The 121,896-nt window shown below is 41.1% G+C and overlaps 3 protein-coding genes across 4 annotated transcripts; all 3 read left to right on the top strand.

Moving 5' to 3' along the window:
• The first annotated feature begins 971 nt into the window (after positions 1 to 971).
• Positions 972 to 40,093, top strand: galnt2 (UDP-N-acetyl-alpha-D-galactosamine:polypeptide N-acetylgalactosaminyltransferase 2). Its single transcript, XM_028401593.1, has 16 exons — positions 972 to 1,406; positions 22,091 to 22,178; positions 25,368 to 25,521; positions 27,573 to 27,671; positions 27,755 to 27,822; positions 27,919 to 27,984; positions 28,071 to 28,192; positions 29,376 to 29,463; positions 29,730 to 29,817; positions 29,931 to 30,034; positions 31,433 to 31,559; positions 33,835 to 33,927; positions 34,549 to 34,632; positions 35,032 to 35,158; positions 36,154 to 36,273; positions 36,383 to 40,093. Exons 1-16 carry the CDS (start codon positions 1,311 to 1,313, stop codon positions 36,536 to 36,538), a joined length of 1,680 nt encoding a protein of 559 aa, XP_028257394.1. The 5' UTR covers positions 972 to 1,310; the 3' UTR covers positions 36,539 to 40,093.
• A 1,742-nt stretch (positions 40,094 to 41,835) lies between these two features.
• On the top strand, positions 41,836 to 50,268 carry LOC114433955 (N-lysine methyltransferase SMYD2-A-like). The gene is made up of 12 exons (XM_028402782.1): positions 41,836 to 42,095; positions 43,144 to 43,207; positions 43,783 to 43,893; positions 44,209 to 44,269; positions 45,127 to 45,254; positions 46,136 to 46,203; positions 46,477 to 46,579; positions 46,746 to 46,856; positions 47,514 to 47,634; positions 47,720 to 47,894; positions 47,994 to 48,102; positions 48,297 to 50,268. Exons 1-12 carry the CDS (start codon positions 41,923 to 41,925, stop codon positions 48,378 to 48,380), a joined length of 1,308 nt encoding a protein of 435 aa, XP_028258583.1. The 5' UTR covers positions 41,836 to 41,922; the 3' UTR covers positions 48,381 to 50,268.
• Positions 50,269 to 51,903: 1,635 nt separating this feature from the next.
• cyld (cylindromatosis (turban tumor syndrome)) lies at positions 51,904 to 67,003 on the top strand. 2 transcript variants are annotated; one of them, XM_028402150.1, is made up of 17 exons: positions 51,904 to 52,268; positions 53,267 to 53,767; positions 54,966 to 55,277; positions 56,156 to 56,261; positions 56,976 to 57,077; positions 57,596 to 57,712; positions 59,514 to 59,902; positions 60,240 to 60,405; positions 60,511 to 60,652; positions 61,361 to 61,483; positions 61,690 to 61,781; positions 61,973 to 62,039; positions 62,897 to 63,029; positions 63,654 to 63,762; positions 63,985 to 64,103; positions 64,363 to 64,579; positions 64,790 to 67,003. In XM_028402150.1, exons 2-17 carry the CDS (start codon positions 53,276 to 53,278, stop codon positions 64,972 to 64,974), a joined length of 2,871 nt encoding a protein of 956 aa, XP_028257951.1. In that variant the 5' UTR covers positions 51,904 to 52,268; positions 53,267 to 53,275; the 3' UTR covers positions 64,975 to 67,003. The 2 variants fall into 2 exon arrangements, with proteins under 2 accessions (XP_028257951.1, XP_028257952.1); XM_028402151.1 differs by lacking the exon at positions 57,596 to 57,712 and having other exon boundaries at positions 51,905 to 52,268; positions 64,790 to 66,998.
• The last annotated feature ends 54,893 nt before the right edge of the window (positions 67,004 to 121,896 follow it).

The raw sequence follows: 121,896 nt of genomic DNA, 5'->3' as shown, positions 1-121,896 counted from the left end.
GTCAGCAGTCTACTAAAGGCTATCCATTTGCTCCTTCTGTTTTTTGTTTGTTCCTTTCACATACATACCTGAAGTTTACAATAATGTTCTCAATAACTTAAAACTACGTAATTCTCCATCTTAATGGCAAAACTATACACACCTTTGGGATTAATAAAGTTAATCTTAATCCTAATTTTATACAACTAACTACAAAAAACATGAGTTAACATGTTGATATGCAAGTTCATTCATACTTTCATTGTGGAAACAGATTTTGGTCTTTTTCAATTAGAACACCATTACTGTGATTTACTTGGTTGGTTAGATAATGTTTATCAGTTTGGGACTGCAGCATGTGTGCTCCAAAGATCACGATTGGGCCTGTTGTAGGCTGTGATTGTTCAGGTTGACCACCTCCTTAAGGCTGCTAACTTTGTCATTATTGATTAATTTACAGATCAGCTTTTCTTGACCATGGTGCGATCAGATGGTTCAGTTGCCAGCCAAAAACCAAAACAAATGGGCCCTGAGCTGATAGCACTTTAATACTGTTTTCCAAGAATGAATGTGAAACAACTTTATTCCCTGTGTGTGTTGAAGAGGATCATGTGGCCAGATGAAAGCTCATAAACTATTTCTAAATATTGTATTGCTGTGTTGTAGCTGCTGCTGGATTATTTTCTGGTACAGCAGAAAAAAAGAGTAAGTTTCCAGCAGTAATGTTAGCATGATTGATTGATTTCCAGTATTGTTTTGTCACTTTTGAACCCTGATGTAGTCCACATGTTGTTGCTATCTCTGTCCACTTGGCCCACTTAGGGACAGCTTTAAGAGAAAGCTTTCATGCACTTTCTTTGACACGGGCAACAGCGTCTCTGGCGCCCCCACCGTCTCCTCACAGCGCATGCGGCTGCACACACAGTGAAACCATGTAGTGAGGTGATCACAGATTTTCTACCCACATAACTAAAATTTCACAATAATTTTTACACAAGAACTGTCCACACCCCTCTCCCCGCGGCTTCGTTGAAGCGCAGAACCGCACGGCACGGCTCGACTCGCAGCCAGCTCCGGCCCTCCTCCAGGGCTGCCTGAGCCGGTGTTTGATTGGATTAGAGTCGGCTAGCCTTTGCCCTCTAACCTCGCTGATGCTGGCTTGCTGCTTCCTGCTCCCTCCGCTCAGCCTGACCGACTGACGAAGCTTGCCGAAGCCGCACGGCGGAGCGCCCTGCACGGACACAGCCGACCGGGACCAGCTGCAAAAACCAGAGGAGAGCCGAGCAGAGAGCCGCGAAACACACAGGCAGGCGGACGGAAGACGGGCAGCCATGCGGAGGAAATCAAGGATATTGTTGTGTTTCGCGGTGCTGTGGGTGCTGGGGATAGCCTACTACTTCTACTCGGGGACAGCGCTGAGTCGAAAGGTAGGATTTCCGTTCCTCGACTGCTTTTTCTGGCTTCACGGTCCGTGTCGGTGTGGATGTTTCCTGCCAGGACAAAGCGAATATGGAGCGGTGTGATGTGACGCTGCTATGCCTGTTTTTCTTCTTTTCGTGGCTTTGCGGCTGTACGATGCTGTGAGGGTGGTGATAAAGGGCCTGCTAAGTATCAGTGGGCAGGCATTGATTTTGGTGGAGATGAATGTGGACAAGGGCAGCGGGGTAGCGGGGCTGGCCGGGCGGCGTGCACGGACCTCCCGCTGTGCCGGCGATTGCTCTCCCGTGGCAGGGGGAAGCAAAGCACGTCTACACCGGGCAGCCCGTAAACCACGGTACGGTGGTCTTACCGGTTTAACGTGAGAGCAGAATAAAGGTGAAAGGTGTAGTGATTGTTGTTACTATGAGGCTGCTGGCCTGGCTCACAGGGCCGGGGGTGGGGGTGGGGGGGTTCAGCCTGTAGAGCACGTCAGCACAAGCTGCTGCTCCCAGAAATGAGCAGAGAGATCAGGAAGTGTTGAGATTAACGCAGGGTTAAAGCACTGCGTGCTGTCAGGATGCCAGATTTGAAAAGAACATTTCAGTTTCCTTTCTTTCTGTTGTGGTGTCCAGACTGTGCGATCAAAACATTTTTACAATGTTCTTAATGAAGACTCAGCTGTAGCTGTACTGAGCTATAATAATAGATCTGTAACAGTAGCCCTGCGATATATCCTCTTTAATCTTCAGTTTCCTAATGCTTTTTATGTCTGATATTTTGTCCAATCTTTTCATAACAGCATGGACTGAATGTCAGGGCTGAAATGATCAATGTTATGGCATTTCTTCAGTAAAAGTTCAGTTCAGCATCTCTCTTGTTCCTTTAAATCAACACATTGCATTCATTCTGTGAAAGTGTAACCTGCAGCAGATAAATCAATAATTCAGCAAATGAATCAATCATAAAAGGAACCATTAGTGACAGCTTGACAATGAGGTTTCATTTTTCCCTGATGTTTCATAGATTGAATGATTAACTGATGCTGAAAATAATGTGCAGCGTCCAAAATGTGAATGTGAATAGAACTTCTCACTCTGTTCTGGTCACTGTAACTCGCTGATTCAGTGTATGTGGATTCCATTCATGATGTGCTCTGCCTATACATGCAGCAGTATGTCATGCATGAAATGTAAGTGAAATATCCTCCAGGCGCACACGTAAGACACAGTAATACAGAATGTGTGTGTCATAATTTTGTTGTGTCAGGAAGGCATCCAGCTTGTGCTGTTTGTGTGTGACTGACCGGTGTATCCTGCTGTGTGTGTATGAAGTGCTCCGTGTGGGCGGCTGTGTACACAGTACACTGCCTCTATTACCTCTCTAGATTTGCCTCTGTGTGTGTGTGTGAATAGTCTGTGTGTATTCCACCTGTCTCTTGTCTTGTCCTATCTGTCTCTCAGTGTTTGCTTTCCTCCAGTCAACCACAGCAGCCCTTTTACTTTTCCATTAGGCTGATAGCTCTGCTGTGTTTGTGTTCTTAAGGGGGTCAAAGTAACACTCCAGGATAAGCAACTTTCTCTGGAGTTGAATTGCGAGTAGCATTAATATGGATGACGGGTGTTCACCTGGCTGGTGTCTTTACACAGAGGGACATTTAATCTGTTTAAACAAAGCTGGTGCTGCACAGGTAACGTGTTGTTTTCCACAAATTCTCTCTTCCTTTACAAAGAGCAGAAAGGCAATTCAAATAACTTCTTTCTGCTGCCATGAACTAACAGGATACTTTAGTACATTTAGAGGCAGTCTATGCTGACATGAAGACTGTCAACAGATGGATTGAATTCAATGAAGCCCCCTGATACAGTTTAAAATGCAAATTCCTGCTGGTGATGTTGTTTATGTTCTAGTAACAGTGGACAGTCCCAGGTGAACTCATAAAACTGAATACTTTTAGATTTTTATTTAAATGTAGAATCAGTCAAGTATAACTGTGTTTAAGAGCACATAATATATGCACTAATTCCAGAGTAAAAAGGCTATAAAAATAACTTCCTCAGTGCCTCTTGGCTCTTCTTCAGCTCGCCATTTTTAATTTCATTGAGATAATGGCAGTGTGCAGATGTCTTTGCAGTGTTGGCTGGAAGTGTGTCCGAGAGCAGCGGCTGGATTTTCAACTGACAAAAACTGTGGATATTTATATGCATCCCACACTTCAGCCAGGACTCCCGCCTCCTCCTTTTACTGGTCACATCCAACATTACACCTCACAAAGCTACACGTTGTTGTGTCATTCAGAGCCTCCAGTCGAGCAGCTATGAGCCTGCCAACGTGAGAGGGAATCACACTATTATGGCAGCTCATTCAAATGCCCACTTCTGAGTAGTATAAAAGACAGCGTCTAGTTCCCAGAAGTATTAGTTAAGCTGGCTTCCTCAGCTCTGTCACACACAGATGATATTGTGGCTCTTCAGATCAAAGTGTTCACCAAATAGCATTTCTACTATACTATCAGCTGAAAAGTCACCCCCTTGGAACAATGTGTCTCTTGTTCGGCGTGCATGCCTATTATTATAAGCTACTTTTTGAACTCGGTATCAGCGCCTGTGAGCCATCGCATTGTGCTGTGCAGAAATTAATGTTAACCTTTTCTAACAAATTCCTTGGAATTTTTATTATGTGTCTCCAGAGGTCACAACCAACCCTGTGTACAAAATGTTTCTCGTATCTTCCATCTTTTGAGGTGCGTCAGTGGGAAAGTTTGTCTTTCTTTTGTTACGTTTACACAGACACAAACGATTCTCTGGTTTACTGGCTTCAGTTACATCGGCGTAGTGTCAAATCAGAGGACTTACACTTCAGCTTTCTGTTAGATGAAAAAGTCATAGGATCAGTTTTTGATATTTTAAGATGTATTTTGCAACAAGACAATTAATATGCCATTTTCAGCTGTAAATTAATAATGGTTTTACCCCTTGATGCAGAGAAATGCATGCCCTTTGTAATCTGCACTGTGTGTAGACTGTCAGGAAACTCTGTGAGGCACCCAGCTGCTGGACTTGGTACAAACCCACGTATCTGTAAGTGCATTGTTTTACAAAGAGGATAATGTTGCAAACATGAGCTTGCTTGCAGCCTCACCAGGATGCCCCATTAAAGTCTTCCTTGTTGGACTGACCTAAGAGGGTTTTTCCAGCCAGCTCTTAAGAAACCAGCTTCTCACTGTTGAGTCCATTTTCCTGTTAATCAGCATGGTGTGAGAGGAACTAAATGGCAGATAGAGGAGGGTGGCACCGGACCATAAGGGAAAAAAACAACAAACACAGACTGTGTTTAGAAAGTTTTCATCTCTTAGTAGTAAATAGTGTTTTTGTACATGATGAAGTACGTGACATACACTGGCGTCAAGACGTTCAGTAAAATCAATGTCACATCTCTCCTATAAACATAAATCATAAAGCTTAAATTAGTGCTAACTGTGTTATCTGTGACAAGCAACAGGGAAGAGCTGGAGAGTGACTGTGCATGAACAAATCACAAACACATGCTGTAAGGAGTCATGCCACATCATGGGCCACTTTCATTTATGTGCACAACATTGACCACTGTTCTGTTAGGAACTGTGGAGCTTGGCTGTCATCCGAAGGTGCATCAGAGCTGTGACCTGCATGTCAGATTAGGTTTGGTTTAGTTCTGTTGGTAGCAGAGGACTGTGAAGTTCTTCTCGCAGTGAGATGAAGAGGTGAGGTGGTGAACACATAGTTTAAGTGAAAGTTACAGTCTCTGTTATCTGCTGCTGTAGGCATTCAGCCTCCCTCTGCCTGTCTGTGCATGTCCCAAGCTTTGGCTTTATCAATACATCATTCTCTCATCAGCATGAACTCACTGCCTCTGAGTGTCTTTCTCTTTTTAAAGCACAAAAAATGTAGAAGCTGCAAATGAGACTGTCAGTGAGAGGGAAGATGATGATGTTGCATCATCAGCGTTGATAGGGTTGCTTGTCTTTAGCTTATTATTTAGCAGGTAGGGTGAATGGTGGATGCTGGCCTCTCATCGTCAGCACAGCAGCACGCACTGTCTGCTGGAGTAAGACACAACACTGTTCTTAGCTCTCCGATGCACACGGACCGTCACATACACACTGTGTCTTTACAGTGAAATCTGCACACACACACTGCTGCTTCTAAAGTTCTTGTTGTTGTGCGACCAGAGTCAAATTGTGAATTTAAAGATCTGTGGCTTTGAAACCACTTGAGGCCTGAGCCATCCAATATGTTTATCATGCCAAAATACAATGTAATTTCATCCAGCATGCAGATCTATTATTGCTAACTAACTGAAAGCTGCTCCACAGAGCAACGCTGAATCGATAAAAAGCTTCAATTAAACTGGGGATCCCTGGGTGCTGGATCATTTGCAGTTCTACACTTTTTGTTTGAAGCATTGACTGTGTGTGTGTGTGTGTGTGTGTGCTCTTCTTAAGTAATGATCACATCTGACAGAGGTGCAACTGTTTCAGAGAGTAAATGGAGATACCAAGGAGGAGTTTGTGTCATGGTTTTTCATAGAATCAAGAGCTTGTTGCACTTGTCTTGTTGGGGTTACACAGTTCATAGCTAAGAGTTCAGGTAGTGAGAGTGTTGTTCTGGTAGAACAGATCCACAGTGTGTGTCTGTGTAGGGTATTTTGTGAGTTTTCCAAATATAAGAGAAAAACCCTCACACAATAGAACATCCATTATGTTATTTTTGAAACCTTTTCTGGGTGCTATATTATAGACTAACATCAGCTGCTCAGTCCTGCTCTCAGCATCCTCCAAAACATTAAAAACGTCCTCCATCAGACCTTTCTCTTAAAATGCTTTATTCAGGAGTCTATCCCAAGTCAGTGGGCAAACAGCAGAGTACACCATGTAACCGTCAAATTAATAAAAGTTGTTCCAAAAATTACAAAATCATTTCAGTGCCAAATGCTCCTGTCATTATAAACTGCAAGAACACACATACCTGATTGGTGTAGCAATAGTAAACAAGGCTTAGAAAACAGTCATTTAAACCAATTACTGTCATTAGCTTGACCAAGAAGGCCAAATAAAGAAGGAGTGGTGATGGAAAGATGGGAAAAAAGAAATGATGAGGCATGAAGGGGAAAAGGGTGGCAGAAAAGAGGCTACAGCCAAAGCAGAAGTATGGTGGGTTTGGCAGCTTTTATTTCCACCATTTAGAAGCAGTTAGCCCTGATGTGACTGCAGTGAACAGGCAGACGGATGTGTAGATATCAGGAGATGAAGACTAAAGACAAGAAAGAGGTGGTTTCCATAATGGTGCCACTGAGAGAGCAGCTGGTATCAAACTGTTGTTCTGCTGGCAGGTAGATGGCCTGTCCTGATCTTTGCCATAAGAACTGAAGTTTTTATTTGCTTCACTTACTGTCAGTTTTTATCCTTTGTAACACCCCGCTCAGTCTCTGTAAGGGTCCCTGTGGTTAAACACAACAGCATGTTGCATCTGTGTGTGTGTTCAAAACGGGATTATTTTCCTTCTTGTGAGCATTTTCTTCCCTGTCAGATAAAGAACCTTCATGGACATGTTGAAAAAGAACGAGATGTATCCATTGTTCATGGGACCAGCTCTGAGACGAGCACTTTTCAAAGAGCTGGTTTTTATTTTAACATCAAGAGAAAACAGAGCAGCCTTCTTTTATTCAATTTGTCACTGAGAGCTACTGTACCTGCGTCACAGCGCTGAAGTTGACGTGTTCAGGACTTCAGTGTCAGGTCAGCTGTAATCTGCGTTCCTGTTATCAGGCTAAACTCTTCAAATATGCCCGATAGGCAGCGTAGGTGGCCATGGTGTTTTGCCTATGTCCTCTCTGTGGTAAGGACATTGAAATTTTGTGTGTTAAACACACATCTCATTTACTGCTGCTGTACTGTGGTACCTTGATGGGATTGGTGCAGGCTGTGAGTGAAAATAAATGATCAGAAACTCATAAACACAAATGGCCTTGCCATTTCTTTCACCTATACATCAAGTGAAATGTTTTTCTCAGAAGTTTACTTTTGTATTCAACATCCTGCAGGTTGCAGGTTATAAAAGGACATTCATAATATCACAGGAGCTGTGCGAGTGAGCCTGCTGTCTTTTTAAATGTCAGCAGAGAACATTTCTCTTCATCTGGACTCCTATAGTTGACTATTCCTGATGACCTAATGTTTCGTTTCTTTCTACATATTTCAAATTTCAAACAGAGGAGACGAGCTGTCTGTGCAGATGTTTTTTAGAAATGTTTAGAAAAAAGAACAATAATAAAGCAGCTCCTGCATGAAATTTATATAAAACAACATCAGCTGAATACAAGTGTACATGATCTTTTCTATCAGATGTTGTTTTATAGAGTAAAAGCCTCATTCATCAATAATTCTGAAATTGTGTAGAATTTTTTTTAAATCTTGAATTAATCAGTTAGGGAGCATTATAGAGAGATGAGACATTGCTGGTCAGGTAGGTGTGTTTTATGGAAGCCCAGCAAAACTCCTCCTGTGTTGAAACTGATCTTTTAAAATGTAACTAATGTCTGGATTTCTACCAAAGAGGTGGGTAGATGGAAACAGTGGTCTGTAGGAGGTGTTAATTTCTCACTCTGCATCACATCGTAGCCAATTAATAATCTTCTGGCGTTTGTTTCAGCATTCACACAGCAAAAATGTTGTCCTTTAGAGAAATCCTCCCAAAGCAGCATTAGTTCTGAACTAACCGGCTGTATGTAATGCGTTTTAGCTGCTGGATGTTGTATCCATTGATTGTCTTTAATTGTCATTTTCTTTAGGCTTTGACAGCCTGCTGGTTTTGATTTCAGCCTGTCAGAATGAATGAACGTTGTGTCTTGTGGGTTGTCAACACAGATATGCACAGTTTGTCCACTGACAGCAGCATTTATAGACAAGTATAGAGTGGAATCATCAGACAGGTTGTGTTTTTGTATAAGTGCAAGTCACAGTTTCTCTCATCTGGAACAACAGAGGTGAATTGCAGCAGTCTGTCAGAGGTGCTGCTGCTTCCTCCCTCCATCAGAGAAGCTGCTGTCTGAAATGAACACAGAAACACTCGTAAAAAAGGTCCAGATTTCACAGTAAAGTTTGTAATGGCATTGCTCGATACAAGTACAGAAGAAGCCTGTAAAGTGTTTTTTTTTTTTACAATATGATGAAATAGGTTTCAGGAAGCTGCTGACTCAGCTCTGCCAGCCCTTTATAGGTGTGTTAAAATGAGGAAGAATTGGAGTGAATAACTGATGAAATAACTGTCAGAAAGACTTTTTTAACCATAAACTTTTACTCTGCTATAGGCTCATATGTTGTCATATAAAAAGCCAGGACCCAGGACCCTGTGTGTGCATGTTTGACATACATGCCAGTTCTGCGAGCTAGTCTCGTCTCAGGGACACGTCAGCAGACTTTGGTTGTGGCTCAGACAGTCCTGTGTTTATGCACCAACTTACAGTATTACACAAATTGTCCGATTTTTCTTTCCACTCTTGCCCATTGAGCTAAGTTGCTGTATCTGACCTGGATAGCTCAGAAAAGGTAGCAGTTGTCTGCTCAAGTGGTGTAGAACTGCAGGAAAAAACCTGAAAATACCATCATTTAAAAAAAAAGACTCCTGAAGCAGCGTAGTGTGTCTGGTGTTTAAATACAGACTGCTACTGTATAGCATGTTCCGTGGCTAACAGAAACCTTAGCTGGCAGCCCTGTAAAAATAGTCACATTTAACACAATGGTTAAGTATGCGTCTGATTTAACCATAAACCTTCTGCATTTACACAAAGTGGGTCCAAAGGCCCTGCCAGAAGAGGTTTATGTGTAACAGCATCTCTTCAAAAGCATATGAGTTCTGCTGCTTCAGGACTGCACAACCTGTGCCAGTGGTAATTATATGAGTTCATCTACAGTGATTCATGGGAGGAAATTCTGTGTTGCTCCAAATAAGCTGCTGTACCCATCAGTTTCAGTCTAAACTACCAGCAGTGCCAGAAACTCTTTGTAGTAGTTAAGTGGCATTGACCCTGGCTCTAAATGAATCCCTTGAGAGAACCAGTGTGAAAACTGTGTATTTCTGCTGTAATAATGAATGCTACTGAATGCTACTGAGGCACTTTCTTAGACTTAAAAAGCATTTATCAGAGGTCAGTGTAACTGAATAAGCCAGCTACAAAAGCAGCTCATGTAATTTTCTGGACCATTGACAGGCTTTAGTCATTTGAGTTTCACGGAGATCCACCCACAAATGTCCTGAAAAATAAACTCCATTCAAACTGGTGAAAATGGGGAAAAAGCAGTGAAACATTTTAAGGGAATTCTTTAACGCGGTCCCAACCAACCCCTGACACCGACTAGCTTGTTAGCTACAGCGGATGAAAGCTGTATCAACTCGACTCAATGCACCCCCAGAAAGGCTGCATTTGAGGACAGATTGTGACAAAGCAGCGTGATAACAGTTGTCAGTTTTTAGAATGGTTCTTCACGGCCCAACCTGTGCCAATATTCACTGCATGTCAGTGACAAGATTGTGGATTTTCTATCCAGAACAGAATCCAGCAAACTTCTCATTATGACTGCAGCTGTCTGCCTGTCTGACGTGTGTCTTCCTGTGAACTCCAGAAATGTGTACAGTTGTCATTCAGCCAACAGAAATGAGCATGTTCTTTTGTCTGTCTCTATAAAATATATAAAAAATGATCATTATATTACTCATTATGAGGTGTATATATATTCATTTATCACTTACATAATCACTTATGTGGGATTCAACAGGTTTGTCCCAGGCCACACTTCCTCTTCCAACAAGACATATGGCCGTGCATTCATTCCCTGTGTTTCCCACCTTCTCCTACCCTTTTCTTTCTTTCATGTTTTCCCCCTGGTGTCTTGCTGTCTTCTTACGAATGCACTTTTCTTTCTTTCAATGCACACTTGCTTTTTCAGGCTATTTGTTTCAGATATTTTATTTAGTTTTGTTTGTTCGTTTGAAGTGGGCCAGAAATTCAGTCGGTCACCCTGGGAGCCAATTAGACAGCACAGTGTTCCTGCCCTGCACAGACCCACCAGAAGCAGACCTGTGACCCACTTTGGGGCCCTAATCCACAGTGTTAGAAACCAGTCATAAAGAAAGTAAGAAAATATTCTGAGCTCCTGGGCCAGCAGGCATCATGCCTTTTTCTGTGTCTGAGTATGTTTCTGCCTTAAAAGGTAGGTTTGATTTATCTGTGCTTTAAGCTCAGTGGGGGTGGGGCAGACGTGATTGTCAGACCCCATCAAGATGGACTAAGAATAGCTGAAGCAATCTAACACCTTAGTGTGAACTGGTTTGAAATGGGTTGATTCATGCCGGCTCTGCTGCGAGGTACCAAACTTTGGAGTTTTATAGGTGTGGGTACGGCTAGCTGACTCCACGGAGTGGGAAGGAGTGTGTGAAGCTCCTGCTACCTGTTTGTGAAGCTGTGTATCTGTAGTGAACTTTCTATTTGTGGATAGGTGGAGAATTTCTGTGTAACAGCACAGGCTGCTGGCTGTCTGCTTTGTTTGTTCCAGACACACTCCGTCTCACCTGTCAGCCTCCCTCTCCTCTCTACTGTCACTCGTCCTTCTGCTGCTGTCGGTTAACAACATGGCAGCCACAGAGTGCATGATGTTCTTGCAGGTCAGAGTTCACTGTCCCATCACGCCAGTAAATGATTGACCCTCTCAGATTGTAACTACAACAGCACAAGTATCTGCAGCCATACACAGCATGTGCACCTCCTGCCAGGAAACTGATTAAAATGTACGAAAGCAGCTAAATGAAATTACAAAACTATAATGAGGGGAGTGAGATAGATTGTGGCACTGCTTCTGTGTCGTTTCTGTTGTTGGGAGATTACTCACTGTTTCTCACTCAGTGGTGTACTAGAAATTAAATCAAACTTAGTTATTGCTCTGCCATTGGAACACCATGAGAAGTGAATGTCTGTATTATCGCTGCGACTGCTCACTAAATAATTAATTTTTTTGCTGAACCTGACAGCTTGTCGACCCCTTCTGCATGCTCATAGTACTGTATCCTTTCATCCTCAGCCAGCTAGAGAGAAATAAGCACAGGTTAGGAAAATAATAGTGCCAACAAGGGAAATAAATGACAAACACATGGCCCAAAGGACTTACTAGAAGTTATTGGCGAACACTAGCTGGTGATGGTGTGTCGAGCGAAGTGGAAAGCAAAGCCATGATAAAATTTTAATTAGTTTTGCTGCCGATCCTGTGCTCACTGAGGTGATCCAAGGCTGCGTCACTCTCAGACGTCTGCCCGTTGGTCTGTACTGTAGGTGATGCTTTGATTTGCTGTGACACATTAGGTACTTTTTATAGCTGAAACTTCAAACACTATTCTCTTGGACAAAAACCTCAACCAAACTACACACCCAGAAACCAGAGATCACCTCCCCAAATAGTCAGAGGAATTCATAAAAATGACATGATAAAGGTCTGTAATATGTCACTGTCTGGTTACTTTAACTATAGGTCATAACTCATAATGAGACACATGCCTTTCCCTGGGGAGAGCTACATGATGAGAGTAGCAATTTGTTTCAAAGTGCCTGTATCCCATTACAAAAAGTCTTTTGTGCACCAGAAAAGCTACAGAACGAAAACCAGGGTGTGTAATTAGCCATCATTAGAACTCTTACATCTGTTCCTCTCCTGTAACTTCAGCCTGTTGAACATAGCTGAGCAATACAAGCTGAGGTAATAATGCAAACCCGGCATGATAGAAACACCTGTGTGTGCCTTCCCCACACACACACTTCAAAGAGGGACCCGATGTGTTAATGCAACAAGAAGTTGCCTTAGTACCAAAAAATGACGCAAGTGCTGCATTAAATCTTTACACTTAAACTTAAAGGGACACGTCACCAAATATTTGTTGAGTTAATTTATCACCAGAGCCTGCTGCATGAGTCGAGGCGAAGGAAACGTCTTCACCAAAGGCTTTATGTGGAGACTTTTAATTTTTATTGCAACAAAACTTTTCCGGATGTCAGAGAAACACACACACACTACCACTGCTCACATCTATATGTGATTTCCAACCACAAAAACACACACCTTCCCCCTGCTGACTTACAGAAAAATGTTCTCCTTGTATGGGAAAGAAAATATTTATAGCCTTAAACCTCCTTCTTGTTTTCTTGTTCCAAATACACACTCTCTCTATGGTATGAGGTAACATGGATTTCAGCTATCAGAACTGTAACGGTGTGTATCTCAGCATTGTTTTAGGGCGTTACTGTAAATTCATCCAAAGCAGTTTTTTAATAGCAAAACTCTACATTTCTGTTTGTGCCTCATTATGTTCTCTTTACCAGGAGCTGCAATTCCACAAATGATAACCCTCCCTGTGTAATAAAAACCATAATGAAAGCGCTGTCCAGCATGCAGATTGTCTTGAAGGGAGTAGAAAGGTTTTTGGTGGCAGTAATCACAGACCACCTCTGCTGGTTGAGGAGGGACAATCAATTAGTGTTAGCAGGGAGGAGGAGGAGGGAGCATCAAAGAAGCGTGAGGAAGGAGGGGTGAAGGCAAAGAAAAGGGAGGAAGCAAGTGCTTGATGAAAGAGTTTGTACAACTGAATTGCACCCCACCACCCTGACCTACTTTTTTCCCTCTGCTGACACACTCGGATGATTCAGCGTTTCACTCCATCTCCCTCCCAGCTTCATCTTTCACCCTGGCGCTCAACATTTCCCCCTCGCACTTTGACTTGTTTTGCATTCCGTCTTTCGGTGTCTCCAGCAGCGCCTTCCCACTTCTCTGAAGATTGAATCTAAACTCGCCCATTATCAGGAGGCATTTGCTCAAATTAATTCTTAGGCTCCAGCTGAGTAACAGCGGGGGAATAAGAGGCTCTGATGATGCTGAATGTTCTTTGCCACCTTGTAAAAAAAATCGGACATTTTTAAACAGATGTCTTTATATGTAGTAGAACATTTTCTCTTTAGATGGATGATTGTGTGATGCTGACAGGTGAGGGTGTTGTGACTTGTTAAGTGCTACACATCCATAAATCCAGGTGGAGTGGTTAAAAACCATATACAGTTTATAGAATACCACTGACAGCCTTCCCGTCCCAGCACTCAGCCTTTCAGATGTTCCCACTGCTTTCTCGATTCTCCCCACAAAACTCTTCACTTCTTCTTTCATCGACTCTGAATCAACTCTGGCTTTCTTTTATGCATTCATTCTCACCTTTTATCATCTCACTCTATTCATGTGCTGCTGTACTCCAGAACAGAAACACAGAAGCTCCTGTCTCTAACCTCTCTCCCGCTACATGAAAGGACTCAAGAGTGTGTGCGTGTGTGTCTTAAAAAGCCTCACTACAGTGCCATAACAATAGATGTAAAGGACACCATGGCACCATGAATATGAGCTCTATTTACTGTGGCTTTTGAACCATCACTGACAGACCGGTGGACAGATGAGTGGACGGTTGGCAGCAGTGTTTGGTAATCAGGCCTCTGATCATTGTGATCGTTCCCTCCCCGTGCTACAGATGCATGCCAACTCTCAAAGACCTCTTCTTACTTTGACATGATTTAACTTATTGAGTTAAAGACACATTAATGATAATTAGAATTAATTACACACAGACAGTGACTGTGTGTGTGATGCAGAGAAATCACATTTATAATCTCATAAAACAAAGGAAATCAGTGAATCCTGACAGGAAGCAGTCGTGAGGAAACATTTGGCCTTTTCGTCTGGAAAATTTCTTGTAAAACGGTGGCAACAAATTGTTTCAGCCTCAGTGAAAAAAGTACAGCAGGCAGTAGCCCTCAGCTTTTCTCTGCAGCATTGTTGAGCTGCAGCTGTGGAAAATCACTACAGCAGGCAGCTCAAATGCTCAAAAGTTGATTTCCCCCTAGGGGAAGAGGCTCCATTTCTCAGCACTGAAAGTGAGCTGCTACTTTTTTTTATTCTAATAAATGACAAAACAGTGGAAGATGCAGAATTAGATGACTTTAGTCAGTAAGCACTCTGCTGTGGAGCAACAGGTAGAGATGGTGCTTTTAATCATAAAGGCTGCAACTGTGATCCTGCAGTCTTGCAGGTTGTTTCCGCTGATTAAAGCACCACCCATATCAGACAGTGTTTGACAAAACCAAGAAACTGATGATAATTTGATAGTTTTGCTTTGTGTGTGTGGTTTGACTTCATCAGTATATGGGAATGATTGTGCATCTTTTTTGTGCTTGTGTGTAAGATGCAGATGGGGTTTTGGGAAGATGGCCAGTGCACACAATTGCTCCATTGAGCCTACTTACACCCCCTGAGTGCCTGGGTCTCTCTCTCTCTCTCTCTCTCTCTCTCACACACACACACACACACACACACACACACACACACACACACACACACACACCCTGGTGAGACTTGTCACAGTTTGCTCAGTGCAGTCCAACTTCTGGACTGAGTGAAGTCAAAAAGGCTTCAGAGTTATCTGTAGATTTTGTAGACAGCCTACTTTTATTTTTTTATTCTGTCCTCACTCTCTCACTCTTTGATTTTCTCCCAGTGTTTTTTCTTACTGGAGAGACAAGAGTAAAGATGGTATTTTAAAGTTACAAACAATGATATAATGGGCTCCTCCATGTGTCTGAAGCAGGGGCATTGTTTCCAATGACCCAGCTGCATCAGTGAGTGTCACACTGTTCTGATGTTTCTGTGATGGTTTGGGGAACATCAGTCATGACTTATTAAAGATCAGTAAGCTTCACAGAGGCTGTGCAGAAGCCTTTTTATCCGTGGATAGTTGAAGAGTTTCACACTTTGCTTTGTCACTATACGGAGGCAGCAATTTATGAATCTGTCCTCAAATTACAGGTTATTATCTCTCATTCAACACATCCTCACATATACTTTATAGCAGTGGTCCCCAACCACCGGGCCGGGGACCGGTACCGGTCCGTGGGTCATTTGGTACCGGGCCGCACAGAAAGACTGAGCAAAACATATATTATTCATTATCTGAGTCTGACAGCTGTTTCATTTATAAATCGATCAGATTCATCCGCCTGTGCCTTTAAGCACCTGCCCAGACGCTTGTCTCGGTCACGGGATACGGCCCCAAAATTAAGCCCACAAGCAGCAAAAATAAATAAAAAACAAACGTCTTTGGAGAGCTTCTTCGGAAAGGGGAAAAGGCCTAACGAGGAGACAGAAGAAGAGGAGCCTACCCCTTCAAAGAAAAAGAAACCCGCATTTAAAAGACTATATCAGGAGTCCTATTTAAAATACGGATTTATTGCAACAGGTGATTCTCACACACCAAGTCCGCTCTGAGTGACATGTGGCGACAGACTCGCAAATGAAACGAAGCCTTCAAAACTGCGAGACCGAGCACCCTGCATTAAAAGACGAGCCATGGAAGAAAACATGAACAAGAACGACTGAAGCAATTAATGACGGCCAAAACAAAATTACGGAGTGGACTGGACATAAGAAACACACTTCGGGTGTCATGTCTCCCATTATCCCCAGATGGGACCGCCTCATTGCTGGGAAAGCTCAAAGGCTCCCACTAATTAAGCATAAGAGTAAGTTGTCTGTTTATGCACTTTGTTTTTTTTTTTTTTTTTTTTTTTCTGTGCCGGTCCGTGAAAGTATTGTTTTACATGATACCGGTCCGTGGTGCAAAAAAGGTTGGGGACCGCTGCTTTATAGAACACATTTAATTATATACCGGTAGGTAATACATAGTTTAGTTGATTGCCAGTGAAATCACTTCCTGTATAGCTATTGGGCTGCAATAGCCATTGTTCTTTTGCTTTACTTTCACTTTAGGGCCTCTTTAAGGTTTTTCCTTAGAAACCATGGTTACAACATGTTTTTTCTCTGTCCAGTCTGTTAAGTGAGGTCTGATGCAGAGAAATATGGAGGGAAGCAGAGATGTGAGACGAAGCACTGTGAAGAGAAGGCAGATGAGATGCATTATAATGAAATGAAGTTAGGAGAAAGTGGACGGATGATGGTGTTCACCAGGTGAAAAGTTCAGTCATGTCTAATTTGACAGTTTTATTCCAAAGCTTGTTGCTACTGAGGCCAGAGATGTTGGAGAGCCTCCAAGTGTATCCTCCCTCCTCATCTAACCTCACTCCCCCATGTAATGACACCCCAGTTATGGTTGTTTTCTTAAGGCTTGTTTTCACCAACAAGCTTCTTTCACTTCTTTCATCTTTTGTGTTGAACTGCTGCCAGAAGATTGTCTGTGTGTGTAGGGGGGCCTGAGGACACCAAGTTGTGATTAAAGAGGAGGAAAAAATGTGACTTGTTCTAGATTCTTTCTTCTCCTGGATAAACAACTTGCAGCGCGAGGCGGAGAGGACAGCAGCATCACCACAGGGAACCCGAATCAGGGATATTAACACAGTCACTGTGTGAAGGCATGCAGTCTCCCCGAGTCTTATGTAGATGAAGATGTCACATTTTTGTGCAAGAAACATTCCGTGCCCCCGATTCTGTTTTCCATCCTGGTGTTTTTGGGATGGAGGGGTTGTGCTGGAGACAGATGTGGTGTGGCTGTGATTTCCTTTTTGTTTTTCTACGTGTTTGTTGTCTTCTAGGAAACAAAACTCATTTTTCATGTGATGCCCTTGCCTATTAACCCACCTACAGGCTTCCTTTCCTGTGGAGTTTTATTTTTGGTTACTTGGTTGAACGAATTTGTTTGTCACAAACTTTTTGAGTTGAACCTTTTCACTGTGTTAAACAAAACAAATCTCTTCCATCTTCAACAAGATTCTCCACCATTAACTTTGCTGTCATGGTGACAAATCCCTTGTAAAAGTACAGCTATGATTCAGAGGGTGATGTGGGGTACTTGTTAAAAAAGATTATTTTTCCATGCGATGGCCAGCGACTGCTCAGACTTGTGAGGGGAAATTCATTCTTTAGACAATTTGACATTGATGTGACGAGGCAGGCTGTGATGGTAAGGTTTCTCATGTATACTCAGATAAACTGTGGTTTGATTCCCTCTGGAACAGCCGAGCTGCATGATATTTTTATGATATTGCTGTGAGCCCCTGTGGGGGATGTTTCTATTTTCACTTCTCGGGGAGGTCAAAGGTTGCTGAGCACTATGCCTGGGGCTGATCTGGATTCAGCGTGCTGCTTAAGGTCACTGCAGCGCAGCACAGATGCTGGCTGTCACAGGGGCTTGAACCTCCGTAGTCCAGTTGAAGGACATTTTCTCTAATCAGGAGCAGCTTCCAAATGCCAGCCTGTGCGTGAAAGCCTACCACAAATGGTATATAACAATACCTGTCTGTGGGTATGGAGGATATTAACTTGTCAGACTAGGATTGAATTTTGTCCAACTCATTTTGGCCCGTACAGATATTTGCACATATTTAATTACAGAGAACTGTCTGGTGTAGGGATGGTGCACAGTGACATCAGTCACCAGGGACACAGCAAGCATCAACGTATCTGTCTGTCACTGTTTTATTTTGGACAATTCTTATATTTCATAGCCAAACTGGTGATAGCCAAAAGCTCCTACACCAGACGATATGATCTAAGAGCTTCATAGTTTCATCAGTGTGTGTGTGCTTCTGTCTGTGTCTGTGCACTTCTGCATTGTATTGTTGTCTCTTGGGTGATTGTGTGATGAATTGAGCCCACAGAGAAAATCGTGTCGTTGGCACAGCTTGCTGTATCACAGACACAGTTTAATCTGGATTTACACTGTGAAATCAAACATGGCTCTGTCTTGAGGTTAAAATTTTACTACATATAGATCGCAGTAAATATATTATCTCCATGCTTTAGAATAATGGATTGTATGTGTTCAAGGAAATCATTGTGAGTGCTGTGTGTGTGTGTTGCGGAACCCTTGGCTGCTATCTGAGTTAATCTATCAGTGGATGTGATCAGATTACTGTGGATTATACTGACTATTAGAGGCTTGGCCAAGACTAGATGCCCCACACACACACACACATGCACATTCAGATAAGTGCACAAATGTATGCGTGCAACAGGAGTGACACTAATGCATGTGAGCTCACATACACCAAACATGAGCTGACACTTGTTAACACACACACGCATGCTTGGTCGGATCTGTCGGGGGCTTAACGTCCATCCCATTATCAGAAAAGCAGGTGTAAAAGCTTTGTTGTGCCCTGAGTAGATCCTTCAGTTGGCAGAGAGAACAAGTTTGTAAAGATTGTGTGTTTAAAATAGATTCCTCTGAGTTGATTGACAATATTTAGTTTTTCTGTTTTTTTAGAAGTGGCTCTCTCAGTTCTCTTTACACTAAAATTGAGAATACAGTACTTACTGCTGCTTTTGATAATGAAATCTTCTCTGACAGCCGGTGTGTGTGTGTTCATTGTCAGATTTCATGTGCTTTGACATACATGTACTCGTCACATTGTGAAACGCTGCTGCCAGGTGTCATTTTCTCATTTCCCTGTTTAGATTTCAGTCATTCTGTGTTAAAGCATGACATTACCCTTATCTTAACCACTATGAATTCTTCATAATCGCTTAATGCTGCCCTACATAAACCAGCAACAAAGCCCAGAGATAAACACACACCACAGGGACACGTACACCCACGGGAGCTGTTAGGTGGTTCTGAACAGGAAAACAAACCAACCACCACAGGAGAGAATCTCGAAAAGGCAGTTTGTATGTATAACGGAGAACTAAACAAAAGCAAAGACAGTATAGCACCTTAATATAACTACGAGTGCTGGATATAAACTGGCTTCACACCATAATTCACATCTCTTCCTTTGAATGAACTGTGTGTGTGTGTTTGAAATTCAGTTTGTGCACGCATTGTGTCTTTTTGCCTTTATGTGTCATGACCATCTGTCAGATGGCAGACTAAGCAAATGGCTGGCCAAGTGACACAACAGAAATGAGAGACAAAAAAAGATGTAAAAGAATGACTGACAGACAGAATGATGGATGGAGAGAGATTAAAAAATGGAGAGTGATTCAGGCAGAGAATGACTAAAGAGGGAGAAAAATAGACATGTATTTATATTTATTTGCTTTCTTACTGAGAGTTAGATGACAAGATTGATACTTCTATCTCCTACGTCTCTACGGTAAATGTGAAGGACATGATTAGCATACATTAACATAATAATTTGGGGGAAGGAGCCTGGCTCTGTCCAAATGTAACCAAATCCACCTACACCCACCCCCAGACATTCAGTTTCTGCAGAAGGATCCCTTTCAAAATCAAAAGCTTAAGTTGCATGAATCTTAATGTTGTTAACCAATATCCATAAAGCTGCTACTTTTTGTAGTATGTACTTTAGTAGCATGTGGAGGTGTCTGCTGTTTATGCCTCTACATAGTGTATACGGCTTGTTTTCACCATGTCATGTTTGTGCTTAGAGAAAAGGCAGATGTGAGTTACAAAAATAGCTGTCTGACATCTGCTCCCTGCTTGCGCCTTTAAATCATGTTTCAATCAGTGATAGGTCATATTTATAGCAACCATTTGTTAATTAATCACACTAGTGCTCTGCATTGTTCTCATCATCTCCTAATGTTTTCTATCTTGGTGTGAGCTGTGATGAACTGCGGTTCTCATAAATCAGAGACGTGTAGATGGGAGGCATGCAGCACACATTTGTTTGGAGATGTGTACATTCACTGTTATTACTTTCTGTGATTAACTTCCTCCCAACTCTAACTGTATTTCCAGCCTATTTGGAAAACTCTTGTTTGTTAAATGATACATTTATGCAGTTAAAACAATAGTGTGTACTTGAAAAAAACATTTTGTGTTTACTGCTGGATAAAGGGCTTGCTGATCTCTCTAATCTCCGTCTAATGGCAGTCTAAATATTCATAAAAAGGCTTAAAGCTGAAAGCAGCAGCAAGTCAAAGTACTAAATTTCTGACAGGAAGTTGTGCATATCTTAATTTGACAGTCCACGCTATTCACCAGGCTGTCAGAACCTGCACTTCCTCAGGTCTGCTATGCACATGATGTTGCATATATATCTATATCTATATATATCTATATATATATAGATATATATAGATATATATATATATACAACCAGGCGCATAGAGGCAGTTTACATTTTTGTGTTAGACGTGAGAGACTGAAAACATGACAGATATGATCAACTTTAATCTGATAGAGAAAGATGAAGCTTAGCAGACTTCAGTAACTGTCTCTGTTCCTGAAGCTCTTAAAATGTTCATCTACCTAAAATATGTGAATATGATCACTGAATCACTCAAAACCCGCAGGAATGCATTGAGATCCATCAGACAAAGAGATTCTTTATAGCAGATATAATCTCAATCTGCAAATCCCTTCTTGTTCACCCAAAGAGTGGAGATATCCTGTTATCGGCTTAAAATGCAAAGACATGAAACTTTCTTGTTTGAAGAGTTGACCGCATAATGCCAGCCAGGCAGCCTTTTCTAAGAAAAAACTCGAACGAAACTCGAAACGATGCAAAGGAGCTGTTTGTAGTTTTTTTTACCTGAGTATATTGCCCTATTTTCCCTCAGAACCTGTTAAGCTCTATTTTCTGCAGCTTTAGTTTGCATCCTATATGTCATCTGTCCTGAACATGTATAGAAATTGATTTTATGTAGAATGCTTTATAGTAGTTGTGGATAGTGGACGGTCTAATTTTATACCAGAGCAGTTAAAGAACAGATTGAGGTTCCATTCACAGCAGATGAATATATATAAAAAAATCTGGCATGGAGTAAAACACAGTAAACAACAGCAGTTATTTTGATGTTTGTTGTGTAAAACAAAACTAATAGAAAAGCAGACTGAAAATCCTTTTTGACCATTCTCCCAGGAGCAGAGGAGAACAGGTAAATACTGTCTGTGTTGGGTTGTGATGTCACACGGTCATTGGTTGTCCTGAAGCAGTAAAGAAAACAGATCAATAAACCATTTTAGAGAGGCTGAAGGTGAAACTGAACTCCAAAGCAAATAAGAGAGTTGAACAATAGTTTTCTAAAGTCAAGGGCAGCAGTGTGTGCAGGGAATGAATGGTGCTAATTGCTGTGCATTGATCCAGAGGGCTTTAATGGTAGCATACTATATGGACACAAGGATGGACGACTCGGGTCATTGGTCTGTTGGTGGAGAGGGCATGAATATGACTGTGTGTGTGTTTCAATACAACTCGGAAAGTGAAGTTGGATATGAATTGATTTATTTATTGATTTACTGTAAGTGCTTTGCTGACAATGTTGGACAATCAAAGCTGTCTTCGCTTTGATTGTCCAACATTGTCGGCCATCAGAATCACATTCTATGGATGTCCTGTTGGTGTGCATTGAGTGGACTCATTCTGATTCAAAAGCAACATTTTTTATTTTTGTTAAAATAATACAGGGATCTCATCAAATTTCGTACATTTATGTTGTTAAAGTGTTTAAATATTGTGACAAGCTTGGCTTATCACAATATTTCCACACTGCCTGCCCTCTCACATATCTATGGTCTTCTAAACATTGCAAAAAAATAAATGTAATTTTCTTCCAGTCTGTGTCATGTGATCCTCTGACGCATGTTTACTGTTTCAGAGCTAACTGTGTGAATCCAAGCTAACGCGTGCTGTGTCTCGCTGTCTGCCTTGTTGATTTCAGGATGAATGGAGCTCCAGTGACTCATCCAGTAGGAGCAAACCTCACAGCTTTGATGACAAGGCTCACAGCCTGGAGACACTGCCACCAGGTAGGAAACTTCACCATCACTCATTGACCACAACCTTTCTGCTCCTGATTGCATGACCAGAGGAGGCAATTCGCTCACTCAGTACAGTGACGATGTCACAAGATTAAGATCAAAGCAACAAACCCACAGATAATTACCCAAAATGCATCTCAACTGCCAATGGCTGTAGATTCAGGTGTGTTGAAGCAGGCAATGTGGCCTAAAGTAGAAATGAGGATTTGGTGTCAGACCATGATGTTACCCTAGAAATAAGGGTAGAAGTGGCTTCAATTTCTCTACAACATGACTTCTATGTGAGCAGTCTTTATAGGCATTTCCTCTTGCTCAAACATATGTCATCACTCTTTAGCAGTTTATTATGTTGTGCAGCTTTATCTGAAGCTGCAGGAGACACATGTATTTGTACTATGATGCCTGCTATCCTGTAGAACAGGTGCCGTTCTTTTTAATGCTGGTTAATTCCATAAACTATGTAAAGTCAAGGCATAAAAGCAAGATATCAAAAATAACTTTGCCATTTTCATAATCAAGAAATTTGAGAAGGATCTCCTCAAGTTCTGAACTCTGTGTTTCAGTGCCCCATTGTTTGCAGTAGTGACTGAACTAAAGAGAAAGGTATTACAAATACATCCCAGCTGTTGAGCATGTGTCAGCCCGACACTGTACACCACATGTATGTGGTCCACACACTGCCAAAACCCATTTCCTTTTCAGAGTGTGGTAACACAGTGACATGGTTTGATTTTGTTATTACCAGCAGAACATGAACATCCTTAACCTTACCATGTATAAATAACCACACAGACAAAAGACAATGCAGCTATATGATACAAACTGTAAAGAGGTTGGAGCCACTGATTTATTTAAAATACTTCATGCAACCATTTTAGTCTTCCCACAAACCCAGCTATGCATCTCCACCCAGACACTGAAAAACATTGTTTCAGTGTCCAGTACTGTACAGGGGAGGGAGAGAGAGAGAGGAGCAAGAGGAGTATCTGAGCCACACGTTTTTCATTCAGCTCTCATCGTCAGCCTGACTCAAAGCAGCAGCAGCGCCTCCTTCACGAGCCTGTGACCTGCAAACGCTGAACACACACTCTCTTATCTGATCCAGCAGTGGAAATGGAATCCAATTTGAATGTTGAAGTCAGGGGATTTCAACTTCAGGGTGACTTAAAAAACAACAGCATAACACAAGATCACCAACAGCACAATCAGAATCAGAATCAGAAATAATTTAATAACCCCAGAAGGGAAATTGCACACTGAAGCTCTGAGGGAACAGGCGGAGGATAGGAGAAGGACATTAGAAGTGAAGGCTCTGCATCTGCACAAGTTTGTGGTGATTATTTTGTTCTGCTTGCTGCTTTAAAGCTACTAAAACAGATATGCAGAAGTTAAAAGTTACCTTCAAAAATCTTCCATGTTAATCCTCAGTTTGGTTTAAGACAGATTGTGGGACTGAACCTGTGGATTGACAATAAAAGCTCTAAATGTGTTAGAGATATCAATTGTCATTTGAAATTTTATAAAAAAAAAAAGGGAGCGAGGTGGCCAAGTTTGGTGCTTTGTATTCTTTTGAGTTTGGGTAATGAAAAAAGAAACATCCGGCTGCATCTCATATTGAAATGCATCCATTAACTGATTTTCAGGGAGTGAATCAAACATGACATGGGTGCACATTCAGCAGCCATTAAACAATACCAGAGCACAGATCCTTCACATCAGATCCAACACAAGGTTGTTAAAGGAGTTTTCAGCAAATATTGTAACAAACAACCACAACCAGTCGACGGCAGTGGGTTGAAACAGCTCTCTGATCAGAGTCTGAGCGAGAGTGACATCTGTTCAAAATGCAGTAATAGCAACCAATAGCTGCCCTGTTCATCAGTACAGAAGGAGAGTGATGAAAACAGCAAACCCCTGGCTGCGATTAGATAGATACACTCGCTAAAGGAGTGTCAAGAGTACTGCAAACCTGTCAGATGAATAAGTAATCTCAGTTTCTGCCTCTGCTTTGTGGTTGAACATACAAAGAAGAAAGGATTGACAGAGAGACTGTGATAAAGACGTTCACAGACAGAGCTAAAGTCTCATAAAGTGTCTAAGCATTCATTTCAGTACATTAATTACTTGCTGCCACTAAACATAGATATCAGCAAGGACATCACACACGCTGACACATGCAGCCATGTCTCAGAGGCACTGTTAAATAGTTGCAAGCAGATCATTGCAAGCTTCAGCTAATTAACATGCCAGACACATTCACGTGCTGTCAGGGTAGACACATGCACACACGCTGCCGGCTCTCTTCTCCCTGTCAGCCCCTGTCTCTCTGTCTGTCTGCTTGTCTGCTTGCCTGCCTGTCATGCACACACTCATCTATGTTGAGAGATACTGTAATCTCACTCCGCCATATGCTTAACACAAGTCATTACCATAGCAGCTGCACCAAGCTAATTAGTTGCTTTATTATTCGTGTGTGTCTGTGTCTCAGTAGTCAGTGATAAACTGTGAAATTAAACATGACAACTTTCTCTGTTCGGTGCGCGGTGATCTCCGTAATCTGGTCAGACAGACACCACATGTGCACAGTGTGTGTGTTTATTTATACTGATTGTAGTACTGTTTTCCAAACTTATCTTTTTAGTTTCATCCATAAAAACATGAGAAGTTTTATTTTTAGTCTGACTCTTTATAGCGAATGGTATAAGTTCTTTTGTGGTCTCTGGCTGTGTTAAGTAGTCTTACTGTGTCTCTTGAATTCTGTTCTGCATATTTTTCACTCACAAGCAGCATAAATTTCATGTCAGCTTTCCTCAGTGCCATGTTGCTGACTTGTCAGGCAGCGGCTTGAAGCAGCAAGGTTTCCTTTCTGTCAGTCATGAAGGATTCTTGCATCAGCCAGGCTGCTGCCTACATTTCGTATTCCCACTGATGTATAATCCCATTCATTCTCAAGACACGTTTTCAACCTTTGTGAAGGTTTCAACATCATCTTTGGTGGCTTTTATTTTGGGGAATGGTGTGTTTATTTAACATTACACCCCCAGAAAGTCCCACTGTGAAAATACTTCTCATTAAATCTGAATTTACAGTTTGTACTTTAGTGGGTTAGCTAACCCTGCATCCTCAATGGACTTTTAATGGCTGTGTGTTTACTGTTTGTTTTTTTTATGGGTGCAGGTAAGGTGCGCTGGCAGGATTTCGACCAGGATCTCTATGTTGGAGCGACGGTGGTCCGACCAGGTCAGGACCCATATGCAAGGAACAAGTTTAACCAGGTGGAGAGCGACAAACTACGTATGGACAGAGCAGTGCCTGATACGAGACATGATCAGTACGTACTTACACGTATATGGACGAGACATGCTGTCCCTCCTGGCTTTTATTTTTGCATGTGTGATTGCAAGGATTATGTGTACATACTGTCCTGTGTCTATTTGACAAATTACCCAGCCCGGCCCAGATAAGATCTCATGGGAACTCCCTCTATTGTGGTTTATCAGATGAAACCAGGAAGTAGCAGCAGAGCAGACACACTGTACACTGTCTGCCTTAGTCATAAAACAAGCCTCTGGTAATAGCTGCTGATTGTTCTGCTTGTTAAAGGGATGACAAAAATAAATTGTGACATAATACCAGTTGACTTCCTTAATTAGAAGAGCATTGTTTTTAGTGAGCTGGAATCTTACCATACAAAACAAACCGACACTGTTTATTCTGCCCATTATAACCCTTGATTTAAAGTGTATAGGTGTAAAACTGTGTTTCTCTTAGCAGTGCACGAGTCTTGGCACATATCGCAGCTCCGGCTCTCACCCATTTTTCATGCCACTCTGCACTGTTTTCTTTAATAAAGCTGAAACACGTCTGGCACCAAAGTGTGTCCTCAGATGTCTATGAAGATTCTCAGTCATCCAGGTCATTTTCTTTCAGAAGTTTGAAGCGAGGCACTGGACTGTAGAGTGTTCTTGAGCAGCGGTGTCCTCGGCTCTGCCTTTCTTTGGCTCAGAGCTCCCTTCCTTGTGATTTTAAATTTGTTTTCTTTTTTTCACCAAATTATGTCTCATTTCGAGTCTTCCCACCTATAACATGACTATCCTGGAATTTCAAATATGTAAGGAGACTGAATGTGATGTGTGACTGAACCCTGTGAACCCTGGTCAGGGTGGGTTTGATTTCTCTGGTAGAGAGAGAGAGAATAATTACTCACCTTTTGAGCCAACGGAGATGCCTTTAAACACTCTGAACTTTTTCTCAGAGTATATTCTTACCAGCTATTTTTGCCCCCTCACCAGGAACACACCCTTAATGTATAGGTTCTCGGGTTTCTGACTATACCATAACTTGCACTGGAGAGATAAACTGTGGGTGTGTTTCATATCTGTAGACTTAAAGCAACAGTTTCATTGTATTGGTTAGTTGCATATGTACTGTAAGTGAAAGCAAAAAAGGCTGACTTCCTAGTTAATATTGTAAGTATGTCAGTGATTTTATTCAAGCAACATTATGTCCAGATACACACAGTGTGATTCAAAGACTATTTTTATAAAAGCAGGCAGTGGCCTCTGATATATTGACCTACCTCAGACAGTTGGAGCCATTAGCCTACTAAAAGAGCAGGGATGTGTCTCCTATTGATCTGATAGTGATGTGTCATTTGCACAGCATGCAGCAGTGCAGATTGTGAAGAGTTTCCAGAGGGGAAAAAAGCATTTTTTTCAGGCCAAGCACAGAATTGCTTCTAGCAGAGGCTCAAACACACTGATATACTCATCTAAAGCTAGGAAAAAATGTATTTGTCTCTATTAAGATGTCAATACAAGATTATTGCATCTGCCGACAGACATGATACAATGACAAAAGATACACCTACACATGAGTATGTACACACACATTTGATCATGTGACCTACATCCAAAGCCTGTGAGTTTAACCACAGTGTTAGATTGGCTGTTTTGTTGAGTCGGATGGGAAAACAGGTTTCCCTGCAGTCCATACTCTCTTTGGCTTCCTCATCCTCCTATCTTGTCATGTAGTGTCCCCTATCTGATGTTCCTCCCATTTAATTCAGGGCAGGATTTGTATGTTTTGGACACGCACACACACACGCACGGATTTTGAGCTCTACGGTCACCAAACCCACTGTCAATCCCAGCTTCAGCAAAGCATCACTCCGTGATTGTGTGTGTCTCTGTATTTCTCTCTACATCCATCTCCTTCCTGCCGTGTGTGTGTTCTGAATCCCATTTATTGTGTTCATAGAATCAAAATCTGTTTTGGGAGCAGTTCCAGCTCACAGCTTGGCTCGCACATTCAGCGACGTGCTTATGTGTGAAGAAGGGTTTATGCACATTTGTAATTTGTATGGTTTCTCTGTGTGTGTAGCTGCAGACATAAACAATGGAGGTCAGACCTGCCGGCATCCAGTGTCGTCATCACCTTCCATAATGAAGCACGCTCTGCTCTGCTGCGGACTGTCATCAGGTAGGTGGATGTAGGTGTGCTGTGTCCAGTTTTTCCAGTTTGATTTGTAGGATTTCTATAAATTCTTTGTGTTCTCTGTTTAGTGTCTTGAAGAAAAGTCCTCCTCACTTAGTCAAAGAGATCATTTTGGTTGATGACTACAGTGATAACCGTGAGTAATTCATGGAAACGCATAATCCACACACACAAGTCTGTCCACAGTAGTGTGTAAATGCATATAACATGCGCTGCATTGTGTGTGTTCCAGCTGAGGATGGAGCACTGCTGGGGAAGATTGAGAAAGTGCGCGTGTTGAGGAACGACCGCAGAGAAGGTAGTTAGAGGGAAGCCAGCGAAACATCTTAGTGCTGTCCCGTGTTGTGGGTTTTTTATGCAGTTTCTGTCTGTTACTTTCCTCAGGACTGATGCGTTCTAGAGTCCGTGGTGCAGATGCTGCCACAGCTCCAGTCCTCACCTTCTTGGACTCTCACTGTGAATGTAATGACCACTGGCTTGAACCACTGCTGGAGAGAGTGGCTGAGGTACACTCTCACATTATGCACACACATATTTATGTAGTGAACAAACAAGGCAGGAAGAATAACAATGGAAAGACAGAAATTAGCTGCTTTGTGTGTGGAAGCATCTCATCACACACCCCGCAGAGCAGATCATCAGTTGGTGATATCATTCTGGTTTGGCCAGCTTCCTCCTCTAAAGACAGCTTGAAACAAAAGTTGCTTCTGTGAAGGAAACATGCAGGCCATCTAAAATTACCACAGTATCACTCCAAATTAACTGCATCAACGTGCACAGTTTTTACTGTTTTGTAATTGTGCTTCTCATATGGTCTGACCTTGTCAAATTACAGTGTTGCATAAAAGCCTGGTCAATGTGGCCACAAGTCTGATTCAGCATGGTCATATTCACATGACTGCAGTTGGACACACACATCAGTCACTTCAGTCACCTTAACAGTCAGCTTTGTTCGCCCATCATCTGTAACTTGTGTGTTTGGGGGAAGGCTGCAACTCTGGAAAATGCTAATCTTGATGACAAAAGTGTATTCCCATATAACTACAAATTTAAATTGAATGTTTTTATAAATTAATAGTCTGATAATGTATTGAGTGACTTGTAGTGACAGCTTGAGTGTTAATCTAAAGAGGAACAGTGTGTGAGTTTGAGCCTGGCCTTTAAATATTTATCCAGTACTACTAAAAATGGTCTGATTCTGCATTCAATCCCTCAGAATCTGCTGTTTTGTTATTCCCAAGTTGATAAATGCCTGCAGCCAAGTCTGTAACATTTGGCAGTCAGAGTAATTGTGTTTCTTTGCTTTCTTTCTTTTCTAAATGAGTCACTCCTTTCCAAAAAGAGGAAAAGGGGAAATTGCAACAGTGCTGTTGAGTGGAACTTTGTTGTATTTAAAAAGTCTCAGTAGAAGTTTCTTGACCTGATTCTTACACTAAACTACACTGTGAAGTGTCTCTGTGTGCTTCAGCTTGAGTTTCTTTCAGTGTGAAACCGCTTTGCATTCAGTTATTAGACATAAGAAAAAAATAGAACATATGAATCAGTGATGTGGATGGGAATATGTATTGTTTCTCGGAGCTGTGTGGAGCTCTCACAGTAAATGTTTATTGATGGGGCAGATTTCCTGTAATCCCCATTCTGTGCTTGTCTGTAGCAGAAATAGTTTTTTTCTTTGTTGCCTTTTCTCAGGATAAGACCAGAGTAGTTTCTCCTATCATTGATGTCATCAACATGGACAACTTTCAGTATGTGGGAGCTTCGGCCGACCTAAAAGGAGGTGAATCACAAACACACACATACTTTCAAACTACAATTCGGAATGTCTGCTAATGTGTGCAGATGGAAAGTAAAGATTATTACACATTTAAGAATATATAATTCATCTCGCCCTTGTTACTAATTTAATATCTCTACAGTTCATTCACTATTGATCAAAATAATAATTTTATGACCCATCCTGCCTGATTTGTGGTGCCTGCAAATGTAATGGCAGTCCATACTTTACTTTTATGGCCCTCATTGCATGGTTTTTAATGTTTGTAGGCTTTGACTGGAATTTAGTTTTTAAATGGGACTACATGACTCTGGAACAGAGGCGAGCCAGACAAGGCAACCCCATCGCCCCCATCAAGTAAGACACACACACACACACCCACACACCCAAGTGTTCACTCACAGCTGACATAGTACCACTGTGATGTCCTTACTCCATCCACATGCCCTCTGTCCTCTCTGCCCATCCAGGACTCCAATGATAGCAGGTGGTCTGTTTGTGATGGATAAGGAATACTTTGAGACGCTGGGAAAGTATGACATGATGATGGATGTCTGGGGAGGAGAGAACCTGGGTGAGTGCTGCACACTCAGTAGAGTTACAGTAGACTGACGCTGACTGTCTTTCGGTTGTCAGAAAAACAGAAGTGAAAGTAAAATAAAATGCAAGAGTGGAAGTAAACTAGCCTGTACATGAAATGAAGCAAAACCTTTGACATAGATTCTCATTTCTAGTTGCTTCTCAGGATTCATGTTGAAAAATAAAGATGTCCACTGTCTTGCAGAATAAGTGAAACTGCTCCCATGTCTGTCCGTTGAGCAGCCCTGCTGCATAGACCTCTTTCTTGGTCACAAACCTGTGCCTGCTAGTCTGTTAATGTGACAGCTGTCTGTTGGGACCTGTAAGGCATCTGTAGATGTTTCCATGTCTGGGGTAACCAGGACAGTCATTCAGACATGAAGTTGAAACCTTTAGGTGCTCTTAGCTTTAGGCTTAAGGCTTGTACCAGTTAGTTTATCACAGAGATTGGAAAATGCTGCTCTGACGCAAGGTCTGCCAAAAAGAGCCTGTCAGGAAAAGAATTTCTTCTCTCTCAGTCGGTCTCACAAGACAGATTTTCCGCTGTGAGAAAATAAAAGGTAATAGCAGCTACATGTTGTTGCGTCATGTGTGCATGGAGCAATGTTCCAGACTTTTTCTTGGTGGATTTTCTTATGACTAGCTGTTTCCAGTCTTTATGCTAAGCTAACCAGCGATAAGTTGTAGATTGATAGATAGTACAGACGTGAGATTGATCCATATGAAATAAATCCAAGTCATTCTTAACAAGCACCTCATTAAATGTACAGCATTTCCTGAAATTGTAAACTATGCCTTTAAGTCCTGAACAGACACATAACTGTAATCTCTTCCCACTCATAAATGCTCTGCTTTTGGCTCGATGCACCACATATCCCTGCCCACTTATGAAATATCCACTCCCTTGTGAGGTTTGGTTCTAAAGTAGTGCATCGAATGTGTCTCACGCTGTGATCAACTCATGAGATCATCTGCATTTCCATGCCAGGAGCACTATAAACAGAAAATCTCTTCAGTAATTTGGCCGTCATATCTGGATGAAAGAGTCTTCCACAGTACAGTTGATCTTAGAAAATTACAGTGGTAATGTGATAATGATTGGACTCAGCGCCAAGTGAAAATAACAGTATGGAGATCATTTGCAAATAACAGAGATACAATAGCAGCTGTGTCTCACTGTAGCTTTTGTTTAAATTCAGTTGGGAAATGGCTGACAAGTGATTTGTGCTCCTCTCAAGGCGGCACAATGAACCAGAACTGGATTGACAGATCCTGGTTTACTTGTGCTCTCATTTATACACTTATTCAGATGCCAACAATGAAAATCTGGAAAAAACACATTCTGCATTAAGCTAAAGTGCTTATGACAATTAACTGTGTGTGTGTGTTGTAGAGATCTCGTTCCGTGTGTGGCAGTGTGGTGGCAATCTGGAGATTATCCCCTGCAGCAGAGTGGGCCATGTCTTCAGAAAGCAACACCCGTATACTTTCCCCGGCGGCAGTGGGACTGTGTTTGCAAGGTAACACACATACACACACACAGAGACACCAAGAGGACTGAACACATATTAACCAGCCAGGCTCCGCCCTCATTAATTAATTTACTCAAACAGAACATTTCCCATGTTGATTCTTGTGCTTCCTCCTTATGACATCACAGTTGTTGTGTGTGTTGAGTTATTATTGGATGGCTGTGATGTCTCCCAGTCTTGTCCACATGTTGACATGTCCTTCCTATAACAATGCACTGAATCCTAAAATGCTTCCACTCATTAGAACTGAACATCAGTGTGAACGTATGTGTATAAATTACCAAAGCTCTGTGTGACCTCCGCGGTGTTCTCTTGTTGGGAATTTGTTGTAATAGTTGTTAATATAGTTTTAGCGGGGCCTTACTTCTGAGTTCAGTGCTGCCTGTGCTTCAGGGACTGTTGTGTGAGTTATTTTCTTTCACTGCAGATTGTAAATGGCTAAACATGCATCATTGAATACTACTAAAGCTCTGAGCACAGCAGAGTTGGGTAATTAAAAATAAACAACATCAATTAAAAAACAATAAAAAAGTAATTACATGGAAAAGTGCTTTAAAATTTTGGACTAAAAGCTCACATCAGATGTAGACAATCTATTTTTGCACATGCTGCCCTTTGTTGCTCTGATAAATTTGACATGGGCACCATTAATTGGGAAGATGATACATGGAAAGATATGGATCTGTCCTTTTCAAACGGTCTCTAACCACAAGGAACCACCCCTGGAAATGAGCCCAGAAAACCCTTATGGTCCTGATTAAGAACATATGGGTGGAGCAAGAAACAGATAACGGAATTTAAAATGACCGTGGTTTCTTTGGTTATTGGAGCACTGTAACCGAGAGAGAAAAGAAAAATGAAGATCACCACAGATGAAGATGTAGAATTGGCTCATCGTCATCTTAATATGGGGACTGAAACATTTCAGGTCTTTAGTGACACAGTGTCAGTGGTAATTGCAATCTTGCTCTACAATACGAACATTACTTGCCTGTTGTGAACTACAATACGATCCCGTTTTCATTGGTTACATAAAACTAAACACAGTCCTTTAAGAAGTGGAGTAGCCCTTTAAATGTCTTGCCCTTCACTTTGATTAAAGTCCCTGAATGCATCCTTCTGGCTGCTGGCACAGACTCTGGGGAGCTGTGAAACTGTAGCACCTGTTTTGTTCAAGTGGATGACATTATAATTGTTCTTCAGAGAGCAGCATATACAACAATGCCAAGTTATAATGGGCATGCTGAGACAGGATCAACTTCCAATCAATGTGAAGACAAGGCCCTGTAGACTTAAAGGTTCATCTCGTGTACTGTCTGCAGGGGGAAGGCTGGCTGCACACTGAAAACACCCATTAATCCCTAAAACATTGAAATATTTATTATATTGGGGCATTTGGGGGGGCATTTGCCTTGTTGCTTCTAGTGGATTGGTGCTGTGCTGTACTCAGTGTTTGTGTGATGCTCTGAGATTGTTCTGTACAATTTAAATATCAATGCATCAGCTCCTCCCACACGATAAGCAGACATAACAGACAGATTATTAAAATAGATGTTGATTAATCGTGTAATTAATCCATCTTAAATGAACTTGATAACTGTGCTCAGCACCTATTCTCTGGTCCAGCTGGTGTAACATGGACTGCTGCCTGTTACTCAGTCAGCATTAGGCAACTCATAAAACTCCTACCATGATTAATACTTCAAATTAATTTAAGTGCTAATTTGCCAGTGTTTGTTTACTGTTGAAGGACCCTGGCCAGATTTTTTTTAAACTGGGAAATGTGTAGAGGCTGTTTTTTTTCATCTGCACTCAGTCAGAGGGAAAATCAACAGTGTCAGACTTTATAATCCTGTTGTATAAAGAAGGTTTGAACAAGTCGTATTTCACTCTAACACCAAATGCGACTGACAGTAGTCTGTTACATCATCAGAATAATAAAAAGTTGACAGAGTGTCTCTGGATGTCAACATGTTGCTTTGCTTGGCAGCATCAAGCAATGACTGCAGCAACTGGAAAAGAAAGACACACTCATTTGTGTCACCTGCAGAACTCTGCCACCTAACGGTGTGTATGTGTGTCTGCAGTCCATCCTTCATCTTCATCTGCCACACAGATCAGCTGGCTCATTGGTTTTAGTTTCATCTCTTTATTTGTTCCACACCTTGGTCTCAATGTGGTTTTCACCTTATTTAATGTCTCCTTTTTGTCTGTCTCTACCTGAGTTTCCTTTTTTAAAATTGTTTTCTGCTCCTCCTCTCAGGAACACAAGGAGAGCAGCAGAGGTATGGATGGATGAGTATAAGAACTTCTACTACGCTGCTGTCCCATCAGCGAGGAATGTTCCCTATGGAAAGTAAGTACTGCAAATGATCCTGCCTCACAGGAGTCAGACATAAAAATGGAGTTGGATCATAAAATTACAAAGGCAGCTGTATAAATGGGTTTATTAGTTTACTGTTAATGTATGTATCAAAGTAACACGAGTCAGTTACTCATAGTAGTAGCACAATAGCAAATATTTATGATGTCCTGAAAGGATCAATGACAAATGTTAACAGCAATAAAGCTAAAGAAAAACAAGATGATGGTTTGTATCCACCGTCACAGTATAGAAGTAGTAGAAGCAGAGGTGGAATTGTTGTAGATCATTAAAATTGTGAGTGCATGTAACTGGGACACAAGTTGCATTTACAGATTTATTTAATTGTCCATACACTACATTCATCCAGATTTTCAGGCACTCGCATTTATACAGTGTAGCTAGACAACTATAAAAATGCTTGTTATCTTGCCTTGTGCAAACATACTTGGCATGACCTGTCTAGTTTTTGCCAAAGCAGTTATTTTCCCCAGAGGATGCAGCCTCAGACATGCCCTGGGCCTCCTCTCTCTGCTCTTATTGAATGAATGACTAGCATATTGAAAACCACAAATGATCAACTCTTTAATCCTTGTCTGTGTGTCTCTTTCTCAGCATCCAGAGTCGCTTGGAGATGAAGAAGAGATTAGCCTGTAAGCCTTTTAAATGGTACCTGGAGAACGTCTATCCTGAACTGAGGTACGAAAACGAGGCTGATGGAGAATAATATCATAGAAGACAAACCACAGCTCGGGGAGCAGCAGTCGTTTTCTCATGCCATAATCTTTTATACTTGATAAGACTTTTAAATCAGTGTAATGACACTGATGACTAGAAATTACCAGCAACTGTAATTCGAGCTCATTATTACATTTTGTCAGGTTTGCAATTTCTCACTTGCATGAATGAGTTTAATAATGTATAAACGAGGCAGGTGGAAATGTGAATAATTTCAGACATTGTCCTAAAACCACATTTTTTCACATGGCCCTCTTTTGTGTTACAGTTTTTATCCTACTGATTAATTTAAAAAGTATCACAATATGTTTAAAATGACTATGAAGCAGCTGATATACAGGTGTGTCTGTATGTGTTTAGGGTGCCTGATCACCAGGACATTGCTTTTGGAGCCTTGCAGCAGGGAGGAAACTGCCTGGACACTCTGGGTCATTTTGCTGACGGGGTGGTGGGCATCTATGAATGTCACAACGCTGGAGGAAACCAGGTAGCGTTACCACGACGACACACGCAGGTCAGCTTGTCAAACTCTTGGCTTGGAGACACACCTGGGTGGCAGGCGGTGGTCCACGTGGTGAAAGCACAGTGTGTGTTATTAAAGGTTTCACCTATGAGAGGACACGCATAAGACACAAGTTATTTAACTTTGACCTCATTAGTTCAGCTGCACACATGCGAGTTAACATGGAAGTATTTTAACATTACTGTTTAAGGAAGTGTAGACATTGGAGCACTTTACATGTAGAGCGTGTACACCATGTGTGTCAGCTTCTGCTGTCAGCAGTTTCTCAAATGGTTCTTTTCCTAAAATAGAATGACAGGTGTAGAGCAGAAACTCGCTGTCACTCGGAGTTAAAGTCCATTGGCTTTGCATATCAGATTTACCCTCCTCATTTTCCAATTTTTTGCCTCACAAGATTTTTTTGTTTTTACAAACAAGGTTTGCTGCAACAAATATAGCTTGACATTAAGTGCATTGACTTTAATGAAGAGAGAAATGACAGGATGTTTTAAAGGGATGTAGATGTCAGTCTAAAATGACAGATACTTAAATAAGGTCTCACTACTCCACTGTTAAGGGTGCTGTAAGGGGGCTGTCCACTGTTATCTGTTACCACTTGTGTTTGTTGATTCAAAGCAACTTGACCTTTTTGAAAAATCTGTACCTATCGCAGACGAAACATTCACATTTTAAAGTTTAAATAGCAACTAGGAAGAGGACAGGAAGGTCCGCCCCTCTCACATTTCAAGACACCCTTTGTCAGTTTGACCACCCACACCTTGTTTACTCTATATGAGCCTGAATGGATGGCTGTGAATGGCAACTGGACTGGTTATAGAAACCTACAGTACTAGCCCATCACTGTAAAGTTGCATTGTAACATTAAGCATCGAGTAGGACACAATATTGCAAACATTGTCTACTGCACTGCTTGGGATCCAGGTGCTAATATGTTTACATGTTATATGTATTTTTTAAAGGAATGGGCTCTAACTAAGGATAAATCAGTTAAACACATGGACCTGTGTCTGACTGTGGTAGACAGAACAGCTGGCTCCCTCATCAAACTACAAGGCTGTCGAGAGAATGACAGCAGACAGGTAAACACAGCCAGTTTGGTTTAATATCTGTTAGAGCAACTTGAGAAAATAAGATAAACGTTCTGTGCTGAATTCTTGGTTTTATTTTTGGTGTGTTTGTTTCATACAGAAATGGGAGCAGATTGAGTCCAACTCTAAACTTCGTCACGTGGGCAGTAACCTCTGCCTGGACAGCCGCAGTGCCAGGATGGGCGGACTCACTGTGGAGGTCTGCAGCCCGAGCCTCAACCAACAGTGGAAGTTCACCTTGAATTTACAATCATAGGGGGCGGAGCAGACCCCAGGAGGACTCGGATATTCGGAAAGAGACACCAACAGACGCTAAGACGCGGATAACACGACGCATAGATTCAAGGAGAAAGACAAACTCGATGGATAAATGAATCCTCCTTGCTCCTCCTCCTCCTCAGAGGTGCAGCCAGTCAAGTGTACACTCCTCTCCCCCAAATCATCCCCCCTTCCTGAAATAATGAGCCACACCCACTGGGGGAGGGGCTTGTAGACCATGATGGAGTAAACAGGAAGCTGATGGATGGACAGGGATGATCATGATGATGATGAGGATAAAAGCGATGAAGAGGCTTTTGTTTCAAACTACATACCTCATTGATTATTGATGGTTCCAGAGGCAAATGACAAGTGATTTTTTTTGTTCTTTTATTTTCTGTAATGCTGGTGAAACAGAACTCTTAATTATTTTATTTTCTTATTCATATTTTTAATTTCTTCCTGTTTTCTGTGGAGGCTTACAGGAGCTTTTTTGTTCTTGGAGGCTTCAGGTTGTGGTTTTCGGGGGAGGTGTGTTGCGATGTGAAGGGAGGAAATGGACTCGATTCTTTGAGCTTTTCCTCTCATTTAGTCTTACTGGTTTACAGAATCAACAGAGAGGTGAGAAGGTGCTCTGTGTTCTGCTTTGTTTTCTATACAGTTCTTTTTCTACAGATTCTGTTTTGGGGAGGTGAAGGGGTTTAAGGGAGGGGCTGCTGTACTTTGGGAAATGGAGTTCCTGGAACCAGGAAGTGTCATGAAGCCCACATGGAAGATTTGTCTTCTGGCTGCAACACTGGTTGCTGCAGCATCCTCACTTCCACACATTTGTGTCTCTGAAGAAAATAGACAAACAAAACTCTTTTATCAGTCTTATTTTGTTTACTTTTGTCAAAAAAATGGAACCAGTTTTTAAAAGGATATTTTGAGTTTCAGGATTACCAGAGGAGCTTTTCTTTACACACACTCGCTGATCTCTGACTGCCGCACAGGCAACAGTCTAATTTGACCATCTCTAATTTTTCTGCACGATCATTTCCTTTGCTGTGTCTGTGTCGCCATTGAAGGAGGGCTGCTGTCTATAATCACAACCAAACTGAGCTTTTGTTGCAGCTTCTCTAGAGCTGACCTGTTCATATTAACACCAACAGTGAGATGTTACAGCTCCTACAGAGTGGTAGAATGCTACATTCAACATGCATGCACTGGCAGTTTTTTTTATTTTAAACCTGGCTAAAGGCTTATCAATCATCTAGTAAATGATTAATAAGCCTTTGTTATCAGTTAAGTATTGAGCAAGAACATTACATCCACCAACCTTTAAAAGGCCTGAGTTATCCCGCCATGCTGTCTTGTCAACAAAACAAAACAACTTCCTGTTTGACTGTCAGCATCCTGCACAGAAAGGTTATATGTAGCACTGGCCACAGCTTCAGGTACTTGCCTCTGTGAGGTGAAAGTGTCATTTGGTTTCCACAATTGAAAACAAGCACTTGTAAAGTGTAACTGTATGTGGATAGCTGCCCAGCAGGATTAGTTTGTGGCCACTTCCTATTTGTCAGGTTGAAAAAAATCCTTATCAATCTTTACTTTCCAATGCGACAAAAGAGAGACCAGATTTAAACTTGACTGTGTATGCATAAAAGAAGAGTCATCTCTGTACATGTAAGAAAAGTGATGAAGGCCTACAAGAAATGTTTTTTTTTATTTAGTCACAGACATCAGAGCTCCCTCTTTTCTTTGACAGAGAAAAACTTTGATAATAGCTGGAGAGCAGATGCCATGCAAAATGAAAAGGCCTGACTTGTGGGTGCACATGTGTTCCTCTAACTGCATGTATCACCTACATGGACCCACAGTAACACTCTGTCAGTAGTGTTTTGCATCAACATCATTTTTTTCTCTGGATAGATGAGCCATCTGTTGAGAAACAAGGTTTTACTGTTTATCCTCAGTCTGTTGCTGCTGGAGGGAGCAGACTGCTCTGGCTGCACCAGCAGGCCGCTCTGTTTCATACTTTTTGCAGAGAGAAGATAATAAGAACTTTTGTTGTTGCTTTCGGCATCTCAGCAGCAATGTTTAGGTGTCATAAAACAGTACTGAGTCACTTTCAAGGTATTTCTGTCAGAAATGATTTACAGTATGTTCATCTGCTTGTGGGTCCATTTCCTGATGAGTTCTTTTCGTTTTTGCAACACTTGTCTTCTGGGCTTCTTCATCACTTCATCTGTTACTGCTGTAATCCTCTGTACTGTTGAGTGAGTAATGAAGGTGGAGTCAGGAAAAATGGATTTGGATTAAATTTGTAGTGAATCATCACTTGGCACCTTTATGGCAACAAACAAAATATCTGAACAGAGTTTAGAGAGGAGCTGCAACCTGCGAATCTGTCAAATAGCTACATTTACATCCTTCCTTGTAAAACCCTCTTACATTCTCTTAAACGTTTTTACTGAGCTGCCAACTGACAAAGACATCCGGCCATGTTAGCTGTGTTGTCGGATTCTTTTGCTTCTTCTGTTTAATCACTTTGTTTTCTGCCATTTCATTGTGTTACTTTGTTTTTTGATGTTTGCCTTGTCTTATATGTGCATCTGAAAGTGGAGTGAGTGTTCAGCTGACACCGCAGCTGCTTAAAAAGCCTATCCTGTGACTTGATAGGTTGCTGCATTGTGCTGCAAAGCACAGGACCCACAGATATGAGGCCAGAAAGGAAAGACACAAGCCAACATGTGAGGAAAGGTTGATGTTGCCCTAATGTGATGTGTTTCAGTCAGAGTTGTTGAAAATCAGGATGGAAATGAGCTGTTAGATTTGAAATATCTTAATTTCAGTGTCTTAATTTTGTAAAGGATGTTGCAATACTTTGAATTTTGAAATCATATTCCTCTACTACAGCATTTAAACGGAAGAGGCTCTAGTGGAGTACACCAGTATATTTACAACAGACATTTTATTTGATTGCACATGTCTCCTAAAAAGTCTATTTATTCCTGCGGTACTGTTATAAATGATGAATTAGAAGAGACAGAGGGTAGATGTAAAGCCTGCGTCACCCTGGTGTAGAGCTGGTGAGTGTGTGTTTCTGTTTCTTTCATAAGAAAAACAATTGTCACCTACTAATGAGTAAATCTGAAATCATCATGTGTTGTTATTAAATCTTAATGCACAGAAGCACCTGTCAAATGGAGGGATTTCAAACCAGAAGAGCAGAATCTAGACATCTTTTTGTAGTGTGTAGCGCCCTCTGTTGCCATTCTTACATAGACACTAATTGAGGCAGTGGATGTCTGATGCAAGTTTGAAAGTGCAAATGAGCATCAGTACTCCACAGAACAGGCATAAAAACTAAACTGCAGAGTGGCCGGGGCAGCACTGTCTACTGCAACCATTCAAGTTTGTTTGAAGCCTTTTTCTTTTCAAACTAGTCTTATTGTTGTGAAGGTGTTTTTTGCCCTTTTTCTTTCTACACAGAGGAAATGACATAATAATAATTGAGAAGAGCAGCGCCTCATTTTGATTGGATCATTAAATGTTTACATCTTTAGCACAATGTGCCAAAGTTTCTTCCTGTTTTTTTTTCTGTATAAGAAAGAATAAGAAGGAGTGAGCGTCTTTGGAAAATTTACAATGAGGAGGCATTGGGTCAACTGGATGTTGTGTGTCTTATTGTTCTCTCTACATCAACCTGTAGAGGACGCTGTGGAGGAGCACTGCTCTTACTGCTGATTTGGTGCAGATTTATAATCAACAGTTTCAGGTTTTTAAATGTGAGAAACAACATCAGCAGCATTTAAGCTAAGTTGGCTTTAACTGAACACAAGTCGCTAGGATGTCCTCCCCACTCAGCCAGCAGGACTTCAGTCACTGTGCTGAATGGAAGCAATCCACACTTTACTGGAGTTCAACACAAGAGAAGGAGTGAAGGTCAAGCTCTGTGTACTCTCAGCGTTTCCTTTAATCAGAGAGAGGAGTGAGGATCTGTCTTAAAATCAGGACCTTATCACCTCTTGCTCCACCTCTAATCCCCTTTTAGGATTAACAGAATAAGAGCCCTTTCTGATATGCTGAGACACACAGCTCAGGACAGCTTAAGCTTCTCCATCTTTTGCTACAAGTGACTGTATCAGTGTACATGAGTCAGGGCCTGAGAGGGGCTGAACATGCACATAGCCAACAATATACTGTAAAAGTAATGTTTTCTGAAGAAATGTGGCTTTGTAGAATGACTGGTGTTAAAATCGACGGTGGGTGAGATGAACACAAGGGGGTCATGTGTAAAAGTGTATATTTTTGTATATACCTACATCAGTGTGTGTACAGTATGTACATATATACACAGTGTACTCAGCTGCGGCTCCTAGTTTTGTTGTCAGACTGTACAGCGCTTCTAACTGTTCCCTGTTTTATAGATACTGCAGAAATTCAACTTTGAATGAGGAGAAATGATTAACTTAAATAAATGCATTTATATATAAGCTAAAGTGTGTGAAGTGTCTTGGTCTTCTTCAGTGGATGATAAACTCCAGCAAGTACAAGCTTACCCTGCTATTGGTCTGTTAATGTTTTCTGGCACTTTAAAAACATATTGCTGCTTTAATGTTAATAGGCCAGTGATCTGTTTGGTGGTAAACCAAACTTCTTTTTCCCTCACCTTGTTTTTTTAAAGAGGCACAATGTAGCAGCTGTGCATGAATTTTACATGCATTGTGAGGCTTGAATATTTAAATAAGGAATGTTTTCCACTCTTAAGGAGGTTCTTAAAATCTGAACGCGATCTCTGACAAACTTATGAGGTATTCAGGGCTACAATTTGGGAAATATTTGAACAATTAAATGAAATCTACATTGCAGCATATTGGGGCAGTAACCACCTAATATGTGTCGATTTTCTGCGCTGCCTCCTTGCAGCTGCAAATCGCACATACATATTGTGTATACATATTTGGTCGGCAGCATCCATATTCCATGTGATCAAAAGATGTGTAGGCCAGTCAAGCTCCTTTACAAAAAATGTTTACAAAAAACATTTATTTAAAAACAAATGTTATTCATCTAGTGTTTGACTGACAGAGCATGGTCACAGTTGCTCTGATTCATTTGCATAAATCATCAAGATATACATATAAAACAGTCAACAGCAGCAAAGTAGGCCTACACCTCCTAACGTTTTTGCACTACAGGATCACAAGCTGCATTTGTACCTCTGCTGTGTGACTTGCTGCTCTCCCGCTCCTGCCGCCTTACCTGCAGGGGGCGATAGCGGCCAGAGCTCACACACTGAATACCGGGGAAGAAGAAGCAGCTCGGGCAGAAGCTGATTAGAGCACCGAGCAGACACAGGTGGTATCTGACCGGAGAACCGTAAAACAGAATAAAACCATGAAGAACGAAGGTATAGAGGGGACGGAAAGGTTCCTGAGTCCGGGCAAAGGCAGGGGACTGCGCTCGGTGAGGCACTTTGCGGTCGGGGAGCTGGTGTTCGCCTGCCCTGCCTACTCCTACGTGTTGACAGTGAATGAGAGAGGAGTGTACTGTGATCACTGCTTTACCAGGTAAATCTGCACCCCATCTCTGTGAGAGCTGAGAAAAACAACTGTGTATCTCTGTAGCGAGCACCTAATTTATTCTTGTCACATTAACTTGTAAAGCGAAGCAAAGATGCACCGTAAGTCCAGCCACATGCCGGCTAACCTCATTACCTTGCTAGGTTGCCTTTAAAACCTCTGGACACCTACCTAACTGGTGCAGACTTAAAATAGGTCAGTGCGGAGAGGCAGCTCACCTGACGGACGCTGCAGTGTTTGTTTGTAGCAATGCAGAGCTGAAAGAGCTCAAAGTGGTCGATGTTAACGCTAAAAATGTTCATTTCTATAGCCCTGGCCGGTAGTAGCATGCTACTGAATAGTATTTAAAATAGAATGTCACAAACTATAGGTAGTGACCTCTTGTACCATTACACGTGTAAACACCCTTCCTTTCACTAGCTACTGTGTAGGACGTGGATTGGTTCAAAAGGCCAGGATGCAGCACTCACAGGGCACCGTCATGTGTAGGTGTGTGTGTGTGTGTGGGCAGATTGTGTCCAAAACACAAAGAGTAATTCAATGCAGCGATCTGTCAAAGTTTCTATCTTTAGGTTGCCAAATGAGATCTGTTTAACTTTAACTCTTCAGTTACATTAACTCATCACACACTTTCATTCACACATCCACGTGTCCTACCCAAGCTGCCATTCAAAGGTTTGTAGAGCACTAAAAGGTTAGGGTGCTAAATATAAGTGTGCATGTGTCCCAAAAGAGGAGGAGCCCAGAGAGAAGGCCAGGGGTGGATGTGTGTGTGTACATTGTTCCTGTACAGTCCCACATGCTCAGACTGACTTAATGTGTTTTGAACTGAAAATGTTTACAGAAATGGATTTGTAAGTCTTGAATTAATTTGTGCGTCACATGATAAAATAGATGTTACACTTTAATTAGTAATGGAATCTCAAATAAACCAGATCATTTTATTTTTCATGTGATAGTAGGATTATAATGTAAGTCCATATTAACTGGTCCCTCTTAACACAAGTGTAAGTGTATACATTTGTTGTCATTACAGGAGAGAAGACCTGTTTAAGTGTGGTAAATGTAAGCAAGCCTATTACTGCAATGTTGACTGTCAGGTAAGAGGGTCTGTTTGTACCTTTTCATGGAGAATTTGTAATTTCCCTCTATATGTGGCACTTTTTCATAAATAGCTCAAGGAACTGTTGTTATATTGCATGTAGGATGACAATAAGCAATTTAATTGTATTTATGTAGCCAGTGACTTGGTTTCTTGAGTGCTTTGGGTGCATATACTCTAACATATTTGTGTTGTTGAAGTAAAAAAAAATGTGCATCTCTGCTGCAGTTTAGTGGTTGTGTGACCTGCCTTGGCATCATGGCCACATATCGAGAACCAGTTCACAAGTGCTTCATGCAGGATCATCCAGAGGCAGAGCGAGCACATGTTCACTGTTGTTGCTATGGCGATTCCGTCCATCTCCTCACTGTCTAGTTTTAGTGTCATGGTACAAAAGAAACTCAGTGCACTGCAGAAAAATACACACACAGGAGAGATAGAGGTGTATGTAATAATGTATGGATGATTTGTTTTGAGATGCAATAATTAATCAGACCGCAAGCGAGTTAAGTGAAATGATCTGTAGCCAACTTCTTACTTCTGTTGTGTGTGTGTTTGTGTGTATTTGTACAGAGAGGGGATTGGCCTATGCACAAGCTGGAGTGTGTAGCCATGGTTGCATATGGGGACAACTGGTGTCCGTCAGAAACGGTCAGACTGGTGGCCAGAATAATCATGAAACAGGTAGTGTAATGATAAAATTACACAGAAAATTAAATCTTTAAGTTTCTTTTATTGAGAGCTGTTTGTCAGACCCGTAAAAGACTAACAAATTTAAATATGAGTCATATAAGTTGAGTTAACCTGTCTCATCCTGTATCGTTCATCTTTGCCATCAAGGAGACCTTTTGTAGTGTTAACTGAACATTATTGTGTTTTTAATTTAACCTTAATGTTTAAAAAATAGAGATAGAATTTTGTGCAATGTCAAAAAACAAAAGTTATGTTGTGATGTCTTTTTCTGTGTTTAGTAAAATTCTTTCATGTATCATATTACAGAGAGTCTCAACAGAGCGCACCCCCTCAGAAAGGTTGCTTCTGCTCAAAGAGTTTGAATCTCGTAAGTCAGTGTGTGTGTGTGTGCATGAATAAATGATCAGTACGGTTAGTTACATATCCATGCTCTTTTAGTTACATGGTGCAGTGTGTGTATGTGTGTGATCTTGCTGTGTCTCTGCAGTGTCTCTATTAATATCCTGTGCTGTAGCCTCCAGTCCTGGTTCTGTCTGTTTCATTCACTCAGTGTGTGCAGAGCACTGGGACTTAAATCCCTAGATTCTGGGTGCAGTAATTTCATACTCCCTTCCTTTCTTTAACATCGACTGCCACTGTGCCTTCAAGCAAGGTACTCTGGTACATTTTTCTCAGAGGCTGAGAGTATACTGAGACATGTTGGCATAACACAACTCCATTTCAATTCATAATTATGAGGCAAGAAAGTGAAACTCTTCTTCTTCTGTTGTGCTTTATAGTTAAGAATATTTAATGAAAGGAGTAAAGCTGCTTCCAGTGGTCCTAATCACACAGTGCATGATGACAAAACAAGATTCTTGTTTACCTCAGTGGCCCAAAAACGGTTTTCTCTGCTTTGTTTGGAATTATCATTTAGTCTAAGCTGTTGTCGACTCAGATGTGTCACCGCGGGATTGTCACAGAATTAACCTTCACACCTGTCTTTCATGCACACAAAGCAAATGGTTGGCCAGCTGCTGCCACCAGTCTGTAGCTATGTGAGTTTGTGTGATTGGCAAAGACACATGGCCTGTAACAGTCGTATAGTCTGCACTCAGCCCACCGCTGAGTGGTTCCTCTATAAAACTTTAGCAGATAATCACAGTAACATCCTCAACTATGAAAAAAATGGATGAATTGACACTTGTCCCCTTTTTCCTCTCTGCTTCTCATTTCTTTGCACAGATTTAGATAAGATGGACAGTACAAAAGAAGAACTGAACCATGCAGACATAGCAGCAATACATCATTTCTACTCCAGAAGCATCAGTGACTTTCCTGATGATCAGGCTCTGACTGAGCTCTTTGCACAGGTAAATCTGCACACTGCTAATGAAACACTGTGTTGTCAAAAATCAAGATTACACGTCTTATGTATTATTATTAATTATTTCTAACAGTACAGATGCTACCCCCCAACTTCTTGAGTGTTTCTGTAAACAATAAGCCTGGGAAGTGATGTGCTTCCACTGAGAGCTGAGCCCAGATGAGATTGAGTTCTTTGCGGGACGCTCCAAGCTGTGGTGAAGTCCTTGCTCAGCTTGTGTCCCGTCCTCCTCTAAAAAATTTAATATATGCTGAGGCATGACTTTTTAACTAGCTATAAATCAGTTGATTTAAAGCCAGCAGGTAATTTGAATTTTGTTGGTTACTGTTGTGTGTGATAGGTTAGGCTTAGCAGAGACACACAGACAGGTGTTGACCTTTCTGTAGGGGGCATGCTGTAGGTTGCACACAAACGCATTTAGACACACACTGTGTTAATATAGTATGTTTACAATATCAGATTTAGATTTTCCCACTTTCCATTTTCAGAGATCCTGTGCTTGTTAGCAGATGGACTCACACAGAAGCATGTTAGTAAAAACCACGATCTGTGTTACACATTTACTGGGTTCTGTCTGTTTAGCTCCACAGCTGTTTAGTTTGATCTGTCTGGCAGAGCTGCTGTCTCTTTTCCCCTCACGCTACATTAATGGAAAGACATTTTATGTGTTGTTATCACAACATAGATTTCCTTCACCTGAGTGAAGAGGAGGTGTCACAATGTAGCAGAATGGAGAGTGATGCAAGTTTATATTTTATTACTTTTATTACCCTGCTGTTTTCTCTCTGACTCCACCTGTTTGTTTGTGCCTACTCCCCTCTCTTTCTCTGACCCTCTTGGGTTCTTCTGTCTTTCTTCTGTGTCCAGGTTAACTGTAATGGTTTTACCATTGAGGATGAAGAGCTGTCCCATTTGGGATCAGCAGTTTTTCCTGAGTAAGTCATTCAGACAGAAGTTTATCCACTCATCAGTTTTGTGCACTGATGTGTCTTTACATGAATATCTTCCCATCTCTTCAGTGCCACTTCCTTTCCTTGACAAGGTTTTAATTATTATCAGGTTCATTTTAGCCTGTTTATTTCATAGCTTCCTAATTTGTGTAAAGATTGTATTCAGGGTGTAAATCACCATCACCATCATCATCTGCTGAATGCTGGGTTTTATCAGAAGGATTTGATTTCACACTTTTCTGTTTTCTTTCCTTCCAGTGTAGCACTGATGAACCACAGCTGTAGTCCTAATGTCATAGTGACTTATAAAGGAACAGTGGCTGAGGTCAGAGCTGTTAAAGAGATAAACCCAGGAGAAGAGGTAAGTAAACTTAGGGGCAACGTAAAAGTTGCCCCAGAATAGTGTGAAGGGAAGACTCAGGCTTACTCTTCTCTATGTAAACATAGGAGGTTTGAAACCAGATACAGTTACTATGTAAATGTATATGGTCAAGTTAAATAGTTTTGTCATTGTTCTCTCTTTGTAGATATTTGACAGTTACATAGACCTGCTCTATCCCACGGAGGACAGGCAAGAGAGGTTGTTAGATTCCTACTTCTTCACATGCCAGTGTACTGAGTGCACCACCAAGTCTAAGGTACTGTTGACTTATCTCCCTGCTACAACTAGAAATACACGTTTATTGTTTGTAGGAGCATGCAGGATTAGGAGGCAGACTCTTCAATAATTACTGGATGTGTTTACTGTATAGCATAAAGCATATAGTAATATTTGGACAGTAAATAGGTAATGTCTGTCACAGCTGCAGTGCATGCATGGGCTCGGTTGTGGTGCGACATTTGGCTGGAATACACCATAAGGTGATGCAGTATTCACAAGATACACAATATAGTTGTGTCCCAGTTCTCTACAATGGGCAGTACATTTCACATACTTTATCTCTGCTTTGCATTAGCCAATCAGTGTAATTTTGTGGTTTTCTGTCATTCAGATGTTTCTTATAATTTTTAACTATAGCAGCTTTAATTGCCCATTGCACTGTGGGACAGTGCCTTAACACTGTGCTCAAAAAATAAAGCCGACTGGGGGGTGAAGCATACCAACTTATTGGTGTGTATCTAATTTAGTTGCTTTCCACAAAAGAATCCACAACATGATTAAAAGTTGCCCCAGAATAGTGTGAAGGGAAGACCCAGCTACTTCTCTGCAGTGACATAGTTTCTTAAAATAAACTGATTGACATATTATCTTGTGTAAGATACATTTGTTTATGTAATTTTGGGTCATTCTCTAGGACATGGCAAAAATGGAAATCAGGAAGCTGAGCTCTCCACCAGAACCAGAAGAAATCTGCACAATGGTCCTTTATGCCAAGAATGTCATCGAGGAGTTCAGAAGAGCCAAACACTACAAAAATATCCTCTTGACTTCTTGGTTCTCCTTATCATCCTTTTATCTCTGCATCTCAGTGTGTACCATTATTCCTTGACTGTCTTGCACCCCCCAGTGAGCTGCTGGAAATGTGTGAGCTCAGCCAGGAGAAGATGGGAGCAATATTTGCAGACACCAATGTTTACATGCTGCACATGATGTACCAGGCCATGGGTGTATGTCTCTACATGCAGGACTGGGACGGTGCTATGAGCTATGGGGAGAAGATTGTTCAACCTTACAGGTAAAATGATTGGCCAGGGAGATTCTTCTGCAGATACTGAACCTCCTAGTCTTATTTGGGCAATAATCTTGGTTTATAAATGAAAATCTCCCTCTGCAGTGTTCACTATCCAACCTACTCTCTGAATGTGGCGTCCATGTATTTGAAACTGGGACGTCTGTATTTGGGACTTGAGAAGAAGACACAAGGAATCAGAGCTCTGAAGAAGGTGAAATGACATCCGCTCTGTTGGTATACTGATTAGTAAGATACAGGGTGGATAGAAATTTTTACACTTTCTGATGTTCACATTCCTATAATGGAGTTAGTGTCCTTACCTGCATTAACCATATCACACATACAGTTTGACCCCCTTTAATGGAAATGGTACTTCTAAATGGTTGGTCTTATTCTCTGTCTTAGGCTCTGGCTATCATGGAGGTGGCGCATGGGAAGGATCATCATTATGTAGCGGAGGTCAAACGGGAAATTGAGGAGCAGAAATAAAGAAGATGAAGCCTGAAGTAGCAAACAGACTGTGGAGTGAAGAACCATTTAACACTTACAACAACAAAATACACATCAAAATGCACGGCATGCATCCTATACCTCTTTTTTTTTTAACCTTTTTTTCCTTCTCTGCCTGGAGGGACAGGAAACACATGCCTGTTTTTACATGTTTACTGTCAGCATATTCTGGATTAGAATTACCACAGTTTGTATCTGCAGCTGTCTCATACTGTCAGTCCTGGATGTAAAAGCAGACACATTACAGCTTTATTTATTTTTTTGTTTCTAGTTGTTGAAGTTCAGTTCATCCTGTAATTGAAAAAACGATTCAGATTAGTGGTAAAGCAAAATATGTGATGCTGCCTTTTTGTAAAAAAAACAACAAAAAACAAAACAAAAAACATTTTTATTTTATCTCCACTTTCTGAAGTCAGGTCTTTGCTCAGTTTTTCATACTCAGTTTGTTTTGTGGACCCATTTACAGGTGTTAACCATCATGTATGTGTTTGACTGCACAGCGGCGCTCCAGAGCAGCTGCTTATGATTTAAAGCTGTACAGACTGGTAAGTAGTTGTTGCTGAGGGCATTACTACTACTTATTCACAGTCAATGCAACTGAATTATCAGCTGAACAGCAGCAGAGTTTCTGAGTTGATCCTTATTTAAACTGTGAAAAACAACTGACCATGCATCAGGTACTCTGTAGCATCAGAGAAAAGAGAATGCAAAGAACTATTCCTGAATGAGTAATGAGTAGTGTTGTTGGCTTGTCTTACAGTATGTTCTGCTTGTTTTAAAGAATCAGGAAGTGTTGCATGTTTGACTGATTATGTTATGCATTTGTGTGGTTTGTCTTGAGGCTTGTTGACCAAATGGGCCACAGACTTAACTGATAAGGAACCAGCTATTCTGTCTAATCACAGTATATCCTTAAACAGGGGTGCTGACTTGAGACCAGTTGGCCTCCTGGGTAAAGACATTGGGTACTATAACCTGATCAGAGCCCCTTTGCTCTCAGGAACAAAAGGAGCAACACGTAGCTTTTGCTGCATTTTGTCAAGAGATATATTCTTATACCTTTTTGGTGTTTTCTCAGAAGCATCAAAGCATCATAAATCCAGATTCAAATGACATCACCTTAGCTGTGGGCAGAATACTAATATACACTATAAGTTGATAGCATTTACATTGTGCAGTGAGGATGAGGGTGTGATTTTAAATGAGTTTATAGTCGTCAAGAACAGATTACATGACAAAGGAATTTACATTCTGCATTTTTGTACACTAAATATACAGACCATGGCATAATAGCAGTCCACCAACAGAAATAATATAGAAAAATAGGGTGTGTCTTTTTACGAAGTCACAAATCACAGAATTCAGGCAGGTCATATAGTTATTTTTCTGCTGTAGGAGTGAATCCTACGTAAGTGTTAGACTGGGCTTAATAGTCTGGTGCGGCTGTTCTAAATCTAAGCAGGTGTATGGAAAGAAGTCATTTAAATACAATGTCAAATCGCAAACCTATAATGTACGCATATATTTATTAAAACAATCTTTATTAGTTGCCTTGCTAGCAGTTATAAAGACTCAAATCCATTTGTTATTCTTTTTAAATGGATGTAGCATCTCTGTCTTGTTTACTGTAACATTTGAATCCATTATGTAAATTTAGAAAACAATCCACTGTATTGATGGCTGTTGTCATTTATGTAGCAGCTCCTGTATATATGACTCCTTTTTCCACCTGCAAAAATGCATGTAGAAGGTTCCTGCCTTATAGCTTTTCCCAGAAAATCTACATTTCAACATATTACATATTGTATTTGTGTGTTTCAAAAAGAAAAAGGAAAATGAATTGTAGACTGGTTTTCAAAGTCAAAAACTTCTTGTTTTTCTTCTCAGTTTCTGATAAAACTTTTGGTAAACGTGTAAACACAGTGAGGCTGTACTCATGCTGCATGTAAACCAGATGAAGACTAACTGAAAGGCCAGCTCCATTTATGTTATTGTGATCTCTGCTGAATCATCATCATCAGACATGAATATTTTTATGTTGGAATGAATACAATTTAACATCTGAGTCTCTGGTTCTTTCTGTACATTAAGTGTTACTCAATTTACAATACAAATATGTTTGTTTAAAAAATGTTAATATAAATTTCAAATATGCAGTTTTATATGCTGAACACAGGGGGGTGCTACTTGCACCTAAACCTAAAAAGATCCAACCAGACAAAAAAAACAAAGGTCAGCAGACTGGAAAGTTTGCTAAACTCAACTTGTGTTGGAGAAAACATTTTAAAAGAGACAAATATTTTAAACAGCAACAAAAGGACATTTGTCTTTATTAAGGCAGATCTGAAGAATATGAAACTTCATGCGAGGGAAATAAATCTTGAGAAATAAAACTGCTGAAGAACAGCCACAACAACGACATCATAATGCGCAATTCCCAGTTCACACACACACAAAAACACCCTCACATACACCAGATCACATAGATGCATTTGACCCCATACTCCCAGAGCGTTCCCCACAGGATGCCATGAGGTACACGGTCGAACACCTCCAAATCCACAAAACCTGTGGACTGGTTGGGCAAACTCCCATGAACCCTCTAGTACCCTTCGGAGGGTACAGAGCTGGTCCAGTGTTCCGTGGCCAGAACTAAAACTCCACTATAGGCCAAATTCTCCTCTCCAGTACCCTGGCATCTCCCAGCAGCTAATACCCAAAATGGGACACCTAAGACTTAAGACATCTTTGTGTAACTGGGTGCTAGACTTTTTAATAGAGAGGTCACAAAATGTACGGGCCTGCAGCAACACCTCCAAAAACCATCATGCTGAGCATGAGGGCCCCACAAGGGTTTTTTGCTTTGACTGTGCTCCTCATCCTGCTGACTCATGACTGTGTGCCCAGCCACAACACCAATTATATTGTCAAGTTTGCAGATGATACAACTGTGGTGGGCCTAATCACCAACAATGATGAAGCAAAATACAGGAGCGAGGTGAGCCAACTGGTCAAGTGGTGCAAAGACAACAATCTCATCCTCAATGTGGGGAAGACCAAAGAGATTGTTACCTTCACAGCACCCCTGCTGACCATCAACAGTGATGCAGTGGACAGGGTGAGCAGCACCAAGTTCCTGGGGGTGCACATCTCTGAGGACATCTACTGGACAACAAACACAACACAGCTGCTTCGGCCTGCTCCACAAGACCTTAACTGCTGAACTCCTGTAGACCTGTATTTTATATTTTTTCTACTTGTGTTATCTATCTATCTCATGCAAAGTAATGATGACATGTAAATAATAATGTTCTTAATTAATTTCTTGTTCCAGCACAGCCTGCAGATGACAAGAGACGGCATCATATGCAGGCTAGACGTCAACCGAACTACTATCCATGGGAAAACCCCACAGAGTGGGACTTGGTGATTGGCACATCAAAGGACCAATCGGTGCATGAGAAAGAAACGCCTGACCAATGCCTGTGAGAGAGCGTGGTGACATCTTACATCAAGTTTAGTTACGTCGTCTCCTGTAAATAACATATCACACTGAGGTAGCGATATATTGTATTGTTTCTAGTGTTTTCCATGGAGCACAGATATATCTAAATGCTCCTGGCGTACTTAAAAGGGTGGCAGTCCTCTGCCAGCTTGCCTGCTCTTGACCACAGCTCTAGGCTAACTTTAGCGTGATACTTAGCTGTAGCTGTGCTAGCTAGGACGCTAGCATTAGCTAGCCATTTAGCTAATCAGAGGTTATTACGGGAGGAATGTAGCTTTTTTTCAGGAGCCCCTGTCTAATTGGGATTGACGTTTGAAATGTCAGTCATCTGTGCCGTCTAACTCAGCTGAAACCTATCAAAGGTAAGGTATCCACGTTGTTGTCATTAAGCGCAAATGACTGTTTGATACATTTTAGCGTTAGCCACTTCCCCCTCTTAAAGGGCCTGTGACTGACAGCTTCTGCCTAGTGATACATTGCTGCACTGGTTGTCAAGGAAAATACTCTTTAAAAGGAGTCATGCTATTACGTTGTGGTTGTCACCTGAAAGGCTGCCACACAAAGATGTCATATCAGGACAGCCCTGGCTAGTGCCAGTTTGAAACCGGTTTCAGTGAATGCATTTATTGATACCTGTTCGGGTGGCCTTAGCAGCAATAACATTGGTTTAATATTAATATGTTTTTTCACCAATCTACCTATAATAACAGCGCTGTATTAAACAAGTTAATGTTGTAAATGAGGATGTAGAAGTGGTGTGAGCTCGTCACCGTATCGGTGAATGTCATCGGAGGTGAGATCAGGGGAAATCCACTGAGTCTTCCCCTAAGTATTAGAATAAGTCAAATGTCTGCACCCCGTCTATTTGTAGAGCATTCAAATCAGCAGATGTGACTAATTTGACAGCAGGTCCTGTGAAAAATACAAGGCTGCTATACACAGATGAATGAGCAGGAGACCTAGAGAAAATGCTTTGCTCATCTGTTCATCAATAACAAGCCAACTGGATTCCAGATTTGATCATTAAAGATATTTAGACAACTAATTCAAATTTGAAGATATCTTTCTATTTATTCTTATGCTGAGGTCCCCATTGTGTGTTTCTCCTCAGCCCCAATGCAGTTAAAAGTTCCTTTGTAGTTTTACTTTCTATGTTTAGCCATTTACTTATAACTAGTAATAACCAGTTGTGAATCTTTACTGGCCTCACAGTTCGCTTCTGATGCATTTGCCAAAGATGCTGCATTGTTAATGTTTTACATTCTCAGTTTCTATATTACTACACAGAGATATTCTTTCATCAGTTAATACACTAAATTAAGAAAATGTGTTTCTTTTTGATGTTGGACCTCCCATCTAGCATGCAGCCATGAGCTCTGCCTTGTGGAGCCAGGAGAAGCCCAGTGGGGGCTTCAGGGAGGACTGGCGTTTCTACATGGTTGTGAAAGAGTGTACGGTGGAGAAACCTCCCCAGAAAACCCTAAGGATCCCTCGTGGCAGTCTTGGCCAGGCCTGCCAGGAGCGCAACAGCCTTGGACGAACGCTGCCCCCATGTAAGGGCAAGAAGAGTCTCCGTATTTTGGACCAGACCAATGTGGTGCTGAGCCTTGATGAGCGGGATGTCCTGGAGCTGGACGAGAAGCTGGCTGAGCTGCTGTTTCCTATTACCAACTGTGAGGAGCGATATGCTCTGCTCTGCAACAAGTCTCGACTAGAGCGTGTCCGTGATATTGACTGTGGTTCTAAGGTGCGTGTCCAGCTGCGCTCAGGAGATGAACCTCTTCCTGGTGTGGTCCGCTTCAAAGGCTCACTGCTCCCTGATAGAGCCCTTTCTGGAATCTGGTTTGGTGTGGAGCTACTGGTGAGAACACTGTCTTTTTTTAAACTTTTGATTCTGTCAAAAAAGTTTGATTTTTATTACAATATATTGTCATAGATAACATGTCAGGTCTAACAAAATTGCACTGCATCACACTGGTACACTCAGCATTGAAGTACTTACAATTTCCAACAAATAGGACAGTTTTGTTGTGTGAAGAGTGAAATTCTTGGAGGACTTAGGACTTTTTCTTATGTCCCTAACAGAGAGAAAAAAACACTCTAGTTGTTCTAGATGTTCTTTTTTCAAACAAAAGTCTTGTTGCATGAATTGTGAGAATTGTACAGTACAACACAGTACTGCAGAGGCAGAATGAAAAAGTTAAATATTCACATTTTAATTATACATTGTATATTGTGCATCATATACTATGTTTTGACTTTTGAGTAAAAATGCAGTATTACCTGGAGCATATTGTTGTATTTTCAGACTTAAGATATTTGGCACAGCATGATGTTTGTGTCCACCCTTAATTCATCCCTGTGCACAAACATTGCTATTTGATTCTATTTAGCTTGAACAGGACAACAGTGTTTGTGACTGTGGATGTAAGCAAATTTATTTATGGATTAATCCTACACTTTTAATCTCACTAAATCTGAGTTCTTGGTGTTTTGCCATTCATTCACATTTTGCTTTGCATGTACAGGACAGTAAGTAGCAAAATACAAAGGGTTTCTTATAATCAGCACAATGTTGTTTTTATTCTACAAAGTCCAGCTGTAGTCTTCTTGAGTGGGCTGATGGAGCTAAAGCATTCAAGCTGTAGGTTAGAAAAAATGCCTCTGTGCTCATATGTCAGTTGTAAAATTCAGATTATATGCCTCTGACTAGTTGTATATCAACGTATTCTTTGTGCCAGCAATAATAGTGATTCAGTAGTTTGTCATCTTAAAAGCAGCATGTGAGGAAAGATGAACAATATGTTATGTATGATATGTGAGAGCATCCAGAATCCATGTATTTATTATCGCAATAGGTCATATCTTAGTCCTGCTGCAGTAATCGATCAGATGCTCTCACAGCTTTAGGATGTTGTTCCCTTTGTAGAGAATGCTGAATAAGCTGCTTTGCTACCTGCCCTCCTTGTTATGACAATAGGCTGCTCATCTCCCTTGCTCCTGTTCTGCCTCAGTCTCTAAACTTGTTCTGTCATCGTTTCTCTACTTTTATATCCCAGGAGGAAGGCCGGGGCCAGGGTTTCACAGAAGGATCCTACCAGGGCCGCCAGCTTTTCCGCTGCGAGGATGAGTGCGGTGTGTTTGTGGCCCTGGACAAGCTTGAACTCTGGGAGGATGATGATGATGAAGCTTTGGGTGAACTAGAGGTGGACCATGTCAATCTAGTAGAAGAAGATCAAGACTTTCCTCCACTTGAGATCAACTCCAGGGTCCTGGTGCAGACTAGGGAGGGACCTGAGAGAGGAACCATTATTTTTTGTGACCTGCTGCCAGGCAATGAAAGCCTGGGCTACTACGTGGGAGTTGACATGGTAAGGAAGGCTACCTGCAAATTGATTATTGTGCCTACAAATAGAATGGTTGTCTAGTAACACTATTCATGCATTCACTAAAGAAGAACACTATTCAACAAGTCCTTAATAGAGTGAGGGTTTATGTCACAGGTTGAGTTAATGCCTTAGGATTATTGTTATGACTTGCTGGTGTTTTTGTTTTTCCTATTTTTATGATGGATGTTGAAGGAACATGTCTTGTTGCCTTGGATCACGGAAACTGGTATCTATGGCTACTGTTTCCAGGCGGGCGTGTTATTGTAGTCATAGAGAGATTGAAACACATAACTGAGGCATTTGACTGCCGATCGTTAGCAGAAGCACCACCAGCAGCTGCAGCAGCAGCCCACTCAGTGCATCTGAGCCTCCCACACAAAGGCAAGGCAGTCACGCGGGGAGTGAGGTAAAGACTTAGTGCTGTATGACCCAACAGCATGGCAGTGAGCCAACAGGCAGCTGAGGAGAGCCCACTGCTCTGCCTCACTCTGCGTCCAGCCTCACCCTGCCTTCTCTAGCTAGTGGCACTGGCCTCAAGCTTATCTTAGATTGTCCCTTTGGAACATATTCTTGGATTCCAAGAAGAAGAATAGCGTGGTTGTGCTTGCAGAGACGTGGAGCTTTAAGGGAAGGAACCGAGTTGGAGGATCTGTTCTTTAGGTGGAGAAGATAAGATGAACAATATGGATTTTTACAACACAGAATCAAGCTCAAGCATAACTTTTTAGATAGAGTACCAATATACCTTGTTAATCATTAAATAGATAGAAGAGAAAGTTGCATGTGTTTCAGCAACCTTATGAGTGGTACAGTGATGAAGAGGGTAACAGTTAAGCCTGTCATGTCTCCAACTTTTTCAGGACAATCCTATTGGCGACTGGGATGGTGTGTTTGATGGGAAGCTGCTGTGTAACTTTGCCAGTTTGGAGCACACCCGACTCGTTCCCATCTGTGACGTAATGCCAGGTAGGTCATCTCTTATTTTATCCCCAATTTCACATCATCTCTGTGCGGTCAAATCTTAGCATTTCCCTAAAACATTCAGCTGTTCTTCACCAGCCCTGGGATCCTTCTGAGCATTCTGAGTTTGTGTTTTTCTTGCAGCAGGAACAGAGAGCCTTTTGTGTTGATGGCTCACTTGTTTTTGAAAGTCAAGAGAGATACTCTGGCTCTTTGTTCTCCACAGTGGCATATTGATTTGTTTTTGTATGCTATTGCCACATGTCTGCATATTCAGACATGCATTTAGAAGATCATGCAGGGTAACATGTTGATTTAGCAGATTTGTCTTCTTTCTTTAAAACCCTTACTGTAACACTATTGACAGACTATACAAACTATATGTTGTCACTAAGCAGTGCAACTTTAAATTAATCCCTAAACAAGATGTGTTACATTGGTTTTTAATTTGTCATTCTTTGAATTCAAATGTCACTTAAGGTAACGCATTCATAGATGAATACAGTACCTTTAGTGTGGAACTTTCCTTAAGTCCTTGTCACTGGCTCACAGTTGCTTAAATAACCTGGGTAAGGTGTAATTACATGAAATAACTTTGAGACATGAGGATTTACATATATTAACTTTATAATTGGGCTATTGAAGAAATTGGGCTATAGTTTAGCATTGTCTGACTTGAGAGTTTTGCTTTTAATGTGGACATTTGTCTGTGTTGTACAGAATATTCCATGCAGGACCAAAGGCTGCAAAAGCACAGTTTTGCCCCCAGAGGCACCAACAGTGACAAGTTGTCCTCTGGCCAAAGCAAACCAAAGAGCAAAGGTACTGCACTGCTAATATGATTCAAAGTTGTTAGCTTGATGTGCTGATAATTCTTAAAGGGAAATTCTGTCCATATATGAATAGCCAACCCAAGTCTTTGCCCTGGGAATTTCAGGTCTTCACAAAGTCTGCTTATCCTCCACAAGTGTCTTTTCTGAGTGTTAAAATGAACCTCGTTGAAACTTGTAATAATTTATGCATGCAAGGAGGAAAATAACAATCCATTGACTGCTTTAAAAACATAAAGATATTAACAGGAGGCTTACTCCTTTTTACATACTAAAAATGACTGCCAGCTGCAGTAATTGCATGTAAATAGTGTGTCTCTTCTTATTTTCTTTCTTGTAATTCAATAATTTTTTTTTACATTTTACATGTTTTTTCTACATATTTGTCAGTGGGCTTACTGTTCTAACATGGTAACAACATGGCTGAAACATGGTAACTCAGACACGTTGTGCACATGCACATTATGCTTATATCTCTATCTGTGTTTTTTATGCACTTGTTATTTACAGGATTAGGTCATCAGTGTGGAAGTAGGAGCAAGTCTGAATTTTACTATACTTTAAATGGCAGCTCTATTGATCCCCCCGCCCAGTCCAAATCCAAAAGCACATGGTACATTGATGAAGGTAAAAAAAAAGGGTACTCATGGGATGTCAAACCAAGCCCAAGCAAGATCCTGTTCACAACAAGCTACATGCATACCAATCAGTTTCACTGAGGGAGACATTTATGGGGCTGTTTTGTTTTGGTACCTCTACTGGGCTATGTCTGCAACAAAAAAGGACATACACACTCTGGTACTGTAGGTTGCTCTCAATGAAGCATACAGTTGGGTGTGAAAAGTTTTAGCGTTTGGTGTAGCTGAGAGAATGTGGCACATTCTTGGACATTTGTTATTTATGAAACATATTTTTAAGAGTTGAAGTCATTAATTAAAGTCAGACACCATCAGCCAGTATAAATAATTCCACAGCATGTTGTGGTGAGCTGTAGACAGCTGTAGAAATGCCACCAACACAGTCATCAAATTAAAGTCATTGCTGTCATGTTACAAAAGGGATTTTCAGAAATGTATGGAAAAAGCCTGTAAGTCTAGCTACTTGTATTTATCCCATTGCCAGTTCATATTGCCACCAGATTATGTGGTGGACACGACACCAGAAGGGAATGTGAACTGGCACAATATCTTAAACTTCATGTGAAGGGATACATTTATTAAAGTGGAGCTGTTTTGTAAAATGGTTGACAAAAAAGCTTTAGAGTAGACTGCCAGAGTGGGTTTGTCCTATTCAGTAAAACTGATCAAATCTGGGGGAAAAGTATTGTACTTTATTCTGCGTCAAAGGGGTGAACTATATACCCATGGTTTACAGATGAGAAACACCATCAGTAAAATACTGCAGTAGCTTGATGTAAACACCCTTCCACCAGTGTTGTCCTTCATCACCATTTTACCGTGATCTTCTGCATGGAATAAGTTGCCAACGGCTTTTAATAATGCTTAGTGCTGCAAATGACTCCTTAACTGGCTGCTTTCTGTGGTTTTTGCTGTCAGTATTGAAAGAGTAATATTTGGTGCATTTTGCAGACCAAAGCATTAGTAAAAGACCTGGTTACAGGTGTCAGGATTGACTGATTCAGTTACTCATTGTTTTGTGTTTCTGCTGGTGTAGGACACATAGTTTGGATTTTGTTATTGTTGCTTCTTATGTCACCTGCAACATTGTGTCAGTTGTGAAGCAGTTATTTAAGATTATAATAATGAGGAGCATGTTTACGTAGCACTCTGATGCTTACATTCAGGGTAAGCTTCATGCTTTAATACAAATAATTTACCTATTCTAATATATTTTTAACATGAAGGCAAAATCACAAAATTTGAAGAAATTGAAAAAGAACATTGTGTATAATGTGTAAACTCTTAAATTTGGACTAACACTAACCAATAACTATCTACAGTTATCTGTGTGCAGATTTGCCCACAGAAGGAAACTGTACGTGAGAGGCTGCAGTAGTATTTCAATATTAATGCATGTGGTCTCACTTACTGTTTGTATTGCTAAAATTATGAGGTCAGTTATAAATGGCTGACATGCTGTTTTCACAACTGCTTACTCATCGTGTGAATGTGTAATCATTTTCATCTTCCTCAAGGTCACTTTGTACTTTTTGGGGCTTTTTAATTTTTCATAAACTCAGCTATTGTAACAGGGCTACATTTTTCTGTGGTTGTTTTTGTAATGGAGCTTTTCAGCAGTGGACTTATAAGCTCAAAGGTGAATCCATGTGTCTATTAAAACGGTTCAGTTCTCACTGGTTTTACAGCATTTTCACATCACTCACACAAAGATATTGCTACATCAACAAACCCAGCCTAGATAATGTAAACAGACATTCATTTCTGGTTTGTGTTTTTATCTTCTGCAGTTGGGGAGGACCCTGCCAAATCACTTACTGACACTCCCCCTGATTTCAACCAGTCTCCCCCACCCTCCAGAGCCCCTCCCTCCACCTCTTTGTCCAGTGACAATAAGTTTCACTCACTGCCCTTCAGCCTGAACCGCAAAACTGGGCCCATAGACAGCATGAGCCACGGGCCTCTCTCCCTCTCTGTTCAGTCCGTAATGGGAGAGCAGCCTGAGCCCACGTCACCTGCTGCCCCTCCCTCACCTCGGCCTCCAACACCACCACGAGGTCAGCCAGGACTGGAGGTGGGCTCTCTTGTGGAAGTAAAGGAGAATCCTCCTCTGTGTGGTGTCATCCGTTGGGTGGGTCTCCCCCCTGGCTTGCAGGAACCTTTGGCTGGTCTGGAGCTGGTGAGACAACACAGCAGTGTGATCCTTGGAGTTGTTTACCACTATGGTTTTTGTGGGTTTTGGTCCTGGGCATGGTGACTTTCTATTTTTTTTGCTAGTTGCTTGGCAACCTCATAATGATGAAAGAGTAAGAGGAAGATGTGCATTTCCCCAAAATATACAACCTGCTAACATAACAATTATAGAAGGCATGTATGCTAACCTACAGTAACTTTTGACAAACTATGTGATCAGACATTTGCTATAACCACCAGCTAATGGGGAAAAGGATACTAAACATTTAAGCCCATGCTTTCTACAAAGATATGTGATATCTTACTATGACCTTCCCCTTCAGGAAGAAGAATGCCCTGGTTGCACTGATGGCACTTTTAAAGGCACACGGTACTTCACCTGTCCACCCAAAAAAGCGTTGTTTGTAAAGCTCAAGTGTTGTCGACCTGACTCACGCTTCCCATCCCTGCACCACTCTTCCAACCCCATAGAGCGGTGTAACTCCATTGGTGAGTCAGTAGGAGAAATATGACCAAGGAATGCTTATTATTAAACACAATTTTTGTTGTTTCCTAAAAGTTTGTGCTTCCACTTATGTGCTGTGTGTTTTGCAGCATTTGGCGGTTACTTGAGTGAGGTAGTACATGAAAACACACCTCCACGCACAGAGAATGATGGCCTGGATGTCATGGTGGGAAAAAAGAAAGGCATTCAGGGCCACTACAACTCCTGCTATTTGGATTCAACCCTCTTCTGGTCAGTAATGTTTTAGTCTGACAGTAAATAGTTTATCAGCCATAGCATATGCCATTGTCTATTTATGTCTGTTGACTTCAGTCATATTGTCAAGTGAAGTCAAGTCAATTTTTATTTATATAGTGCTTTTTACAATCAGAATTGTTTCAAGGCACTTTACAGAAACCTTGATCTTCTATACAGAGCCTGTATCCACAAGGCCTAGGCTTAGTAAACTGTTTTGACTTTGACCACTGGCTCTGACAGGGTAATGTGTCCTAGCTGTGAGCTGGCTGGTGGAGAGTGGTACATCTATGGTTTCTATTAACAATGCCGAAGGCAGTCAATTCAAACACCTTTGAATATAAGTTTTAAAAATTTGTTGTTGTGATTGTTAGCTTTGATTGTTAGCTGCTTGCTGCTTGGATGAGCAGCAAAATGTCTTCAAGAAAACTCTACATGACCTGTTGCCTCATTTCAACCTTCTAAATAATTGTTGGCTTTCCAGAAAGAAAAAATGTATGTCAGTGTGATTAAAATTTTAAATGTCAAGGAATCAAGTGAGAAATTAAGTCTGAATGTCTCGTTAAGCCTTTAAAGAGTAAATGTAGCCTCACAAAAACTGCAGTATACACTCTGGGAAGATGTTTATTGAAAATCTGTTTTCAGCTGAATACAAGAATTAAACAAGTAATACAGGTTATTTTATTTCCTCTTTTTTCTCTACAGTCTTTTCTCCTTCAGCTCTGTACTGGACACGGTTCTGCTGAGGCCACGATCAAAGACAGATGTAGAGTATTACAGAGAGACCCAGGAGTTGTTACGAACAGAGATAGTCAACCCCCTACGCATGTAAGTCTCAAATGACTCTGCTTCAGGATTTTGCTTTGACACGTGTGTGTGATTATTTTATTTCATGTTTACAGATAGACAGAGGCTTTCATTTGTAGGATTCTTTTTTGCAATGTAGCAAGCAATGCATCTTTACCTGCCCTGACAAATGTTACTAAACAATATGTGGCTGTTTAGCTATAACTTCTTCTATTGTTGTGCCCCAGACATGGGTATGTTTGTGCCACTAAGGTGATGAAGCTAAGGAGGATCCTGGAGAAAGTAGAAGCTGCTTCAGGGTTTACCTCTGAAGAAAAAGGTAGGACTGTGAGACTGACTTTGTGGTCATGACTCAACAACGGTTAGATGTTGAACTAAAAGTATGTTTTGGCTTAGATCCAACATGCTGAATTTTGAATATATTTTATTTATCATAAAAATAAAATGGCACACAGTCCTACACTTCTACAAATGGTATACAATCTCATTTTAGCAAATTTTGTACTGCAGATCCTGAGGAGTTTCTTAATATCCTTTTTCATCACATACTGAGGGTGGACCCATTGCTCAAGCTAAGGTAAGTTGCAGCTCCGAATACAGTACTCAGTCCCAGCACTTCTACAGTTTTACAATATAATGTATGGGGACTTTTTTGTGTGCATTGGCTCTTTGCACATGCTGCTGGTACCTGTCTGCCCTCTTAATATTATGTTCTGTGCAATGTTACATTCACCTTAATTGGCTTAGCTCCTAAAGGGCACAAAGACAACACAAATGACAGAAGGAACTGTCAGACGTTTCATACCTGAACCTATAACTTTTTTGTCACTACATTCCAGAAACTCAGAACATTCATAGTTCTTTGAATTGCATGTTAGGGGCCTTTTCTTTTAGCTTCCACTTATTAGCGTTATAGTACTAGAGGAGCCATTTGCAATATTAGTGTACAGTTGTTGGTCCAATACAAGTATACATGTATCTTTACTGGTTGAAAACATAAATGCAGGGCCGTAAAGGCAATTAAAAAAATTCTCTGTAAAACCACAACAATATGAATTGCCCTTAATGTTAGCCATAGTGAACCCAACACAAAAATGGGCAGAAATTGAAGTCCAGGCTTTATTCAGCCTGTGTAATATTATTATATCACGGCACTATGCGTTCAGAATATTTGTTTGGACCTGATCACTGGGGAGGATGACATCCATTTTGTTAAATAACCCTGTTAAATGTAATTTTAGATCAGCAGTTTATATAAATTATTGATTTCTTTAGATAGGACCTGTGTAATGGTGGCAAAATTAGGGATCCCTCATCTTGTTACCTGGTGACTGCATAAAAAAATTGTAATATCTGTGCAGATTTATCTTCATCTGTGGGAAATGGAGAAAGAAATTGGATAAAATAAAAAAAGGTGTTGCTGTTGTTTCCCAGGTCAGCAGGTCAGAAGGTCCAGGACTGTTACTTTTACCAGATCTTCATGGATAAGAAGGACAAGGTGGGAGTCCCCACTATCCAGCAGCTTCTGGAATGGTCCTTCATCAACAGTGACCTAAAGTTTGCAGAGGTAAATTTTTTTGAATTTTGGAATGGATTTTTTTTACATGAAAATGTTTAGTACAGTTTTAAAACTTTATCAAAATAGCTAATGAAATATAATATCATAAGGGCTTACTCATGCAATTATGTAAATTATTACACCAAGCATTTTACCATAGACAGTGGTATAGTAAAGTTGCTTATACAAAAGACATGAAAAATTATAATGCACCTCTTAATTTCTATTTAAAATACATTGCAACGTGTTTCATTGCTCTGCTCTGTGAGGCAAGTGTAGGCAAGTGTAAGGAAACCTAAAAAACATGACATGAAGTACGGCATTTTGCAGTTTATGTTTAAACTGTTATGTGCATTATTACGACCCAGCTCAGCAAGGGAAGAGGGAAGTAACACAAAGAAAAAAAAAAAAGAACACAGACCGAAACGGCCTGGAGCCGTAACAGCATTATTTATTTGATATCCTCACTCTCTTACCTGGACTGAAACCTCTGATTGTTTTTCTTTTCATCTTAATTCCACTGTTACACGTGGTCGCACTTTTTAGTTGCTGTGTGCACTGAGCTTTGCTAATGTTTGTTCTGCTTTATTGATGACTACATACATTTTCTGTCTGTTTTCCTGACTGCACCAGGCTCCCTCCTGCCTTATTATCCAAATGCCTCGCTTTGGCAAGGACTTCAAAATGTTCAACAAGATTTTCCCCTCCTTGGAATTGGACATCACAGACCTTCTTGAAGACAGTGAGTTGTGGCTAATATTCTTCTTTTCCCCAGTGTGCTGATCAATGGTCATTCAGACCTCTGTGACAGTTGATAATGAAATTTCTTTGAGTTGTCACTGCACATCAGCTGAGATAAAGAAACCCATTTTTTCTTGCAAAAAGAAACTTCCAAACTTCTTTAAATAACTTTACTTCAGTACAGTGTGTCAGCAGTGATAACAGTTTCTCTTTTATTATCCAGCCCCAAGGGAATGTCGTATCTGCGGAGGCCTGGCACTCTATGAGTGCAGAGACTGTTACGAGGATGGGGATATCACCCCTGGCAAGATTAAACAGTTCTGTGAAAAGTGCAATACACAGGTAAACAACAGAGGGCATTATTGCAACATCAGTTTCAACAGAAACACACGTTACAAAATATGTGCCAGTGTCATCCATTTGGTGGCGCCAAATCCTAAGGAATGATAGTAAAGGAGTTATGTTGCTTTTACTGTCACAGCATTTATTCAGATAATGTTGGATTTATATTTCTGTTTTTTCTAGAAGAACGTCTTGTGTTTCTGGTTGTATGTTTAGCGTCTTTGGCCACAGTAACATTATTGTGTCTGTACTGATTTAGGTTCACCTCCACCAGAGGAGGAAAGCCCATCGCCACAGTAAACTGTCTGTTCCCAAGGAGCTGCAAGAGGATATGGGGCGTCAGAGCAGTTTTCCTCACCAGAAGATGGAGCTGTTTGCTGTGCTGTGCATTGAAACCAGTCACTACGTGGCCTTCGTTAAGTATGGCAGCGCAGATTCTGCCTGGCTCTTCTTCGACAGCATGGCTGACCGTGATGGTAGGTGTCACAGCCTTTTGTTGTTTAAAACAACAGTACAGTTTTGTATTAACTGCGACTGCTCTTCCTTTTAATAAGTGAAATCCCAGAAAATGGGTTGACTTAACAAAAAACATAGCCATCTCACAAACAAATAATTATTCAAGTCATAAATTTCAGGCTGTGCAGTGTCTGTTGTTGTTTCTAATACGCTTACGTGTGGCTCCGCAGGAGGCCAGAATGGTTTCAACATACCACAGGTGTCTCCTTGTCCAGAGGTGGAGGCCTACCTAAAAATGACCCCAGAGGAGTTGCACACCCTGGATCCTAAGAGCATCCAGGGACAGGCCCGACGCCTACTCTGTGATGCCTACATGTGCATGTACCAGAGCCCAACCATGAGCCTGTACAAGTAGAATCCTCTCCCCTAAACTCCTATCCCTACCTCCTCCCAGGGCAGAAGATTTACAGAAAGACCAAAAATGAAAAGTAATCTAAAGAAGAGTGACTGCCTGCCAGCAGGGGTGCTGTTCAGAGTTGACCTCCACCCCACCTCTCCTCAAAGCCTGCCTATGCTTGGAGGTTGGAAAGATGTAAAAGTGGGAAAGAGAAAAGCCTATCTGCACTGTGCATTAGTTGAAGTGTTGTGTTCTACATGTAGTCTTATGTAGCTTCCCTGTGTCTCACAGCTGAGCATTTGGTGGTGAATGATGATGCAAAGGTAGGTATTTTCAGGATTCACTCCCTTTTCTGGGAGGACTGAGAAGATGTTGCGTAGCAGCGGCTGACAAAACATGTGCAACAAAAACAAAATGAGCTATTGAGGGGACCTTTGTCACCTCATTTACCTTAAGAAAAGAGGAGTCCTGCTATTCTTAATTACTGTAAAAGATGGGAGCTTTCCATAACGCACATTAAGGAAGTAATGCAGTGTGCAAATCCTCATCCAACCTGCGTGTACTGTTCTAAAAACTTGTGTAAAATCTCTTAGTAGCATAGATTTCTCTGGGTAGTAACATGGACAGTGTAGATGTCAACCTACTGTGCCGTTGCATTAATACCAGACAATTCTGCTCTGTGAACCGGTTTGCATAATTCCCCATCACACTGTGTAAATGTCAATACAGTCTATGTTTTGCAGAAACAGACATAGCCATTGTAAAGGTCTCACATGTTACCACATACTCCACTAGTGCTATACTTTTACTCCATCCCCAAGTGGACATTTCAGATTTACTCATTTATTTTCCTTCTACCATTGGTAGTCACTCCGAGTACTAATTTGTTTGGGAGACATCAGCATTTTATGTCACAGAATACAAATGTATCTCCTCCGCTGTAGCTGTATAGTAGTCTCTGCATCGGTAATGCAGAGTAGATGCCAGATAAATGTAGGAAGGGAGACTTGTACAATGGCCGCTGTTGCACTCCCTGCAAACGTTGGGTCAGTGAGGTAAAATACTGGAGAAGTCTGGCAGTTTTTTTAAGGTAAGAGTGTGTGATGTAAATCTTTTCACAAGCAGTGTTTTTCAGTCTCACTCATTGTGTTGATGAGTAATTTAAAATGATATTTTATGTTTACAGAGCCTTTTCTCTGCCTGGGTCTGAATTCCTGTCCGTGAAGAGATGCTAGTATTGAGTCGCTGCCTTTCATTAAAATGTGACTTGCAATATTTCCAGCTAGGCACCAGATAAGAAAACAATTGTAATAAAATATTACTATTTATTATACTCCACTCATATGTCCCTTTTTAAACAAATGAAACAGGGTTGTAAAATTTGGGCACTCCTCATCCTCTTTCACTGTATTTTGAGGGGTGTTATTGTAGTTTATATTCGTAGCAACTACTGAATGTTAATAGTGACACATGGAAAAATAAAGGATGAGAAATGAAGAGGCACAAGGCTGGTAACCTTGGAGCATCATATATATGTATTTAAAAATATACATTAAATTAAGAAAACTCAATTTCATTACTCTCCAGTTATTTAGAATAACAAAAGCATACCAGTCAAGATATATAGTAGATCTTCGATTCATATATAGCACACAAAACCAAAACCAACAGACCACAGACCTTGACATCAGAATTTTGTTTCTGAACCTAATCATATCTCAATCATGTATTCAGGTGTGAGAATTAAGTAAATTATGTTTTATAACTTTCCACCTGATGACTTCCATTTTGCTCTGTGGTGGTTTCCTCTGTCCCAGGGATTCAGACAGAGGACGTTCCTGTGTGAACTTTTTTTCTGCACTGCTGGAGCTTGTCACTTGACTTGAGCCTTGTTCTCGATGAGAGAGGTCTCAGAACAGAGGATGGGCTTTTGATTTTTTTTGTTTTCTGTTGCATCTGTACAGTGTAGACATATGTAATGGGTGGAAAATTAATGTCAGTGATGTTCCTGTAAATGTCAACAAAATAAATCCCATTTTGAAGGGTGTGCAGCATTGTTGTGATACATATGCACTCAGAGTTGTGAGTGTATTCAGAACCTCGGCAGATGTTGTGTACTTTACGCCCAGTGTAGGTGAACATCAGGGAGTTGTCTACAGATGCTTGGTGCAGCAGTAAATTTGTGTTTTCACATTAGCACATTCACACAGACTTTGAGTGTCAAAAATATATATATATATTTTTTTTCTGGAGCATGTGTGGAATCGATAATAACACTTTACATTTTTTTAAATCTGTTATTTACACAAGACATAGAAAGTAGGTCATAAGCACTTTAGCCTTAAGTGATAAAAAAATCTAAAAATCATAGCTTCTTATTCGTAAATGATAGGACGTATCTGTTAACCAACCCCAAAGGCTGTGTTTGTGGAGAAGCTTAAAATATTTACCAAAATATTCAAAGTTTCTGTGTATGGTCAAAATCACAATAATGACAAAGTGTGGTTAGCACAGCCCTGTGACGTCTTGCTATCTCATGTGAACTGTCAACATACAGGAGTTGTAAAGAAAAAAATCACATTAACATTGTTATTATTATGGGGATATCTAGAGGCAATTGGTGTAATTACTTTTAAAACCCCTTTGGTGTCATATTCAATGTGTCACATTTCTGCTATCAACCTTTGGAAACATGCTTTACTGATAGGATTACAATGATAAAGCCCAATTTAGGCCTTTGTCACTGTGATCATCCACTGACTTGTAAACATACAACAACAATATGATCACAGGCTGTAATGCTTACAGGATGATGAGAGAGATTACTTACAGTCTGTTTTGAGCACTTGGTTGGCTTTAGTTGTCTATCTGTCCTGTATTGTTCAGATTAAGTCTACATCCAGTGACCCAATTCCCCAGACAATCTCTGACAAAACGATACCCAGGGATAAATCAACATGCATAATACACGTGCCACCCCCCACTGAAACCCGCTCCCACACCTTACCCTGTGTAGTTTTTAGTCAAACTTGAAACCAGCTTAGCAAGCTGACTTCAGAAGTGCCAGATAAGTATTTGTCAACAGAACAGCTGGCACACAATGCCCTCTTGTAGCTTTATGCCACAGCATATGCCAGCCACTCGTAGCGTGTGGTAATTTAGCCGGGGCTGGTTCTACGGGAACAGATGGGCTCAAGTATTGTTATTCTCGCTCCAGCTCAAGGCCCCTGGGGGGAATCACTAAATAAAATCAAAGCAGATGGACCTCTCTGGGCTAGGCTATGTTTATGATAAACAGCAAGTACAACCAGTGTCCATCTAACACCTTAACCCCACCCGCCAAAGAAACAAACAGGATTACAGTAGTTTAACCTCACCTGCTCTGAGCTCCAGCTCTTTATTCACCAACACAGCAGCAAAACCCAAACAAATAGATAGCTTAGGAAGGAACTACTTTATGACTTCCTCTGTCCTGTGGAGAGTTTCAATAATTTCTGTAAACCACAAGTCCCCCTTTAGCCACTTGACCTTAAACTGTAAAATTCTCCCAAAACAGAAACTCTTATTTTGGTGTTGATTTAGAAATGTCTGGTTTCCCTGTTCTTTCTCACTCACAGAGGACTGTTTTGTTCTTTTATAACCTTGCCCGCCAAGATTTCATTGCTGTGGTTCTCACATCATTGCACACAGGCCTTGGTGGCAGTATGGACATGGTAAACAGCATCTTATAAGGTAACCTGGTGCCCTCTGTTGTTATAATGTACATGGGAATACAGGACAGCTTTCACTTAGCATTGAAATCTATTTTCATTCCCATGGGAAAACACTGCAATAAACAAAGGAATCCTATCAGTGCAGAAGGAAGGTAAATGTTTGAGGCCATTCAGACAACAGGAAAGCAGTGGTTTCCGGCACTAAAGATGAAAAAGAGTGGAGCATGAAGGTTGTAAGCCAATCAGTCCTAACTCAATATACCACTTCAGTGTTGTTTTAACTCCATCATGGTAACCGGTTTTATTTAGTGTCTTCAAAGGTCACTTTCTGATGAAGTCAAAGTAGTGTAATCAACCTAAATGTTTATTGCCAAAAGTATTAACTCAGCACTTACTCAGTCACTTTAAGCTATCTTAAAATCTTTGTTTTTTTTTTTTCTTCAGGCTTTTGAAGACAGTTATTTTTCACTATTACCCTGATCGCACATGCCCCTCCAAAATTACACTCAGTCAGACATTTAGCAGACCTATCTATTCAATTCATCAGTAAAGGGACAACGGTGCCTCTGGCTGGTGCGCAGTCAGAAATGAGCATTTCAGTCTCTTGTCATTGTTGTGTTTTTAAAGCAGTACAGCCCTCTGAATTATATTCTAAAACTGAATCTAATATACTGATAACAATAGAAACTACATTTATACCTCAATGCCACTAAATATACTTATTTTCTGGCACTTTATCCTTTACTGGACTTTAGTGTAATATTACCATTTGTGCTTGTCTGAGTAACTGGTTCTTCTACATTTTCAGAAAGGACCTGGCCGCTTGTATGAAGAATTAATTGCCTCTAAAGCAACAGCTACCAGATGTTGTTGCTCCTCAGAGCCAGGTGTGGATAAATTGCATATGCAGAATGTGTGTAAAATATTTAAAGTCGTATCTTTCACTTAAGGTGTGAAGTGTTTTTATTGCCCATCAGTTCTTTGAATATGGCAAGAGGAAAGGCCGGCGGGCCCCCTGGGCCTGCCATGCTGGAGCTCAGCACCTGTGGTGTTAAGAGTGCAGATAGTGAGGGTGAGACTTCATATGGCATTGTGCAGTGGTTGGGTTGGTGCATGGGTGGATGTATGGGTGGGGGGTGGGGATCCATCCACCTGTTCACCTTCTCCTTCCCTTCTGGCTGCCACCTTTAACACTGCATTATTTACAGGTGCTCTCTGGATGGAGACACAATCTGCAGCTTGCGGGCTAAAACAAAACATGTGACAGAGTGGCATATTGATTATGCAGAAGTATTTGTAGGCTGCAGTGGCAGATCTAAAAGCTCACGCAGGATGAATATCAGGCTTTCTTTTTGTTAAGTCCAATAATCACCCGGCCTCTTGATAGCTTATGACGTTCCCTCTCCTGGCCACCAGAATCAGGCAAGATGTATAAGGCATGACATCACAGCATGGTTATTTTCTATATATTATGTATATTACTCCAATATATTATTTAATATTTTAAAACTAACATTTTTTTCTTAACATAAATTGTCTGAAAAAAGTATTCTCAGTACACTGACCCTTTTGTATCGTCGTACATGTGCTGTTTGCCTGTGTGCTCTACACAGCCCACAGCAGGAAATGAACCTGTGACCTGCTGGTAATGGGACTGCCTGCTCATCCTGCTGTTAAATGTTCTTAGACCTTGACCCACAAGGTAATATCCAATACTGATTGTACGTAATTTCACTATAAGTAATGGAACACCCTTTGTAGAAACAATCAGGAATGGATACATGAAGACAGCACATATAGCAAGAGACTGACCCGAGACACTCTGAACGTTGTGTTCTTATTCACTGTAATGAGTAGAAAATGACTGCCCGGGTTAGATAGGCTAAGTGGATATGTCCTGCTTCCCTCATCAGTGACCTTTTTATAATCTCCCTCATAATTTTACCTCATAAACTACACAGCGGCCAGATACATTGGGTAAATACATTTAAAAGGACATGTAGTTAACTGAGGCCAGTAAAATAATTTGTCTGTGGGGAACTTATTACACTTGTAATGCTCATTACTCAGTTGTAGGATGCTCATTCCTCAGTTCACTCAGGGATACCTTCACATACACATGGGTGGAACATGTCAGGCAACAATATCAAAGAAGCAACTTTACAGATTAGATTTCTACACATTACACATGTTCTTAATTAGTATAGTGAACTATTTAATAACAGAAAATAAGGAAAAAACAGAAGCTATATGTCCAACATAAACCCCTTTTTTTATCATTTGAACAGCTTCACATTTTACCATTGAGAACCACTCACAATCTCTCTCTGTTGCCTAAAAATGACTGCGTGCTGCCTGCTGGATGGACGGGGTGCACCCTGTACAGATAAATGCATAAACACTCCTTGTACCCAAACAAAGGCATCAAGCAGGCATTTCATTAGACCATTGTGTGATATGGCAGGCCGCTGCTGTGAATGTATTTATTAGTTTGCGATACATGCCTTTTCCTGTTGTTCCCGGGGTAGTGGATAATGCTGGTTTTGTTCACAGCCCAGTGTGAACGGCGCCTCGGCTGCCAGCTGTCAGGGCTGATACCGTCTCATTTGGATTCCCAGCCTGCTTGCTGAATGGCTAATTAGATTTGCCATTTTCAATCTACTGATTGCTATACATAGTAGGACAAAGGAGCTGACAGCATGTAGCATTCAAGTCCAACTGTAACAATTAATAACTATGGTAATTAACATGTGTGTTGGGCACCATTGATTATGACATTACCTGCAGAACGGATGGCCTGGACCTTGCCATTTCATTAAGGAGCACAGATATAGATTGTTATTAATAAACTGCTCTCTGCAGCTGAGAGGGGGGTTATTAATTACACAAATTAGGGAGTGCAAGGGTAATCAAGTTAAAGTGGTTTCGTTCACAATAATTGATCTAATTTTTACTGACCATTCCCAGCCCATCGTGTCACCCGGCCCTGTGTGAAGAGAAATCACCTCATTAACAGAAGTTTAATCCTAATCATAGTTCTTGGTCTGCCCGGCTTTAAGGTCATATCTGAATGTCAGAACCATTTGAAATTGATTGGTGGTAAATTGAATCAATGTCATGTTTAGAGAAAACAATAACAACTAATGGATGGGGCAAGCTAGCCCAAAACAAACAGGTTTATTGGGAGGTGTGGGGGTGGTGTGTGTGTGTGTGTGCATGCATGGTCTTGGTGTGTCACTTTTATAATTTATTATGTCCATAGTAAGAGAAATGTCAGTTTCTGGACAATTAGCAGCAGCTGCGGGGACCTGTTGGTGGGTGCTGAGGTGGGGCAGTGCTTACTGGAGAACAGACAGAGATGGAGCAGAAACATCTACAGTGAGACTGACCTAACTCAGAGAATGGTGATGTTATTAGAGCTGGGAGGTCCAAGTGTGATTTGTCCCTTAGTCTAGAACAATAAAACCCAGGTGATGTATTTTGTATTTAAAGTCGTTTAGTCTAGAAAGCACAGGTCACAGTGACATGCTGGAATTTTGCTTTTAATAAGGAGTTAGTTAACCATCAGCTGAATGTGTTGACAACTGGATGTTGATAAGACAGAAGTCAAAAAAAAGATGAAGCTCTTCCTGGGAATATTATTATGGTTTAACATATACTGTATATTGTCCTTGGCATCCTTTTTTGGGTGCTGTAACACATACACTGGATAGTCCAAGGCCCACAGACACATTGTGTTTGTAAAACAGGTAAGTTCTATCACTATTCTATTCTTTCTATCACTACATTTTTTCCCTGTTTTACAAACAGAGTCCTTAAAGACTATAAAACAAGCAGGTCTGCCAACAAATATTTTACATTTTTTAACCCAAATTTAGTAGTAGAAATGTAACACTGGCATCAGTTGTTGCCACAATACAACCCAAAAGTCCCTTTCCTGTATTTGGTTCTTCTGTTTCAGGCGATGGGCGAACTGCCAGCACAAACAAATCCTCTTGATCCTTACAAAGCTGCAAAACATGAAGGGACACGGCCAGTCTCAGTTTTTCTGATAGGCTCACAGTGTAGTTTATAATCAAACCAGCATCTCCCAACCCCACAACACCTTTACCACTTTGCACAACAACAAAATACACACAACAGATTTCTATTTCCCCTCCACCTGGTAAAACAGCAGCCATTTTCATCATCCGGAGCGTGTGAAAATTCACACTCATTTTTCACAACACATCTTTTAATATGCACTGTTCCTTTTTTTCCCCCCTTCCTCTCCCCTCCCGCATATGAAATCCTTCCATTCTTGGCTGCCAACACCAAAAAATGCAGCCAATCATCTCCAAGCGATGGCAGTTACAATTTTCTGTGAACAATTTGCTCCCTTAAGAGGAAAATTGCTTTCAATATAAGCTCCCTTTGAAAGACAACAACAATAAAAAGATACAACTGTAATACCGCTGCCTCTGTCAACACTTGGCTGGGACAGCTTCAGCAGGAACGTATGACTGGGGGATGAGGTGCTTACAAGTCAGCCTTGTAATATCAGCATCTGTGTGAGACAGTCCTGGAAAATGAATCCCACTTTGGACATAACAGCTTGGCATCACATGAAAATGACTGCCATGAGCAGCAGTTGTCAGATATGCTCTTGCCTTTGTGATGGTGAATTGTCATTTATTATATGTTGTGCCTGCCTCTGTCAGCTCCTGTTGACTGTGTGTATTGATTTGCAAGAGCAGAGGGGTGCAGAGGTCACTTTGATCAACACTCTGCAACACACGGGAATCACACTGAGCTGACATTCCATTACCTGAGACAAAAAGGACTCAAAACAAAGAATATGTTAAGGAACACTGGACTTCAATACCACAGTATGACTATAATTAACAGAGAAATGGTTGGTTTATGCTGAAATGGCAGGCTGGAGGCTATTGTGCTCTGAAGACAATTGCACTGTCTCCTTGATATTACATGTTTGACCTTTTGGCTCAACCACTCCCATTGTGGCCTTGATTCTTCTTTAAATCAAACATGTTGAACTCCTTTCAGGTGTTTTAAAATGACCCAGAAGACCAAGTTAAACAGTCAATGGAGGATGTATACACAAAAAATACTCTTAGCATTTGCTTTTATTTCACCTGCAAAAAAACAGATGACACCACAACCAAACCACCTCAAAAATTTGGTAAAAGCTCCAAAACTTTGCAGTCAGTCTGCACTTTCTCCAGAATTTAGCCCACATCAACAAACACCAATGATAATATACACCAAAATGACACAAACCACCGTTCTGATATCTTGAATGCCCCCCTCTTACTGCCGAAACAGCTCTGATCCGGTGGATGATGAACATGAGATCTCTGAGGATGTCCTGTGGTGTCTGGGAGCGGAAGTTTTTGCGGCAAATCCTTTGGGTTGCTGGTTTCAGTGCGTCCGGCGGATGTCTGATCAGATTGGTATCTGGGAAGTTTGAAGGCCAGTCAAAGCCTTGGGGCTTGTGCCATGGTCCTCATTCCTGAGCAGCTTTTGTGGTGGGTTGGGCACAGGCTGTGGTGCTTTATTTGCATGTTTAGGCAGCTTGGTATTTAGCCAGGTGAATACACCACACGAATCTCAGCATATCCATGCTCATCATTATTCTATTTTCATCCGTCCTCATGGAAGTAGAGTAAGTGTAAACTATTTTTAACTTAATTCTTTCATGTTTGTATGCTTAAATACTGTAATAAGCATCTGATAAATCCATTACAGAGACTTTATTTAAAATCTTTAAATTCTAAAAATAAATGAATACATGACCTGTCAGGAAGCAGCATTATGCCCTTATTCATTAACAAGCTGTTGACAGTAATTAGGGACGTGATTGTGTGTGTAGGTGTTTACTTTGACTGCAGCATTGCAGATGAAATGCAATGTCTCATTGCTCTTCTTTGAGCCTGGTTGACTGGCATTATTGCGTGGGCCAGCCCTGCTGCTGTCTGTCGTGCCTGTCAAAGTCATGAGAGGATCACTTTATCATCGTTTGTCTGCCGTGTCTGACGCTATTGAGTAGGAGGGAGCCCTTAGGGAAATGGGGAGCAGACCGCTGTATTTGCTGTATGCTCCATTTTTACTCAGCTGCTTGGCTGGGCTTTATCAAGATTGTTGTTTCAGCCTGTCAAATTGCTTGGTAAGGTTGGCTCACAAAAAAAAATGTGCAGACTGACTTAATGTAGTATTACTCAGTATGATGGCATGTCAAAACTTCAGTGGCACTATAACACAGCTGCTGTGTAAAGCCTGGCTGCATTCACACACAATCTGAAAGCATTTTCTGCTGCTGTCTGTGGTTGACACTGGTTTTTGCCATGTTACAAGACACGCAGAACGAGAACAGGTTGGTCAATTTAATAATTCATTATATGAGTGGAACACAAGTGTCTGTACCAAATTACATGGCAGATATCTGATAGAAGAAACTTTGCACGAAAAACCACAAATTTGATCCTTGCTGGACCTGAAGAACTCGAAGAGGGATCACTACAGACAGTAAATAAAGACGCAAAGTAAGACGTGACAACACTCATAGGTTTAATGAAGTTTATGGTCTACAGGCAGAGAGACAAGCATGACTTCATACATCTCAGTTTAACAAAGCCAGAGATAGTTCTTCAACACTACCAACATGATACAAGCACTGTCAGCATAGGAACGCGTGACACTGGCAGCTCATTAGCGCAACATTATGATGCTGTGAAACAAATTATGCACACTATGAGTACAGCATTATTCCAATGCATTGCACTGAAGTGAAACTGAAGTAGCTTCCTGTCATACTGTGGCCCAGTGGAACAAGGTTAATGAGTTCTGACTAGTATCAACATTAACAGTGTGCCGGCTGAAACAGACCAGTTTGCATGACTCAGACAAACTTCAGCCTGTTTGTGAAAGATTATCATGGGTGGCTCAGTGGGTATTATGACCTAAATAGGCGATGTCATTCTTAGTGGGACAGTATGGATGATTCAGAGTCAGTTACCACATGTGCCACTGCCAATAAGCCATCATGCCAGTTGGCTCTGCAAATTCTTTGTAACCATCCATTAGAAAGAATGCATTTACAGCTATGAAAGCAGGGGAGTACAAATACGCTCTACTGTTAGCTAGGAGATGTCCCACTAAAGGATAAAAAGTGTTTAAAGCAATTAAAATGAGAGCAAAACCTGTGTTCCGTGTAAACAAAGCTGTTTAAAAAAAGCTTTATTACTGGCCACGGCAGGGCAAACGTATATCTAACATGATAAAACGTGCTGAACAGCGCAGCCTCTTCAATGTTATCTGAAGTTTGAGTAGAGAAGCGTCTGTGTCATCCATCCCTGCAGAGACACTGCATGTATTACGCACTGCTTCGGGGCAGCCCACAATGCAAAATTGATTAATATTTACTTTCAAAATGACACGGCTTGATGCATGGTGGCTCTCCACATGTAAATGAACACTTTAAAGGAGATGAATAGCCTCAACGGAGGATTGTAAAGTTCAAACAGCAGATTTGCATATTTATATTACAAGTAACTGATAATAACCAGGGCAGAAAGAAGTAAATGCAGTCCGTTTGTCAATGTACAATCCCTACATTACAAAACTAAGTCTTATTAGCTTCTGTGAACTGATATGTTCAATTACGTGCCACAATAGCAGGGCTGAAGATGTATTGTGCTGCATTTTGACTTTATAATACAATTTAGATGAAGACAGAGACAGGAGACAATTGATGACTCATTTAGGATGGCACATACATGGTGAAAGGAAATTCATTTCATCGCAGTAGCATTGTGTTATTTCTCAAAGAAGCTGTGAAAATAAGTTCATGTAAATATTATTTCTATATACTGTACATATTTAATCATTTTTGACATATTCTTTGGCTCTTTTACAAAATTATTACAGCAATTTAAAGGGACCTTGTATGACAGGTTTCATGTTTAGTGTGTTTTCTCTGCAGTCATCACTTTGCTTTGAAGTGCCACAGTTTGCCTTCAGCATGGATTTCCTCCTCCTGAGGAGAGATACAAAGACGAGACACCACTAGAGTGACAAAGTGACATTATGGTTTTTGTGAGGGGTAAAAACAGGAAGGTGTCCAGTAGTGTCCAGAGTGATGTCACTTTTCTCTCTTCAGCAGAGTATTATGCCAGTCGTTCCAGTACGCTGTTGTCTCCTGTGTCGCTCCACTGCACTGTAACAGAGCGTTAGTGTAGCTGCCAGGAAGGTCTGATGTTTTTTTAATGTCTGTTTGGTTGTGTTAAATTGTGTTGTACTGAAAAAAAGAGACAACAGTTTTCAAGTGAATAATTTTACATTCAAATTCTAAAAACGACATGAAAACCAATATGAAATATTGCAAAAACATATTGCATGTCTTTACCAGGTCCAAAAGTAACAATGAAAAGAATGGTACCAATACTTCATTATTTGATCCAATTAAACAACTCTTTTTAATAAACATGCATTTACCTTCACCTAGAAACATGAAGAAGAATCTGTACATTTCTCACTAGTCTTACCAAAAAGTATAAAATGAAAGTATAAAGTTTTCAGTTTATTTTGTCACATGTGTTACACACAATATCATTGTGGGACCAAACACAGCAAGCTTTACATTTGGCAATGCAGCCAAAACGCACCAATGGGAGGAAGGTAACGTCCACCCATGTGCATTCAGCTTTTTGACAATACTCATACTGCTGTGCATGTTGGCATACATAGGGAACTTAAAAAGTTTAAATAGATGTTAAAAGTTTTTTTTTTAACCCAACCACTGCCACACTTATGTACAAAAAGACATATGATTGCTCAAAACTAATCAGCATTAGGTATGTGAATGCATTTTATGATCCTTTATGGAGACATAAAGGTATCAGATATCAGATATACTTCAATAGCTTCTGTGATATGAGTAATGGGAGGGAACATATGTTGCATGAAGCCACTGCATAAGAAAGATGATCCTGCCGACACAAAACACAATATATGAGTAATCTAATATGTGCCATATGTTGACCATATAGGAGCTCCTGTCTTTTCTGAGGTGCAAAATGAAATCAAATATCACAAATGAGAAGTGCCCATTAAATTAAGATGATAGAAGCAAACAGGAGGACAACACACAACATCTTTTGAATGGGACATTTTTATGTTAGGCTGACACTTAATACCCCTCCGCCCCCTTCAACCCCCTCTCCTTTTCATCAGGGAATCACCTTTTTTGTGCTCTTTAACAAGTCATTATAGTGTGGTGCTTGGCAGGGACCTCACCAGGACTCCAGGTGTTAAAATGCACTTGGCTCAGGCGGCAGGCCGGACCAACAGGAGAGCCAGCCAGCCGGGCTTGCTCCCATCACCTCCTCCACTTCGTCACAGAGTTACAGGGAACAGTTCTGTTCACTGCCTCGCAGAGACACAGATTCACCAATGTGTACACATTTTATGTACTGCAGTACAGCTTACTCTCACAAAGCACATTATTTTCCTTTAATGCATAAACAGTTACTCTCCCACATGAACCCTAAAATCCAAACTAGGCCCTTAACAAAGTTTGGAAGTAGTATAAAAATACAAGAGAACACAAACTTAGTCTGTAAGCTGGAGGCCAGCACTGCAAGTCTCACATAAACCACTAAGAGTCTGTGCCGTACAGTGCAGCACACCCACCCTCAGTATCTAATAAGAATGTTAGCTTTTCTAATGAATTGGACATAAAAATCTAACAGAAGACAGATGCAGATTTAATTTAATTTTGTACAATTGCTGTGACTATTGGAGACATTTTTGTTGGTGTTTTTATGGAGCTAATGCTGGCAGGGGCAGGCAAATGGCTAGGACCTCGTGCTACATAAATCTCTGTCATTTTAACAAGAAGAGACAGGAACCAATTTGTAAGATTTATGTCTTTTGCCTCTCAAATATGAGTGAAGCACAGACATATCTGTGAAGTGATGATGACCACACTAAATCCAATCAGAGTGGAAAATGAATTTTAACGAGCTTGTCGTTACAATTTAAGTCTCATAAGGAGCCACAACTCCTTCTGCCATGTTAATTCAATTCCACATCACGATGATCTCTGCCGGATGCAGAAACTTCTGAGCCATAAAGAGGGCTTTAAGGGCAAGCGTTGCATGTTTGAGAGAGAGAGAGATATGTCCTGTAATTGAATAATAAACAATGTCTAAATCGCATTATAGCCGTTCAGAGTAATTGAATTTAGAGGGGAAAAATGCAAGTAAACCTCATAATAATAGCATATAAAGAAATGGATTGAGAGCAGTATGCTGGTCATTGATGGGACAGGAAGGGTCTGTGCTGCTGGCCGCCGCTGCTCTCTGAATGTACCTTTCTCAGCCTGCCTTGTCTGTAATAGAGGTTTCATAGACGAGTGAAAGAGCATGGACAAGCTCAATCACACATGCGTTCACATTAACTGTAAATCCAAACATGCAAAAGTAGGTGTGAACTCCGGGTTCTGCATTCACAGGCTGTGACTCCAGTTTAAGATAATATTATTACAGGAAACATATTCATTCTTGCGAGAAAGTAGTGGCAGAAAATTCAATTAAAGATTAAAGAGTTTCTGACCTAAATATTTAAATACATTTCTCATGACAGAGGAAGTTTTTTATCCCACCTCCCCCCAAAAAAAGAAAACCACAAAACCATAAAACAATGTTAATGTACTGAGGTGGAAGAAAATGTGAGGTGCTCAATCCGATCATTACGCTTGGGGAAGTTATATAAATGTGCTGGAAATAAATCAATAAGCCTTAATATGAGCAAACATGGGCAAACAAAGTCAACTGTGAGGATATTTTATATAATATATAAATATTCTATATTTAGAGGAAAGCTCTGATACACATGCTCACATTGTAACATACATGTGTTATATTTGCTTCATGGACAAAAGGATATTGGTTATATTTGAAAGGTTTATTTTGCCCACTGGGGCTATTTATACATGCACTCAGTCATTAGTTACTTTAACCCACACAAACAGCCACATGCACCTTCACCACAGACTTACCATTTTTCCCACTGGAGGAATTAAGCAAGACATCCTGAAAGAGTGAATACCTCAGCTCTGCTCACCCAGCATGCCTTGACGTGCATGGCGTAATCTGATAATATCAATCATAATTGTGTTAGATGTAATCCATCTGACTTTCAGTTTGTCGGGGTCAGGGTAGGAAGCAAGGCCCCACTTGCCATCAATTATCAGACATAAGAGAGTAGTGGATGGAGCTCTCCTCTATAAATAATATGGTGGGGCCCCGGCGGTGCCGATCGATGCCGTACAGTTCCACTGTCATGGCTTTAATGGCAGCTGGCTTTCTTGGCTGTGTGGATCAATAGCATGTCTCCTCTGGGCTCAGTCTGGGTCCAGGTCACGCCTGGTGACGGGGACGTAAATGACACCTCTGTTGTGATTGTAAAAATGCAAGCCTGTTTTTGGTGATTTAGTCCCAGTACTGGGTGCTTAGCTCCTGCAGGGAGAACACCTGTTGAGATGAGTCCAACTTCCTAAGACAACGTGCATTTGTTTTCTATCACCAAGGAATGTCTGCACAACAGTAAACTTTTTAAACATTCTTTGCTATCCAGGTAACACACACGAACATATCTACATTTTGTGCAGAAGAAAATTCCTCAAGCTTCTGTTTCCAGTATTTCCAGAGTGTGTAAACAAGGAAAGTGTGCCCTTTAAATTCCAAACAGGCTGGTGTGAAGTGATGTCTAATTGAAAAACATGAAGAGGCACAGCTGCTCAGTCTGAATGTCAATGGAAGCAAGAATGACAGGCAACACAGCAGGCAACCAGGCCAAGACTTACGAGACACATAAACAAACACACACACACACAAACTGAGTTAACACACAGACACCGGCATAACACCAAGCTAGGTGGCATCAACTACAACAAGGGGCACAGCAGACTAATGAAAACAAGAAGATGGGGAGACAGCTAAACTGCTCTGCCTACACAAAAAACACAGAGAGAGGATCCATAAAAAGATCATCAAGATATTTTTCATAAAGACATACTTTGCATGTGAAGAAGTTGGACAATAGTTGTAACAGATGACTTGGGAATATAAAGTTTAGTATGAAGAAAACATACTTTCAAAAGGCAGCATCACATAAAAATACAACAATATCACAAAGGTGAGCAGATAGATGTAAGATAAAGAGGTGCAGGTCAGAGAAGCCAAAGAGCAGACACAAATCTGCATCCTTGTACTTTTCGGGTTTGGTCTTTGTGTCTTTTTTTCCTCATTCTGGACAGGGATAAAATCAGCAGTGAGTGTATCATCTTTCAGAATACAGATTTCTGCTTCAGTTTGGTTCTGACTTGAATGAGTCAACCTTTGCTGGAAGTGCTCCTCCCTGAACAACTGAGAGCATGTCGAACTTTGATGTTAACACAATCCCTCCCTATAAAATGTGCTGGACTTTTTTTTTGTTCTCTAGCAATTCAAATGCTTCAAATTCAAATGATACAGCTGCTTCACTCTCAGTACATTAATACAGGTCAGGGAAGAAAGCTAAAATGAGATCATCAGATACTGTAAGTTTAGCTTGCATTCTGACTTGTGTTGATATGACATGTAGTAGTTGTCAGGTTCAAAGCTCTTCTTCTAAAAGCTCACTTCACTGACCTAGAAAAGAAGAACTTTTGTAAATAAAGTATAAATCAGTGCTGCAGAGGCTATGTCCTTGTCCATAGGCCTCTCTCCCAAAGAAGTAATTGAGTGTGGAGGGTCACTGATGCTGGAAGAGAGGGTGAGTGTGTTTCTGCTCTGCTGCTGCCACCGGCCACTCAGGACCTGGGTTGGCTGTGGGACTAATGGAGCTTCCTCTGGGTCTCTTTTCCCCTCAGATGGGCACAGCTGGGAGAGATCCGCCACCCAGTGTTGGGGTTACACCCCAGCCCTCCGCTCCTCCCTCTCTTCAGCACACCCAGCTGCAGCTCCTCCACCCTTGCTCTTGCTTCTTAGTCCTGCTGTGCCACTTCTGGGCCTACGCCTTCAGTCTGCTGTACAGCACCCGCTCCTAATATATGGGGAAGTGCATGTGGGAGTTCCAGACATGGGTGGACCACCGTGATGAGCACTGTCAGGCTCATATCTGTCCTCAGAGAAAAGAGAGTGAAACACACAAGCAAGCCCCCCCCCACAGAGGCCAAGAGACAAACATGCTTAAACAACATGGCGATCTAATGAGGGCAATGAAGCTGGCTCTGTGGGCTGGACCTGGGGGGGTGGTCAGCCTTCCACCACACTGACATTTTACATGGCCTGGGAGAAAATGCCGGGAAAACGAACCTGTGTCATAAAAACATTACAACTATGCTGTGAAGCAGGAACTCAGGACTGTTTGATGTTTTCACACTGCATTCTTGAATCCACGCAAAAAAGAACCTTTCCTAACAAACACACACATTTAATAACATCTAAAATTATTATGTAATAATAACATTATTACCAGAACTTTAAACATAAAACATTTCAAACATATTCACACAATCCTCTCTCTCTCTCTCTCTCTCTCTCTCTCTGCCACACAACTAAAAGGAAAGGTTTAAGTATCCTACATCTGCAGCTTTAATCTTTTACTAACAATACAAAGGAGCTACAAGGGGCTCCCTCCCACTTTGTGTGTGACGGATGGTGCGTGTGTGTGAGCGGTTTATAAAAAAGTGTACTTCCACACCATGGAACTTGTAAAACATAGCAAGGGCTACACCCTCTGCAGCCACACAGCAGGATCCAATTAGGACTCTTATCTACTAATTATGTCCCTTACACATCTGCATTCCAGAATTTTAAAAAAGTCTGATGTCCTCTCTCCGTAACAAGCTCTCGAATTAATGAGATTGCTCTGTAATTGAACCTCTTCATGGGTCCCTTGGCAGGGAAAATACGCTAAGTTAGATTTGTATTAACAGATCATCAATCATAGCTGATCAAACGATAAACAGTGGTGATGATCACAGGCGCAATGTGGTTGCACCTTTATGTAAATGTGCTGTCCACCTCGGAGCTGATGCAGTTATAAGAGTACAAAGGTACTGGGAGAGTTAGAAGAGAGGAGACCTGTCCCAGGCTGGGCCACTGTGGGGCGCTGTGCTCCAGATCACAATCAGACACAGTTCACGTGAATGCACAAACACATCCAATCTAGTCCTGTTAGTGTGTTTTAATAACAGATACACAGACACACATGCATGCCACATAGCTAAAACTGCTTTTTTAAAATTATTTCTAGATTTGGTGCTCCAGGACTGCAGTGAGATAAATGTTATTCTGACTAAAACTTCAGAAAATATACTTCACGCAATGTATAATAATACGATTTATCATTCTGGACTTACATACATTTTATTTATCTAGGATTTTTTTGTATACTTCTTACTGCATTAGTTGTATGTCACAATACATTAGTAAATATTGACTTCGAGTGAGACTGTCAGAACAAGGTTCATGCACAAATGCATGTTTGTGCCTTACAACATGAATTTGATCCTGGGTTAAACAATGTCATGAGTTTTCAGTATGACGAAAAAGAGTAGAGTTCATTCAATTTCCATGAACATTTATTCCATGAATGTAGATTAAATCAAACACGCCTTGTGTAACTCGACCTCTATGTGCACATCCTAGTAGCTATACACAAGCAACCTAGATATCAACAGTAAATGCAAATATAAAAGTTAGATGGAGCTGAGTCTCTCTTCAAATACAATACTTACACAATTACATTTTGCAACGTTCATTCTAACCAGACTAACAGACATTGTGCTTTTTGCAGGCAAACTATGTCAAGATTTTTCTAAGTGCACAGTTATGCAGTCAAGTGTTCTCACAGTTTAACAGATACTTGAGACTTAAGAGAGGGGGACATGTTTACAGTGTGGAGGTAAGCACAGGTATGTAGAGTGGAGTCCCAGTGATCATGAGAAGCAGAGAGAACATAATTTATCATCTTTAGACCCTGAGGCTTAATGTTGCACATTTACTGCTTAAATAAAGTAATCATGTGTATGAAAACAATTTAATGAAAGTGCACAACATACACTTGTTTGCTTGTTTTTCTCTTCTCTCTTTTTTCAGCTGTTTTCTTGGAGGCGTGATTAATAATTGTTAATAGCTGTGATCCCTGACCTGGACCATGTGTCACAGATTGTCATCCATGCTTCACAAAGGAACAGGCAAGGGACACCACCAGTCTGGAGGTGACTGCACAGGACAGAGGCTTTCTGTGAGGCTGAGCTCACTTTATTAGCATTGATTCCTTTTTTATGTATTTTGTCACAGCTAATGCTATCGATCAGAGATGCTGCTACCTATGCTCCCTTAAAAACCTCTGTGTGTGTGTGTGTGTGTGTGTGAGACTTAGCTTCCAAAGTCTGCAACTGTATAGACAGAACACAGATATATAATATAGTTATATTTATTGATGTTGTTGCAGAAAAAATAGATTATTTAATTCAAACTAAAAAAAAATATTATTTGTGACTATAAAATGTGTGGCTAGCATAGCCTGGATGTAAAGAGCCTGTTAGTTGATGTGAGCTGCCCATGGCCCAGCATGTTGACATTACAGCCAGCAACAGCAGCTCAGGATTGAGTAGAGTTCACGTGTCCCCCTCCTCCTCAAACAGGATCCCCACTGAGGGGGAGAATAGCAATTAGCATGCTAAAAGTAGCACAAATGGGAGACCATCTTTGAGTCACCACTGCACCAATCTTCCCATTACTGTGGCTGGTAATGGTCAGACTGGTTCAGTGTTTATACAAGATTATCAAGCATGTGGGTGGAGGCTAACACGTGTTAAACTGAGGGTCAGAGAGTCAGTCATAAGGGATCTGAAAGTGAACACTGCATGGAGCCACAATAAGGACATTTACACATATTCTTTACATGTATTTATTTATTTATAATATACTAAGAAATCCTTAAATCCCTGAAAACTGGTACATGTTCTAATGTTATCCTCACACAGAGAATTAGAAATAGAAAATGTTAAAAATAAATAAATCTACACTCATAATAGCTTCATAAACTAAATAATTAATAGTATCACTATCTGCAAATCACTTAATGGCCTCTCTGTTAAAATGATAGAGATGATGAAATGATTTAAGATGTTTGGAGTTTTTATTCTGTTACATCTGACCAAAGCCGACCTAGTAAATGTTGTGAAACTTCATTGCTATTCTAATCTGTAAAGGTAATGAATGTGTGTGACAACAACACAGCTATTGTGTGCGTTTGTCCACATGAACACATAACATACTTGTTTTGCTGTCTTCACAAACAGTCAGAGGCACCAAGAAGCAGACCTGGAGGGGATTTCTGTGAAAGGTTGACATGTGTCAGCCCTTTAGTATCTTAATGTATCTATAATGTTTTTAAATATATTTCTTTCTGGCTGATTCTGTTTTCTGTGCTGGGAGTTCAGGTTTGAAAAAAAAAGATATTAATGATCTTTAAAAAAGATTTTGGTACTTTGGCGTTGACTTAGTCTCCCATGTGTCATCAGAGCAGCAGATCAGAGCGTGAGCACTGAGACGAGCCCGGGCCTTTCTCATCAGCTTATGGTAATGTTGTGAACAGTGTGACTGCTCCAATAGAAAGCCAGCTGACAGCTAGTGACATGGCCTGCCTGTCACCTGACACCTGCCAATAGAAGGGGGAGGGCCACACACACACACACGCACACACACACACCTGATAATCATTGAATTATACACATTGCGCCTCTTTCACTAACCTCTCCTCTCCTGGGACCCAGCTGTTCATGAAATACCTCCCAGTAAGACAGTGGGGATGGAGGAGAGGGGCAGCTGGGGGAGGCTGAAGGGAGGGGTCAGAGGAGGTGGAGAAAAGGCTCAAAAAAAAAAAAAAAACATCACGCCTCACTGGCTCCCAATACCATGCACATTTTAAGAGAGCCAAAGTGAAAAGATACAATTTCACTCAATGAAGCAGGCTGCAAAGGCAGGCACAAAGGAGACAAGATAGTGCAATCTAGAGGTCACTGACACTGCCTCTGCTGTAATTACTACACTTCCTTTAATACTTCTGCAAAGCTCCCACCCCCATCTCCCTCCATGCCACCTCCACACACACACACCTCTCCCAGACAAACATGAACACATCAGTAAGAGAGCGTTCACTGTATTGTTGTCTTCATTTTCTCAGGATCGGGATTTTTAATGTGCTGATCTTGTTGACATTAGATAACAAAAAGGTTTGTGACCCTGCTGGAAAACATTCACCATCCTCACACCTCACTCTGCTGACTCTCTATCTATAGGTGAATGTGATAATAGCAGCTCTTTGGCTTCTAGTAACATGGCAGTAGCCTTAAACTTCAGCTCACAGCAATGATCAAGAGCTAAAATAGGTAAATCAAACCTGAACACACACTAACTCAAATGGACATATTAGGGTATTGCAGACCTATGGTTTCGGTCTGGTCTCCGCTGAAACTTTAAAGGCTATTATTTGGTCTTATTCTGTGTTTGGTCAAAGTATAGGTCTGCTGCAACTTTCCGTTAAAGTACAGGGTTACTGCAAGGCTAATCCAATTTGTAATTCAGGGTCAAATATGCAATTTTCAAACAGGAATGTCTTGGAAAAACTCCAAAGAGATTCAAAGAGCATCGTCTGTTTGTACAATACTCAACACTTTAACATTTTTCAAATCAAAGTTCTGTCCCACAAGAGAAATTCAAGAGGCAAGCGGGAATGAATCACATCAAAAGTGATGCGGTATATTTGTCTTAGGTTAAGTTTTGATGTGTGTGCTAGTGTTGCCGTTTTAAAGGATTGCAAGCTGGGTAAAGGGAAAGGGCTGCAGTCAACAAAAAGCATTATATACCATGCCCAGCCAACCACTTAAGATATCTTTGAAGATGAATCAATCACTATATTATAGTGAAAGTCCACAAGGTGCCTGGCTCATGATCGAACACTCTGCACTTCATAGCAGTCTTCAGGGCATTGATGCTCTGATTGATCGTAGAATGGAAGTGACTGGAAAGAAGAAAAGGATTACGCTTGTCAAATGCAGTCAATACACCAGGCTGGTGGTCAAATGTTTGCAGTAAATCTCAAATAGTGTCTGCAAAGCTAAAAAGGAAAAACAGGCAGAAAAAAAATTCATTTGCTCAGAGGACCATCCTCCCGCATCCCCACTCAAACTGACAGGCCTGCAAATATGCAGTGGGATGAGTAGCCTAAAGCTTTAGGAGATTAGCAATGCTTTAAACATCAAAACAGCCCTTTCTATTATCTCAAGAGAGACCTGCCATCTAAAACTGAACAGATTCAAAGAACCAGAGAACATACCGCTTCATACACAATCAATGTGCATTATTGTTTCACCCCTGCTAGATTGTGATTTGAAACTTTTTTATCACAGTTCTCAGCTTCTGTGTGTGTCTCCTGACAGTACTGGTATTAAGAGTTGCCCTGTTTGAAGGAATTATACACACAAGTCAAAGCATCAAATCCCTGCGTTGGCATGAGGAGATTGGAACCAGGTAACAATAATATCTGCGTATCAACCAGAGCTCAGCAGGACTGCTATTGAGCTTAGTGTATTCAGAGCGCCAATAGCTCAAGTGTTATTTACAGAGGGGTTTTTCTTTTATGGAAAAATCAAGAAGTGATTGATTCAGGTTAATGTGACTGGAAGCCAGCACCAAGCAGCATTTCAGTGCTCAGGTTAACAGAAAACACTAACTTCCATAAAGTGCTATGGAGATAAATCACTGTTATCCTGACAGCACTGACAGCAGTTTAAGCAGTGGCAATCATTGGAAGCACCAGAGGAGCCCCCTGTGCTGCATTTTGCAAAATGTCATGCGGGTTGATGGAGGGGGAGGAGACGGGTGAGCTAGAAAGAGTTTGGTGTTGGGGGGAGAATGGTCATATCAAGCACCTATCAGATTGCAGGGCCTTTACATAAACATCCCTGAGCAGTAAGCAAATTCTGTTGACGAATAAAGGTAATAAAACAGAAAAGGGGTTGGAGGGGCGACCGGTCCCTGGTGTATTCCCCTCACACTGCGTGTTCACTCACTCACCAGCTCACCCGAGTGAGATTATGGTGTTTGCTTTTATCTGTCAGAGATCAATATTTCAAACGTCCGATAAAAGAGGAAATTGAACTGGGAATAGACTGAAGTGCTGTAAAAGTACAAAGCACAATTATCAAAAAGCACTTAAACTGCCTAATAGGATACACATATTAAAAATGCTCAAATGGATGTCCCACAGCCATAATGAGGGTTGACTCTGGCCTCCCATCCCCACAAGCCCTACTACTGCCTTTTGATCACAAGACAGTGCCCTTCTGGATGCAGACACAGTGGTCAATGCACTCTGCGTAGTATATGAACCCCTGGAGGCTGCGCACACTGTGTTTTAACACGCTGCCATTAGGTGTGATTGGGCACTTTTGGCCTTTATAGGAAGTGCATTACAGATTTAAACTTTGCATGGGAGTGCAACCTCTGAGGATACAAGGACATGTGAGAGGCCCTTAGAAATATACAGAAAAGGAGGTGAGTCCATAACCCTCTTTTGTTAGAGGCATGTCACTCAGTTTACTCTAAGTAATGGTCACTCTGCTGCCAACACTACTTCATGTCATAACCACAGCACGGCAGACTGTTACAGGCTCTGAGATGCAACAATGAGTCCTCTCCCATGTTATGCCACCATGTTTCTACAGTGACACAGAATGGACAAACGAAACAAAGAATATTGACAAAACTTTTCAGGTTCATCCCAAACATTGTTTACAGCTGTAGATTTTATCAGTTTAAAAGTAAATACTGGCACCTGATGGCTACTGTAGTTTCACCAACACTTGTGGAACAGGAGGTGTTGCAGTTTGTTGCAGACTTACTGTGTAATGTTAATGTTGTGTTGAGGATGTATGCAGAGCTCTGTGTGGATATACATTTACACACTACCAGTACTTCATTATGACCTTGCAGACTGTAAGCTCAAAAAACAGTGTGTCAGAGTGACATATTCTACATTTCTGTTGGGCATCTCTAGTTGTCTTATCAGTTATAATAATCTAACATTTACCGTTTACGGTATTGAGTTTGAGGACGAATCAAACCTTAATGCTGATTTGGAGGGACTTACTATTATACATTTTAAAGAAAAGATGGGAATATCAAGGTCATAATGCAGAAAGTCCCAGCGTATTGTATTTGGAATATCCCGTTAAGCAGAGAACATAACATAATGAGACAGCGATGCAGCTTTCCATTATAAAGATATAAAAGGCTTGCTTTTACCGATATCCGGGAATCTTTAGATAAAGACATCCTATTCCTCCTTGACATGATATGATACGCCGAGCTATTCTTCTCCACCGTATCTAAATGAGCCTTCATTAGAAACCTGATCAATATTCTTTCTTGATTAAGTGGGATGAGAGACACTCAATTCATTTTCAAGCATTTTTACGAATCGATGGCAAGATTATCTTCCAACAAATGACAGAGAAGCAAGGAGGGCATCCTGAATTCTGGCCAATAACATCATTTTGCACCATCTTGTTTTTTTCCAACACCTCACAAAATGTGCAAGTCAGAAACAAACACACACTGACAATACCACTTCACAAACACAGAATTAACAAACCCAGACGCTGCACGGTTTGAGAGTAAATCTAGAAGTCGGTGGCCTAATATAATTGCAGACAGAGCTTTTAATCGGGAATTGTAAGGCATTAAGTAAATTAGTTTTTAAAGATTTAAGATTTCATTTGCAGATACCTCTGATTCAATGTAGTGAGGGGAATCACTGTTGATTGAAAGTGATAGATGCTGGAGCTGATGTAAAATGTGTAGACACTGCAAAGGCAGGCTTCATTATGGAACAGTACGCTCCGCAGTTTCTCCCTGTATGTTTTTAGCTTTCAGTTATCCAGTGATTAACTGAACATACAGTCGCTGTGTTCCAAAAACATTTGCTTCACATTATTTGTGTGTGCTCTGATAGATTGTAGCTGCAAAGTAAACACACTACCTACTAGTTTTTTCTCCAGGGAGCTGCAGAATTAGTGATTTGAACATGAGCTCCTTGTTCAACATTGTCTATATTTTTGCTCTCTTCCTAAAAGTGACATAATAAAATACTACTTTTATAAGTGCATTTGAGGTGCGAGAGAAAATACTGTCCAACCCCATAATATGCATTTCCTGCAGAATGCTGTGTTTACTATCTACTGCTTTATATAGAAAACTGTATTATAGGAATTTAATGTTCTCCATCCTGGAAATAACTATTGTTATGTCACACAATCATCAGATAATGACCATAGTCTCTAAGCTCTGTGTCTGTTCTCATATACTGATTTGAAATTTTGTCTGATGACTGGATTTACTAAAGTAGCCTATGTTGTGTTTGTAACTTGCACACACGCACAATGCGATAGTGTGGCCTACAAATGAAAAGCTCCCAGTGAGAAGCAGGGTGAGTTTCAGGGAGGGACCTTAAAGGTGCTACAAACTTAGAAACAACAAGCAGTTTTTCAGTCGAGTTCAGACCAGCAGTTTACACAGTGATATCTGATGTCTGATGTATGAGCACTTTAAAAATGGTCAGCACTGAACAAAATCATCAATATTGTTATTTTTTTAATAAGTGAGCCTTAAAAGTGGTTTTGAACTGAATAGACCACCATGGTACTCCCAGGCTGCAGGTTTTTAACTCTTACTGGCTTCTGGTGTTGAACATGGCCCACTTGGTGTTATTACCAAGAAGCCTGCTGAAAAAAAAACCAGGAAACAAGAGACAGGCACATTATTATTAGCCTAACCCTGTTCAAGATGTCTTTTGTTATTCAAGCTGGGGAAGCTGTGTGTTTTTAGGTCCGGCCACATCCGAATTCCCCTCTCAAAAACAGGGATGATGAGGGGAAAAAAGGCACATGAGAGGATACATTTTTTCCCATTGCTGTTCAAAAATCTAACATTTTATGGTTTGACCCATTAAAGAGAGGGCACTTGAGTCACTTGAGGGACTTCAATTAACCCCTGGGGCAGTTTGGTCTGCTGCTCAGTGGGCTCTGGCTCTCCGGGGTTTGCCTCTCAGTGCAGCTAGCTGACAGTGAGCTAAACAGACTCAATCGATGCCTGTAAAACAGAGTTCAAGCAAGGTGGTGTGTTGTCACCCACCACACTACACGGCTCCTCCTTCTGGTGCCCTTCAGCTTTAATTTTTTCCAAGATTCAAATCACATTTTTGATATTTGCTTTATATGATAGAAACCTGAAGAGAAAAATCTTCAGGGAAGAATTAGAGCCTTTGTGCCGGCCTCAAGGGCACCAGTCTGGGGCTCAACCTAATTTGGAAAAATAGAAAGGTCTTGCTGTGTTATTATCATTTGTGCTGGTGCATTTGATACTGGGCTGCCTCTGGGAGTTGAGCAAACAGACGCCAATGGCAGGAGGTGACATCTTAAAGTGATATTTCACTTTTGTGGACTGTTTTCACTTAAGAGAAGTTCAGGAGCAGATAATCTCACCAGCCCCCACCAACACACACACACAGGCATGATTTGATGAGAGAAACTGGTGTAGATACCTAGCCACTTGTAGGACAGTGAACGGCTACTGCAAGCTTTACACCAAGCAGTCAATATTCAACAATATTTTTGACTTACAAAGACTAAGACGACTTTCAAATTGTCATCTTCATTACAGAGACAGGGGACTGGGCGCAATCTTGAACTGGGTTAGATCAGTGTGGGAAAATTCAGCCCTCAGTTCAATAAATTCAAACAGCCCCATGTTATGAGACGTGGGATAGTGCAGCTTACACACACTGTCTTGGCCCCTGTGAGGATAATTCATTAACTTTCCTAATCCTCTCATGTGGTGTTGCAGCAGAAAAAAAAGATGAAAAGCTCACTGAATATCAAAAACAACGATTTCTGAGCCCCTTGCTATGGCCCTCACACTCTTTCACAAGTGTCTCTGAAAAAGGATGCTACATGCTCCAAGCATGCACGTCCTGTGTTAATGAGCTTCAAAATACATTTTCGGCAGCTTATGGCTGCCGCGCGCCGCTGTGGGATGAGAACAGCTCAATAAAATATACACAGGAGGTCGAAACAGTAGGGAAATAAAAACCCCTTTTTGACAATGTTAAGCCTCACAGCTGCTTTGAGGCAACTGAAGGGTTTTTATCAGCTCTTCAGATGTTGGATCATAGGGCGCAGAAAGCTTTCCAAGGGTAAGCAAAGTCAGAGGAGTCAGTACTGTACCAGCACATGCCTCACATGATTAAAATACATGTGTTGTTCCTGACAAGTGTTTGTTTCTTCTTGTGCGTTTGCATGTAATCTGAGAATAAAACTCTTACAATCTTTATAAATCTTTGCACAGAAAGTCACACATTAGAGAAGGCCTGAAACATTTTCAGATCCTACTGCTACACAACTACGGACATGGTACTCCACAAACTCAAAGGAGCCTTAGTAGTTTTAGCTTACAGTATGTTTCAACCTACTCTGTACCCCACAAAATGTGCCTCAGAAAATGACTTTTGGTCTTAAAATAATGCTGGTTAAGGTGATAGAAACCTAGTTAGTCAGGCCTGGTATTGTCTTTCTGTATGTCACGTTAGAATACATCACATAAATGTCACATAAATACAGAACTCTATCACAAGATCCTTCTATAAGATGCAGTATTGTTGAAACCCAGGGACATAGTGTTATATAAACAGTTACAGTTGCTAGGCCATAGTAAGGTAGGAAGAAAAGATCAATAAAGTGAGTTTGAATTATGAACTATTAAAGAAGTATCTGAACTGAGATGGGTTAAAGTTGAAAAATACATTCCTTGACCCTTTGTGGTTGCTCAGGGGAGGAAGAAATGAGATTATTGATGCGTGCTTCTCTCTGTGCAGATAATGTTGTAAAGGAGAGGTCAAGTAACAAAAGCCCCTCTCAGACAAACGTCACAGGAGTGTTCTATAATGACCTTGCTCCCAATCCATGGCGTAGGTTAATGACACTGCACCTGGCCTAGGCTCGTACAGAGATTTTTCACAGGCTGCTGTGTGATGTATGATGCCATGATTGTTTGGGGTGTGTATAAATGAAAAGAATGGCATCTCGTTGACATTCTGGATGATGAAATAAGAGGCACTTTAGGTAATTCCTCTGATAAAGCAGCCCGACCCCCTGGCTAGATGATACAATCAAAAGCACTTGTGCAGGTCGCTGTCAGAATCATCTGTCTAGTCAGTCCATTAAGGCGAGCGTAGGGGCTTCAACTTCCTGCCAAGAAAGCATGAAACTAAGTGTGAAATTTCTGCATGAAGACACAAGCGACTGTCTACAGGTCAACAGATCAGGAGCTGAGCCTTGTCTAGGTCATCATGCAGCAGACATGTATTCTGACCTATTGACTATGTTCTACATACTTACAAAGAAAAGTCAGATAATTTGACGCAGCATCAGCCTTGTTTATCGAGGCTGCATGCTTACCAAGCCTGCCTACTTTCCTGTCTGTATCCATATCCGGCCCTCGGAAAAATTGGTCTGTGTTTGCTGGGAGAGGGGAGTGTTTAACATTAAAAATGATGATATTGCATCATGGTGATAAATAAGTGAGTAAATATGTGGACAGGAAGCAGGATGACGGATAGCAGCACTCGCTGCAGCCCATTAGTTGTTGACAGCTTCTGCAAGGGAAGCAGGCCGGAATATGTGGCCTGTAATTCTGTCTCATTACCACGCTAGTCGGCACTTCCTCCCCCAGACCTTTAATTCATCTCTTATAGTTTGCCTGTCACTGCCCTTTGTTTTATTGCTAACTAACTTGCGTGCTATGATGCCTGATTTATGGCAGTCATTGAGCCACTACAAATCAGAGAATATTTTCATTGATTACCTCAAATTGTCCACTCTTTTCTATGTTCTTGGCCCCTGATTGGTTGGTATTTACTGATTGCCTCTTCCTAACTTAAAAATCAATCAGTGGCTACAATCAGAGTGGTCCGATGAATGTGGGCCAAGGCAGCTGCTCCTCCATCAAATAATGTCCGAGGCATCAAATGAATTCTAATTCTTGATGATGTTTATATTCTCACCACTTTTCTTGTGCAGAACAAACTCAATGTATTGAATGCATGCGGTCTTTATTTTGAAATTAACTGTAGTGAAATCAATTCAATCCACACAAAGCACTAAAAGTCAAAATCCATGTCTCATTGGAGGGCCATGTATTTAATGATGCCAGGACATTACACAATTTTATGCCTACAAGTTTGAGATCACAAACAATTTTTCAGGAGCAACTGGTCTGAATGGTTACATAAATAAAACGCTTTCACATTGGGACTTGCACCACTGTAAAATATTAGTCCATGGGCCAGAAGAGATGTCGGTACCACTCGAGGTGGCAAAGGTTGCTTATACTTTTTGAAACGCTACATGTCTGTAGTCAACATTTTGGTATGATAACCCCATTGAAGTCACAGCTAAGTTATTGTTATCAGCTGTTAAAGTTACCGTCCCCTGATAAAAAAATGCTTTTTTGACACTGGTGCATGTCTTGATTTTGGCCCTTGTTAAGGACATATATGCCAACCCTAGCTCTGCATTAGGGTTAGGAAGGTCGCAGAGTGGTTGTCTGGCCCATGGACTGAATGAAAACTGTGTTATTAATGGTAATGGTGTGGTTGGCAATGGGCCTACCTTCAGAGTTTCTATATTTTTGTATCAGTCCTAGTGGCTTTATTGATTATCTGATCTTATGTACTTATTATTACTTAAGTCTCACCATTTCTTTTGACCACAACAAACTTTGCATGAAAAAAATCTACTATTACTTCAGAAATGAGTAACTGTTTTTGATTTAAGTGACATGTTAATTAGTTAAGCAGGAAAACACAACACGGCAAGTATCCACAATTAAAACTCAACCATGCATGATGATGCATGATGCATGTTTCCAGCCACACAATCTAAATCGTATTTTACTCCTGTGCAGCTGCTTTGGCCCTTTGTCACTATCAGACTCATTTTCCTGACAGTGACCCCAGCTTTCACTTGCACTTTTGACATGAGCTGACTTCCTGATACAAGGTGTGGCGGATAATTATAGAATGCATTCAGGGCAGCAGAGGTGTGCTGCTGTCCAGGCTGAATCTAATGCAGTCACATCTGTTTAACTTCACCATGTGGGAGCACCTACAGGTCTAGGAGGGAGAAAACAAAGCGACACAGTGAGACACTGCCGGTGAGACTGGACAGGTTTAATACTCTGGCCACTGGCATCTAGGACGGTATCGAACAACAAGCAGGGATCTGTAGAGGGGACGTGGGATCAGAGCGTGTGATATGAGTCTGTGATGACAAGTGCTGATTTATATTGAGGTAGACGTGGATGTACAGAGCCCTGAGGGTGGCTCACCTACTCACGCATTACTGTCACTGTCAGAAAGAGACAATGAGAGAGGGAGCGAGAAAGAGAGGCAAAGATACTCGTGCAGGTTTTTCTTCAAGGTAACCAAGAAGACTCTAAACACCTGGACAATAATAAAGTCAGTTTATAGGAATAAGGTAAAAAATGAGTCAAAGACAGAGATTGCAGGGCAATGAGCAGACACTGTCATTGTTGTTTTATCTGCTCATCTGCACCAATCATACACTGGTGCAGATAAATACATAGACTTTCCTTTAAAAGCATTAAGTCATAAAGCAAAGTACAACTAAAACCAAAAGTTTGATGTCATGATGGGACAGTTTTACATTTACATGCTAGTACATTTTCACGATTTATCATGCGACTGTTGCCAATTAACAACACGTCTTTTTTATACATAAACATTTTGTATATAAATTAACTGAAACATTTCTTTCTAATGCTATTTGACAGAATTGTGTGTTTTGATAAAGTGGTGTATTTGCAAAAACTTCGAGAGCCAGATTCTGACCCACATTTTTTTTTAAAGCTTTCTGAATGAAAGACCTTAGTGCTGGACATCTGTGACATCCTGGAAATGTCAAGTACAAAAGTGTACCATTTAATTCCTTGGGACCTGGGAGGTACTTTCCTATGACATGATTTTTATAGCAATATTCAATATATTTCTTCTTATTAAAATAGTCTATTTGGGGTGCACAATGGCCCTCTGAATGTACTGTAAGTGGTTAAAAACATTTTTGAAAATTTGAGTTTTATATTCAAGTGATACAATATGTATCATATGGAATGCATGATATAAATAACAAAAAAGTGAAAATGTAAAAAAAAAAATGTAAAAAAATGCTTCTATATGTATGTCTGTGTGCATGGTGCATGTGTGACAAGGAGGGACAGTCAGAGAAAGAGGAAAGTATGGCGTGTGAGAAATTGACATCTGCTGACATACACATTGCAGGATCATTTTAAAACGGCAGGTCTGAAATGGGAATTTTTAAGCTCAGCCATTAAAATCTAAGAATTCAAATAACTTTCTTCATTGTGAACTTTATAGATTCCACATTACAAATGACCTTGAAAAGGGGAACAAAAGAAATGCCAATGAAAAGTGCCTGCTGAGATAGAGTTACAGAGTAGGTTAAGATGGTTGAAAATGGCTGATAAAGGTACAGAGTGAGAGGTGGGAGGGTCTACTGACTCCCATTAAATTAGCAAGGTTCAGTGTCTTTAAAGCGGGACTTTGTGGTGTACATAAGACAACATTATTAGGTGAAAGGTGGGGTCGGGCTCATCACATGGCAGTGATAATGCTGCGGTTCTGCTGGACTGCAATTATAACAATCAAGAGATCAGTTTTCAGTATCATGTTATCAGCTGAATTACATTATTACATTTTTTCTTTGATGATATCGCAGCCTGTGATCTTTCAAAGGAAAAAACATTATGAACCAAAACTGTTCCGTTGCAATCAGCCCCTGATGAGAAAGCCATCTTTGACTGATTAAAAACTCCAACATACATTTTTGAGCGACTTCCTGTTTGGTCTGTCTCACATCCCTGCCTAAGAACACCAGCCTGTCTGTTGAGTGTTTTGCCATTCACTACATTAAAGGCCTCTCAAATATTTACAGAACTCCTTCTAATAACTGTATTTACTCTCACAGTTTTGTTTCTGTATTTCTACTTAGAAGATTTTCTGCACCTCCAACCTGATTCTGCTCCACACAAGTGATTAAAAAACATAAACATCCGCCAGGTTTATCCTTCATAGAATGTGTTTGCTGTGGCATGCATTGTCTTTCACAATTAGCCCTGCGAAATGGAGTCCTCGGTCGCAGGCCTTGCCTTTATTGCATGCTGACAGACAATTCCCTCTGGGGTTGCAACTCTGCAGCCACATGGAGACAATAGAAAGACGATAGCAAAGACAACCCGCAGAAATACACTATGAGAAACAGTATGGCTCTTAACTCCTTTGGGGGAATAACTCCCAATGCCAACAAGTAAAGGCAGCTAACATCAAGCTCATCCACTGTCCACCTCGCTTGAGTGGTGATCTACTGTTTTCTCCTCATATCACCTCACCAGCAAGAACCAACCCCCCTCCCCCCTCTCTCCCACCAACTCAACCCCCACCTTTAGCCGTCCACCCCCATCAATAAATCCATCTGGAAGATCAATGCTGCAGCGAATCACTAAAAGTTATCAGCTGAAGCACTGCCAAATCAGCAAACACAATCACTATGTAAATCCATCTTTACTTCTCCTCCACAAAGAAACACGCTCACCATGAGAGAGAGAGCTCTGTGTATGACTGGCTTCTTTTCTCTGAGAGCTAACTGTGATGGGCAGTATTGGCAGCTCTTGCTGGTTGCTGAACCTCAGCACATTAAAGTATATGATTCAGAACACAGTTCCTTGAGGCTGAGTGCTGAGCTCCAGGTTCTCACTAGATTCAACAAACTCCCACAGAGAGCACAAAGCACCTCAATAACAGAAAAACAGATATTTATGGTTGATTTTGATGCACATAATCATACAATGAGTGGCATGAGATACTTTGTATGATTTTAAAAATAACAACAGTTACTTTGTATGTTTTATGTTTACTAGAAAGTTGCCATAGGCTGGTCATTTATATGCCTAGATTGAGCTCTGATGGTGACATCTGTGCTTCTGTCAGTCATGATGCTGCTGTGGCCCCCACCTTCCCCATCGCCGTGGGCAACCCCTCCTCTGCTCTGTCTCTCTCTCTCCCTCTCTCTGTCTTTCTGCCTCTGTGTCTCTCTCCCCCACTCTCTGTCTCCCGGATAGTTCGGTCGCCCAGGCCTGCAGGAGAGGGACTCACTGTGATGAAATAGAGGTAGGCAGTTGTTCCTTCAGCCCCAGGGTCATTATTTAAAAAGTGACAGAGACTCCAGTGAGTGAACGTGAGAGAGGTGAGGAGGGAGGGTGAAAAAGAAAGAGGGAGAGGGAGGGGTGAGGGCTCAGTTGTGCAGGTGTATTGTCCAGTGGAGGGAGCGGGTGCTGGGAGACAAATGAATCCAGCAGGCATTTGGTACACACCGGAGATTGCTTATCGATCCAGATCGCAGTATTCAGGCTGGCCTGAGAGAGGGCTGAGAATTTTCTGAGGGAGTTAATAACCTGGCAGCTCAGCTGTCTTGTCCAATTCACCAAAGGCAGAGGCCTAATCAGGGCTGGATTCCTTTTTCTGTCTGAGGAGGGGGCTCTAGCCCTCCACCCTTGCTTTTAGCTTTGGCCATGCTCTCTGTCTTTCCATTCTTGTGCCCTCCCCTCGCTCCTCCCTCCCTCCACAGCCCCTCACTTCCACTCCATCGGAGCTCTGAAAGTGATTGAAATGACAGCCTATAGAAAGAGGCTAATCAAATTGTTTATTATCAGTCTGAATCAATATGTATGGATTGTTAAAACATCAAAGTCAGCCCCTGGAAAAGTAATAGTCGCCGGCCGGCAGCAGCTGCTCAGCCAAGGCTGGGTCCCTGGGAGCCTCGCTCCATTTAAAGCGACTTTCACTCTTACTTAAGTCCTGATGACCCGACGAGGTCAGTTGGCTGAAGGGGATGTACAAGGCTGTTCTACAGCACTGCTGAATAAAACCCTTCTAAACTTCCCTCCAGCCACTACAACACACATCTATTCTGCCTGACTGATAAACAATCCATCACCAAAATAAATGAGCCACCAAGGCACTGAGATAAAGGGCTGGATTCCTTTTTTGCCTCCACATTGTGCTCCAAGCAATATTTTGGACTACTGAGCATTGGTTCTTCTCATATTCAATATTTTGCACCCATCCTCTCCTTTCAATGTATTCTCCTTTTTTAAGAAAGATTGCAAATGAGGATCGTCTGATGAATGAGTCAGCTGAAGGGATCAAATTGCTTTGAGATGGACATTGTAGTTGGCTTTAGGCTGCGAGACAAGCTGACATAGGAGATTGATGGATAACCATTGTCCATTCATTGCTGCTGAGTGTGACACCTGATGTTTGGCCGGGGTCTCCTTCCTTCCCCGACACCCCACAAACACAATGCATGTCGTGGCTTGATAGAATGATTAGACACTGAATGATATCTTCTTCTGGAGCTCTCCATCTTTGACTACTTTGCTGCAAGCGAACATTAAGATTGATCACAGCCACCAGGTCAAATGTGAGAGGACTTAGGTTGGCTTACAACAAACAAATTACATAATTTTTCACCAGGACATGGAGTCAAATACAATCAGGTCAGTCCCCACTGTGGGACATATTTAAAGCGATGGGCGTCTTTTTGTGTTTTCTGCCATCCAGTCATCCTTATTTTAATCTCAATTTTTCTGTCACTTATTTCAGTCACATTGTCAATTTAATTAAGTCAGGTCACTCCTTCAGACAATATACTAATCCATATCATAATAGGAGAGGCTTCCTTGTTGAAAGTCCATTCCAGTCCTTATCATCAGCTCCATTACTTGGGCCACATGAAGGCACCGTCATCCATCATATACCAAATTTGTTCTGTCATTTTTCGTTTGGATAGAAGATAAGAGCCAGGGGGCATATTGATTTTGTAAAAAACATGAAGCTGAGACTTCAGAAGTTGAATGTTTGCCTGTTATCGATAATTGCTCTAATAACCATGACAGAGAAAAAAGCCTGACTCCATCAGAGGGAGCGATATCTGAGAACTGACTTTACAAGACACTAACATTTTAAGTATACCCACACATTTGATTTATGCTCTCTGTTTTGCTTTCAACATACTGATGAAAATTAGCATGACATAAGTCTATAATTTATAAACTCCATAAAACTCCATTTTAAATTTTGATGATGATAAAATGCAATGAACAAATAAAATATGGTACCTACTGATTCAACTGAAATTTAAAACAAAAAATTAAATTAAATTAAGTTAAATTAAAAAATAAATAATACAAACTAAGATTACATTGTCCTGATGGAATGTATTAATGGTAGAGAATGTGCTATAGTTAGTATGTTGCCTTTTTCAGATTTTGTCTCCAAAAATGGACATACATTTTCTATACATTATTTCAACCTAATGCGTAAACAAACAGTTGTGAAAAGCAGCAAACGGGCAGGCTTGCATGAAGTTTTAGCCTAGCCAAAATTACAGTAACCAAGCAGATTCACCTACTTTGGCCATTGTTTCGATCAATTGATGTGGCACAAAAATGGCCAATTTTCACTTCTTGGCGCATAAAATTGTACATTGTTGTAACCGTGCACAGAGCATTTTATCTACTAAAAAATGTTGATGCTATACAAAGCTGGAGTAAACTTGTTTTCCTCTCATCTCCATCTACCTGCCTCAGCTCACTTTCAGGAAGATCCTGTGAGCCGTAGCTGATGGCAGAGTTACAGTATGTTTCTCGCCAAGTAGTGCTGGGCATGTTGCTGCATAGTAAACACCCAGGACTCCTGCTCCTGACATGACGGGGGTCTCTAATTAAAGAGTGCAATGAGACACCCATAGCCAAGACTCTCCCTATCTGCCCTACACCCACAATTAAGTCCTCCATGGGATCCAAGGCGCTGCATTATTGATGGAGCAGAACGTTTGATTAGAAACTCTTAACACAGCTCCGGAACAGAACAGCCAGTCCATTGTCATTAAACACCACTTAAACCAAGTCAAAACATACCAGTTGGACATGCTTCTTAAACATCCGGGTTATGATGGAGTGGAGGGGGAGGTGGTGTGGGTGACGGATTGTATATCAATGTTTTGTGTGATACCTCCTGGGTTTTATCCATACTGGATAAAAAGGTAAACAATGTACCTGCAGGCCAGTCAAAATAAGGATTCTTGATGACTTGCAGGAAAGAGGAAAACTCACATCCAGGAAACACATGTAAGAGATAAAAAAACCAAGTGAACCGCAACAATGTCAGCACCCCGTATGATGAGTCAGTGAATGTTTAAAATTATAACAACCCCTTCACTAGGAAATATGTACTTACATCAAAGTCAGGCTGCTCTAAGTGGGGCTAAACCGTATTACCGGCCCACAGCCAATCAACTGTTGCTTGGTGTGTGGATAATGCATCACTTCATATCAAAAGCCCTGCTAATGAGAACAGGATGATGTATACAATACTAAAACATGCATACAGATGTGTGGATGTAACATGTAGATGGAAGTGTAATGGGGTGTCAAATTAAAGCTTGCAGCAACATGCAGGAACATGCAGACACAGGTGTAAGCTTCACTTTAAATATGTATGCCCTACCTCCTTAAAATAAACTGCTCTGTTACACAGGAGCCGTGTGTTTGTGCGAGGCACTTTTTCCTCCTAAAGCTGGCTTGTGTGTGTCAGCATGAGAGTATTGGGAATACTGCACATTTGCCTGCTTCGCCTCTGCAATAGGCCTAATTAATACACACTCAAGGGTTGATAACATTGTGGCTGAAAGTAGATCTCCTTAAGAGATACTTAATCCAGCTAAAGATTGCACTGCTCCCCTCACTTCCATGGCATCACAATCAAAGGTATTGGGTGGGTCTCTAGTGGACTCATTAGCAGACTGCTCAGTGGTGGGGGTCTTGGCTAAGACGCATTCTCCTCCCACACGCAAATTTACCTCACCATCACCATAGCGGCCCCATCCTGCTCACTGACCCGAGCGATCTGAGACACTTGTGTTATTATGACATTCATTAGGCATCACTGATGGAAACCCTACACACTCTCATCGGCTCTGTGATTAATCACCAGCTTATTGGCAAGCCACAGACTTCCCACTATCTGTGTGTGTGTGTATGAGGTGCAGGTCTTGTCTTACTAGGGCAGGGGTCAGATATCAGGGGCAGGAATGATCAGTAGATACTCTGTGAACATCATCCAGGCTAATGAATGTTCTGGCATCAGCTTTACACTAGTGTTGCCACCTAAAGCTATCTCATAGAAAGACTGACGTACAGGTAAATCTAATATATCCTATCTGTGTGCTACTTAATAACAGACCACAAAACATGTGCTCTGACTCTAACTCTGCCTTGAAGTCATGACCTCTGTATGGAAAGCTGCTTTGAGTGGGAATAATCTGTATATCTATCCTTGTACCTGATCTGAATTCATAATACAGCAGGTTAGTAAGTGGGATTGGGTTAAAGAGTGCTGAGCCATGTTAAACCACAACAACACAGCAACATGCATCATGTCTGTGCATTAATAAAAGGCAACTATGCTATCATTATAAGCACCATACGTGCCCAGGCTGCAGTTCCTAGCTGCTCTAATAGCTAACTGGTCAAGGGTGATTTATCTGATAAACTGCTTTTGTGTTCCACGAGCTTGAGAGATGGTTTAGCTTAGCAATAATGCGCTTTATAAATACAAAAACAAATGGTTGCCTAGGGAGGAGGAAAGATGTAGCTTGTATATTTGTGTTGGGTTGGGTGGGTGTAGGTCAAATTGTATCCTCTTGTGCCTTGGGGGGAGACAGGAAAGGCCTGAGTTATAACTCTTCCATCACCTGCCTTCTGCCTCCCATGCATTACTCAGGATATAGCGTAAATTGCAGCCAGCATCCATTAGTTCTTTTCAGGGTTAATATTGATGTAGATATCATTCCTATCTGCTGTGTCATTTATTTGAAATACTATGTGTGAGGAGTAGCTCCGGCAGTGAATCAAATCAATTGATAGAGCAGTTAGCCTTGCAGCCCGGGCTGCCTGGGAACTGCCGAGCGAGCATGAAATATTATGGAGATTGTTCTTTAAAGTGATCTCTTCATCATCATTTGTCTGCAGCCTGGGCGATCCTATCCCCCCCCACCCCCCCACCCACCCACTACGTTCCTCTTGGGCACCAGCTGTCATAACTAAATCAGCCGGATAATGCAGTCGTGCGCACAGTTCGACTGCGTGCCCCTGCAACACCCGACCTTACCCCCCCTCACACACATGCATACACCCACTGCCTCCCTCCTCTGCCTCCTTCACCCTCTCTGTGCTGCAGCCACACATGTCAAGGAGCATCCAGAGACTCGCTCATCATCGCTACTGATGGCCCTCCTCTCTGGGGCCTGCTTGTTTGTGTCACTTCCTATGTGCAGGGCTGCTAGTTCATGTCACCCTCTGCAGCAGGGGAGGGCACGCCTGCTGTTTTACTTCATGTTTGGCTGCTCGTGACGGGCAGAGAGGTAGAGCACGGAGCTCAGTGATAATACTCCTGGATGTTATGACAGCCAGTTGAGCTGCCAGTGTGCACTATGGTGTAAGTGAATATGACAGAGACAATTTTTATAGCGCTCTTCACAGTCTGTTAGCATGCGGCTGGATGACTGTTTTTACTGCCCATAAATGGAGCGGCGTGCATATTTTCTGAGTCATTAGGGGGACAGTCAGGAGACATACTCAGACAGAGATGTGCGCCACTTAGGCCAGGCCGTTTACCATTGTAAAAACCTCATCACTGAGCCTCTCAGGGTGATGTAAACTCTTACTTGGAGAACATTTCCATGTGTCGGTGAGAGATGAGATGAGAGGGCATCTTCAATGACAGGACCTAGAGGATACAGGGCCTCAGAGGAAAAAGCTGCATTATTCAGTGTCAGGACACCCAGATCCAGGAGCCAGTCATGCCATCCTGATCAGTGCTTCATAGCCTACTGATATTACAGTCCGCAGACTCTGGGTGTAGTAATGGTAAAGACTGTGTCATCATTTACTCTGCAACTTTACAAACTGTTGCTAAGAGGATGCTAACAAAAATGCACACGTTTACTCTGACTCTTTTATTTGCATGTAAATAAAATGACTCTGAGCTGTGATGTTAGCCTGCTGGAAAACAAATGTCCAATTACGCCTCTGCCCTGAACATTAAACAGAGCATGGAAATTTACTGGCAAAACAGTATCAAGTCATACATTTATACCGATTATCTGGTGACAAAATAGGCGTCTATATTGTTGAGACAATGATGTCATACACCAGCCAGTTACATTTATATTTTCTAAACAAGTCATTCTGGGCAGCCTGGCTGAGGCAGCGACATCTGCATGAGTCTTAGTCAGAGGAACAATGAGGGCTCTTAGCAGAGAACAGAACCACTATTTGTCACTGTATGCTGATAAAATTCATACAGGGGCATTGTATGGGTCTGAAAATGGATGTTACATCCATTAATCAAAGCCAGATGGATTATGTGCTCTATTGGTTATGTCCCATTGCTTATACTCCTGGAGATACAGAAGTTTAAAAGGCCATGGTGTGTGTGTGTATATACACATGCACTTGTGTGTGTCAGTTCCCAATGAGTGATGGTGACCACTGGTTCACCATATTGATCAGAAGCGCTTGATGAGGGGTGTGAGATAGATTGCAACACACCAACAAAGACAGCAAAAGTATCGCTCTCCACGGCTAAGGTGAGAAAGTTCATGTACAGCTTAGTGCATGTGAATGGTAGTAGTAAGCAAGCTGGTGGTATTATTATTTTTTACCTACTTAGATAATTAAAAGCAACAAGAAAAAATGATGCATGCAAGGAAAACAAGATACTTAAAACACAGAAATTAAGGAGGAAGCAGGACGCAAAGAATGCCAAGGTTAATAAAAATAATGGTTTAAAATACCACTGAGACCACCCATCCCAAAAATGTGTGCTATGCACTCACACCACTATAAGATACTGTTGGCATATGTTATGCAGATGTAAGCATTTGCTGGATACCTACATTATTGGGTTAAAGCCTGGTGGTGAAAACTGTGTATTTACAGGAATCTGAAAGTGCCTGCAGCTTCCTGCTCTGTAAAAATATAATTAGTTGGTTGCAGTGACACAGAATGATCACCCTGAAGTTGGCTGCAAAATAGATCTGGATATACAGTAACACAGGATCGGTACATTTTATACTACAATGCTCGGTTGTGTTTGGTTTGTAACTCATATTTCAACACCAGATGGATGCCATCCACACCCAGCTTCCCACCGCTGATTGGACAGGTAGCTGTAAAGAGTGTGTTGCTTCTCTGCAATTTTCCACAGATTCAGCAGAATGTATTTTATGGTGCATTTTTTTTTAAATCTCACCAATCCAAACAATGTGTGTGAGCTCTGTACCGTCATATACATGGCTCTGTTTTGGTCTGGCAAAGTGAACTTCTCTCCCTTTCTACCTCTGGTTATTAATTATACAGATATTGTCCTGGCACGCTGTCGAATAGGGCTGCTAGATAGCTTTGGAGGTTCATCTAAAGTCAGAGTCTGAAGTTTAATTTCACTGTTGGATTTTAATATCCCTTAACGTGGTCCAAGTGGTGCTCTGTTCTGTCTCTGTCTCTGGCTGTGCAGTGCTGGGACACATAGGGCCCAGGCAGTAGGGAAACAGTCTATGTAGGACAGCCTCTCATTGCTCCCTGGGGGCAGATCTGTGCAAACTACACTACAAATTACACAGTGGGTTGCTGTGCACCCTGAGCCAGTGTAAACAACAACATCGTTTCCCCTCTTATACTATGAATCAAACTGAACTTATATGACCCATGTCTGAGTCCACACCCATACTTTGTACGCCCCCCCCCCCCAAACCCTTTTAATGACACACCTACGTAGTGATCACCCCCGAGCTAGCTTCCTCTTTAATCCCCCTCCCTCTGACTTCATTCATGAAAACTCCTCCTCCCTACGCCCGACTGCTCACACTGTGTCATACTCTGCAGCTGTTTCATTTTAGGATCCGGGGACTCCAGAAGTTTGCCTCGCAGCCACCAGACTCCTCTCAGAGCCAAGTGGAAACCACAGCCAATACTTGTCCGAAGTGCTCTGGCAAAGTTAAATATAGAGCCCCTCAGTTGTTGTAAGAGATTTAATAAATTCCTCCTTCAAAGTTAGCATAATGCTCTCTGGTTTAAAAGACCAAAGTCCCTTGCTTGTTATTTCCCAGGCCTATTTGTTGATCTCTCATTGCTGGAATATAACATTTCAGTAATGGTCTGCTGCAAACCAGCTGATGTGTTTAATAAACTTTACTGTGCTTCAGTCTGGGAGCTACCTCCCACTTAGCTGCAGACATTTAGGATGGCAGTGGGGCATGGCGGTGGAGAATGATTCGTTAACACTGTTAATACAGTAATAAAATAGTTCTTGATAATAATATTAATCAACAAGGACTGCACAGTCTATAAAACGATAACACAATGCATTTGTTGATATCAAGCTCATAATGTAAGTCTGTTAAACATTATTATGTATCAGAGCAAATGCTCTAATTACTATTATTTTTACTATATAAGGCAACAGAAACTATGCTATACTATACATATATAACTATATATATATAACTATACATTTATATATACATTTTTTATTATGTTAGGAGTAACACATACACTTGGCCTATATCTATGTAACACATATTTACTGTCCTGTAATGTCATCCATATTGTTTAAGGACTTTCCACAAAGTAATCTGGTACGGAAAATTTTTTGATTGGTCCAAGATGTGTTGTGTAGTCCTGAAACAGTTGCCATGCCAACCCATGTGGTAAACAGGAAAATGTAGCAATCAGCATTGTTTTCACCAACAAAGCAAAACAGTGGTGAAACAACTGTGATTCCTACAGTTTCCAAAATAATGTTAATATTAAACTAAGTGATCTTAAGTAAGTAACTTTTTAATCTTTTCAAAATATAGTGCAAAAATAAAAATAATAAAACTTAAGTCTGTATTGCAATTCTTCTATTTCATTAAGGCCATAAGATAACATAAACTTTATAAGGAAGTTCTAAAGTAATGCACAGAAATAAGTAATGTTTTTTATTTGGCTGCATGTTTGTATTGTGGTGATCAACCGCTGAAGGTCGCACTTCAACTCCCTCCACTTTTCTCTGATGTCAACACTTAAAACTACTGAAAACCTGTGGCCTGGGAGACTCATACAGACAGACTGTATTCTCAGTTATCGTTATAGGAGGTGGGCTGGCAGAGCCCTTCACCAATATGCGTACCAGCTGCGGGCCTCGGCCTGGCAGTGTGCTCTGCTTCAGACAGAGGGGGCTCTGTGGTGGAGGTCTGTGTCACGCCATCAGAATGTGTGGCAGCGTGCTGTGGGTCCTGAGAAAAAGAGCCCGGAGCTCCGCATTATCAGCTGGGTTGATAACAGTATGGAAACACTGAGGCCAACAGGAAAGACACGCAGGGATCCTTCCCAGACCTGGCCACTGTTCTCTTTTCACTGCCAATAACCCTCGACAGGCCTGGTGTTTGGAAAGTCTCTTGCCAGGCTGTTAGCAAAGAAACTGGTCTGTGAATGCAGGTTAAGGAGACTCTGAGGGCAAATGTGAACGCCTGTGGTCAAAAATGAAAAGGATGATGTCATAAGGACACGTGGAGTTCCTACAAACAGTTTTTTTATTCCCATAGATAACAGAAGAAAGGGACCGTGTGTAAGCTGTTTTAAATTATTTGCTTATATTTCACTTTTCTAAATTAGGAAATGTATAATGCAATGTTTAATTTTTAAATAAAATCTTTAGTTTGCATACATTTTCTATTTTACATGCTTTTTTCTGTAGTAAATTAACAGGATATGATGACTGGCCACGTGGAAAAACACCTCGGTCCCACTGACCCTCTTCATGTTGTGCACACATGATGTTACTTCCATATATAAACACATAGTGGGAGCGGACATGTGAACAGAGGGCTGTAATTAATACCATGTACAATTTCCCCTAACCCCCCACCCCTCTGCCCCACATCCTCCATCCTACACATCCTCCAGCCACACATTAACTTGGGGAGAAAAACTGAACAAAACGCCCCTCTGCTCGTCTCCCCTCCCATCTCTTCCTTCTCAGAGGGGAAGAGTGCAGATGTGAGGAGGGTCAAATAAATAGCCGCGATTCAGCCGCAATTCCACTTTGACATCCACTTAGCCTCAGGTTCCCTCTGCCAGCAGCCACCTGTTGCTCTTCTTTAAACACTGCCTGGTGAGGAGGAAGTCCTCTCATGTGGAACCGAGCCCCCTACCTTCCCCCAGAATATACTCCCAGGAACTGTAATGGCTTGAATAAAACTGTGTAAGGCATTGGCAATGTCATTCAGGCATTTTGCATGCTTCAGAATTATGCAGACAGAGAAGTGAAGGAAAATGGAGAAGGGAGGAGGCACTTAAAAGAGAGATACAGAGAGAAACAGCCATGTAGCCAGATGCTAAGACCATCAGCTCTGTGTGTGAGCAGAGAGACATGAGGGATTTACTGTACAGTATAGTGGATATAAAGTAGCAGCATACAGACATCTGGTGTGACTTTGCACTGTGAGGCAGATATGAAAGGAGAAAAAGTGCTCGCTCTGTTTGGTTTGATTAGTTGAAAACCATTATTAAAATGTAGATTTTCATTCACTGTAGGAACTGACATGATATTTCACTGTGAGTGTTATTGTGGCACTATGAATAATCTGTCCATACCCACAGGTTAATGTGGCCATACAAGCTGCAGGAAACTGCAACACCCTGAGTTTAAGGTTTGTAACTGTAGTCTGACTTCAGGCAACTTCGAGCAGGTAACTTCAAATTACTTCAAATGCTCTTTTGATCAAACCTAATTAAACACAGGCAATTACCAGAGTGAAATTAGCAACATTTAAATGCATCCATTTACTTAATTAAAGTTAGATGATGAGAGTGAGATAAGTGAAGACCAATACTGGAGGAGATGAAAGCAATAGGTCTAGATATTGGGTGTCAGGTGAAGCACACAGAGACTCACAGAAGGACTGTGACAAAAAAAAAGAACCCACAGGTAAATAAATGAAGAGCGATGAGCGTGTCACATCCTCCCGGTTGAGCTCGACTGGATATCGTGTAAAGCTCAAAGGTTCGTCTCAGAGTGTCGTATGCTCCCACATGGGTCCTACCACAGATGCGCAGGGCCTCTGGTTACAATGCAGAGAAATCCTGCCTGCTCAGACCCAGCTCTATTACTGAGGCCGGAACAAAGATTGAAGGGTAAGCTGATGTAAGAGTAGAAGAGTCCAGATTTATGGGGTTCACATGTGTCAGAGAGGTATGATCCCATTAGCAGCACTGTTGTGTGTATATCTTTGTGAACCTGGTGAACAGCTATGTTACCAAGTGTCCTCATGTTAACCTGTGCCGGGACAGAACAAGTACCCAGCAGGGAGAAAGCACTTTGAGACAAGCCTATTGTGTTACTGAGCAGAGCCCGGCCTGTCCAGCCTACTGTGGATGCATGTGTGAACTATACTGCTGGCAAAGGAACAGTAAAGCATCTGTCACCCCTTTCAAACCCCCAAAGGAAAGAAAAACAGGTCCAGAATTTCAGTGGTGGTACTCAAAGAGCAGATGTCATAAAACTGTCCCTGGACATTCATCCAATCAGAAGCATTTAGCAGAGCAACTCTTTCTTAGCAACAATCACCTCAAATGGACCTGTTTCTTCTTTTCTCTCCTTGCCTCTCTGTCTTTTTAGGCACCGATATGAATAATGAGGCACGGGGTTAACGGCAGGTCACACAGAGCTCCCTATCTGCCATGTTATTTATTCAGGGGAATGAGAAATTGATCACATTATTGTGTTAAGAGGGACCTGATTCGTTATAATCAGCCCAGTATTGGCAGCCCGGACCCGCAGGCCTCACTATTGCATTAGGGATGCTCAGGCAGCCATAGGTCAGCCCCACTCAGGCCATTTTACAACTTCACGTCACCCCCCCTGACCTTTTGATGACCACTGACAAAGACAAAAGATGAGCAATATATGACAGACCAATATTAGCTGCTAGTTGGACACCATGCATCTTGGCTGCTGGAGGCAACATGTCAAAGGACACAAGGACGATCATGTCTATAAGTATACATGTGTGATCAGGCAGCTGAAAAGTACAAAGTGTGAGTGAACATGTGTGTGCCACAAAACACCACTAGGCCATGACCTATAAGCCATATTTCTGTCAAAAAGATTGACATTTAGTGGGAAGGTTGTCCCGACATTAGCAGAAAGTCAATTATCAAGTCATTAAAAAAAAAAAGTACAGTTCTGAGTAGTGGCTGCTTTTTAAAGTGCTTCTTTGACCGTTTGCTCTCTTTTCCAAATGAATGAAAAACTGTGTAACCGACCAGGTGCACTAACGTATTTCCCCCCATGGTTACATCACAGCAGCTCATTAATCAAATGAGTCTGCTGCTCTGTTTGCACTAGGCCAGGATGTATTGGCTAGTGCTTGTTGATTTAACCATAACACCTCAGCACTTAAAAATGGCCTTGGATCTGAGTTTAATCTTCAACAAGATTCTATGGCTATGGTTACATTTCCTCTGCCACTCTATTATAAATATAGAGTATCGCAGAGGTGCGTCTTGAATCGTTCTCTACATTGAGATGTTCTGCTACATACTGCTGTATAGCAATAAATCTTATTTAAACGGATATAGTTCATCTTCATAAAATAAGCACATCAGGTTAACAGCTCTATTAATATGAATTGGCTAGCTGCATGTGGTAAAAGTACTGGATTTCAGCCTTGTTGGCATAAACTTTATCCACAAGCCTTGAGCAGGTAGCCATGTTTTTGGTACATCTGCACATATGACAGGTTTTGTTTAAATTCTCTGCGCCTTTGAGTTCATGTTAAAGTTCTTACGAAGACAATTCTTTTTAAAATCTAGTCGTATCTGAACTCTCTTTCTCTGTTTTAATTAGAATTTAAATGAAGCAATCCCAAAATATTTCATTTTCCACCTCTGAGAAACACTCCCTCTAACTGTCCCAGACGCCCGCTTTCATCCTCCGACTCCCCCCACATCGCTACGGCTGTTTACAGTGAAAAACATCTGCATTGAAATTATTCCACTTCCTGAGGCTTGAATAAAATCAAGTCTCTACAAAACAACAACAGGAAGAGGGCCATTTTTACAATAGCGGTGCTTAAATATGTGCACGGATTTGGTGACGCCTGAGCACATAGATATCGTGTCAGCAGGGACTGGTGCAAAATAGCACCTTATTTACACTTACACAACACTTACACTTACACACGAGAAACATCAACCAAAGAAACCCCAAAACAACGTTTATTGTATTAGAAAAAATGTGTGCAGTTTGTATGTTGAATTCAAACGTCTGTCTGCATTCAGAATATTACTGGATAATATTATTAAATGTTATTTTATTGTAAATTTGTTGATTGTTACATCACACACTGCACCAACTCTTTTGTGTCTGTTTGTCGTGTCTGTCTTCTTTTTGTCTTTTTCTCTGTGTCTCACTTCTGTGAAAATGGAAAGAGCATTACCTGGTCAATCATTAGCCAGCAACCTCTGCCTTGCGGTTGGCACTTAAACACAGGTTGCTCCTCACATTTGTTCGACTTCATGAACACCGAGCCACAGAAAAAATAACAATACTACTGTTATATTATATAATCTATTAGTATATATATTATTTCTTTCACTAAGCTGACTAACTGAGAAAAAATGTTTTCAATGATTTTTATTTTTGTACATAGGAAAAAAAATGTGAAAAAAATCACCCACTAAGGGCTTCAGAACAGGAAATGATACACATAGCTGTTAAAAACTGGACATTTTCCTCTTTACACTTTATTTTGTCTTTCCTCCAATTTCATTTCCATCCAATTGAACCCCTCTAGCCTCAGGATGTTCAGCTTCAGAGGCGAGACTGTGATGCAGAAAAAGGTGCAGGTACGGGTGTAAACAATCCCTGTCACTTTCCACGCTGCTTGAAACTTGTTTAAAAATGTCTCAGCGTCATCCTGAAACGTTTACACGAGGAGCTGTGCACGCAGAATTAATCTTATGGGCTTACAATTAAGACATTGAAGAATTTCCCTCAACATGAGATGAGGCTGGCAACCTCATTCTCTCCTCTAACAGTAGCCTTGAGAAAGTGTGTGTACATAAACCTCCTGTGGTTACTCAAATGTTGTAAACTGTATAACTAAAGCTTAGGCCTCATTCATAAGCTGTTTACCTTGTCGATAAATCACGGCATCCCTCGAGCGACAAGTAGTGACAGAAGGCTAAAGAGAAGAGGGATGGATTTGAATTGTAAAACCTGGGCCAAAGTAAACCTGAATGGATAGGAGTCAGTTAACTCTGAAGGTTTCTGTGTATGCTGACTGTAACCAGACACATGGATACTTCCAGTAAGAAGTCAGAGACAACAAACAGAAATTATCTGTTCAAATAATTACATTTAAATTCAGCCGTGTGTTTGGACACAGGTACAGCTGCTGGAGGACTCACTGTAGTTTATTTTTTTTTTTATTTTAGATACTGTATTAATCCCAGAGGGAAATTCTTTACGGCTGCTGCCAAGCAGTGTCATACAATGACTAGCAAGGCGCGCCACACTATACCACTGCGCCACTGTTGTCCCAAATATCATCAGTGGTGGAAAGTAACGAAGTATTTTTATTTATTTTTTTTTTTATTTTATTTATTTATTTATTTAATGTGCCCTCTTTCTTTCTTTAAATATCAGAATATAAATATCATGTTTTTTACCAACATGACAAAAAATTCTAAATACTAAACTAAATATAGAACTGTAGCAATATCTAAATACACAAACACTGATATACTGTTACGAGCATCAAAATATAATAAAAAAATACTGGAAGTATAAACTATTTCAGAATGTACGTCAGTATAATTTGTAGCTAGTAAAGATGATGACAATTATGTTCTACCTGCTTTATGTCAATTTATGTTTTGTAAAAAAAAAAGCACAACACAACACATTGTCCTGTGATGATACCGTGCACTCGTACAGCCTCTGCTGCTGCATCAGTATGTTTTTCCCTGTTAATCAAAGCACCTTCTTGTAGCTGTTTAGACTGCAGCGTTTATTGCAGCATCACTGCTGCATTACTCACACACTAATAGCTTTGTTGTTGCTCACTGGATCTCAGCTTGTTGCCTTTGTGTTCATCAACACAAAACTGTGCCATTTGTTTTTTTTTCATTGTTACAGCACAGTGAGTGTTTTCTGTCGGATGGTGTGGAGCTGAGAGGAAGAGGGTTACTCAGACAGATTAAGGTGTGTTTCCCAGTTGGTGAAAGGGCCTCACATGTTCCTCACAGGGAGACATTTTCCATGCTGAGACAACAAGAGACTACACTCTGGCACGTTTCTCAAGATGCTGCAGTCTGCTGGACACCACAGTGCCACATTCCTCATGGCTGCAAGTAAGTGCTCACTTGATACCCTCTTCAAAAAGACAGCACAGCAGACCTGTGCCACACGTCATGCATAGTGGTTAACGGATGAACATTTCCACAGTGTTTCCTAAAGCTGTATGTTCTATTATCTATCACAGTATATCAAATCAGCTGACAGTATATATAATGCACAACTGAATTATATGAAACTGTCACAGCCGTGTCTACTTATTGACACACAACAGTATCATATCTCTGTGTATCCTTACACTGTGGCTCAGCTGAGGAGGAGCACCTGCTGTGACAGAAGCCAGCAGGGTCATGACACTGAATTTCTAAGCTAAGGAGGGTGTCAAACGTCAGACTGTTTCCTCAGTCACCTTCATTAGTTCAGCACCTTCACTGAAAGTCAGTCAAGTCTGCCTTCTAGGAGCAACAACAACAACAAAACAATAACAAGAAATTCATTTAGCTAGTATTTTGTTGTTTTGATTAACAACTGGTATTTAATTTTTGTCTAAAGAAATAAAAAGTGAAATAAGATTAAATAAATTGAAGAATGCAGACATTTATGAAGAAGCATTCAGAATAAGCCAGTGTTATCAAAAACAGTGTCATGTAGAGTATAAGAGTCTTTTTGACTGAATTAAAAATTACCTGTAGTTTATGTGTCTTAATAAACACAACAGGGAACACTTGAAATGAGAAAAAAAATAGAACTGAATATATGGAACAAATAGTACAAATAGGCTCCTCTTCCGCTAGGTGTCTGATGGCAAACAGCAAGTTTACTATATAGTTACAGTATCCATTATTACATATATATAATATATATGTATTGCAAACAAGGAAGAACAGAGCTTTTTTCTTAAAAAAATTAATAATAAATAAAGAATAATAATGAAAACTTCGATGACCAGTTGTTGAACATTACAGATGTAGAAAGAGCTCCAATTTGACAGCCATTCAAATAACCTGCTGCTAACAGAACTGTATGGTAAAGTTTTATTTTTGTAATGAATATCTCATTTTGGAAACCTGCCTGCAGACCTCAGAAATTAACAACTGAAACCTGGGTGCAGCAGGCATGCCGCTCTGTGTATATTACCCTGGTAGTAATACTGTTTTCACCTGGTAAGGCCATCCTGTAGCCCACACTAAGTCTGGCAGTACCGAGAAAAAAGATACCCAGTCCCATTTACGACGGGCAGGCCCAGTAAAGCTGGAGTCAGTCTGCAAGTGAAGGGTGGAATAAAGGAGTTTCTCAGGTTTAGAAGGCCCAGCTGAAAGCACTGAAGCCCCCGTCATACTGAGAGCTGTACCTCTATAAATTATACACACACTGCTCAGTTAATAAGACATGCAAACCACACAACACTGAACTGGTTCAACCATTATGAACTGAATTTTACTAAGATATCAATAACTTTAAAAAATGCTTTTAAAAAATTAGTGAATTTTACCTGAAAAAAAATCTGCATAAACAAGTTGAATTCCAGTAAGTGTTTATCTCTAAATACCTGTTATTGCAGCATGGGATTACGGGAATTACTTAACAAGCAAAAGTGCTTACAAACACACGTTCATTATGTATGATATCACCGAGAAAGTATGTAAGTGGAAACGACCAGTTTTACATTTTTGGTCATGGAACTCTGTGGCGGCACATGGCCCCTTTGTCAGAGCGGGATTATCAGGAGCGAGCGCTCACAAAAGGAAATGCTTGTGGAGCTACAGTAACAGAAGGATAAAATCAGCCGTGTGATGATTGGGGTGACACATTTGTTTGGCTGTAATGAAAATAAGCCCATTGATGGTGCATTCAGTCATAGGCCCGAGCCCCCCCACTCCACATCCTGTCTCTTTATCCTTCATACAAGTGGCAGACAGATAGCGGCTCGGGGGATATTGCAACAGCCACAGGGTGAGAGGGGCGCAGTGTGTGTTTGTGTGTGCAGAACTGTCAGCCTGTCACTTTGCAAATACTGCTGATGTGGATTCTTTAAGTGTTTAAGTTGCACAAAAGAAACACTAACAGTCTTTAACCTGTTGTGTAGACTTATCATGAAAATACATTAAAAAGATGAGGTAAGTTAAAATTGTTAATGCATGTTTTGTTCTGATTTTGTAATTTTTAAACCTTTGTTGTTGATAATGTTGATAATGATACTTGATAAATAAATTATGCTCAGTACAATACTTTAGTATAAAAATTGTTCTTCCTCTCTGAACAAGAGAGCACAGGAAACACACCCATGGAAAATTGTAGGCCGCCATCTGGCACAACACTAACACATGAGACACTGCAATTAAGTAAAAGTTTAAATGAGTCAGCAAAGCAGAGGTTTGGGGCCTTCTCACCGTCCATATCACTGTTTTCTTGTTAAGCCACGGCAGAGGCCCACAGTGCTGATAAAACCTCAGGCCTGATGGTAAAGCCAGAGCCCACTGCAAGTGTTTGATCTCAGGATAGCTGCTGTGACTCAGCCCTCTGTCAGTGTTTGACCACCACACACACACACACCTCCACTGGGATCCTACCCTACCAGGGGCAACTAGGTGACTTCAGACTCGCTGTATCCATCAGAAACCCCCCCCCCCCCCCCCCCACACACACACACCCCCCTCCAACAAAGCCCAGGGCTCAGGCGATCAGTGTTCGACATGCACATGTTCACTCTGCCAAATGTCTCAGTAGCTGCATGCAGCTGTTGTACAGTATGCAGACTACTGAAGTGGTTTAGAGGATAAAGACAGCAGTGGGTATTCAGCTGCTGGGTGACTAAACAAGCTATGTACTTTAGCTTTCTTATGTTGTTTGTAGTTTAACAAAGCTCAGCACAATTTGTTGTATTTAAAGTATGTTTGGAATGAAATACACTTATATTTGCCCATTAAATTGTTGTATATCTTCTTCACAACACAGGGCAATCAGAATTTGCAGCCACACCCTACAGAATAAGATCACCATCTGACACATCTAACCTGTTGCAATCAACCTTTCACCAAAACACGAGCCTTGTTTTTGGAAAGAAAGTCACAAAGCACAAAAGTAGACAAAAGTAGCACATTTGTTTCCTGTCTCTAACAATATTATATACTTAAGTAGGAGACCAGGAAATCCTCATCTAGAATAAAATAGGATCAAATATCTTCAGACACTTTTCCTGTGCCTGAGCATCTCCTAACCCGCACCCCCCCCCCCCACCCCTAAAATGTCTGAGAGCGCTCTGACATCGTGTTGGTGGTATTAGGTGTTACACAGGGGTCCATTTCCCCCTCAGTTGTCTGACTGGAACACACCCGCTGCGGCAGGGCTCCCCCTCGGCTCCATGTGTGACAGTAATTTTACACAGCCGGGGCCCTTGGTCCCGGAGGTGGGCCATTAAAGTTCAGGTGAGGTTAATTACAGAGAATTGTTAAGCCTGCTGCTGTGCACTGGGCGGGTGGGAGGGATTTGACGCCTCCAATGCTGATTTCTGTGTGACACGGCTCCGCTGGCTCCACGGGTGTTCAGCAGCAGATTTACACACAACACCTACAAGCGCCAATCATTCACTGAAACAGCTCGAAATTAAAGCCCACAACACAGCCACATGAAAATACTACAGCTTGTTATTACACTCGACATATAAATTACCACACACAACATGCAGTTCTCCACATGAAATACACAGAAATTGAGTGTAACTGCCTTTAAATAAACAGCCAAATTTGGGAAGATTATTTTGCATTGAGAAGGTGATCTCTAATTTCTGCCAAGAGGTTATATTAAACCTGAGAGCAGCCAAAAGCAGGAGCTGGAAAACAACAGCAACTCAGAGACGCAGTCTGCCCTGTTTGAGTAAGGATGAGATTATATTGGATTAAAGGGGATTTTTGCAATGCAAATGAATGCACCTCAAATCAATAAGGCCTGTTCTACTCAATATACAAACTAATTAAGAGGTAATACAATCAAACCTGAATAAAATAGATTGTGCAGCTTCCTCAGAAAGAAATCCAATCAAACCTTTTTATGTGAAAAGATAAAATCTAAAGCGATCTTTTTTGTACGAATAATGACCTCGGCTTTGTGTCCATTTAATAAGGAAAACTTGTCTTAAGAGGTTACGCTCAATGTGCATATTCTAATCAATATGAATTACATAGGGTTTTATCTATGTTATCTGCTCCAGACTGCTAAGCTAATTAATGTTTTATCGAGTGTTTTAACTCAATTATTTCGCAAAGTCAAAGAGGTTCAACACAATTTTCTATGAGCAGCCTGAATGTTTTCAGTGGAGAGAAGGCGCCTACCACCAGACATGTTTTAAACTCAGACAAGTATTAGGTTCAAATATCTGTTTTTAAAAGAAAAGTGCTGCTGTAAGTATCTGTGTCACAGAGATTTCAATCTGTTTGTATGCCTCTCTGAAACGTTGTTACACTTTGTGTTGGATTTGCTAAAGTTTGGACGAGTCCCCCCCCCCTCCTCCTCTTGCGCTTCATTCCAGCTGATTGCTCATTTTCTAATGTTAATGGTGCTAGGCTGGGGCTAGGGTTTCTCCCCTGTCAGCTGGCCACTGGGGCTGTGGGACGAATCTAATGGGCTCTGACAGGAGGGAACTGATCTCATTGAAAGGGGATTTGATATGTGGCATGAATGTGGTGACCCTCAATGGACATATTAATGACCGTTATCATTCACAGACTTTGTGCCATTCATAAAGCCCCTTTCTGCTGGATGCACCGGTGCTACGCCAAACGCCATGACTTATGGATGAGCTGGCCACATATTGTTTTCACTGCCTTTTAGGTAACACGTCAAAGTGACTCAGAGCTCTGCTCCGGTGGCTGTGGCTGGTTGAATGGTCTGAGCAGCATAGCGCTGTAAATAATAACATTGTGGGTGTTGTTTACAATTCAATTACAACCACCAGCAGGCAGAGAAGAAGACAAAGATGTGCTGTCACAGGAGACATCAGTATGGGGTCACACAGTCAATATTTAGCTTTACTCCTTTGCTTTTTATGACTGAAGTGTGTCTTTATGCATTCTGAGTATTGTTTGTGCTCATTTCTTTGTGTTACTGCCTCTACTCCATGCAGCAGTGAGAGTTGACAAAAAAAGTTAAAATAAAATGGATACAATATTAAATGTATCCTCCAAAATACACTCTCCACCCATTGCTGTCCAACTAGGTCCATAATCTCACTGGGCCAAAGGAAGGAAAAATAAGCTTACAATCAACATGTGGATGCTTTAGAATAAACAAGTCTTAAAAAGGCAGAGTGCTGCTTGTGCACAAAATGGAGCAGCCACAATTAAATGTCTCAGGCAGGATGTTCATCAGAGTGTGGTTTTCTAAAAAATCCCAAACAAATCCAGCCTGTCTATAAATGGGAGAACCAGTCAGAGAAAGTCATATCCAGCCATCCAGTTGAAGATGACCGATTTTTCATTACACCAGGGCAGCTGCTGCAAACACATGTGGCTGCAACTTGAGCTATTTTTCCTGGTACCTGGCTAAGATATCTGTCAGAAAGCCGAGCACCCGTCAAAAGAACAACAAACACATGATGTAACATTTAAAGGTTCGTGCATCCTGTATTAATCAATACACGGAAAATATATTCCTCATCTGACACATGGATATGTCCTAATCTATGTGTTTTTATAGCAAAAAGAAACAAGTTAATTTAAAGTAGGCCAAAAAAAATCAAAGCCAAGTGCGTGCATTCTCAAAAAAGTACCATACAAATGGTTACTATTACAAATTTATCATTAACCCCTGATTTTAGGGTTACTCTGATTAATTATGAGCATATTCCAAGCATTTTCCATTCCCCCATTTTCCTTTCATGCTCTATTAGCAGAGCTGAGGTGCAGATACGAGTGCACCAGCAGCAGCTTGGGAGGTGCGGGGAAGTGTTTCTTGACAGCTGCGCAGGAAGTCACATCCCTCCACACGTCGAGGTGTCAACAGCAGTATTTGAACATTTCCAATTTTAATCTCAGATTCCTGCCATGTGTCAACTTCAAAATAAAGTTCCGCTCCTGCATCCTTGTTGACTCCTAATAACAATCTGCCACAAAGAGATGCCACAAAGGTGCCAGGCCCTGCTCTGTTTCTTTGTTCTGCTCATTTTGTGAATGTTCACAAAGCAGGATGGAAAAAAAAAGATCCTTTTGAAGCTCATTTCAAAGCAAAGGCCAATGTTCATTTGAAACTTTCTGAAAAATGATTTAAAGCACAGGATTTAAAACACATGTTCGGGTAAATGTACCATTTAATCACATGTTTACAGTACAGGGATGAATGAAACATCCCTGAAATAAGTAATAATAGTAACACATCTGATGCTGGTAGAGAGTGTATTTAATCAGGTGAGGAACTATTCTAAGTATTTCTATTCAAGGAAAATGTTGGCAGTTACTGCATTACATTTAATCACAGCAATATTCATGTCTAAACTGTATATGTTTATATATGTATGTATTTTGATGGATTAAACTAAGAGCAATTGGAGCTTTGTTGGTAAGTAAAATATTGACAAGGACTTTAATAGGATGTGAGTAGTTCCTCTGCTGACCTTTGTAACATAGAATTAGAATGCAGAGAAAACAGGCATGCTGTCGCACAGGCCATTTGTGTTCACACCAAGCTTTCAATGATTAAACATCCTAAAACAGATGTAACAAAAGAGCGAAGCGAGCACCAACAACATTACCAACGTGGTGTGCTTTACCCTGGACCGAGGCAGCAGGACATTTTTGCCTGACTTCCTCCACAGCCTGGAAAATCCTCCCCACATTACTAACCATTGTGAGAGCTACTTTGCTTTCACAGTCCAAAGATCAAAACAGCAGCCATGTTTCCAAAGAACAAATGTCTTACCAGCTGGGCTGGTGTGAACACAGATATAATGCTGACAGGAAGCCGAGGCAGTCACTTGTAGAGCCAATTATGGGCAGAGCCGTGGGGGCAGGTTTACAAACACCGCTTTTTTTGTGTCGCGCTACTCTGAGGTATATGATTAACTTCCTCACCAAAAGTACCCAGGCAACACGGAGTCTGCCCTCTTTGTAGGTGGCAAAGCTGGTGAGTCGTGGCACAGCACAGCTAACATAGACTACCAAGAAAAACAAAAAGTGGGCTGTGCCCAAAAGGGTTCATTTTGTTGCTTTTACTACTGACTGTACTTGCACATTCTTTGGCTTTTAATGGTTTTCTTTAGAACCTCTTTAGAACTTTAGAACCTCTCCTACCTCCAAAAGTCCTCCAAAAGTCCCTTTTGGAGGACTAATTACAGGCTGTTCCCATGAATGGAGCATGGAGGAGAAACTTAATTAACCAGTCTCTAGATTACCCTGTATTATTCCCCTGCTGCCTCCCCCCATCCAAAATTATTTTCTAGAGGATAAAAGGACTTTTTACAGTTGTGCTAAAAATAAAATAAAAAAAAGTAAATCCCTGGTGTTCAGTCTTGTTTGAATCAAAATAAAGAGCGTCCACAGTGAGTGCCTCAACCCATGTGGCATTGTCATGGTGGCAGAGCAGGGTTACCAGCAAATAACAGTCTTTTAACCATCCATGGTCTAGCAGCCCTTCTTCACTGTTGAATTTAAAAAGTTCTTTTCACCACATCTGCCCTATTTGTGCGGCCTTTTCTTCACCTGACTTGCTCAAGAGATTCGCTTTATCTTAAAGGTCATTTCATTCAACTGGGCAACAAACAGAAGTGAATATAACTGTCCCCAATCTTTCCCTCGCAGAATTCATGCTTGAGTTGTCTCACATAAAGAAGGTCCCTGCCAGCTAGAAGAAGGAGCTCAGAATCTGGGCAGCTCTATAGAAAAGACTCCCTGTATCATACAGTCTCCCTTTACAACTCTACATTTCCATTTAATGACACCCTACATATTAACCCTGGTCAGCATCCAATTACACAGAATAAGTGAATTATCTGTGCCAGCATGCAATTTGAAAATGTTTTTCATGCAATGCGGGGACAAGGGGGAGCAGGGGGAGCGGTGGGGCCCTTTTTTCTTTAATCCAGCGTTCATTAAAGCTCAAGATTGTGAGTTATTTCGAATCCATTAACTCTAAATACAGGTGATTCCCAGCCCCCTTCAGACACAGGACCACCGAGATTCCCTGTCATGGAGTGTTATAGGGGGTGTAGAATGACACCAACACAACTGATTTGATGAGCTTTCCTCCCCAGGCCAGCACTCAACCAAACAAACTGGCCAGGCAACTAACAGCGCTCCATTCATATTTAATTACAGCCTGCTAACATCGCTGCAGGATAACATTACAGCTGGCAAAAATGGAGGGAAGAACAGCTATGAAATTCAAAAATACAGAGGAGGGGTTATGTCTTTGTGGGTAACATGCTAGAATCTAGAATTATTGATAAACACAGTCAGCAAAGTCACAGCCCTCATTTAATGGCATGTAAATAACACCAGGTGGTAAATAGCAAGTATCAATGGTGGGACACAGCAGACTGTGTCACATGACCCACCTTGGTGGGTGT

Source organism: Parambassis ranga, chromosome 3 (assembly GCF_900634625.1).
Source record: "Parambassis ranga chromosome 3, fParRan2.1, whole genome shotgun sequence".
Taxonomy (NCBI): domain Eukaryota; kingdom Metazoa; phylum Chordata; class Actinopteri; family Ambassidae; genus Parambassis; species Parambassis ranga.
The sequence above is the reverse complement of the archived record's forward strand: the minus strand, read 5'-3'. Positions and strand labels throughout refer to the sequence as shown.

What these genes read in the sequence shown, in the direction of transcription:
- galnt2 (XM_028401593.1), top strand. Translation starts at nt 1,311, where the DNA reads ATGCGGAGGAAATCAAGGATATTGTTGTGTTTCGCGGTGCTGTGGGTG. An exon ending in TGCTGGAGAGAGTGGCTGAG is followed by an intron (nt 28,193 to 29,375) that starts GTACACTCTCAC and finishes GCCTTTTCTCAG; the next exon opens with GATAAGACCAGAGTAGTTTC. An exon ending in GAGAGAATGACAGCAGACAG is followed by an intron (nt 36,274 to 36,382) that starts GTAAACACAGCC and finishes TGTTTCATACAG; the next exon opens with AAATGGGAGCAGATTGAGTC.
- LOC114433955 (XM_028402782.1), top strand. Translation starts at nt 41,923, where the DNA reads ATGAAGAACGAAGGTATAGAGGGGACGGAAAGGTTCCTGAGTCCGGGC. An exon ending in GGATCAGCAGTTTTTCCTGA is followed by an intron (nt 46,204 to 46,476) that starts GTAAGTCATTCA and finishes CTTTCCTTCCAG; the next exon opens with TGTAGCACTGATGAACCACA. An exon ending in GAATCAGAGCTCTGAAGAAG is followed by an intron (nt 48,103 to 48,296) that starts GTGAAATGACAT and finishes TCTCTGTCTTAG; the next exon opens with GCTCTGGCTATCATGGAGGT.
- cyld (XM_028402150.1), top strand. Translation starts at nt 53,276, where the DNA reads ATGAGCTCTGCCTTGTGGAGCCAGGAGAAGCCCAGTGGGGGCTTCAGG. An exon ending in AGAGCGGTGTAACTCCATTG is followed by an intron (nt 60,406 to 60,510) that starts GTGAGTCAGTAG and finishes TGTGTTTTGCAG; the next exon opens with CATTTGGCGGTTACTTGAGT. An exon ending in GTGAAAAGTGCAATACACAG is followed by an intron (nt 64,104 to 64,362) that starts GTAAACAACAGA and finishes GTACTGATTTAG; the next exon opens with GTTCACCTCCACCAGAGGAG.